Here is a 140610-nt window from a genome sequence, read left to right on the forward strand (position 1 = left end):
AAAACAGGAGCTCTAGACAGCCCATGGCAGGTTACAAACAACTGCTGACGCCAACACCAGAGGACCCAGAACCAATACAACCTGTAGTAAGTGGCAGACAGCAACAACACAAGACTCAGCTAGCCAAGCAAACAGCATGACAAAGGAGGAGTTCAGCAGGCACCAGAAACTGTGTAGAATAAATACACTCAACAGGACAGACACTGCACAGCATATAATCCATCTGATCAAGGTTGATCCTTAGAACCAGGCAGCCTGAAAAGACAACCCCAACCATGACAAGACCAAATGCATTCAGTACTCACATACAACAGGAAGGTAAATATTACCCCCAAGAAGTATTCCTAGAGCAAGGAACTCAGGTGGCCTGGAAATAAGCACCACTGAACCCATATTCCTCATAGAGATGCCACAACAAATTTCAAAGTCAGAGCAGAGCTACCTAATACACAGGCAAAGAACTATGACCCAAATGAATCAACAAGAGAAATCTCCAGAAAAAGAACTAAATGAAATAGAAGTAATCAAACTACTAGACATAGAGTTTAAAATAATGGTTATTAGTATGATCAAGGATGTTAGAGCAACAATGGATGGTCACAATGAGAACTTAAACAAAGAGATAGGAAGCATCAAAAAAGGACATTGACATTATTTTTAAAAAGTCAGAAATTACAATATCAGAAGTGAGGACTGCACTAGAAGGAATCAACAGCAGGCTAGATGAAGCAGAGGGTTGAAGCAGTTATTTAGAGGACTATACAAAAGGAACCACTGAAGCAGAGCAGCAAAATAAAAAAAGGCTCAAAAAGACAGAGGAAACTCTAAGAGACCTCTGTGACAACATGAAGAGAAACAACACCTGCATCATAGTGATTCCTGAAGGCGAATAGAATGAAAAAGGGATCGAGGACTTCTTTGAAGAAATCATAGCTGAAAATTTCCCTAAATTGTTACAGAAAAATGTGACACAAGTTCAAGAAGCACAGAGAGTCCCATAATGATGAACCCAAGGAGGCCTACACTAAGACACATCATAATCAAAATGCCAAAGTTAAGAGACAAAGAAAGAATACTAAAAGCTGCAAGTGAAAAGCAGTTAATTACTTACAGAAGAGCCCCCATAAGGATGACATCTGACTTCTCAACAGAAACGCTTCAGGCCAGAGCAGATTGGCAATAAATATTCAAAGTGATGCAAGACAAGAATCTACAACCAAGGTTTTACTCTATCTAGCAAAGCTATTATTTAAAGTTGAAGGAGAAATAAAAAGCATCCCAGAGGAAAAAAAGTTTTAAGGAATTCATTACAACCAAACCAGTACTGCAAGAAATGTTAAAAGGCCTAATATAAAAAGAGCAAAAGAAAAAAGAAGTCAAGAGAAAGAGAATTGTCAGTTTAAAAACTAAAATGGCAATATATAAATACATACCAATAATAGCCTTAAATGTAAATGGATTAAAAGGTCCAATCAACAGATATAGGTAGCTCCATGGATAAGAAAACAAGACTCATATATATGCTTTCTAAAGAGGCCCACCTTAAAACAAAAGATACACATAAACTGAAAATGAAAGGAGGAAACAAATATTTCGTGCAAATAGAATTAAAAATAAAAGCTGCAGTAGCAATATCTATATCTGACAAAATAGTCTTTCAAACAAAGGCTATAGTAAGGGACAAAGAAGAGCACTACAGCCTGACCAGGTGGTGGCGCACTGGATAGAGTGTTGGACTGGGATGCCAAGGACCCAGGTTCAAGACCCTGAGGTTGCGAGCTTGAGCAAGGGCTCATCTGGTTTGAGCAAAAATCCCACCAGCTTGAACCCAAGGTCGCTGACTCCAGCAAGGGGTTACTCGGTCTGCTGAAGGCCCATGGTCAAGGCACATATGAGAAAGCAATCAATGAACAACTAAGGTGTTGCAACGCGCAATGAAAAACTAATGATTGATGCTTCTCATCTCTCTCCATTCCTGTCTATCCCTCTCTCTGACTCACTCTCTGTCTCTGTAAAAAAAAAAAAAAAGAAGAGCACTACATAATGATTAAGAGAGCAATCAAAGAAGAAGATGTAATCGTTATAAATATTTATGAACCCATTATACGAGTATCTAAATACATAAAGCAGATTTTTACAAACAAAATGCAAGATCAACAGCAATATTATAATAGTAAGGCGTTTTAATACCCCACTAACATCAATGGATAGAACCTTCAGAAAGAAAATCAACAAAAAAACAAAGGTCCTAAAGACACAAAGAAAAAAAAAAAACTAGAACAACTGGACTTAATTCATATTTCCAGAACATTTCACCCCAAAACTACAGAATATACATTCTTTTCAAGTGCTTATGGTACATTTTCTAGGATAGACTGTACATTAGGACACAAAACAAGTCTCAATAATTTATGAAGACTGAAATTATATCAAGCATCTTCTCTTATCACAATGGCATGAAACTAGAAATCAATTACAATAGAAAAACTGAAAAACATTCAAACACTTGGAGGATAAATAACATGTTATTAATTAACAAATGAGTTGACAATGAGATCAAGGAAGATATCAAAATTTTCCCTGAAACAAATGAAAATGAACATACAACTACTCAAAACGTATGGGACACAGCAAAAGTAGTTCTGTGAGAGAAGTTCATAGCATTATAGGCATACCTTAAGAAGCAAGAAAAAGCTCAATACCAAATCACTGATTCAAAAGAAGATATGCACCCCCATGTTTATTGCAGCATTGTTTACAATAGCCAAGATCTGGAAACAGTGCAAGTGTCCATCAGTGGATGAGTGGATTAAAAAGCTGTGGTCCATATACACAATAGAACACTATGCGGCTGTGAAGAAGAAGGAAATTTTACCTTTTGTGACAGCATGGATGGACCTGGAGATTATTATGCTAAGTGAAATAAGCCAAACAGAGAAGAAAATATGATCTCACATACAGTATACGTGGAATTTAATGAACGAAGTGAACTGAGGATCGGAATATAGGCAGAGGCAGGGTCACAGGGGCCAGAGAGACAGCATTCAGAGGGAAGGGTAATGAGGGGATGAGATCAGAGAAGATAAACGGATTAGTGAAATTATATATACATAACACAGAGCTGTAGATAACAGGACAGCAAATTCTAGAGGGAAAGGGGGAAGGAGGTTGGGGGAGGGGGGAAAGGGGTATAAAAAAGGACACAGGGTTGGGGGGTGATGGAGTTATGTTCAGTGGGACACTTGAATCCATGTAAACATAATAAATTAAAAATTAATAAAAATTAAAAAAAAATAATTTATAATAGAATTACCACACAAGCCAGCAATCCCTCTACTAGATAACTCCCTCATCAGCTTGAAAACACTGGTACATAAAGACACCTGTACTGCCAGGTTCATTGCAGCATTATGCACAGTGGACAAGACATGGAAACAACCAAAGTGTCCCTCAATATAGGATTAGATAAAGAAGTAGTGGTACATATAAACAACAGAATGCTATGGAGCCATAACAAATAATGACAAAGTACCATTTACATCAACATGGATGGACTTTGAGAATATTATATTGAGTGAAACAAGTAAATCAAAAAAAGCTGAGAGATGACGTCAGAGTAATGGCGGAGTAGGAAGCGATACCGATAAATCTCCCCCAAAACTCAACAAGATCTTCAACCAGAAACAGAAAAACCTAAACTTGGAGCTTCCAGATTCTTCGCAATACACCCAAAGGTATGATTGAGTGAAAAATTGGCTAAATACATAACCAAACCCCGAAGAAAATAGGGAGTAAGAAATGCTCCGCCTTCCTCACTAACCTAAACAGGGCGGCTTTTTCTGGTAACTGTGAATATAGAAACTGAGGCGGGCAAAGGGGGTGAATAGATCCAGGCCGCCGCAGCAAAAACGGCCGAACCAGGCTGTGGCTCAGAGATCCAAGCCGAGGAAAATCTGATCCTGTGGCAACCCGGGCAATACAAGCTAACACTCGCGCCAAACCCAAACAAAGAAAGACAAGCGGAGCGGCCATTTTACCCGGTCTCCTGGTCGGTGCGCAGTTAGTGGAAGAGAGATTTCTTCCTAAGCCGCGGAAGTGGGTACCCGTGTTGCCCCACGGAGAGGCAGGGTCAGAGGCCTTTCTGTGGGCTGAGGGCAGAGTCTCTGGGCAGCCCCAGCGCCCTGGGAAAGCCACGCACGGGAGGGAGTGAGAACTAATCCCAACGGTGGAGATTTTCCGTGCTGGAGGCTGTTTCACTCAGAGCGAAACGCGGCCGGCCTCATATCCTGGTTTGCGCGCGCAGATAAGGAGTGAGCGATTCCTCCGAGTGCCTCGGCAGTGCGCGCCCGTGTTATCGCACAGAGGGGCAGAGTCAGGGGTCTTTGTGTGGGCCAAAGCGGAATCTCGGGCCGCCCCAGCTCCTTGCAAAAGCCGCACACGGGGACGGAGCGAGACCAAATTCCAACGCTGCAAATTTTCCCTGCGGTTGGGGGTTTCACTCAGAGCGTGAGACTGCTGGCTGGATATCCTGGTTGCAGACAGTGAGTGAGAGTTTCCTCCAAGCGCCCCGGAAGTGGGCGCCCGCTTGTGTTACCGGATAGAGTGGCAGAGCCAGAGGTCTTCGAGTGGGCGGAAAGCCTGCCTGATTATGCTAGCAGCTCTGACTGACTGAGCCTTACCCAGAGCCCTGTGCTGAGTGGAAATAGAGTGGGGAGTTGCCAGCAATTTGAGCCTCTTACTATCCAGGCAGAGGCAGCAGCAACCCCATACCTGGACTATCAGGCTACTAATTGAGGAAGGAAAGACTAGGAGAAAGGCTCCAGGAACACGGACTCTCTCACTGTCGGAGCCTATAAATGCTAATGAGCCTCGACTCCCAACGAGAATAAAGCACAATACATGACATTGCCATAGAGACTTATCAACTGCAAACCTTTACCTGAGCGTGCCAAAGGGGCAGAACCCGGGGTACAGAGTCACCGACCAGGAAGAGGGAGAGAAAAGAAAAAGCAAGAAGATAACCTCTCAAAATCAAGAATAATCTGCAGACTTTATAACCTATCCCATTTTATTATATTTGTTCGTTTGTTTCTCTTATCTTCATTCTTGAGACTTTTTTTTCCTCCTCCAATTTGGCCGATTAACTCTCTACCGGTCTTACTCTCTCCTCTCCCTGAACTACACTACCCATAAGTGTTACAACTCCCATTATCATTTCTCTTCTCTTCCTTTCTCTCTATGAGGGTTGCACTCCAAAACCCTTAACTCTCTCTCTCTCTCTCCTTTCTTTTTTCTTCTTTTAGTGGTTCCCTCTTTTTTTCTCTCTCTCTCTTTCTTTTCTCCCTCTATATTAGTTTCTTCCTTTCTCCTTTACATCTCCTCTCATTCAAACCTCAATAACAAACAAATTATCTTATCTGGGACTCAAACCTATGTTTGTGGCATTTTGGGGGGTTTTTACTTCACCTTTTTAACTCACTAGCAGTGCTCCCATCCCTGGCTCTCCATATTATCTAGTTCTTGTTCCACTAAATACAATAGTAAGTTTTTAATTTGTCCCCCCATTTTTCCATTTTCCTCTTATTCCTCTCATCATAACTCTTAGAAAACCAACACCTAAAAGCAAATCATTTTATTCTTGACCCAAATTTTTTCCTTATTTGCTTTTTGTGGGTCCATACGCTCTTTTTTTTTTCTTTTTTCTTTTTTTTTTTTTTTTTTTTTTTCTTTCTCTCTTTTTTGCCCCTTTATTACTTTTCCCCAATTCAGGCCCTCCATCACAGGCATTGTTTGTTATAACTCACAGTCCACCACAAGATTTTCTCAAGAAAGAGGGGAGAGGAGAGGAGAGGAAAAAAAGAGGGGGGGAATAATTTCCTTTTTTAAAAAATTTTTATTTTATTTTATTTTTCTTTATTTCATTATTAATTTTTTTTAAAAAAAAACAACTCTTTTCGATTTGTTATTTTTTTATTTTTTTTAACTTTTTATTCTTTATTAAATCTCATTAATACTATCAACAAAACCACCCTCAGATGCCATTAAGAAAGAGAAAATCGAATATCATGGATACAAAAGAAAGAGAGGTAACACAGCTAGATGAGGAAAAATCTATGGAGAAAAAATTTAATATATTGGAAACCTTGGAGCTAAATGACAGAGAATTCAAGATAGAAATCCTAAAAATCCTCCGAGATATACAAGAAAACACAGAAAGGCAATATAGGGAGATCAGAAAACAATTCCATGAACACAAAGAATATATGTCCAAGGAAATTGAAACTATAAAAACAAATCAAACAGAGATGAAAAACTCAATTCACGAGCTGAAAAACGAAGTAACAAGCTTAGCTAATAGAACAGGTCAGATAGAAGAGAGGATTAGTGAAATAGAAGACAAGCAACTTGAGGCACAACAGAGAGAAGAAGAAAGAGACTCAAAAATTAAAAAAAATGAGATAGCCCTACAAGAATTATCTGACTCCATCAAAAAGAATAACATAAGAATAATAGGTATATCAGAGGGAGAAGAGAGAGAAAATGGAATGGAGAACATACTTAAACAAATAATAGATGAGAACTTCCCAAGCCTGTGGAAAGAACTAAAGCCTCAAGTTCAAGAAGCAAACAGAACTCCAAGTTTTCTTAACCCCAACAAACCTACTCCAAGGCATATCATAATGAAATTGACACAAACCAACAGCAAAGAAAAAATTCTCAAGGCAGCCAGGGAAAAGAAGAATACAACATATAAAGGAAGGCCCATTAGATTATCATCAGATTTCTCAGCAGAAACTCTACAAGCTAGAAGAGAGTGGACCCCAATATTTAAAGTCCTGAAAGAGAGGAACTTTCAGCCACGAATACTATACCCATCAAAGCTATCCTTCAAATACGAAGGAGAAATAAAAACATTCACAGATACAGAAAAGATGAGGGAATTTATCATCAGAAAACCCCCACTCCAGGAATTACTAAAGGGGGTTCTCCAATCAGATACAAAGAACAAAAAAAAACAGAGCCACAAGTAAAAGCTCCAAGAAGAACACAATAAAACCAAATTTAAACTGTGAAAACAACAAAAAGAAAGAGGGGGAGAAGACGGAGATTAACAGTAGCAAAGGACGATGGAGTGCAAAAGTACTCACAAAATAGTTCGCTACAATGAACAGGGTAGGGACCCTTTTCATTACTTAAAGGTAACCACCATTGAAAAAACCACCACAGAAGCACATGAGATAAAAAAGATAGCAACAGAGGAAAGATGTATGGAATAAAACCAAATAAAAACAAAAGATAGAAAAACGAAAGAGAAGGATCAAACAAGACACAAAACTAACAGAAAGCAAGATATAAAATGGCAATAGGGAACTCACAAGTATCAATAATTACACTAAATGTAAATGGATTAAACTCACCAATAAAAAGGCACAGAGTAGCAGAATGGATTAAAAAAGAAAATCCAACTGTATGCTGCCTACAGGAAACTCATCTAAGTAACAAGGATAAAAACAAATTCAAAGTGAAAGGCTGGAAAACAATACTCCAAGCAAATAACATCCAAAAAAAAGCAGGTGTAGCAATACTCATATCGAATAATGCTGACTACAAGACAGGAAAAGTACTTAGAGACAAAAATGGCCATTTCATAATGGCTAAGGGGACACTGAATCAAGAAGACATAACAATTCTTAATATATATGCACCAAACCAAGGAGCACCAAAATATATAAGACAGCTACTTATTGATCTTAAAACAAAAACTGACAAAAATACAATCATACTTGGAGACCTCAATACACCGCTGACGGCTCTAGATCGGTCATCCAAACAGAGAATCAACAAAGACATAGTGGCCTTAAACAAAACACTAGAGCACCTGGATATGATAGACATCTACAGGACATTTCATCCCAAAGTGACTGAGTATACATTTTTCTCCAGTGTACATGGATCATTCTCAAGAATTGACCATATGTTGGGCCACAAAAACAATATCAGCAAATTCAGAAAAATTGAAGTTGTACCAAGCATATTTTCTGATCATAAAGCCTTGAAACTAGAATTCAACTGCAAAAAAGAGGAAAAAAATCCCACAAAAATGTGGAAACTAAACAACATACTTTTAAAAAATGAATGGGTCAAAGAAGAAATAAGTGCAGAGAACAAAAGATATATACAGACTAATGAAAATGACAATACGACATATCAGAATCTATGGGATGCAGCAAAAGCAGTGATAAGAGGGAAGTTCATATCGCTTCAGGCATATATGAACAAACAAGAGAGAGCCCAAGTGAACCACTTAACTTCCCACCTTAAGGAACTAGAAAAAGAAGAACAAAGACAACCCAAAACCAGCCGAAGAAAGGAGATAATAAAAATCAGAGCAGAAATAAATGAAATAGAGAACAGAAAAACTATAGAAAAAATTAATAGAACAAGGAGCTGGTTCTTTGAAAAGATCAACAAAATTGACAAACCCTTGGCAAGACTTACCAAGGAAAAAAGAGAAAGAACTCATATAAACAAAATCCAAAATGAAAGAGGAGAAATCACCACGGACACCGTAGATATACAAAGAATTATTGTAGAATACTATGAAAAACTTTATGCCACTAAATTCAACAACCTAGAAGAAATGGATAAATTCCTAGAACAATACAACCTTCCTAGACTGAGTCAAGAAGAAGCAGAAAGCCTAAACAGACCTATCAGTAGAGAAGAAATAGAAAAAACCATTAAAAACCTCCCCAAAAATAAAAGTCCAGGCCCTGACGGCTATACCAGCGAATTTTATCAAACATTCAAAGAAGACTTGGTTCCTATTCTACTCAAAGTCTTCCAAAAAATTGAAGAAGAAGCAATACTTCCAAACACATTTTATGAGGCCAACATAACCCTCATCCCAAAACCAGGCAAGGATGGCACAAAAAAAGAAAACTACAGACCAATATCTCTAATGAATACAGATGCTAAAATACTAAACAAAATACTAGCAAATCGAATACAACAACATATTAAAAAATTAATACATCATGATCAAGTGGGATTCATCCCAGAATCTCAAGGATGGTTCAACATACGTAAAACGGTTAATGTAATACACCATATCAACAAAACAAAGAACAAAAACCACATGATCTTATCAATAGACGCAGAAAAGGCTTTCGATAAAATACAACACAATTTTATGTTTAAGACTCTCAACAAAATGGGTATAGAAGGAAAATATCTCAACATGATAAAGGCCATATATGATAAACCATCAGCTAACATCATATTAAATGGCACTAAACTGAAGGCTTTCCCCCTTAAATCAGGAACTAGACAGGGTTGTCCACTCTCTCCACTCTTATTTAATGTGGTACTAGAGGTTCTAGCCAGAGCAATCAGACAAGACAAAGAAATAAAAGGCATCCATATCGGAAAAGAAGAAGTAAAGGTATCACTTTTTGCAGATGATATGATCCTATACATCGAAAACCCCAAAGAATCCACAAAAAGACTACTAGAAACAATAAGCCAATACAGTAAGGTCGCAGGATACAAAATTAACATACAGAAGTCAATAGCCTTTCTATATGCCAACAATGAAACAACTGAGAAGGAACTCAAAAGAATAATCCCCTTCACGATTGCAACAAAAAAAATAAAATACTTAGGAATAAACATAACAAAGAATGTAAAGGACTTATATAATGAAAACTATAAACCATTGTTAAGGGAAATCGAAAAAGATATAATGAGATGGAAGAATATACCTTGTTCTTGGCTAGGAAGAATAAATATAATCAAGATGGCTATATTACCCAAAGCAATATACAAATTTAATGCAATTCCCATCAAAATTCCAATGACATTTTTTAAAGAAATAGAGCAAAAAATCATCAGATTTATATGGAACTATAAAAAACCCCGAATAGCCAAAGCAATCCTAAAGAAAAAGAATGAAGCTGGGGGCATAACAATACCTGACTTCAAACTCTATTATAGGGCCACGACAATCAAAACAGCATGGTATTGGCAGAAAAATAGACACTCAGACCAATGGAACAGAATAGAAAGTCCAGAAATAAAACCACATATATATAGTCAAATAATTTTTGATAAAGGGGCCAACAACACACAATGGAGAAAAGAAAGCCTCTTCAATAAATGGTGCTGGGAAAACTGGAAAGCCACATGCAAAAGAATGAAACTGGACTACAGTCTCTCCCCCTGTACAAAAATTAACTCAAAATGGATCAAAGATCTAAACATAAGACCTGAAACAATTAAGTACATAGAAGAAGACATAGGTACTCAACTCATGGACCTGGGTTTTAAAGAGCATTTTATGAATTTGACTCCAATGGCAAGAGAAGTGAAGGCAAAAATTAATGAATGGGACTACATCAGACTAAGAAGTTTTTGCTCAGCAAGGGAAACTGATAACAAAATAAACAGAAAGCCAACTAAATGGGAAATGATATTTTCAAACAACAGCTCAGATAAGGGCCTAATATCCAAAATATACAAAGAACTCATCAAACTCAACAACAAACAAACAAACAATCCAATAAAAAAATGGGAAGAGGATATGAATAGACACTTCTCCCAGGAAGAAATACAAATGGCCAACAGATATATGAAAAGATGCTCATCTTCTTTAGCTATTAGAGAAATGCAAATCAAAACGGCAATGAGATACCACCTCACACCTGTTCGATTAGCTGTTATTAGCAAGTCAGGTAATAGCAAATGTTGGAGAGGCTGTGGAGAAAAAGGAACCCTCATACACTGTTGGTGGGAATGTAAAGTAGTACAACCATTATGGAAGAAAGTATGGTGGTTCCTCAAAAAACTGAAAATAGAACTACCTTATGACCCAGCAATCCCTCTACTGGGTATATATCCCCAAAACTCAGAAACATTGATACGTAAAGACACATGCAGCCCCATGTTTATTGCAGCATTGTTCACAGTGGCCAGGACATGGAAACAACCAAAAAGCCCATCAATAGATGACTGGATAAAGAAGATGTGGCACATATACACTATGGAATACTACTCAGCCATAAGAAATGATGACATCGGAACATTTACAGCAAAATGGTGGGATCTTGATAACATGATACGAAGCGAAATAAGTAAATCAGAAAAAAACAGGAACTGTATTATTCCATACGTAGGTGGGACATAATAGTGAAACTAAGAGACATTGATAAGAGTGTGGTGGTTACGGGGGGGAGGGGGGAATGGGAGAGGGATAGGGGGTGGGAGGGGCACAAAGGAAACAAGATAGAAGGTGACAGAGGACAATCTGACTTTGGGTGGTGGGTATGCAACATAATTGAACGACAAGATAACCTGGACTTGTTATCTTTGAATATATGTATCCTGATTTATTGATGTCACCCCATTAAAAAAATAAAATTATAAAAAAAAAAAAAAAAAAGCTAAGAATTGTATGATTTCACACATAGGTGGAATATAAAACTGATAATTATGGACATAGATAAAAGTGAAGTGGTTACCGGGGGAAAGGAATGTGAGGGAGGTGGAAGGGGACTTGAGTTAGGGGGGAGTAAATGGGGGAAGAGTATAAAGAAGAATGAATATAAGGTGATGGAAAATGATTTGACTTGGGATGACTGGTATACAACATAATCAACAGTTCAAATGCTATAGAAATGTTCCCCTGAAACCTATGTACTCTTATTGATCAATGTCACCCTGTTAAAGTTAATTTTCTAAATAAAATTTAAAAATTTAAAAAAAGACAACCATAAAAATATTATCCAACTATTGCACAACAAGATCTCTCATATACTAGTGGTAGAAATATAAATTGGTACAACCACTCTGGTAAAGGGTTTAGTAGTATCTATTAAAGTTGGCCATATGTGTGTCAGAATTCTCATCTGTAGGTATATGTTCATTATAAATGAGTGCTTGTGGTCACCAAAAGATGTGTATAAGAGCATTCATAGCAGCATTATTCTTTTTTTTTTCTTTTCCAATGAGAGGAAGGGAGGTAGAGAGAAAGACTCCTGCATGTGCCTTGACCAGGATCCACCTGGCAACCCCTGTCTGGGGCTGATACTTTGCCCATCTGGGGCCGTGCTCATACCAAGCTATTTTTAGCACCTGAGGCAGAAGCTCCATGGAGCCATCCTTCTGTCCCTGGCTGATGTGCTCAAACAAATTGAGCCATGGCTGTGGTGGGGGGTAGTAAGAGAGAGAGAGAGAGGGGGAGGGGGCGAGAGAGGGGAGAAGCAGATGGTCACGCCTCCTGTGTGCCCTGACTGGTAATCAAACCTGGGACATCCACATGCTGGGTGGACACCGTACCACTGAGCAAACCGTCCAGGGCCAGCAGCATTATTCTTAATAGGCTCAAACTAGAAACAACCCAAATGTCTATCAACAATGAAATGGATGACTTATCATACAATGAAATATGATGCAAGCACAATGTTGCATTAAGGAGACCAGGCACCAAAAAATCATATAGTGTAATTTTATATATACATATAGTTTTAAAAATGGCAGAGCCAAGTGCTTGTGTTGAGGGAAGTGGTAGTGTTGGAGAGGAAGTACAAAGGGAGGTTTTTGGAAGGTGGTAATGTCCTGCTTCTTGATCATGGACAGGTTCAACTTGTGATGATTTATAAACTTACAATTTTGTGTGCCTTCCTATATATATAATAAAGAGTTATAAAAATAGAAAGTTGAAAAAAATATCAGCCTGTCCACCAATTAGCTGACTGTAACAATAATCCAGGTGATAAAGCATAAATACCTGGATAATTTAAGATCGTGGGGAATAAAAGGGAGAAGCCAGGATCCATGAATGATGAACTTGGACATTATAGAAAGGGAGAAGTCAAAGATCCTACCCAGGATTCTGGCTTAGACAACCGGGTAAATGATAGTGGTACTGGTTGAGATAAGGATCATAGAAGAGACTAAGTAGTGGAATCTGATAGGCATATGTTGAGCTCATGGTGTCTATGGGACATTTATGTGGAGAGGCACTATGGTACAGGGTTTAAAAGTGAGGGCTGGTTTTTTATTCTGGATATGATGGAGTAAACACACATCTCTGTTTGTCTCCCACTGAATTTCACTATAAATTTGTACAGAATGCATGAGCAAACTGAGAACTCCAAAAAGTATGTATCAACAGGCATATCGGGGAACACTAGAAATAAAAGTACTACTAAATTGGTGAAGAATTTTATCATTTTTGGTCCTCTAGCATCTCCTAGCCCGAACTCAACACATTCTGAAAACTGGAAGTGAGTGCAGTGGTACAAAGGGAGATCCAGAAGAGAGCCTCTAGTTCTGGATGGAAGAGGAGCAAAGGGAAATTCAAAGGCCTGGGGAGAGTGGAGGAAATACCCAGGTGCTTTTTTTTCTCCTCTTTTTGTCTGTTCCCTAGCGCTCAGGTCACCAGGAAATCCCACTGTGGGGATGGCAGCAGGGGCAAAGAGCAACCAGGAATAGGGACTGGCATGAGCCAAAATAATGAAGGTGAAAAAGCTTCCGGGCTGCCCAATGGACCTGCAGCTCTAAGAGGGAGGGGCCACATCCCACTGCTTTATTTTTGTTTCTGTTTTCCCTTCCTTGGATCCCTCCCACTTGGTCCCAATTTTAGTGCAATCCTGGACATGGACATGGATGATTTCTAGCCAGAGGACCTGAAATGTAATCCAAAAGTGAGGAGTTCAAGAATGTGGTTCTCTAAAGCTCTTTACGAACTTTTCAGTTTATCCTTGATCTCTACGTGCATTAAACTGATCCGAATTAGTATAACAAAGTCTGAGAACTGAACTAAACAGTCCATCGTTCCAGGGGACCCAATCAACTACCATTTGATGAATACATTGGAAGGACCTGTTTAATGCTTCAAAGGTTTAAAAAACAAAACTGACATTGGAATCATAGCTTGCAGAAGGAACAAGACAAAAATAAGAATATTTTCCATGGTTGGGGGAGGGATGACTTTAAAGGGATAATAGGAGGTAGGTTTTATGTGATGATGGAGCTGTTCTGTATCCTGATTGTGGTGGTAGTTACATGAATCTATACATGTGCTAAAATTTGTAGCAATGTAAATTTTTAAAAATTAATTTTATTGAAAAATAATTTTAAAAGATGATGGCCCCTTAGCCAGGAGTGTCAGGGTTCAAATTCTGGCACCTTACTTACTAGCTGTGTGACCCTAAACAAGTTACTACTCGTTCCCCCATGCTTGTTTTCTCACCCATCAAAACAGCGACAATCACAGTTCTTGCCTCCTGGAGAGTTTATTGTAGTAATATATGTAATATGCTTAGAACAGTGCCTGACACCTAGCATATTCTGGATAAATGCTATAACAGTTTAAATGAAAGGCCAGAGGCACAGGAGACAGGTGACAGGACTAAATAAATCATCATGTGAATCACTGCTGGATGTATTTTAGTGTTTGTAGTCATAGGAAGAACAGTTACTGTGATTTTTTTTTACAGAGACAGAGAGAGTCAGAGAGAGGGATAGATAGGGACAGACAGACAGGAACAGAGAGACAAGAAGCATCAATCATCAGGTTTTTTTTGTTGCGGCACTTTAGTTGTTCATTGATTGCTTTCTCATATGTGCTTTGACTGCGGGCCTTCAGCAGACCGAGTAAGTAACCCCTTGCTCAAGCCAGCGACCTTGGGTCCAAGCTGGTGAGCTTTGGCTCAAACCAGATGAGTCTGCGCTCAAGCTGGCGACCTCGGGGTCTTGAATCTGGGTCCTTCCATATCCCAGTCTGACGCTCTATCCACTGCACCACTGCCTGGTCAGGCTGATTTTATATTTTGAGACCATTCAAACTGCCCAGCCAACCACCCTTCTTCATGTCATTCTTGACTTCCTCTCAGCTTCCACACAGTTCTTAACTCTCCATTTTGGCCTCAGGACTGCTCTTCAGATTATTGACTAGTTATGCTCTCTCCAAACTAAAGCATTATTAAGCTGTTCTTAGCCTTGGGACAGTCTGCAAGACTACTGGCCTCCACTAAAAAAAAAATTGCCAGTGTTGTGAAAGACCAGCATAAAGCTGAGGAACTGCTCTAGGTTTCTGGAGACTAAAAGATAACTAAAAGCAATATATGAATTTTGGATGTGGTTGACAGGAATGGCTGTAGAGGCTATTGTGGGATATTTAAATAAAATTGAATATGAATTGTGTGTAGAAGACTGTATTCTTAGGAGATATATACTGAAGTATTTAAGGTTAAATATTATGATTTTTGCAACTAACTCTCAAATGGTTCAGCAAAATAATAATCATTTTATATAATAATAATTATATATTCACAATTTTAGTTAGCTATGTACTAGATAGATAAAGTAAGATGGCAAAATATCAATAATTGGTGAAACTGGATAAAGGGAATATGGACACTCATATTGATTTTTCTGTATTTTTTATTTTTTCAAAATGTAAAGGGATAATAGAATAAGATTTTTTAGAATACACATGCTTGTATTGTAACCCAAAACTAAGGAATCAAGACTTTTCCTGGGTGGGACTTGGGAATACACATTTTAAAAGTTCTAAGACCTCAATGAAGAAATACCACTGTGAAACTTTATCTCAGACTCACCTCTACCTCCTTTGGTTCTTGATTTTCTGCAGGACACAAAGTCTGGTACTAGTTTCTTTGGCAATGTCAAAAGCAGGTGCAGCAAGGATTGGGGGAGGTGAGAAGAGTAGTGAATTGAGGATAAATCCTGGGGTACTCCAACATTTATCAGATGGACAGAGAAAGAGAGTTCTATGAGAGATCTACAAGGAAGGGAAAGCAAAGTAAAATGGAATCCCCAAGAGTATACTCAAAGGAAGGTAGAGAGAGATGCCAAGTCATTCTAGGTGTGTCTGGTCTAGAGGTTGCATCAGGATGAAGAGAACTAAGTTGCTACATCAGTACAGAAGTGAATCATTTAGTACCAGGGTAGACACATTTGGCAAGCCTACTCCTTTTTTTGTTTTGTTTTGTTTTCCATCTGACAGTCTGTGCCACAGGCAGTCCTAATATCTCATACAGGAGAAATTTATTTTCCAAAAACAAGGTCTCTGAGAGATGAGTGCTATAAAACCTTGGGGAAGAAAGTTATCAGGACAAGGTATTTGCCTTTGCTTCTCCCTCCTGCTGAGTTCTGAGACAGGATTTATGTCTCAGTTCCTGGGAGACGGCGTGTGAAACCACTTCAGATTCACAGAGAATACACCTATTTTTCATTTGGAGATGGTGGAAGCATGGAATTTGAAATCTATTGCTCCTAGCATCTGATGGAAGAATGTCAAATATAGGACATTCTAGGTACAGGACATTCACCCTGTGAGACAAGGTGAAGACTTAATAAAGAAAAGTAAAGACCTACCACTCTCTTTCTTCTTACCCAATTGGCTCCATCATAGCTGGGGTTTTCTAGCCTAGTCATAAGGGGCACCCTTAACTGCCCCCACATGCCCCACCAAGAGATGTTTTATCCTAGATGTGGATAAATCCTCTTAACCTTCAACAAATTCTAGTGAAGCATTTAAAAAAATGAACAATAAAAGGAAGGAAAAATAAACAAAGAAAGTAATTAACAGTTGAATCAGGACAACACTCCCTCTGATCCATTCTTCCCACAGCAGACAGAGCAAACAATCCAGAACAAAAAAATCTCACCCTGAAACTGCCAGGCTCAAACCTTGTAAATGTTTTTTTATTGACCTTAAAAGTGAGTCCAAAATTTTAAACATGATATACAAGGGCATTCTGATGCTAGCTGACTTTTCCAGCTTTGTTACCCAACTTCCATTCACACACTCTCCACTCCAGCTACCATCCGATAATACTCTCTAGTTTGTAAACAAGCCATGCATGTTTTACTCATCTGAATTTTTGCACATATATGGCCACTGAAATCAAGCACAGTAGTTAAGAATCAGACTGCCAGGTCTTAATACCAAATGTGAGCAAGTGTCTGATTCTCTCTGCCTTCATTTCTTCAGTTGCAAAAGGGGGTTACCCACAGGGGTGCTTTAGGATTAGAAGTGAAGCCTGGCAAAAGTCAGCATACAATACCTGTTAGCTGTTACTCAACAATGATTGGCTGTCTGCCCAGTAGGTGAGAGGCCCTTTGTGTCCACTTATTACATACTTCTAGTCTAGAAGAAAGGCAGACATGTAAACAGGACATTATAAAATGGTGTGATTAAAGTGAAGATAGAGCTATGTGAGCCACCAGAAACAACTTGGAGGTTCCCTCTATCCCACCCTTTCCACAGCTTTATTCGCCAAAGATGATACTACAAATTAATTTTTTAGCCAGATCCTAAAGCTTGATAAAAGTAAAGAATTTCCAATGTAGGGCTGGCATTTGAACTTGAGGCACTGACCTAAGCCTACTGGCTGTTAAACTATCAAGATACTTTGGTATTGATTGGCACATGACCTGAGCACGTCAAGTGTTTTGGCTCTCGGGAGCACAGACTGGACACCATCAGGTTCCACCTTTGTTCCCCCTAGGACACATGCATGGCAATTTGTCTGGCATTGTATTTTGTTTGTCTATTTTTTGTTTTTTGCTCTGGTACCCCAACCCAATGGTTGCAATTCTGGGCACTGTGAGCAAAGGGGAATTACAAGTTTGTTGAAGTGAGCATTCATTTTGAGCATCACCTCAGCTTGCAGATGGAGATGTGGTCTATTCCATGAATCCCAGGAACTGTGACTATTTGCCTGTTGAAGTGTCTGCTGCCTTGAAATAGCTTTTGGCCTTTTTTTGGGGGGGAGAGGGAGCATGACCTATGCCTGCAATACTCTTTGGAAACCTGTGCCTATCCACCAGCCTGGATTCTTTCCAGCCAACCACCCACCCCACTTGAGAGATTCCTGTTTCCTCCTAAATGTGCCTACTCCATTCTGTCAGTATTATTTGCACTATGCATGGACTTATCCTGACATATGACGTATGAACATGTTCTGGTATTCTATGAAGGAGTCAAGAGTGGGAGCTTTGGAGCCAGAGCTATTTGTGTTTGAATTCGAACGCTACTATTTCCTAACACAGTTAACTTGAGCAGGTTACTCAGCTTCTCTGGGCCTCAATTGCCTCATACGCAAAATCAGATAATGTTAATACCTGCCTCATAGGGGTTTTGGGAGAATTAAAGGACATAATAATGAAAAGCACTTTCATTATTATGGAAGGAATGATTATCATCCCATTTTTTTCTGAGAGAGAGAGAAAGAGAGAGAGAGAGATTGAGAGAGAGAGAGAGAGAAAGGAAGGAAGAGGAATGAGAACAGAGATGGATTAAGGTCTGTTGAGGCCCTGGGTGCAGAAGAAAATATTGAGTCCCTTTAAAAAAGAGAGAAACAGGGAAAATAAAAATACATGTTAATCATATTTTTTAATAAAAAATATTATACACTATTAATGTTAAAATTGCATATATGAAACCAAACTTGGTGTCATTAAAAAAAATGTATAAAGTTGGGGTTTTGTGGGGCCCTTCAGAAGTTGGGGCCCAGGAAGCATGCCCGGTGTGCCTGCCGTTAAATCCACCTCTGGATAAGAAGCATCAAGTCATAATTGAGTCACTTTAGTTGTTCATTGATTGCTTCTCCTAAGCATCCCAATTTTTTTTTTCTGAAGTTGGAAATGGAGAGGCAGTCAGACACACTCCTGCATGCGCCCGACCGGGATCCACCCAGCATGCCCACCAGGGGTCGATGTTCTGCTCATCTGGGGCGTCGCTCTGTTGCAACCATTCTAGCACCTGAGGCAGAGGCCATGGAGCCATCCTCAGCGCCCGGGCCAACTTTGCTCCTTGGCTGCGGGAGAGGAAGAGAGAGACAGAGAGGAAGGAGAGGGGGAGAGATGGAGAAGCAGATGGGCGCTTCTCCTGTGTGCCCTGGCCGGGAATCGAACCCAGGACTCCTGCACACCAGGCTGACACTCTACCACTGAGCCAACCGGCCAGGGCAGCATCCCAATTTTTGAGGGGAAAAAACTGATGCTTGGCTATATGAAAAAATTAAGTGATATTAAATGGCTGTGGTGAGTGACAAATTTTCTTATTCCCTATTTAATGTTATTTTCCCCACCAGGAAACACTGAAATAAATGGATCATTATTCATTTAATAAACATTTATTGAATTGTTACTATGTATCAGATATTGAGCTAAGCACTGAGGATACAGTAGGGAACAAGGCAGACAGGTCCCTGTGCTCCTGCAGTTACCATTCTAGTGGGAGGAGACAGTCAATAACCAAATAATAGTATAGACTGACCTGTGGTGGCGCAGTGGATAAAGCTACAACCCAGAATGCTGAGGTTGCCAGCTCGAAGCCCAGGACTTGCCCAGTCAAGGCACTTACAAGAAGGAACTGCTTCTTGCTCCTCCCCCACCCTTTCTCTCTGTGTGTCTCTCCTCTCTCTAAAATCAATAAATAAAGTCTTAAAAAATAATATAATAGAAATATCAATTAGTATGATAGAAATAAAACAGGGTGATGTAATAAAGATTAACTGTGGGAGATGGGGTGATGAAGGAAGGCTTTTCTGAGGAGGAGGCTTTCATGACAAGAAGACTTGAAACTTTCTTTCATTGGACATGTGTCTGGGATCAGGGAGGAAGTTTCTCATAAAGAGGAGCTTCCAAAGTTCTGCTTTGGGTCACTATAGACAAGTGGAAGGATCAGTAGGGAAGGGAACTGGAGACTTTTGGGAGAGGCAGAATAAAAATCTTGTGAATAGTGGAAGGGGAATTTTCTTTTACAGGTATGTATTAAGTTTATATCTTAAAATAAATGTTATTGAGTTATAATTTAGATAGAATAATGTTCAGATTGAATAATGTTCACTAAGTGTATAGTTTGACAAGTCTTGAAAATTGTATACATAAACCTGTGCTAAACACCTCCCCTACTATCAAGGTACATAGTTGACATTTCCATAACCTTAACATGTTCCCTTTCTGATATTTCTCAGTTAATTTTGGTCATGTATTTTGTAGCATGTACCTCAATTTGAGTTTACCTGATGGTTTATCACAATTACACCAGAGTTGCAGGTTTTTGGCAAGAATGTCAGAGAGGTTATATGCCTTTTTCTTGATATTATATTAGCAGGTACATGATATTTATGTCTTTATTGTTGATGTTAACCTTGACCACCTAATTTAGGTGCAACTGATGGGGTTTATTAATTGTAAAGATGCTATTTTTTCCTTTTTAATTAATGAATATCTTGGGGGGATATCCCATAAAAATGTAAATTGGCAATATATGAGACCTAAGAGATGAATTAGAGAGAGTATTGCTTTGTTTATTTATAGTAGTCAGAAACATAGTCTATTTTCCTATTTATCTGTTTTCCTTTATTTTCCTCATTCATGTTTTATGGGTTTTTTTTTTTCCTGAAGCTGGAAATGGGGAGAGACAGTCAGACAGACTCCCGCATGTGCCCAACCGGGATCCACCCGGCACGCCCACCAGGGGCGATGCTCTGCCCCTCCAGGGCATCGCTCTGTCACCTGGGGCAGAGGCCAAGGAGCCATCCCCAGCGCCCCGGCCATCTTTGCTCCAATGGAGCCTCGGCTGCGGGAGGGGAAGAGAGAGACAGAGAGGAAGGAGAGGGGGAAGGGTGGAGAAGCAAATGGGCGCTTCTCCTGTGTGCCCTGGTCGGGAATCGAACCCGAGATTCTGCACGCCAGGCCGACGCTCTACCACTGAGCCAACCGGCCAGGGCCTGGTTTTGTTTTTTAATAAACATAATTTCTGAATTAATAAGAAGACAGTATGCTAGAACAAAGAGAAGCATAGCATTATACATGAGATAAACCTAGATTTAAATCTCAACTCTCCTACTTACTGGTTATATGGTCTTTAAAAAGGTCTTTAAACCTGAGCCTCTAGTTTCTCATCTGTAAAAATAGCTAATAACAAACCATATAATAAGGTTTTTGAAAGACTTAAAGCATCTAGTAGAGTCTAGCACTAAGTGCTCTGTAAATGTCATTTTTTGCCTTCCTTCATACCCAAGTGTTTAATATTATTGTCACTATGGTAATTAGACTCTCTTCTTTCTGTCTGGGTGACTCTAGGATATAAAAACTCAATAGATTTTTAGATGTTTCTCATGTTCTGACACCACAGAGACTTTAATGCAAGGGTACTGCTGAACATTTTAAATGTTTCTGAGTTACTGGGGAGAAACCATCTGGAATTGTTTTAGTTGATGGCAAATTCTTACATCTCACTAGTATCTTCTATCCTATACCTTTGCAAAATTCGTTTATTACCTCTGGTATTTGGGGGTTTCATTTTCATAGATGTACAATATATCATTTGCAACAGTGACATTTTTATTTATTTTTCTTCAGTGTTAGAACAATTTTAAATTGGAATTTTTTTTTTCTGAAGTTGGAAACAGGGAGAGACAGTCAGACAGACTCCCGCATGCGCCCCACCGGGATCCACCCGACACGCCCACCAGGGGTGACGCTCTGCCCACCAGGGGGCGATGCTCTGCCCCTCCGGGGTGTCGCTCTGCCGCAACCAGAGCCACTCTAGCGCCTGGGGCAGAGACCAAGGAGCCATCCCCAGCGCCCAGGCCATCTTTGCTCCAATGGAGCCTTGGCTGCGGGAGGGGAAGAGAGAGACAGAGAGGAAGGAGGGGGGGTGGAGAAGCAAATGGGCGCTTCTCCTATGTGCCCTGGCTGGGAATTGAACCTGAGTCCCCCACACGCCAGGCCGAAGCTCTACCGCTGAGCCAACCGGCCAGGGCCTTAAATTGGAATTTTAAGAGAACAATCTTGTGTTGTTCCTGTGTTTAAACAGAATCAATCTAATATGAGCCTTGTTGTAGAGATATACTCCTTATGTTAAGCAAGAGAGAAAACATTGCAACATCCCTCTCCTTACCCCTGATATATTCTTTTTATTTTTATTTTTCTGAAGTGAGAAGCCGGTGGAGGGTAGCAGACAGACTCCTGCATGCACCCTACTGGGATCCACCTGGTATTCCCACCAGGGGGCAATGCTCTGCCCCTCTGGGATGATGCTCTCTTGCAACTGGAGCCATTCTAGCACCTGAGTGGAGCACATGGAGCTGTCCTCAGTGCCTGGGCCAACTTTGCTCCAGTGGAGCCTTGGCTGCTGGAGAGGAAGAGAGGGAAAGAGAGAAAGGACAGGGGGAAGGGTGGAGAAGCAGATGGGCACTTCTCTTGTGTGCCCTGGCCAGGAATCGAACCTGGGACTCCTGCATGCCAGGCCGACGTGATACCACTGAGCCAACCAGACAGCGCACCCCTGATATTTTTAAGGTTTAAGTGAAACTTTGCTCTCTCTTTTTTTTTCTTGCTCCAAATTTTATTTTTTCCTTTCTTAAACCTATTTGATTTGTTCCCTAAGTTCTTTAGGCCAGGGCTTAACTCATTATTGCTTTTTTGTACTGATACAGGCTTTCAGAACAAAACATTCTCTAAATACCTCCTTGGCAATCTCCCATTAAGTGTTACTTCTATATATAATGTCTTACCAATTTTTCCTTTGGCCTCAAGTTCCATTATGGTTTGGAATGGCACTGTTACTGATCGTCTGTATTACAATCATAAAATTTTTGCATTTATTTTATTTTATTTTATTTTAGTGACAGAGACAGAGAGAGAGAGACATACAGGGACAGACAGACAGGAAGTGAGAGAGAAGAAGCATCAATTCTTCATTGCGGCACCTTAGTTGTTCATTGATTGTTTTCTCATATGTGCCTTGACCAGGGGCTACAGCAGACCGAGTGACCCTTTGCTCAAGTCAGCAACCTTGGCCTCAAGCTGGTGAGCCTTGCTCAAACTAGATGAGCCCACGCTCAAGCTGGCAACCTTGGGGTTTTGAACCTGGGTCCTCTGTGTACCTGTCTAACACTTTATCCATTGCCCCACCTCCTGGTCAGGCTGCATTTATTTTAAAAATAGATTTATTGAGGTGACATTGGTTAATAAAATTATATAGGTTTCGGGTGTACAATTCTATAGTACATCATCTATATTGTATTGTGTGTTCACCACCCCATTAAGTCTCCTTTCATCAACACTTATCCCCCCTTTACCCTCTTATACAATTCCCCTACTCCACTTCCCCTCTGGTAATTAGCATGCTGTTGTCTGTGTCTATGAGATTTTTTTTTCTTAATCCTGTCATCTTTTTTACCAAGCCCCTTGATGACTCTCAATCTATTCTCTAGGAGTCTGTTCCTACTTTGTTAGTTTATTTTGTTCATTATATCCCACATATGAATAAAATCATATTGTACTTGTCTTTCCCTGACTTGGGATTAATTTTTATTTTAAAAAGTTTCCATTGATAAAAGAGAGAGAGGGAAAGAGAGAGAAGCATTAACTCATTACTCCACTTAGTTGTTTATTTGTCTGTGTACTCATTGATTGCTTCTCATACTTGCCCTGACTGGGGATCAAACTCATGACCTTGGTGTACTAGGACAATGCTTTATCCACTAAGCAACCGATCCAAAGGTATAATTTTAATTTTTTTAAAAAAAATAGTGCATAAAATATTATTTATCTTGATTATTGAGTTTTTTGGTGTGCCTTGAAAATTTGCAACTGAGACAAGTGCCTCTTACTTCACCTCAGCCTAGTCATGGCCCTACAGTACCCTTCCAGTTGAGTTCTGCTCACAACTTTCTTTTAAAATGGAGGCCCCCCCCCAAAAAAATGGAGGCCCAATATTCAAAGAGTCTAAAACTGTCAGAGATATCAAACCGATTACACTACCTGCCAGGAGATAATCATGATTTCCTTCTCCTTCTGCTCCTGTCTTGTCTTTTCTATGACATGTTGGGCTCTTAGCTCAGCAAAAGTTCATGCCCATTTCCAACTGTTGACATTGAGCAAGGCCACATTGCTAATAGGGTGCCTGGAGCACTTCTCCACTTACAGAGGCGAAAGGCCAAGGTCTCAAATTCCAGAGATGAACCCCACGGACTTTTGAGCTGTTCCAGACTCTTGTCAGAGCCCTTTGTGGCCCAAAGCTTTCATTTTTCTGCTGGAGTCTGTCAGTTTCCTACAGTAAAAATTGTTTCCTCACCCAGATATTACCTCATCTACACAGGTTTCCCTGAGGAACTATGGAAAAGAAACTCTTAGAATCCTGAAATGTCAGAACTAGAAGGGCCCTTTAGAGACCATTTTGTCCCAACTTTCCTCATTTAACAGCATATATAATTTCCTGTGCTGTATTTCCACAGTCCCAGGAATCCCCAAAGCTGCCTCATAATAAAAATCAGGAGCAAGAGCCAAGTTAATCAAGAAAGTAAACTACTATGGGCCCCAGCTGGGCTCAGGGAGGATTGAGTCATCAGAAATGCATCCCTGGTCCTGGGATCTGTTTATTAAGAATTTTCTTCAAGGACTAAGAGAGGGCTCTGTGGTGGCTCAACTCCAAAGCTTTTCATGGAGTGGGGTATGACTGGAAAGGTTTGATTAACTTTAATTCTGGCCAGGGAGTTTTAAAGGTCATGCTTTGAAGGGGCCTGCCTTTCCTTTTGACTGGTCCAGGCATTATGGAGAAGTTGGCAATGTTTGTTTGGGTTTCTTACCCCTCCTCCTCCCAAAGTACCTCTCTGGGTTACATTGTCAGTGAATCTTGCTTTCAGTTTGAAAATGTGTCAGGAGCACTTCACACTGTGTTAGGATGGGCTTTGAGACATACAACTTCCTTCACATATCTACATTTATAATAACATTTGCCTCGTGCAAAGCATCACATCCACTCCTTCGGTTTAATCTCTAAACAGTGAGGGTAATTTTTAGATACACTTTATAGGTGAAGAAACAGGCTCAGAGTCTAGGAGACTCCGTAAGGCCATGTAGCTAAGTAAGACGTAAAAGCTTTAGCTTTTGAATCCAGAAGGGTGTCACATCCTGTACTTGTTCTACAAAACCATAAGTACCTCAAAGATGCCAAGGTGTGCCACAGCAAACTAGCTAATAGAGAACCACAGGATTAAAACCAATGTCTTGACCTGATTTGCAATGAATTCTAGCATTGTTATTGACTTCTGAGAAGCATACAACAAATCTAGGAATGTAGTGTTGTCTCAGAGGAGACACTGGGATTCACATAAGGTGGTTCTGAGGAATTTAGCATTCTGAAGCTTTCTTCTCTGTAAAATTGTATTTCAGACTAATGGAAGACAAGAAAGTCTCATCAATTTAAGAAAATTGACTTATATGGAAGCTTCATTCATACATGGGTGAGGATCCAATCCCGTTGTAGTTCTGGATAGTAAATATAAATAGCCATGGGCGGTAAACTGTGAGAGTGTGTGTGTGTGTGTGTGGCAAGGTGTGTGTGTGTGCAGAGGAACAGTATCTGTGAATAATATACTTACATCAGTTTTTTTTTTTATCTAAGTTAGACCATCTGCAAACTCTTAACAGAGGCCAAGAAAGCTGTATTCTTGAGATTATAAGGGGGATTATCAAGTTTTATGTGCAATTGTGGCAGAAACAGGGAGTCCACAGGTGGCAAACCCCTAGATTGTGAGTGAAGATTATTTGGACAAACTAGATTATTTAGGAACTTGGCCATGAATTATATTTTTATGTCTTGAGTGCTCAGAAAGTAACCCAGGGTGAGATCTGGACCCAAGTCCAACATTGTATCACTAGTCCTTGGAATTGAACCCATTCCTCTCTCTTGCCTCAGATATATCTGATCAAGAAAACAATTACACATTTTTTTATTTTTTTCATTTTTTTATTAATGCTGTTGCCTAGCTTATTGAACATCTTATGCTTGCACAGTCCAACTGTTCAGATGTACTGGGAAATACAATCGTGTAGCATGTTGTCAACGACCTAATGGAAGGGGTGCCCAGCTGGCATGGAATGCTACTGGGGGGAAGGGAATTAACTAGAGAGATGTTAAAGGCATTATTTCACAGGCTAATTAGCTCATAGGTTACTGAGCAGCCAGTCTAGCAGTTGTTTTCTAGCCATGTTGCCTACGGCTTCATCCAGTTGTCGTTCTTTGGCAAACTTCATGACTTCTTGAAGGAGATCTCCTACACTATATCCCTTCTCTGCTGCCCTAGCTGAAACTTCAGGAAGCTGTGGAAAGAGGATAGACTGAGTTATGCTATGCTTTTGGAGAAAGAACTCAGATAGATAAAGTAAACTACCCCCCTCACCCACCATTTCACCCATGATCCTAAGATTAGAGTAAAAGCAGCCACAGATCCAGGACTGGCTTTCCTCTCCCGTTTCCTTGATCTTATTCTAATAGCATAGATCAAAATGAAAAAGATACTTTCTTTTTGAGTCTCAAAAAACAAATTCTGGAATTATTTGTGTTCACCAATACTCCTTAATTAATTGAGTCTTTCAGTTATTCTGTTCTGATTGCTAGATCAAGGTAGGGGTTGCCATTCCCCCTACCTTGCTAAAAAAAAAATATGAGATTTGAAGTAGGCTCATGTCCTGGACTGAAAATAACTTGGTTTAGTATTTTACTTCTGTGGAACCCATCTATAATGTGGAAAATGAAGCTGTGTGGGGTAAAAGAATTAGAAAAGACATGTGTATGAATGCTAGTCTCCATGGGACTGGGGGGCAAGGCCAGGACTAGGGTGAGGAATGTGAGGTGCCTAAGTCAGAAAAGAAAAGAAGGGAAGAGAAGGAAAAAAAGAGAAGAAAATAAAAAGAAAATAAAAGAAAAAATAAATATTCTTGAGGCACTTGCAGGAGCTCTGTGTTTAGGGAGGAGCAGCCTTTTCTTTTCTCTCCCCAGTCCTTTGAGGGTCTTCAAATTCAAAATATAAGACTTAAAAATTTATCCCCCATGTTTTATCAAATAGTTTAAAGGATCTTACTCTCCTCTTGGATAAAATGTGCAGACCTTGAGGTGCCAGAGCTTCACTAATGGTTTACCACTTTTGCGTCTTTTTATGAAGTTAAAGTAATTCATAAGGCACATGGTAAAGAGCAGACTTGATAAAAATTGGACTGCTTTTAAGCCCTAAGTACAATGTTGCCTCCTTGCCCCTGCCCATTCCAACCAAAACTTTTTCTTCTTGTGCTTTGTTATTGCTTACCTTCTCCAGTTGTCCTTCATTGTCTCCCATGAAATAGAGTGTAGGCACGTTGTATTGGGAAGCTGCAATCCACTGCAGGACAGCCTGAAGCTGCTTCTGCAAGTTACTCGTTGAACACTGATTACTGATGATGACTTCTGGCCCAGAAATGTCTTGATAGCTCTGTGACATTGCACCAACTTGACTACCTCCAGGGCCACCAACCTGTTGACTGGAGTTGTTTGCCAAGGTTGCTTGTTCTTCCAACTCGGCAAGGGCTTCCCCACTGTTACTGTACTTAGCCATGATAAGGCATAGCTTCATCACAGATTCTACGAGCTGCTCAATGAGTTGGCGGTTCATTTGCTTCATTCCACAGGAAAAGTCAAGTTCTGGATTGTCTTGCCATTGTTCTTCTGCTCTTCTGGATGTGGAAGTAGCTTTGCTTGACCTAGGCTCAGAAGGTTTGTTCTCACCTTCAGATAGCTCATCACAGTTGAAGGCACTTTCACTGAGAAGTTTCTGAATCAGCGACAGAACAATGTTTGACATATCCAACTTCTGGCAGTCTGACTGTTGAGGCTCTTTCAGAGAGGTAGATGGCCCAGCGGCTGTATGGGACTCTAGATGTTTCATTGAAAGTGTTTTGGCACTTTGGCTACTTGTGCTTTTTTCGTATTGGGCACTCTGAGTCATATAGCTCATGGTAGAACCAGTACCTTCTTCTTCAAGTGAATCTTTGCCCTTGGCCTGCTGGGTGAGATGGTACTGAATCAGCTTAAGGGCAGAAACAATCAAGTCTTTGGCCAATGAATCTGTGGAAGGGCTGATCTTTTCTCTTTTTTCTTCCTTACCTGCACATGCTTTGCCAGCCATCTGGCCTTGATTTCCTTGTTTTTGGTTCCACATGGTCAGGCTTTCCTTGAGAATATGTTCGCCTACTTTTTCGGCACCAGTTAATGACTTGCATTGATCTGGTTTTATTTTGCGTTTGTCCTTCCCCTTCATCTCAGCTTTCATGGTGGAGAATTCAAGACCTTGGTTCTTACTTTGGTTCATGCATTTCAGATCATGGGACCCAGTTTTCAGGGATGCATACATCAGACTCTGTGATTTAGTCTCCTTTTTCTCTCCAAGCAGAGCAGTAACCAGACGCTTCAGCATGGCCTCCATGATATCTGCAGCATTTTGTTTTCCATGGTTGAACAGATTCCGCTTGACAGCTGAGACAAAGTCAGAGTCAGTCATCAGGACCCCAGTGATGTTATGCAGGTTCTTCAAGCAGGAGTCAATCAAATCGGACACAATTTCCTTGGTGTGTTTTAACAACACCCTATTCAGGACCACACAGGCCGGAATTGGCTTCGCAGAGGTATGCACTTTCAAGGTCTTCATAACAGATACCATCATATCAGATGCCACTTGATTTGCATAAACCATGAGCCCTTTACTGATAGAATCTGCAAATTCTCTGCTATCTCTTTGGCACATCTGTTTGTCTCCCCCCTTGTTCTTATTGGATAATTCACTATAGAGAAACTTTTTCCGGCCACCTTCCTTGCATTCCTCCCCAGTGCCTGGCATTTCTGCAGAGGTCGTTTCTACCGCATCATGGACCATTTCAGAAGCGATCTTGCTCACAACACTATGTGGGCTCTTTTTCCCCTTGTCCTCAGAAGGTGGATAGATTACATGACGAAAGCTTTTACTACTTCCATTTTCCAACTTCTCTTTGATTTCTTTATGGGCCATCTGGGCTACCAGATTAGATAATCGGTCAACATAGAAAGAAAGGTCATTCATGGAACACTGTCCCTCAGGAGAGATCATTCCCCTCGGAGTGCTAGGAGATTTTGCAGGAGGGGTGGAAGGACTCTGGTTATTGTTGGTATTTTTGGCTGCAGTCGTCTCTAGACATAGGCTTTGAGGTCTATTGGCCATATAATCGATGTTCAGTTGATCGGCATAGACACTATAGCAGTTTGCAGAAGATACTTTGTGATGTTCTTCTTCTGAGTCTCCTATTTTATGTTTACAGCTAGAGGCTGAAGGGCTTAGTGCATGTTGGAAACCCAGTGCATACTTTTGGAGATCGTTAAGAAGCCAGTTTAGAACACTTATTGGATCAGAGGGAGCTTGTTTGAAAAGGCATATAGATCCCTCCGTCTAGAAAAAGAAGAACACCTAAAAGTTTGGGGAAGCTACTTTTTTTCTTATTTTATTTAGAAGATATATCTTTCTAAACTTCACATATTAGAAGTTTAGCCTTTAGAATTTGTATGGAAATATAATATAAAATTATATCCATTAACACACATTTGAGCACAAGTGGTAGCAACAAAAACTCAGAGAATATACACTTTTACACTTAACTATATGCAAGTGCTATCAATGTGTTTGTCAATTTTATCTGAGCATGTGTGCTTGTCTCAGTCTGTCAAAAATGTGTCAATGTGTCTGTTATGTGTGCGTATGAATAATAATATAGTAATTCACGAGTGTGAATATCTCAGTAGATGTGAGAATGTGTCAGTCTGTGTTGTTAGCATGTGGAAATGGAGTCCTGCACCCCAACTGAACCCAAAACTCTTTGAAGAATATCCTATAACTGTTTGTTTTCCTTCCTTAAGGGCCACTCTCATCACCCCAAATTCGTCTGGGGCCATAAATGGTTATGAGCATAGGGACACAGAACAGGAAATAGTTGACTCATTTGAGCTAAAACCAAATATCCTGTTCCAATATCAGCCACTCCAAGCTTATAGGACTGTAAAGGTGACTTGTCATCTTCTTTAATACCCACTCCAAATTAAGAGCCTAACAGATGTTTAGGATAGTTACACAAGGATTCTGTATGTGGCAGTAGTATACAGTTAATAACTTGTGTAATCTCTTAGACAAAAGGGTTGGAGACTGGGCAATTACAGTTCTTGGTCATCATTCATTCTCTCTGCTCCAGATATCTTGTTCTTTTCTTTTTGGGGAATGTGAGACACAGAAGGGCAACAAAAATACTTCAAAGGATTTTGCATATAAGTCAATATCTTTGTTCCAAACAGGATCAGGATTCTGTTTGGAATAGGTATCTGAAATTGGGAAAGAGCATTTTGCAAGGCTGTGATTAGTATCCTTGACATTAAACTTACTGTGACTCTGGATTTAGGCCTGTGTTCTATAGAATGTCATAGCAGTCAAATTTATGTGCATTGAACTTACCGTAACTCTGAACTTAGGCTTGTGTTCTCTAGAATGTCATTGTAGTCAAATTTATGGGTACATTTGATAATAGTTCTCTTACCATATCTTAACCAGAGTCCTCAGACTCAGTACTGAGCTCTGGGAATTAAAAAGGGCTGACTGAGAGGCGAATCATACCTTAAAGTGGTCTTGTTTATCAGTATCCTTGATCACAATAATTTCTTTTTCTTCCAGATTCTCTAGGGCTAAACCACCTCTCGAGCTGGATCTACTGGCATCCTATGGAATTAAGGAATGATATTATTATGAATAGTTGTGTTTTGAGACTTCTCCTAGCTGCTCTATCTGCCTGCTACCACTTCAAAGCATTAATGTCATTTCTCCTATCTCTTTTCCTCTCTAAGAAGAAAGAGAAGTAGGCTTATAATGTTAGCTAGTCTTTGAAGAATGATATATTTTTCTTTCCACAAATCATTACACCCCCAGAGGTATTCACAAAACCATCAGTCTCAGGAATCATATTTCATTAGTCATCAACCCTTTGGACAGTTTTCCCTCACTTTTGTGACATGCTGCTTACCATGCTTTAGTTCTTTCAGGCCTACCAGTAACTTAAGTGCCTTCTAAAATGAGATTTGGTATCAAGGGTGTCAGTAAATTCTCAACCAGAGATCCTGTGTTTACAAGAATGATGACTTCCCACCTGAATATTCTCCATTTCTACTTTCTGTCACAGCCTTTTCCATTTATTATGCTGTCATGGATGACTCTTCCAGCAGTTCCCCACCCATTCCAACTCTGATGGGAGTAGAGAATACCCACCTGGGAACCTTTATCTTCTACATTCAGGGTGGACACATCAACAAAACATATCTGCATCAAATTAGAAGGATGTATTTAGAAAAAATCTACAGGAAAACTGTAGTTTCTCTTTAATATGATAAGCACCTATCATAAAAGATTCTTGTGAGGATTGAGATAGTACATGTACAGCTTTTAGCAGTGCATAATAAGTACTCATTAAATGTTATTAATCAGACAGAGTCTTATCATTACTATATTTTCTAGATGAGAATACTTACCTGTAAGAGATGCCTAAAACACAATATCCATATTGAAAACAGTAAGAGAGGTGGCTTGCCTAACACAAACTCAAAGCTGAAACTTATATTAGAACTTGATTTTCCTGGATCCCAGTTTAGAGTACTTTCAATTACACTAGTGTTGCTCAAATGTGGTATTTTTACTACTGGTGCTATAGAAAATTTTAGGTGGTACATGGATAAACATTACTATGTTTAATAGCTGTGTTTTTTATTGTTTAGTAGGAAAATACATACTAGAACATCAAACTTGTGCTTTATGGATAATACTATTTCTGGTAATGGTAATTTTTTAATGTAAATCAATTTTTTAAAATATGAAGTACTACACAAATCATTCATAGTTTGGGAAACAGACCATGAAACATTTGGTCCTCCTGAGGGAGCCCAAGGTGATATTATGATTTCAGAGGTTAGGTAATAAAGGCTGGTAACTAGGCAACCACCACTCCTCCCTCCACTGAGGCTCCCCCCAGCCCTACCTTCCCAGCTCCTTTACATTACTCTTCACTCTGCCCCTCCCTTGACTTGTCCCTTTGTGACATATAAGCACACTGGTCCTCCACAGACTTTATTGAACTTGGTTGCTTAAAGAAATGACACTATCATTCTCCCTCCATTAGTCTAACCCAGATTCCAGGATATCTGTATCCATATGCCAATCCAATCCTTTACACACCTCAGTAGGAGTAATTTTGTATCTTACCACTTTCCGTTCCTGTTCTTGCCGTTCTTTTGGGCTGTAGAGATCAACCTTGCACACACTCCTGGGGCTGTGTAACCAGTCAACGTATTCAGACATCTGGAAATACAAAATTATTTCAAAGGCTTATGTATGGTTTTTAGAAACTGACACCAGTCAGGAAGAATGGCAGTTTGGGAAGCAAATTTAAAAGGAGGAATAGAGAACTTGGAGATTAAATTTAGTGATTTACTTCTACCAAACACCACTATAGTTCACCTGTCTTCACTTCCTTTATTACCCTTAAGTACCTTCAAAGAATCAAATTCACCCCATCCCCTTTAACTGAATTTTAGCTAACTCCAGTTAACCAGTCTTTCTCATTACATTAAAGGAAGTGGAATTAGCTAAGTAGCTGTAACATCTGCCACATAGGACCATTGTAAAAGACTAAGGTCAAAACCAGTAGATTGAATAAATCATCTTTTTAATTAAAATAACATATTAGATCCCAACATATAGAATATGTTTCTGAATTCTGAGAAAACTCAATCCATTAGCCACAAATTAACCAAAAGAAAAATGTCTGAGGGAAGACCAGACCCTGATCCTGTAGAACCATGTTTATTTTTATTTATGAAAGAATAATGATCTCTGCCAACTTCCTTCCATCCCCCTGCCACCTTCCATCCCACCCTGAAAACAAAAGTAAAAAGAAAATGCCAAAACCCTGACTGATTTTTATTATGTAAGACCTCAGATCTATGTTCAGGAAGACACTGTTATGAGTTCAGTAGAATTGTTTGGTATCTAGTGCTTGAATTTGATTAAAAAAATTAACAAGAGAAACTTTTACCAAATATTAGAGAGTTGTTGAATTCCTTTCCTCCATCTTCCTTCAAAATTAAGACTCAACCTCTAGCTTCCTTCCACTCTTTCCTTTCCTTCCTCCCTACCCCTTCTTCCCTTTTTCTCTACCTCCTTCCCTCCCTCTCTTCCTTCTCTCCTTTTCTCTTCCTCTCTTCTCCTTCTCCCCCTTTCCCTTTTCTCTTCTCCCCCCCACTTTCCCCTTTCTCATTCTCTTCTTTTGCTTCCTCTCTCTCTTTTATTCTATTATTCCTCTTCCCTTTCCTTTTTCTTCTTCCTCCTCCTCCTTCTTCTCCTCTTTTCTTATCTGTCCTCCTCCTCCTTCTTCCTCTTTCTCTTCACCCTCCTTCTTCCCTTCTCTTCCCCTCTCTCCTGCCCTGCTATACTCAGCTATCACTTCACATGATAATACTACATTCTTACACTTTACTCCCCCCCCCAAGATCTTTTAAGGCTTGCCCAAATATTTAAGAAAATACTTCCCACAGCCCCAACATAGGGAGTTTCTTTCAGAACTAGAGAGTACTAGCCTAGAAAGAAAGAGAGGAAGGCATAAAGGTCCCTCATGTCCAGATTCTAAAAAACTGTAAAAAAAATCAAATTTATAAATTCATTACCTTGATATTTAGTTTTCTTTTGGCTGAATATGTGCCACCGAGAAGGGAGATCTGGCCCTATAGATGGATTTGGGCAGTGCCAAGTTCTTGGGCACCTGCAGCTGGCTGCCACCCCTGCTGGCAGTTGGACAAGACTGAAGGGCCAAGGCTTTTGCCTGCTGCTTATGACCCTGGGTTATGACACCAGTAATTGTTGAGTCACAATGCCTGAAACTATAGCAACCGCAGCAAGGGTGTATCAGGCTGGCAAACTCAATACCCTTTCACATCAAAACTACCTCAGCCAATAAACTCAATAAAAATTAAAAAAAAAATAAAATCACCTCAGGTTGTCTGCTATATGACCTTTTTTTATTCTCTCTAGGAGAGTACTTAGAATTTTTCACATTTTGTCCAGCTCACAACCCCTTGAAACCTTTCTTTTTCTCTTCTTCCTAGATTTTCAGAACAATCTAATTATATTAGTTGTCAGTTTGGTATGTATTTTTCATATACAGAATTATCATTTGCCTTTGTGAACAAAACAGTATTAATTTTCACATCTTAGCTTATTTTTCTCTGTGTTTGATAACTGGTACTTGTCTAATTTAGACTCCTATGCTTTCATAGAGACTGAGAGACAGAGGCTCTGTCTTTGTTGATGATTACATTTTAAAGGGGTGGCTTCCAGGTCCTTAAAACAGACATTTCTAGGTTGTAGAAAATATATTTAAAAGGACTAGAGAAATAATTTACAATCACAAGTTTTCTAAAGTAAATACTCTAAGAAAAGGGAGGTAAGGCAGGGGACTATAGTCAGGTTTTGGCTGGAACAACAGTATATTCTTTTGGTAGTGTTGAATTTTCTCAGACAGGTATATTAAGGAGCCCAGGGTTATCATTCTAAAGACATGGTCTTGAGCTGATAGAAACTATGCTAGTGTTTGTTCAAGTCTCTTAATGTAGGGAGGAGATGAAATTCTTTGTGCTGAAAGTTAAAGTTTTTATAAACTAAGTTTGAGGCCTATCTGAGAAGAGGGTTCAGAGGTGCCTGACTATATGAAATCATCATGTTGTATACCTTAAATACATACAATTTTTACAGAAAATTAATTTTGGACAAAGAAGGGGTACTTAGTCAATGGTGATGAACTAAAATCCACAGCAAAGGACTTGTTTTTTCTTTACCACTCTGTCAAAGGGGAACTTTTGATGTTTAAGTTGGAGCTGCCTCATGTCTGTGGAATAAGAAGTAAGGAAAGAAAATGTTTATTTATTCTCTAAGCTCAAGAATGTATATCCCTAAGATTAAACAAACAAATAAACAAACAAAATAAAACAAAAATACCTCTGTCTCCCAGCCCAGAAAGGAAAAACTGTGATCTGGGCCTGGAAAATATCTTAACAAATTTTCTAAATGACAAAGAGAGAAGTTTTATGGATGATTAAAGCCTTGTCCTGTGGCACCCCAATCCTGTCATCGGGAAGGCTAACCAGGAGCAAACAAGAGCAGAATTTGAAAGGGAAGCCCAAAATAAAAATGTAAGGAGGCTCAGCCATAGGTTACAATATATTTACTGCCTCTTCTTTCTCTTAAACTGCGGAAGCTCTTAGTGTCCTGTACTGACTAGAGGTTGAAACAGTTGGGAAAGAAGGGATGTTCAGAATGAAAAGGAGGAATATGTTACATTAGTATGTGACTATGTATGAAGTAGCATGTATATATACACTTAAGTTAGCCTTTAAGAGCTCAATAGAGAGTTGTTAAACACAGAAGCTTTGGCCATTATTTTTTTCCCTCATCATCATCCATTTTTTAACCTTGTTTATTCTCTTCAAACATCACTTCCATACAAACTTGTGATTAATCATACAAATTACACCTTAAATACTCAATCATCTACATATTACACAGCTATGCTGAACATCTCAGCAATAGTACTGTATAATTACTTCCATCAAGTATTTATGTTATGTCTGTATTGTTCATACCTGTTTGTCCTTCCCTATGAGTGATTGAAGCAGTGGAGGGAAAAAACAAAGGACTTTTAAAAACTATAAACATTTTTATTATTTTTATTTCAGAGGGAAGTTGTTAAAGGAAAGTGGACTCTTAGAAATGTTGGGATTTCCTTTCAGGCAGGGACTTAATTAGAAAGCTAAGGTCTGTTCTATTGTCTTATTGTAGAAAGTTACAGCTATTTGGTGGGGGTGGGGGTTGGATTGGCACTGGACATTTCTGATCAGGCTCATTCTTCTTATAATTGTATAATTTCCCTCTTCCCATTTCCTAGAACATTTGCTTACTATCTGTATAATTCATTTGACATTTACTAGACTAGATGTGGCCTTGTAGAGTTAATTAACTTTTCCTATTCCTGGATCACTTACAGTGAAGCCTTGAGGGAAGGTTCTCTCTTTCTAATTACATCTTCCAAGATACTGGCCACACAGTTGAGCTTAAAAAACAAATGATGATTTTGGAAATTTAGGCAAGGAACATAATTGAGAAGCCAGAGTGGTGGAGTCCATAGTAATGACAGAAAGAAAGAAAAACCCACAAAAACAAAACAAAACAAAAAAACACAAAACAAAAACTGTTAGGTATTTGAATGGGTAACCTTCTTCACAGAGAAAAAATTCTCATACTTTAGGTGCATCTCAGAATCACTTGGAGGGCTCATTAAAATAGTTTGGATCCACCCCAGAGTTTCTAATTCTGCAGGTCTAAAAGTTTGTCTGGTGTTGTGTTTTACATGTATTATTGCATTTAATTCTTACACAGCCTTATGATATGGCTACTATTTTAATCCAGATTTCATTAAAGGGTGAACCGCAGAGAGGCCCTTTGACTGGAGTTTCAGCCAGTTCCGGTATAAGCCACTTTCATTACCCTGGAGGGGGGTGTATGTTTGTGAGCCCAGAGATTAGCACCCCTTTTATTCCTTTTAGGGTCTGAAGATGCAGAAGAGAAATTCCCCGAAGGAAAAAATAAAAGGTATTCAAGCTGATCTTTTGGTTCCATTTGGTGGTTTCAAGTCTAAAAAGTGTTGATCGGCTATCTCCCCCTGCTGGTGATAATGGTACGGTCCAGGCGGCGCGCAGCCTCAGAGACCGTTTTTCCGTACCGTTTTTTTTTTCCTCAGGCGGCCGTTAGTTTGAGGCCGTTCATCAGAAGCGGTTGGCAGTTGGCCCGAAGCAGTTGGTCTGAGGCCGTTGGGCTGAGGTGATAATTCTGAGGCAGTTAGTATTTTTTTCCTTTACTCGTCAACTGTTTTTTTGTTTTGTTTCATTTTGTCTTGTTTCTGTTTCTGATTTTGGAGCTCCTTTCCCCTGCGTAGCTTTCGTTTTAATCCATTTATGGCTTGTTAAAGGTACTTTTGCCTTACATATATAAATATATGGTATTTTATGTAAGAGCTGGAGATGTAGCTGAGGAAACTAGGCCACATCCCCCCGCCCCCGTTAAACCAACAAACTTGTCTCAAACATCTGAGGTAAAAGTCCTTAAATATAGTATTAATTGGTGATAGTTACCCTCCTTCCCTCCAGATAGTGTCTTTATTTGTAAATGAATGCATTAAAGAGGATATCATGGAGGAGAGGAAGGGTGTCTGGAAACGTTTTAAACCTCTTCATGTTTCCTCTTTGTACTTAAAGGCATTCTCTCCCCAACCCACACCCTTGAGGACCCCCATGGTTTTACGGACTTTAAAATGGGAGGAAGACTGGTCTAGTCTTCAGCTTTGTCAGGTAGTTGCCTGGCAGGGATGTCTGGCTTAACCCTTCTGTGCCTGTTGGTCTTAAATCTAGATGGTAAATGGGGGTAATGAGTTCATATGGCCAGTAGGAGGTCGGAGCTGCTTGGAAAACATGTTCCAAGACAGTACAAGATCATCCCATACAAAAACCCATTTTGCCAAGGAATTCCTCAAATTAAAGAGAACTTGTGATTTCCCCCACTAATAATACAATCACTCTCCATCCTAAAAACTGCATTTTTATTTGTTATATTTATTGACTTAATATTTAATATTTATAATATAGATAATATAATATTAATATAATATTTCCTTAATAGTCCCATCATAAATATTTGTTAAGTTTAAAGGAAGAAAGTGTTTGTCTAACTCTCTGTGTAGTCTCTCTAACAGTGGCTCATGAACTTAGACACTCAGTAATCACTCTTGGTGATCCTGGGGTGAGTATGACAACAGTGATTGTGTTGACAATAGTGGCATGCTAAATAATACGTGTTCTTTGAAGTCCGTAGCAGATGTATTTTCACCATGCTTTGATCCTTACCACATTCTACCTTGTGTTGGTAATTATTTTATCATGAGTTTTATCTTTCCAAATACAGAATGACTGTGTTTTACTCATTTTTATTTACCCTGTAAGAGATAGCATTAGGTTCATATATAGTAGTAAGTGTTTAAGGATGTTTTTACATAATTAAAAATTAGTGTGTATACTTGAAACTAATATAATGTTATGCCAATGATATCTCAGTTTTTTTTAAAGAAAGAAAATTAGTGGTAATGGTTGTTAAAGAATTGCTATGCCCAGAACCATATAGAAGTGCTTGGCCACAGCCAAGAACTTTGGACCACTTTGGTCCAAATTGTCTGGCTTATTGAAATAACTCACTAACTGGTTCCACTGAGTTTTTCCTTGCCACTCTTCAACAGAATTTTTAAAGAACCATTATATTTTATTAGCCAGTTATTTTTTAACTTCTTTATTGAAACATAATTCAAATATCATATAATTCACCCATATAAAGTGTACAATTCAATAATTTTTAGTGTATTCAGAGTTGTGCAGCCATCGCCATAATCAATTTTAGAACATTTTCATCACCAAAAAAGCAACTTTGTACTCTTTTCTACCACAACTCCCCCAACCCTATACCTCCCCAGCCTTAAGCAGCCACTAATGTGCTTTCTGTCTCTATGGATTTGCCTATTCTAGCCATTTAATATAAATGAAATCTTACAACCTGACCTGTGGTGGCGCAGTGGATAAAGCGTCGACCTGGAAATGCTGAGGTCGCTGGTTCAAAACCCTGAGCCTGCCTGGTCAAGGCACATATGGGAGTTGATGCTTCCTGCTCCTCCCCCCCTTCTCTCTGTCTCTCCTCTCTGTCTCTCCCTCTCTAAAATGAATAAATAAAAAATTTAAAAAAATTTAAAAAAATAAAAAATCTTACAATACATAGTCTTTTGTGAATGACTTCTTTCACTTAGTATAGCTTTCTGAAGTAAAGAGTTGTGACAATATGTGTGAAATGTTGTTTATGAGGGCAGCTCATTAGAGACTCAGTGTCAAGGGCTTTTATTTGGGGCTGGTCCTGTAGGCACCCTTTTCGTAGCACATACTAACACTCCAGAGTCCCAGAAGGAATGCTGTTGTTCACCATAAGTCACAAACAGTTAAGGTACAGTGAGCTACGCTCATCAGTTAGGATGGTGGGACTCCCCTCCTCCAAATCCGAGATTCCAGATCCTAGTCAAGGGGCAACCTTACCAGCAGGACTTTCAAAAGATAGCATTCTCACGCCTACTATATTGTCTTTTCTATACATATTTTGATAGGGATTGTGTTGATTCTGTAGATCAAGTTGAGGATTGCCATCTTAACAATATTAAGTATCCTAATCGATGAACATGGAATGTCTTTACATTTGTTTAGGTTTTTAATTTCTCTCAGTGATATTTTGTGGGTTTCAGTGTACACGTCTTGTACTTCTTTTGTTAAATTTACTTTCAACTCTTTTATTATTTTTGATGCCATTTTAAGTACAATAGAATTGCCTTAGTTTTATTTTCACATTATTTCTTGCAAGTTTATAGAAATATACAGTTTTGTATATTGATTGGTCTTGTGTCCTGTATCTTTGTGCTTGCTTATTAGCTCTAATAGCTTTCTTGATGTGCATGTTGATTTCTTGATTTATACACCTATTAATATGGTGTATAATGAGGATTGATTTTTTAAAAATTTTATTTAGAAAATTAAATTTAACAGAGTAACATTGATCCATAAGAGTACATAGGTTTCAGGTTAACATTTCTTAGCATTTGAACAGTTGATTATGTTTTATACCCATCACCCAAAGTCAAATCATTTTCCATCACCATATATCTGTTCCTCTTTACACCCTGCCTCCCACCCCTTCACACATCCCCCTCCCCCTGGTAACCACTTCACTTTTATCTATGTCTATGAGTCTCAGTGTTATTATATCCCACCTATGTGGCCATTTGAGAAGGCAACAGGAGTTAATGTTCTGAATTTACGTTTTACACCTGCTCTACCCTTCCTCTAGCAGTATTATTTAAATGAAAATGCTACTTTAAAAAGACCCAGTACTCTCTCTTGTCAAACCAGCTTAATCCAACCAATTTTACTGGAAACCACGCCTCAATGCAAAGTCTATTAGCCCCAGAGTTCAATTAAATCCCCCCAAGCCCTCCTTGCTGAGCAACAGCACATAGCAACTCTGCATGCTCATTGGCCCCAGCTGGCCAATGAGCACTGCGCTTCCTCTAGGGCTGTGCTTTTCAAAATTGGCTGCTGGTAAATTGGAAGGAGTACAGGTCAGGTTAACATTGACTCAGGTCGCTACAACTTGGTGCTCCTTTATTTCCTTGCCACTCCTGGTCTAGGAGTGTGTTCATGGTCTTTCCTGTTCTGCCACCAATCTTGATGTGAGGTAGGTGACTTTGGATTTGTACTGATTGCTGGAATGTCTGGCTCTGTCACTTCTGCATTGGTCCTTGAGCGTCACTCTAGCCCCATGTTACATGCTGTCTTCTTTTGGCCCAGTCTTCTCTGCAGCGTCTCTGTCAGGAAACCTTTATTTTGTTCCCTTACCAGTCAGTCATTAGGCTGTGAGTGATTCTTGTACAAGGCTGGGCAGAGAGTGTATATTACAGGGTGAGATGGCAAAGCAAATGGGCTGGATACAGTCATTTAGATGGAGTATCCAGTACACATGCCTGAATCAGAGTACATTTATAAAACATCTTTTCTCAAGTGAAAATGTGCATCAGTTTCATCCACAAGAGGACATATTTAAGTCAGAGAATGCTAATTGAGAGATATCTTTTGAACTACGGATTGATGGAAACTTGTACTTTTCCCCCTTGTTATCCTTTTCTTAATATCTCCACTCTTGTATCTTTCCCCCCAATCCCTTTAGCTCTGGCTTGCCCAGTGCTCTCTGCTAATCCTAGAAAGTCACAGGTGGAAGGCACCTCAGAACCGAGCTTCTAAAAGTTTAAAGTGCATACAAATCACCTGGGGATATTTTAATTTATTGGTTCCTATTTGGTAAGGCCTAGCTTGAGGCCAGAGATTTTAAAAGGCTAAAAGCTCACACGTGGGGATGCTAATATTGCTCCATTTACCATTGTTTGAATACCATGGAGGTTCTGGTCCCATTGCCTCAGTTTATTAGTTTGAGAAACAAAGCCTAGGGAGGGAAAAGAAAGTTGATCCGCATAGACAATGAGTCCCAGCCTCTTGCTGACTCTCTGGGACAGGATTAGGTAGGGCAGAACTGGATTCCAACAAGATCTAGCTCAGTGGTAGTCAACCTGGTCCCTACCACCCACTAGTGGGCATTCCAGCTTTCATGGTGGGTGGTAGCGGAGCAACCAAAGTATAAATAAAAAGATTTAACTATAGTAAGTTGTTTTATAAAGGTTTATTCTGCCAACCTTAGCGAAAATCCGACATAAAGTACTTGGTAAGTAATTATTATTATATGGTTTAACTTGCTGTAACTCTGCTTATAAATTTTATAAAGTAAAGTTACTTCCCTACTTTATAAATCACTATTACTGTGGAACTGGTGGGCGGTTAGAAAATTTTACTACTAACATTGATACAAAAGTGGGCGGTAGGTATAAAAAGGTTGACCACCCCTGATCTAGGGGGCTGTTTGAGTCTTCCACTGAGGAAATGGGCTGAAATCCCTTCATGACCATCATCTGAAGGTGGATTGCCTGAATTCTGGAAGAGACAAAGCGAACAAGGCAATTAAGTATGCATGGACCAAAAAGTAATAGGAGAAGTGATGTTAAGGGGCCTAGTAGCAGAAGAAACTAAGTCATTTTGGGAAGCATATTTTGGATAGAGTTTCAAATGGTGTATTCAATGCCCTGTTGGTTGTAGGTCTGTAACCAAATAGAGTCGTCCCTTGCCATATCGTGGTTCACTTTTCATGGTCTCACTGTGGTGCAGATTTTTAAATTGTATATATCTAATTTTGTATCACGGATTTTTTGCTATATTGTGGGATTTTGTGGTATATAGGTATTTTTATATATTTATTATTTTAATTATTTTTGCAGTAAAATAAGCATTTTATTGCCTAAAAGCTGAAAACAATATAAAAATATTAATTAAAACATATTAGTATTCACTGGTTGTTAGTACCTATATAGGTAGAATTTTAGTTTTTTTAATTTTTTTCTCTTTTTTTGGTTTGTTTTTTTATTATTTATTCATTTTAGAGAGAGAGAGAGACAGAGAGAGAGAAGGGGGAGAAGCAGGAAGCATCAACTCCCATATGTGCCTTGACCAGGGAAGCCCAGGATTTCGAACCGGTGACCTCAGCATTTCCAGGTCGACGCTTTATCCACTGCACCACCACAGGTCAGGCTAGAATTTTATATGTTGTTAAAATTATGTAGGTTTAAGGGAGTAGAAAGTGTTTAAGAGCATAGGAACTGATAGAATCAATTGGAGTCTGAAAGACCAGTATAACAGGCTTTAATGAAAAGAAACCTGCCAGGCTGTCTGGTAAGGAAAGCAGCAACTGGTTATCTAATAGGTAGGGTTAAATAGGGGGTTTGAGTGTGGGGGCTGGTAATCATTAAGGAAAAATGTATCTTTCAGCAATTTATATATGATTAGCTGTAAATAAGCTAGGGGACCTTCCACACCCCAGTTAGTCACCCTGATGCCTGAGGGAAGGTGATCTGGAGCATCTAGTTTGTTATTGTCCCTTTGTCCATTTAAGGGAAGAGAGGGTCATGGCCCCCACCTGCAACCTTGTCATTCCAGCCTTTTGTTATATGGTTGAGGAGTGATGATCATTTTTCTGTAGCTATTTCCTGCTGGTAAGGGGCGGCAAGTCAAGGGAAGGGATGGCTGGCCTCGGGCTGCAGTGGCAAAGTAGGGGCCTTCTGGTAAGTGACCTGGAGTAACAGGAGTTCATGGACAGTCCAGCTAGTGAAGGCCTTTAGGCAGTCCTGGAGGAAATGAGGGAAAAGGCGCAGGAGACGGACCACATGCTGAGAAGGCAGAAGGCAGGGTAGGGTTGTAGGGTGGTGGTCTCTCTTCTGTAACTTCTTCCTGCTGTTTAGGGGCGTAGTCGTAGGAGCTTGGATTTTTCTGCCCAGTGAGTGTAGGTTTCAGGGTTGGTGTGTAGAGCTAGATAGATTTCTCCAATTTTCCGGTTGGTGAAGGCCTGCATGCGATTCTGTAAGAAGCTAGAGAATAGGCGTAGGAGACAGGGCCCAAAAGCTAAAATGACAAATATGAGAGTGAGTGGACCCATAAATGGTAGTACCAAGACACCCAGCTTTTGCAGAGCCACTGATCTCAAGGCTCGGATTATGTTGATGTTCGGGGTGAGATAGACATAGGTTCCCGCCCAATTAGTTGGGACTCACATATAGCTGTTGGTCCTACGCATATAGAAAGCCCCTGATTGTGTGAGGCAGGCTGAGAGGTGAATAGAGAACAGATGGACAAGGGGTCAGTTTCTTCCATCCATCTCAACTCCAGAGGGTCAAGGTGGAGGAAAGTGCAGCCCCAACTGGGGGGATACATGGTCAGAGACATACTTTGAGTGTTGCAACCGTGTGGAAGGGGTAGTGAGCCAGGGATAGAGTCGTGTTGTGGGATAGGAGCATTTATATTGTGAAGCTGTAAGAGAAGGGGGTCTTGTGAATCAAACGAGGTTAGAAAATAATCTGTTTGCTTCTGGAGAGACTTGGCAGTTAACTCGATGGTTCTGATGGTCTTTGGGAAATTGAATAGTTATTGTGGTGTCGCAGAGGTTAGAGGGGAGGTGACCAACTGGGATGTCATCCTGAGCCTTGAAGCATAGGGAAGCAGGTGAAAGGAGAGGGGTATTTAAAGTGACTGGTCCTTGAGCAGGAGGAGTTCGGGGTTGTAATTTTTCAAGCTGGGAATAGTAGGTTTAGTATAGCTTGTTTGCTTGGTTGGCAACTGAAGTGAGGTAATCTCCTATGAGAGTGCTGGCTCTCTCAAAAAAGGTGGCCCCTTTCTGAATATTGTACATACAAATGGTGTGAAGGAGATGAGTATTATTAAGAGGAATAAGGAGAGCTGAATAAACTGAAGATGACATGGACAGACATATCCAGCAGTCGGCTGCATAGGAGGAGTTAGTCTTGATTACGAGATTTTAAATAAAATTAAGAGATCTTTCTAGATGTGAGGATTCCAAGAGGGAGGGTATGGTGGCAGAGTATGCCTTTAAGCAGGGGTCCCCAAACTTTTTACACAGGGGGCCAGTTCACTGTCTCTCAGACCGTTGGAGGGCCGGACTATAAAAAAAATTATGAACAAATCCCTATGCACACTGCACATATCTTATTTTAAAGTAAAAAAATAAAATGGGGACAAATACCATATTTAAAATAAAGAACAAGTAAATTTAAATCAACACACTGACCAGTATTTCAATGGAAACTATAGGCCTGCTTTTGGCTAATGAGATGATCAATGTCCGGTTCCATATTTGTCACTGCTAGCCTTAACAAGTGATATGACATGCTTCCGGAGCCGTAACGGGTGCATCCCGCATCACCGGAAGTAGTACTGTACGTGAGCGACTCAGCGCTTTGCGGCGCCGCCACATACAGTACTCCAGGAGCACAGGATGCGGATGCTCCTCTCACTGACCACCAATGAAAGAGGTGCCCCTTCCAGAAGTGCGGAGGGGGCCGGATAAATGGCCTCAGGGGGCCTCATGCGGCCTGCGGGCTGTAGTTTGGGGACCCCTGCCTTTAAGGGTAAGGAGATAAGAAAGGATAGAACAAACTGGAATCTCCATCCTGTCTGTTGTCAGGGGGTAATCAGTTATGGCTCAGGCTGTTCTTCTTCTTCTGGGATGTTAATCAGTCTGACCTTGGTGGACCCTAAAGGGGAGCTGGTGTATCTGGGAGGTGATTCAGGTTGACTGGAAGTGTCATCCGTAGGCATGTGTGGAGATGGAGCTTCCGTTTTCTTTAACCTGGAGACATGAAACTAGGGGGCCTTTCCCTGGAGTTTTGCAGCCTTGGGGGTGGTGAGGAGAACCTTGGGGTTCAATATGCTGGGTGGTAGATGTAAATTTATAACAGAAGTGGGCAAATCTGGCCGGCTGAGAAGCAGTAACAAGGCCGACTCTGACAACGGGAGGTGAAAGGAGAGAGAGACTCTGAACTTGGAGAGTAGGTCCCGGCCTAAAATAGGCGTAGGGCATCAAGGTAGGAGGAGAAAAGAGTGTGTAATGGAGACACTGTGTATTAGACAAGGCAGTGGATCCATGGCCAACAGGGAGGGAATAAGACCATCAACACTCACAAGAGAGATCTTTAAGGGATAAGCAGGACCCGAATATTCGGGCAAGGCAGAGTAAGTGGCCCCTGTGTCTATAAGAAATGAGATCGGCTTACCTTCACTTGGATGGTTACCCTAATAGGCTCATCCATGAGGACATGAGATAGGGTCAGTGGCCCTGGGCACCTTCAGTCTTCAGTGGCAAGTCCCAGTAGGCTGGGCAAGGTTAGGTTGTAGGTGGTCGGTAGGGGTGGAAGAGACTGAACCCTCCCTTGGAGGAGCGAGGGGGCAGTCTACCTTCCAGTGTCCCTTTTCCCACAGCGAGGGCAAGGCCCTGGTGGGGCTGAGGAGCCAGACTGGCTTTTTGCCCAATGACCTTCTTTTCCACACTTGTAGCAGGGTCCCAATGGAGTCTGACGAGGTCCCTTAGGAACATTGGAGCCTTTAAGGGCAGCCTCCAAGAGCTGGTATTTTGCCTGATCTCTTTTAGTATATTTTTGGAGTGCCCCCAGTAGGCAGGACAGGAATTGGGCTGGATTTCTGTCCGCTCATTGTGAAATTTCTGTTTTTCATAACTAACTGCCTTGTAAGCAGCCTTTTGGAGTCCACTATTAAGCAGGAAACCATACAGTTACCAAGATCTCTGCCAGGTTTGCCAATTTAATAGTCCCAATTGGGGTCTTCCCTGGCAACAGCTGCTTCTCCTACGGGTTTTTGATTGTCCTATGGAGGTCGACAGCATGCACCTGTGCAGCCAACCAGACTCACTCCTCCTCGAGTAGTAAAGTGGAGGAGAGGATGATAGAGGTCATGCCAGGTCAGATCATAGGCCTGGGTTAGGATATTTGAATTTCTTTATGTAAGTGTCTGTGTCAGTGGAGAAGGAGCGTAGTCTCTTCTCTATTTGGGACAGGTCCAAGAGAGAGAACAGGACATAGATTCTCACAATTCCCTCAGCACCTGCTACCTCCTGGAGGGGGAGGAGGGTGTTTGGGGGATCATCAGTGTCCAACTCTGAGCTTGTATGATCTCTAGATGGCAGGTAGTTGTCATCTTAGAGGGAGGAAGAGAGGAAGCAGACAGACAGACAGCGTGATCAGCTGGATGGAAAGAAGGACGGTCTGGATGGAATCTGCAGGAGAAGGAGGAGGTTGAGATGCTGGTAGTAGCACCACATGGTCAGAGGGGTCAAAAGGATCAGAGTTTAGAGGAGAGTTGGAGGAGGATGGGGGAGAAGGGATTTTTGCTAAAAGTATCATATTTGGTAGGTCAAGCAAGAGGAACAGAGAGAGGATTGAGATCAGAGAAAGAAGAAAGTCTGTACATAGGGAATTTCTGAGGCCTTCCCTGTGCAGTGGCAAAGATTATTGAGATCTTTGAGTATATTGTAATCAAAAGTAGTTTATATTGGGGCACTGTGGTAGGTCCCCATGATAGGTAAAGGAGGTAGACGGGAGTTGGTGAGGAAGGAGGAGCGTCCCCTTTCTTCCTCTTCCAATTGTAGAAAGGAAGGGGAAGAATTGTGGGGGTCATCACCCACGAGAATTCAGTCCCAGTGAGTAGGAGTAGGAGGTTTCTTGGCCAGGTGCCTGAGCTTCCGAAAACGTAGTGTGAGTAGACAAGAAACCCCGAGGTCTACCTCTCCAGATTTTTAGGGTGAAAAATTTGGAAGAGCACCTACTAGAAGAAGGGAAGGTGAAGAAGGATCTCTAATCCTGGTCCGGCAGGGGTTCAGAACAGGGTCATGGAGCCGGCCAATCTACCCCCACTCATAGGACCAAGCAGAATCAGGTAGTATGCCTGGAACAAGCTGCCGCTGTCTGCCACTTCCCTCATAGTAAGCTTGGGTGAGAGCTGGGGGATCCTCCAGGGGCAACTGGAGCCCGGTCCCAGGTTTTGGCACCAAATGATAGAATCAATCGGAGTCCAAAAGACCAGTGTAACAGACTTTAATGAAAGGAAACCTGCCAGGAGAGCAGCAACTGGTTCTCTAACAGGTGGGGTTAAATAGGGGATTTGAGGGTGGGACTGGTAGTCATTAAGGAAAAATGTATCTTTCAGCAATTTATGTAAGATTAACTGTATAAGCTATGGGACCTTCCACACCCAGGTTAGTCACCCGATGCCTGGGGGAAGGTGATCTGGAGCATCTAGTTTGTCAATGTCCCTTTGTCCACTTAAAGGAGGAAGAGGTCATTACCCCCACCTGCAACCCTATCAAGAAGTGTTTATAAGAGTGTGGGAAAGGTTAATAACAGTGTGAGAAAGGTTTATAAGAGTGTGGGGAGGGTTTATAAAGCCTTAATATATATATTTAAATAACAAAATAAATATAAAGTTGCTCCTTTGCAGACTTGCACCTATCACGGGGGCTTCTGGAACCTAACCTCCATGATAGAGGAGCGACCATTGTAATATGTTCCATAAATTTTTTGGTGCTCTCTTCAATTTGACCTGTGGTATTTATATAAAATCCACAAGAGGTGTTTGCTATAGCACAAACTCCGCCCTTTAATAATCTTCCATTGTAGGGCTTATGGAAGGTGAAGGAGATTTTCCTGCTGGTACCAGCCCTCGGTATTTTTGATATATCCATTTTGTTCAACCCAGTTAATTTCCTCTTGGGTATACCGAGGAGTTAGGGTCTCCTCTGAGCCTGTTGGAATTAAAGGTCCTAGAAGGAAATCTTGAGCAGAAACCACCTTTTTTTGCAGTGATGTTAGCAAACTTATTTCCTTGTGTTATTTCATCTCCTTTTGATGCCCCTTGCAGTGTATAACAGCTATTTCTTTGGGTAAGTTTAATAGCTTGGAGTAATTTGAGGATTTGAGACTTGTGCTTGATAGGAGTATCTCTGGCTGTGAGATACCCTCTTTCTTTCCAGATAGTGTCATGAGCATGAAATACTAGAAATGTGTCTTCAGAATCAGTGTAAATATTGATTCTTTTCCCTTCCTCTAGTTCAAGGTTCCTTGTTAAGGCTATTAGTTCAGCTAACTGGGCAGAAGTCCCAGGAAGCAAGGCCCTCAATGACCGATTGAGATGTGACAGTTGCATACCCAGCATAGCAAACCCCATCCTTGATGAAGCTACTCCCATCTGTGAACCAAACTTCATTCATTCGCATTGTCTAGTGGTCAGTCCTTCAAATCTCTGCTGCTAACATAGGTTACATGAATGATTTCACTGCAAGAGTAGAGGGATTCCATGTCCCCTGGAAGGGGCATTAAGGTGGCTGGATTTAGAGTGGCGCAGTACTCTATCCTAACCTGGGGATTTTCTAACATTAACACTTGGTACTTTAATATTCTGCTGTCAATAAGCCTGTGGGGCCCCTTATGCTCTAGGAGGGAGTTTATTTGGTGGGAAGTATCATGGATGATTTCTTGTCCAAGAGTGATCTTGGATACCTCCTCAGCCAGCAGGGCTGCTGCCGCCACTACCCTAAGGCAGTGGAGCCATCCCTGTGCTACTGAGTCTAGGTTTTTAGAGTGGTATTCAATAGGTTGTTGGGTGGGCCCTAGAGTTTGAGTTAAAACCCCTAAGGCTACTCCTTGTTTTTCAGTTACATATAGTCAGAAAGATTTCTCTGGGTTTGGCAACCTGAGAGCAGGTGCCTATATTAGAGCTCTCTTTAGCCAGGTAAATGCCTGTTCTTGTTCCCTGTCCTAAGGCAGAGGAGGGTTCTGTTCAAACTCAGATTTGAGAGCCTGGTATAAAGGTTTTGCTATTTCCCCATATCCTAGGATCCACAGTTTACAACAGTATCCTGTCAGTCTGAGGAAGGCTTAGATCTCCTTCTGGGTAGTGGGAACCAGGATCTGTTGTATGACCCACACTCTTTCTGGGGATAACCTTCATTCTTCATGGGTAAGAACGAGTCCCAAATAATTCAATCATTGCTTTAATATTTGTGCCTTCTCTCTAGTTACACAGTATCCCTGTTCAGCAAGAAAATTTAGATTCTTAGTAATATGCTGAAGGCCTAGCTCTTTGGTGGGGGAGCAGATGAGTAAATCATTGACATATATATTTTTTAATCATTGACATATTGAATGATCTGGCCACTCCCCTCAAGAGATAGGCCCTTTAGGCCCCTTGCCAAGGCCTACTCAAACAGGTGAGGACTGTCCCAAAAGCCTTGGGGCAGTCCAGGTAAGTTGTTGTTTCATTCCTTGTTCATCTGTCCATTCAAAAGCAAATAAAAATTGGCAAGATGGGCCCTGGCCGGTTGGCTCAGCGGTAGAGCGTCAGCCTGGCGTGCGGGGGACCCGGGTTCGATTCCCGGCCAGGGCACATAGGAGAAGCGCCCATTTGCTTCTCTACCCCCCCTCCTTCCTCTCTGTCTCTCTCTTCCCCTCCCGCAGACAAGGCTCCCTTGGAGCAAAGATGGCCCGGGCGCTGGGGATGGCTCCTTGGCCTCTGCCCCAGGCGCTAGAGTGGCTCTGGTTGCGGCAGAGCGACGCCCCGGAGGGGCAGAGCATTGCCCCCTGGTGGGCAGAGCGTTGCCCCTGGTGGGCGTGCCGGGTGGATCCTGGTCGGGCGCATGCGAGAGTCTGTCTGACTGTCTGTCCCCGTTTCCAGCTTCAGAAAAATACAAAAAAAAAATTGGCAAGATGGGTGTAACAGAATGCAAAAGAGCATCCTTAAGGTCCAAGACTGAAAATCATTGTGTCTTCAGGGCAATTTCCCTGAGAATTGTATATGGATGGGGAATCATGGCATGAATGGGTAGTATAGCCTCATTTATAGCTCATAAGTCTTGAACTAATCTATTATATATTCCCCATTTTGATTTTTGATTGGCAAAATTGATGTTTTACATTGTGAGTTGCAGGGAGTTATAACCCATGCTGAAGGAATTTTGAGATTAAGGGATATATAGTCTCTCTCTCACTTGTTTGTTTTTTTTTTAAAAAAATTCATTTTTTAGAGAGGAGAGGGAGAGAGAGAGAGAGAGAGAGAGAGAGAGAGAGAGAGAGAGAAGGGGGGGAGGAGCTGGAAGCTTCAACTCCCATATGTGCCTTGACCAGGCAAGCCGAGGGTTTCGAACTGGCGACCTCAGCATTTCCAGGTCAACGCTTTATCCACTGCGCCACCACAGGTCAGGCTCTCACTTCTGTTTCAATAAAGTATTGTCTGCAGTTAGGGAGCATGGTGGAGTCATTAATTTTAATAATTATAGGAAATGCTGTTTGGCCTCTCCCAGATATCTCAGAGGCCCAAACCTGGTGTCTACTTTAAGGTTTATATCATCTTAGAAGGTGTTGGGATCCTCCACAAGGCATAATGCCAAAAGGGGAGATGTTAATCCCAGAACTAAGGAGAGAGTTATTTGGGTGCCTAATTTGCTTAAAATATCTCTCCCAAGAAGGGGAGTGGGGTATTCCGCTATTACTAGGCATTGATGTGAGAATAAAATCTGGCCCCAGAGACAACATCGAGGTGGAATAAACTTTTTGTGGGTAGGTACCCTTTTTACTTCCATTACTTGGCTAATCCTAGAGGAGAACTGCCCAGAATAGGTGGTTAGCACAGAGTAGGTGGCTCTTGTATCCAAAAGAAAATTTAGGGTCCTGCCTGCCACATCCAGAGTTACCCTTGGCTCTGTCCCTTCAATGATGATAGTTGGTTTGGGAGCCAGCCTGAGTGTAGGGCCCCCTCACTTTAAGGCCAACATAGCCTGGGATTCCAACCCAGGAGACCTCTGGCCCTCTGGGCAGTCTATCTTCCAATGGACAAATTTAAGGCAGAGGGGGCAAGGCTTACGAGGAAGCTTTCCCCTACCTAAACATTCTCTTGCCCAATGGCCAGGCTTCCTACAGCAGTAGCAGTTACTAGGATGGGCCTGCTTTGGGTTCCCTGGGGACAGGTGACCTTGTAAAACAGCTATGAGCTGTGCTTGCCATTTCTCCTTGTGTTTTAGCTTACCCTGTTGTCTCCCTTTCTCTTCCTCATCTCAATTATAAAGGACTGAGGTGGCAGCCTTTAAGATGCCAGGGAAGGGGGTGCCTGGTCCCACCCATAATTTTTGGAGTTTCCTTTGAATGTCAAGGGATGCTTGTGTTAAAAATCGATCCTTCATCATAAGATCCCCTTCAGGTGAGTTGGGGGTCAAGATTTGTGTATTTTATGAGGGCCTCCTGCAACCTTTCTATAAAGATGTTGGGATTCTTATTTGGCTCTTGGTCAATGGTGGCTAATTTATTAAAATTCACTATCTTAGTCTTGCTAGCCCTCATACCTTCAAGTATGCCACTTAACATATGATTTCTCACCTAGATGTCATCTGGGAAGTTGTAATCCCACTTTGGGTCATGTTGGGGCATGGTGGCAGAACACTGTGGATAACGTTGATTTGTGATATGTAAACTGTTGGCAAATTGTGAGGCAGGCTCAGCTATGGTTTGAAGTTCCCCATGAGAGAGAATTGTATTAAAGAGAGCGTAATATCCTTCCAATGGTTAAATAGAATCCTGTTATGAATTTATTGGGGTCATCTGAGGACTTCCCTAGCTCGTTTTTTATTTCAAGGAGATTCTGCATTGAAAAGGGAACCTGTACTTTGACGGGGCCTCTAGGACCACTTGCTTCTTGGAGTGGGCATAGTCTAGAAAGCGCTGGGCAGGGAGCAGTAGGACAGGTCCCAGGATATGGAGGTGCCTATTCTGGCAATGGGAGTTTGGGATATATAGAGCTTCCTTTTTTATTCTCTTTTCCCATAGTTATTGGCTCTACCAGGACCTCTATCTCCTTTAGAGTCTGTTGTTCCTGGGGTGGTTAGCTGATTACAGCTAGAACAGCCAGATCTAGTCTGCAGGTCTTACAAAGGTCTGGGTTGTTTCTTAAAGCCATAAAGGCTTAGCTATATGGGACTTCAGTCCATTTTCCCTGACAGCAACAACAAAAAAGATCTAATAGAAGAATGGCACTGTAATTCAAACTACCATTTTCTGGCCAAACCTCCCGATCCCCTAACTTATATTGTGATCACATGGTGTTGCAAAAGAATATTACTCTTTTCTTCTTTAAGGTTTGGGGATCAAATTTTGACCAGTTCTTGAACATAAATCCTAGGGGTGAGTCCTGAGGAATGGAGGATTGGTTTCCCATCTGGAAGAGAATAGAGGAGAATATGGGGGAAAACAGGCACCCTCGTTTTTCCCAGCTTATACTGGATCTGAAGAGAGCATCCTCTGCTTCATTCCCGGATTCCCAGACTCAGCTAGCCTTACCGTGTAACCTGCCCCCAGCCTCGTCCCACTAGAGATAGGCTGTCATCTCTAAACTCAGCGACAGGACCTCCTTCCTCCAGTCCCTTGTCTTGAGCAACTGAGCTCACCAGTGCATGCCTCATCTTTCCCATTCTCATTCCCCAAGATGCATTTAGTAGAACAGTGATAAGGAATTCACTTCTAGTTGTTTCATTAATTTGTGGAATTTCCAGACAAAGTAGCAGACCCCATAGTTATGACTACCAATCACAGAAAGATTTGTAACCTTCCCACCCCCACTTCTTCTCTGAGGCTCTCTAATGTCTCATTCCCTTGGATCCTTGTGTCTCATTCAGAAGAACTGGGATACCCTGCATGGTCAACAACCATGGTGGCATTGGTGCAACTGGGGTTTAGTTCTATGATTTGCAAGCCATTAAAGACATGGTCTCCTAGCATAGCAGGCTAAAGATGATAATTGTTAGATTCAGGGAGTACTGGGGACGCCAAAGAGTGTAACTATTGAAGGAACAGTAAGTGCTGATATGGCTCCTGTGAGGCTGGGAACAAAGAAGGTCAGAGACCCTTATCAGAAGTTTAGGTTTGAAATTCGCCACTAAGCTAAAACCGGCCCCTGTTGCTATGCTGCGTGTGACCTCCCTAGCCAATAGCTAAACTGCCACATCTGCTTCTGTACTATGCTTGCTCACTTAGGATATATAAGGGCCTGGCTGTAAGCTCAGGTGCGGTTTCCATTTGCAGCTCCTTGTGGGCACGGTGTCTCCAGACATCTTGGGAGTTCGCCCCTGCGCAGGTTAAACTGGCCAATAAAGTAACATCTTAACTCCTGAAAGTCTCCGACGTTTGTTCTCATACCCGGTGGATGCTACAATAATAGGAAGACATGAATAAGTACTTGTTAATGAGCTTGAGCCAGTGTTCCTTTTTACAGTCCAATAAGGGCAGGCATACCTGGGATGGTGCCCCTTGGCAGAGGAACAAACAGCAAGATTCACAGGGACAGGAGAGACAGGGCAGAAGAACAAGACACCAAACATTGAAAAAGTGTTGTGGCATGCTGAATGCAAGGAAGTCTGGAGTTGGCAGGGAAACTGGGTTATATCTCTGAGAGGTCATATTCCATCACTCTATTTATTTCCTAGCTTGGGAGATGCCGTGGAGTGGTACTTGATTGGTTACACAGTGTGCTTTGTTGCATGGACATTTTCTTGTCACTGGCAGGGCACCTAGAACATCCTTCCCTGGTCCATGACCAGCTTATCCTGTTATGGCAGTCTTCTAGTGGCAAGTACCCTAAGAGCTCTTAAGTGCTTGACTTGTGCCTGCAGTGGTGTGGTGATTCACAGAGAGAAAACCCTGTGGCCAGAGGAAAAGGTGCAAGAAGGAAAGAAAGCATGTTTAGTCAAGTCCTTCAAGCCAAGGGGTGAGGATGACTAGTCTCACCAGTAACAAGGAGATCGGAGTCCAGGTGCCAAAAAGAGGTTACTGGTGAAATGACGAGACCTCAATTCTTGTCTTGCTTGAGAGAAAGAATTTAATCAATAGACAAGGTGTAGCAAGCAAAGGGTTTATTGGCTGTGCAGAAATACACTCAGGAAGGCCTGAGTGGGCAACTCACTCATGAAAATGAATGCCCCGATTAGTTACAGAATTTAGGTATTTATTTATGGGCTTTACTTCCTGGATTTTCCAATTACAATTTTATTTTTATTTTTCTAGCTTCTTCTTGTTTATCCATCTTCATTATATTGCTATGTGGCTGATACCATATCAGAGAACTGGAGACCATCAGTGTGGGTGTAGTGAGGTAGATCCTGCTTACCAAGAATGAATGGTGGCAAGTCATCCCTCCTCCTCTGCCTGTCCGGCACATGTCTAACTGACTACCTAACTTAACATCTTGATCTACAGTTTTGGACTCTGAACAATTTTGAAAGAGCCAACTTGCTCCTGTGTGGGGTTTAGCACTGATCTAGGATGCCCAATGAAGTTTTCAACATCTAGGAAAGATGGAGAATTTGGAAAGTGGAAAGGATTATAATTTTCTTGTCCAAGTAAGGCTCAGCATTTTGTAGGTGGTACAAGTCCAGAGTGTTTTTCAGAAAGTATTCTATTATTAAAGCATGTTTTTAGTGGTGTCAATCCCCTCACTCCTGGTGGCAGGGAAATAAGCTACTTAAGTCAGTGTGTGTGTCACCCAAAGCAAATGGCTATTATTCAGGATAGTGAAAAGTGGAGTATGACCATCCTGTGAATAACCTTATTTTCTGTAAGGTTTAATTAAGCTGTGACATAATCAGCTGAAAGTTTTTTAACCTTTTTTGTTCCAGTCTGATTTTTTTTCCTTTTCCCTTGAAGGATAAATGTTTCAGAACGAGTCTTTAGTCATCCATAAAAAAATGTATAAGGTATAAATAATAATAGTGGAGTAAGTGGTTTTCGTACAGTGCAGTTTTATTGCTTGGCTGAGTTTTGAAGGATGAGATGGAAAATAATAGTTTCAGATATGGAGGAAGAAGAGAGGAATACCCACATTTATTCTGAGTGCCTACCATGCTTAGGCTTTCCTTCTTCTCCTCCTTCCTCCTTCCTCCTTCCTCCTCCTCCTCCTCCTCCCTCCCTCCCTCCCTCTCTCCCTCTCTCCTTCCCTCCTCCTCCTCCTCCTCCTCCTCCTCCTCCTCCTCCTCCTCCTCCTCCTTCTTCTTCTTCTTCTTCTTCTTCTTCTTTTCTTCTTTCTTTTCTTCTTCTTCTTCCAGCTTTAAGGAAAGAATTTAATTGCCTTTACATATGACACCATCCATTGAGCATATTTTTGCTTCAACATATTTTTACTGAATGAATGAATGAATAAATGAATAGATAATGTATTAGTGGTTGTTTACCAAAATGTTCCAAGAATAATAATTCATATTTACTCCTAGGTTTGTTTTTTTTTTTAAATAAATTTTTATTAATTTTAATAGGGGGACATCAATAAATCAGGGTACATATGTTCAAAGAAAACATCTCCAGGTTATCTTGGCTTTCATGTACATATTTTACATTTGAGCCACAGGAGGCCTCTGCAAGTAAGTAGTGGTATAGCTCTTTTGCAAAAGAGGAAGCTGAAGTTCAAAGATGCTAATTTGGCTGATTTAGAAGCCCAATTGCTTCTTCCTTTTTAAAATATCTGTGATAATTTGACCTCCTCTCATTACTACATGAAGGTCTTTCATTTTAGACTATAGACTGTTTTGAAATGTTTTTGAGTGTGATTGGAGAGGCTTCATGGTTTTTATTTAGAAAGAACCCTGGAAATATCTGGGTGATCTATGCTGCTTAATATATAGTTTGTCTGGTATAGTGAGTCACTTAACTCATTTGGGACTATAAAATAAAACTTTTGTTATGAGAATCAATTGAGGTTGTTATGGAAAATCTCACCTGACAGATAAACCAAGTGGCACTTGAAGAGGTGGAGGAACAGTTTATTATGCCAGCGGGCTCAGTGGAGTTAAGACTCCAAAGTCTGAGGCCCAACTGGAAGTCTTTGAAGGTTTTTATGGATTACAGAAAGGAATCTTGAGTGGGGGATTTTCAGTACATTTCAATATATGTTGCAACTGCAAGCAGGGTGTACAGAAGCAGAAGGCATGATAAGGTAATCAGCTTTATAGTACATTGCTTACATTTTTCTTCCTTATCATTTCCCCCTTTGATGCCCTATTTTAAACCTCTTAGGGCAGGGGTCGGGAACCTATGGCTTGCGAGCCAGATGTGGCTTTTTTGATGGCTGTATCTGGCTCGCAGACAAATCTTTAATTAAAAAAATAATAACGTTAAAATATAAAAAAATATAAAACATTTCTCATGTATTACAATCCATTCATTTCCTACTGCTCATGTTCATGGTTGCGGGTGGTTGGAGCCAATCACAGCTGTCCTCCGGGACAACACCAAATTTTTATTGGATAATGCGTAAGGTACACGGGTTGTTGTATGGCTCTCATGGAATTATATTTTAAAATATGTGGCGTTCATGGCTCTCTCAGACAAAAAGGTTCCCAACCTCTGTCTTAGGGCATCACTATTTTACAGCAAATATGTGGAATAATAGTCTGAATGCTGAGGACCGAGGGGCCATTAACCCCATGTTATAAGGATTCTTCCTTCTCTCTGGTTTGTAATAGTCTGGATATGATTTTGGAGGAAAGTGGTGACAAGCCGTAAAAGGCAGGGACTGAGTCGGAGAGCTGTGATGAGGAGTAAGAGAGGTCCTATTAATGGAAGTAACCAGGCGGACCAGTTAATACCTTGTAGCCATGTGTCCCAGGTATTGACTTGTTGTTCCCTGATCTTGGCAGCCCATTTAAGTAGTTTCTTGGCTGCATCTCTGACTAGACCTAATATAGAAACAGCATTCTTTTTTTAAAATGAATTTTTATTAATGTTCATGGGGTGACATCAATAAATCAGGGTACATATATTCAAAGAAAACATGTCCAGATTATCTTGTCATTCACTTATGTTGCATACCCATTACCCAAATTCAGATTGTCCTCCATCACCTTTTATCTAGTTTTCTTTGTGCCCCTCCCCCTCCCCCTCCCCCTCCTCCTCTCCTCCTTCCCTCCCGCGCCCCCCTCCCTCCCACCCCCAGTAACCACCACACTCTTGTCCATGTCTCTTAGTCTCGAGAAACAGCATTCTTCTTCTAAAAACAGAGCTCCTTTTTCTGCAGCGAGGAGATCGAGTTCTCTTCTATTCTGTAGTGTTACAGTTGCTAGGGAATCTACCTGGTCTTGTAGTTGGAGTAGACTTGTGTTATATCTTCCAGGCTCTCCTGGAGGTCTTGGGAGACGGCCTGGAAGTATTGGAGGGCAGTTGTTAGTCCACCGGCTCCTGTCCTTATTCCTGCAGTGATCCCTAGTGCTGCTAAGAGTGGTAGTATAGTTGTGGCTCTTTACTTTTGGACGTGTTTTACTAACAGGACTGGTAGGGACTGATTATTTGGAGCCACGTCAACATTGGATCTAAGAAAGGCTACAGTACAGATCCCTGTCCAATTACTAGGTAGACACAAATATGCATTTTTACCACAAGAGAAAAGTACTCCTTTTCCCATAAGGCAGGCTGTAAAGTGGAGAGAGAATAGGTGAGTCAAAGGGTATCTGTTGGAGCCTACAGGCTCAGCGCTCCAGGCAGACAAGGTAGAGGCAAAAGCCCTGCCAATTAGGGGAGATAGGTGGCTCCAGCTGACTTGGGTGCAATGAAAATGGGTGGTGACACTGGAGTTGTCGGTTATCCAAGGAAACAGTGATGACTTGTGGGAAAGGAACAGTTGTAGCTGGTGGCTGTCACTGTGGGGAACCCCGTGAATCATACAGGATGTAGGAACTTTCCATTGGCCTCTGGGGAAACTGGATATTTAACCTGTTGACTCCAGTAATCATTAGGGAGTTGGATGGTTACTGTCCTGTTGCAGTCGGTTGCTGACAAGTTCCCTACTGAGACATTCCCCGCATGCTGGAGAAGCATAAAGGGGCTTGGGTTAACAGTAGGGTATCTAGCATGACCGGATTGGGTATGGGTTTCCTAGTCAGCCTAGTTCAGGTTTGAGAGGGCTTTAGAGTAGATTTGAAGAAGGAAGGTAGCCTCTTCAGCCCTAGAAGTTATGTAGGGGCCTAGGGCCATGTTGACCTTTTCAGCTGTGATGGTTCCTAGCTCCCTGTGGTATGAGAGAGTCACTTTAACCTGATCCCACCTGGCTAATGGGGTGGGGATGGCTGTATAGGCAGAGGAGGACAGTGACAGGCATATCCAAACAGTCTCCTGCTGGGGATGGGTTAGACTTGTTTAAAAACTGATGGGTGTAATTTAAGGTCCTCAAGGTGCTGAGAGGTCAGGATGTCTTGTAGGGGAAGGGGCATCAGGGACCCAGGGAGAATAAAAAGAGTCAATATTACAAACACTGTAGGGTAAGTACGTATCCTACAAGTAACAGATAGGTAAGGAGAAGCAAGAGTATTTCTATCTGAGTCCAGTCTTTTGAGGCTGCTCCCGTTAGCCCGACTCCTGCTAACAGGGAAACCAGTCTGCCGATGAGCAGGTACCAAATGGAGCAGGGGTCCCTCAGTGAGGAGCAGGAGCTAGATCTGAGCTGATGCATCCTCATCGGAGTCGGGTCTTCAAGGAGTTCTGAGAGTCGGGATGAGCAGTCCACGTGTCCAAAGAGCCATCAAGATGAGCCTTCTTAACTCCTGAGTGGTGGACCCATGTGGTGATTCCTGTAAGTTTAAGAGCAGTTGTGGTAACAAGGATTACAGTGTGAGGCCCAGTCCAAATGGATTGTAAAGGTTCCTTTTTCTAGTCTTTAACCCAAACCTGGTCTCTGGGCTGATGGGGGTGTACTGGGCTTCCTAGCGGGATTGGGGTCCTGGCCATTACAGATTGGTTGATTTGGGGTAGTGTTTTTCTAAAGGCCTGATCTCCTAACTGCCTGAGGTCTCCTTGAAACCTACTGATAATAGGCAGTGGCTTCCCAAAGAGTATTTCAAAGAGTGAATAGCCCTTTGGCCCTGGAGTGCAGCATGCTTGAAGAAGCACAAGAGGGAGCATATCTACCCAGGAGGCATGGGTCTCTTGACAGAATTTAGCTAGGGTCATTTTTAGGGTTCAGTTCATACATTCTACTTTTCCTGAGCTCTGGGGCCAACAGGCCATGTGGAGTTTCTACTTAATCCCTAATAGTTTTGGGAGAATCTGAATTATTTCTGCTATGAAGGCCAGTCTATTGTCACTGTGAATGGAGAGTGGAATTCCAAATTGTGAATAACTTTCCAAAGGAGTACTTGGGCTACTTCCTGGGCCTTTTCAGTCCTTGTGGGAACAGCTTCTACCCATCCAGAGTACATTCAGACTAGGACTAGCAGATATTTGAAGCCCTTGCTGGGTTTTACTTCAGTGAAGTCTACTTCCATGGCCTCGAGAGGGTGGGTTCTGATTTTCTGGATCCCTGGGGCTAGACTAGGCTTTGAAGGGGATTATTCCTTTACAAATAATACACTGATTACTTATAGTGGCACAGATGGCCAGGAGTTGAGCCATGGAATAATGTCTTCCTGAGAGTGTCTCTAGTGCTGTTTTTCCGTGATGAGTCAGTTGATGGTACTGGGTCATTACGAGGAGGGCTATTTGAATCTTTTGACACAAAGGGCCTTTTGTCCTGGAGTTGCCACCATCCTTCTGGTGTCCGACTGGCGTCCTCCTCCTGTGCCCACTGGTTTTCTTCTGGGATGTATCTAGGTTCATTTGGCCACAGTGTAGCTAGAAGAATGGCTGAGGGTTGAGATGCTGATTCTTCCTTTAGCACTGCTGTCTTTGCTTCTCAATTGGCCAATTGATTTCCTTGAGTAATGAGATCTGTTCCCTTCTGGTGACCACAGCAATGGATTATAGCTACTTTCTTTTGTTTCCACACTGCCTCTAATAATTTAAGAATTTCTTCTTTGTTTTATTTTTATTTTTTGTATTTTTCTGAAGAGAGAAGTGGGGAGGCAGAGAGATAGACTCCTGCATGTGCCTGACCGGGATCCACCTGGAAAGCCCACTAGGAACTGATGCTTTTCCCATCTGAGGCATTGCTCTGTTGCAACTGGAGCCATTCTTGCGCCTGAGGTGGAGACCATGGGCCATCCTCAGCACCCGGGCCAACTCTGCTCCATGGGAGCCTTGGCTGCAGGAGGGAAAGAGAGAGATGGAGAGAAAGGAGAGGGGTAAGGGTGGAGAAGCAGATGGGCACTTCTCCTGTGTGCCCTGAACATGAATCAAACCTGGGACATTCACACACCGGGCCAATGCTGTACCACTAAGCCAATCTTGCTTAATTTTTTTCCACCTACATTTAGCACTCCTTGTTCCTGGTAAATAGCCCCATGGATATGAATAATTCTGAAGGCATATTTTGAGTTTGTGTAGATGTTGGCCATTTTCCCTTCTGCGTAGTGGAGACATTGGATGAGGGCCCAGAGTTCAGCTTGCCTGGCTGACCAACCCTTTGGATGGGGGCTGCTTCTGTGACTTCTGTGGTTGTGGTGACTGCATCCCAGCATATCTTTCACTGTTTCCGACATAGCTGCTTCTGTCTGTGAAGAGGTTTAGGTCGGCTCCTGAGATTGGAGTATCTTTGAGGTCTGGTTGGCTGGCGAATACCTCATTGATTACCTCTTTACCATCATGGTCTGGGTTTCCTCCTTGGTGGGCAAGAAGGTGGCTGGATTGAGGCTGCGTACCGTTTCAACCGTGACCCATGGGTTTTCACAGAGCAGGCCTTGAAAGTGGGTCAGGCAAGAGTTGGACAGCCACCGATGACCTTGACTGTTCATAAGTGTTAACACAGAGTGAAGGACGTTGACATGAATGGTCAGTTTGCCAGCTTCTTTTATTAGGATCACTGTGGCAGCTAGGGCTTGGAGGCATGGTGGCCATCCAGAGGCCACTGGGTCCAGTTGTTTAGACAGATAAACTACCGGTCTTTGCCAGGGCTCAACAGTCTGAGTGAGGACCCCTAACACTGACAGATTTTTCTCAGTCCTTCCTTTTGTATGTAGCTTCCATTCACTCTCTCATGGTAGCATAACTGACAAGATTAAGTTCTCCTTTGGGCCTCTTAGAGTTAAGCTGGCAGACTCTTTCTGATTAAAAATTATTTGGGCGCTAAGTTTGGTCAGTAAGTCTCTTCACAACAAGGGAACCGGGCACTCTGGCAGATAAAGAAACTCATGGACTACTTGGTGACCCCCTAATTGTCAAGTCCGTGACTGGCAGAATGGTCAGGGTTCGGCCTGGGTTCTGGTAGCTCCAATGATGGTGGCTTTCCTCTTGCTGAATGGAGCCACTGAGGTTGTTACTACCGAGTACTATGCCCCAGTGTCGACCATAAAAGTCATTGGCTGGCCGCTTACTTTCATTTTGACCGTGGGCTCTCGGGCAGAGTTGCAGGGATCCTGGTCTCTCCGAGTCTGAGTCCTCCTCTGCTAAGCCGATCAATGGTTGGTCTTCAGCTCCAGCTGATACTTTCCTCTTCTTAGTGGTGCCGATCTCATTGAGTGCCCCCGTTTAGGGCATTCATTTTTCCAGTGTCCTTTCTCCTTGCAGTAAGCGCATTGATCAGGTTTCAAAAGGGTTCGTTTCATTTTCACCCCTTTTTGAGGTGGTCCTGGCCACTGGGTGGGGTCTGACTGACCAAAGGCGGCAGCTTAGAGGGAAACCTGTTTCATTTGCTTATCAGCTTCTTTCTGAGCCTTCAGACCCCGATTTACGTATACAGTACCTCAGCAGCAACCTCTAGGAGTCGGGTGGCATTCATTCCAGTGAAGCCTTCTCATTTCTGAAGCTTTCTGCGGATGTCAGAGACAGAGTGAGCTATGAAGACAGCGTTAACCACCTACTTATTTTACTGGGCCTCCGGATTGAAGGGAGTATAGATACCGAACACTTCATAGAGCCGTTTGTAGAAGTTGCTCGGTGACTTGTCTGGCTTCTGAGGGACAGAGGCTGCTTTAGATATGTTAGTGGGTTTTCTGGATCCTTCGCGGACTCCTCGGAGCAGGGCCTCTTTGTATCTCTGAAGGGATGCCTGTCCTTCCTCGGTGTTAAAGTCCCGGTCTGGTTTCAAATCGGGGACTGCAGCTTTAGCCCAGCCGGTTGTGTCTGTTACACCAGCCGAAGCCTGATCCTTGAGCCACTTATGGGCTTCTGTGAGGATTTCTTGCCTCATTTCCATGTTGGAGAGTGTCAGGAGAGTTGGCAGCAGTCATCCCAGGTGGGCTGATGAGTCTGAAAGATCGACTCCAGTAGGTCTATAAGAGTTTGTGGCTTTTCTGAGTATGCTAGAGTATGATGTTTCCAGTTTAGGAGGTCCGTTGTACTGAAAGGCTGGTAGTAAAGAACAGCTCTGCCAGGTTGAAGTGTCCCATCACCTGTAACTTGGGGTGGTCCCCATGTCTCCCACAAGGGCATCTGGAAAGCTTGCTGCGCTGAGTGGAGGTGTCTTGCTAGGGGTGTCCCTGGGATTTCGGTAGGCTGCTTGGGGGGCTTCATTCTTCCCTGGTCTGATGGTGGTGAAGAGACTGATGGGGGGGGCTTTCTGGCAGGCCTGAGTGAAGAGGTGCCATTGGCGACTGTGGAGCATATGGCTGGGGGTGGAAGTTGTTCTTCTGGATCACCCTGATGGAAGAGCTTCTTTAGTCTTTATTTGCTTGGGCCACAAAGATCCTACTCTGTCCCTTTTTCTCTACACAGAACTGGACCCATGGTGGAAGGGTTTAAGCAATCTCTAGCCAGGAATCAACATATGGAAACTGATCTGAATGTCGGGGAGTGCCGATGATGACCTTCCAAACTGCCTTATCCGTGGGCATATCTAATGTTCCTTCCTTTGGCCAGCCGATGTTGAAGGATGGCCATTCTAACTCACACAAGGTTCTTAGCATTCCAGGGCTCATTTTGACCCCATAATCACCACTAAAACCCTTCTTAAAATTCTTGATCAGACACTCTAAGACAGTGGGTTTTGACCCCATTCTACTTGTGTTTCTGATGTCTGGTGTCACTGGACAGACAAAGGATGGGGTGTCCCTTTTTCAGAGACCACTCAGATGCCCGCCTGGCCGCATCTCTCTCGAGAACTTAGGCGCTAAGGTATACCCGTATGAAGCCTGGGCCAGGTCGTTCCCCAGAGGGATGAGTCACCATTGTGCGTTACGATGTCGCCAACGAACCGCAGGTTAGATAGAGCCCACTCGGACTCTGTAGTTTTTACCATGGAGCCACAGGCTGAAAACTCAGAGACAAGCCTCCAAGATCCACATTCACATGCACATACACTCAGAGCTTCTCACATTCCTGCCCTAACCCAGGGAGTCCTACCTGGGGTCTCTCTACAGAGACCTTGGGAGGGGATCAAGCTCCCCTTCCATCTGTAGACAGGCCTGACTAGGGTCGGGTCCAGGACCTTACCTTTCCAGATGTCTTCTGATGAGTTCATTCCTCTTCTCCTTTGAGTCCGGCCGGGCAGTGGTGTGCAGCCAACAATGTCTCCTGAGAAGGAGGTCCCGTCAAAATGAACAGGAGGCGTGCTACCTCATTCCCTGGGACAGTATTATTGTCCACTCCCCTCACCCCAACCTTAAACCAGTGGCACAAAGGACCAGCGTGGTTGGGTTTCCTGGTCAGGGAACCAAAATGTTACGGGAAATCTCAGCCGACAGAGGAACCAAGTGGCGCTCGGAGAGGCGGAGGAACAGTTTGTTATGCTGGCGGGCCCAGTGAGGTTAGGACTCCAAAGTCTGAGCCCCGACTGGCGCTCTTTGAGGGTTTTTATAGATTACAAAAGGGGAACTTGAATGGGGGATTTCTAGTACATTCCAATATATGTTGCAACTGCAAGAAGGACGTACAGAAGCAGAAGTCGTGTTTAGGTAATCAGCTTTGTGGTACTTTGCTTACATTTTTCTTCCTTATCAGGGTAATAAATGTGAAGGCACATACTTATACTGACTTTTCCTTATTGATAAAATGTTTAATACTTCTCCATCCAAAGCAAAACCCAAATCCTCTCTCCTATCTTAAACTTTCCCCTCAAGCCTAGTCTTCTCTGCTTCCCTTTGTTACCAGACTGCCCCCAGCCTAGCTTTTAGCTCCTTTCTAACTCCTCCCCAGCACATTTTTTATACTCTGCACTCCGACAACCTGGACATCCCTGAACCTGCTGTGCGCTGCATGTTCAAGTCTCTACCTAGACTTAGCTTTCTTTGTCTGGGAACGTCTACTTGGAACGTCTTTGTCATTTAAGTCTAGGTCAAATATAAACTGTGAAGCCTTTCTCAACCCCATTTCCTTCTCAAGAGTATTGAATTTCCATTATGTTTCTCTAGTCCTTTGTATTTACCTTTGTGAAATTGTTTGTAACATTTTTATGTTACCACTAGAGCTATGCATGTGAATACTCCTAGGATAAGACCCACGATTTATTTGTGTTTGTATTTCTTTAGCCTGAAATATCTGCTACCTAGAGGTAAATTTGTTGCATTGCCTTTATGGCATCTCTTAGGGAAATCTGGTGTTTGTCAAATGCATTTGAACTTGGAGGTTGAATGTTAATGAGTTTGAAAGGGTAGTTGTATCTGAGTGCTGAATTGTCTTTTGTGTATCCAAAGAAATGATTCCTCATAATAATGTAGTTGCTTGTAAGACACATACATGTATCCTAACTATTGAGGGCTCATAAACTACAAGAACCTTAAGAAATATAGAATGGGGTCCCACACTGAGATGGGGAGAAGGTACGATTATCCTAAGTGTTGTAATGACAAACTTTTATATGTTAAGTGATTTTTTAATAAATTTGTTTCTTCTGCTGTTATCTCATCTTTTGAAAAATTTTTTTCTACCAGATTTATATTATAAGATTAATATAGGATTATATTTTCTCTGCTTGAGCACAGCCCTTGAATATCCTCTGGCTTATTGTGCATTTATGTGTATGCCTTCTTATGTCTTCTCTGTAGCATATTATAAATGCTGTAGTTAGGACTCCATGTCCTTTAAAGAACATTAATACTAACAGCTAGCTTTCATACTATATGACCTGTCACATTCTTTTTTTTTTTGTATTTTTCTGAAGCTGGAAACGGGGAGAGACAGTCAGACAGGCTCCTGCATGCGCCCGACCGGGATCCACCCGGCACGCCCACCAGGGGCAACGCTCGGCCCACCAGGGGGTGATGCTCTGCCCCTCCGGGGCGTCGCTCTGTTGCAACCAGAGCCACTCTAGCACCTGGGGCAGAGGCCAAGGAGCCATCCCCAGCGCCCGGGCCATCTTTGCTCCATTGGAGCCTCGGCTGTGGGAGGGGAAGAGAGAGACAGAGAGGAAGGAGAGGGGGAGGGGTGGAGACGCAAATGGGCGCTTCTCCTGTGTGCCCTGGCCGGGAATCGAACCCGGGACCTCTGCACGCCAGGCCGACGCTCTACCACTGAGCCAACTGGCCAGGACTGACCTGTCACATTCTTAATTGTTTTCATTGTAAATCACATAAGTTGTTCCCAGTGTTCCTAGGCCTAAACTAGGAGTTAGGCCATAATTTCAGTTTCCATAGAGGATGGCAGATACTGTCTGGGCTTTTTACATAGAGTATCCAATTTAAATTGAACAGTGCACTGTAGAAGTAGGTATATTTATCTGTTTTATAGATGAGATAACTTGAGTCTATGAAGTTTCAGTCACTTGCCCAAGGTTAACTGTGGTAAAATCAAAGTTTGAAACCTAAATCTGCCTAACTCAAAGTCTGTTTCCTCCTAGGGGTGCTGTAGAGAGACTGGGTTTTCTGAAGAGTCTCCAGAGAATTCTGTGATGTTTCTGGTGAATGGTGTATTAATGAGGTCCCTTTCTGATTACAGCTCTGCCTTGGATAGACACCGCTGAATCTGTAAGAGATGCCACTTCCACTGCCACTTGGAAGCTCCAAGCATGAGACTAAGAAATCTCAGTCTAGCAAAATTGTGACCAGTGATCATGACAACTCTGAAAAGGTTAGAGCAAACAATCTCTTCCAACAGTATCTAGAGTAGCCTCTTCCTGTGTTGGCTTAGTTTCTATTCTCACGCCTAAATCTTTCAGAATATGTGTGGTTTAATTGGAGACAGAGGGAAGAGGTGAGATCCCTTGTAGTTGGAGAAGACTAGCACATTAGAACTTGGGAAGAAAGTGTGACTTTTCCTTTTCTATAAATGCATGACTGAAATGAAGGCCATGCTTCACATCTTCAAAAGGAAACAACAGTCAGCCCTCATTAATGATCATATCCATACTCACTTTCTCTAATAAGATGCTCAAAGCATGTTTCCAGGACGCTGCTTGGGGAGAGTGTGAAGACTAGGCCAACAAATGTATTTTCAACGCTTTTTACTTTTATGGCTATTTAATTTGAAATTGGTCCGTTTTGACTATGCTGTTTTGATGTTGTAGGTGGTTTGACATAGTCATTCCAAACTTGGGATGTTCTTAATTCATTCATCATCATATATATTTCAATCAGAATTTTACTAACATTAATGAATTAAGTTGTTCATTGATTGAATTTTATTTTTATTTTTTTTCTATTTAGAAATTTAATTTAATGGGATGACATTGATCAATAAGAGTACATAGGTTTCAGCCTGACCAGGCAGTGGCACAGTGGATAGAGAATTGGACTGGGATGCAGAGGACCCGGGTTTGAAACCTCCAGGTTGTCAGATTGAGCATCGGCTCATCAGGCTTGAGCACAGGCCAACCAGCTTGAGTGCAGGGTAGCTGGTTTGAGTCCAAAGGTCAGTGGCTTGAAGCCCAAGGTCTCTGGCTTGAGTCCAAGTTTGCTGGGTAGAGCAAGGGGTCACTTGGTCTGCTATAGCCCCCAAGTCAAGGCACATATGAGAAAGCAATCAATGAACAACTGAGGAGCTACAATGAAGATTGATGCTTCTCATCTCTTCCATCCTGTCTATCTGTCCCTATCTGTCCCTCTCATTGTCTCTCTGTTTTTGTCACACATAGAAAGCATACATAGGTTTCAGGAAAATATTTCTATAGCATTTGAACTGTTATTGCATTGTGTGATCATCACCCAAAGTCAAATCATTTTCTGTCACACTGCATTTGTTTCTCTATAATCCCCTGGGTCTGCTCCCCTCCTCCTGGTAACCACATCACTTTTATCTATGTCCATGAGCATCAGTTCTATGTCCCACCTCTGTGTGAGATCATATAGTTCTTAGCTTTTTTCTGATTTACTTATTTTACTTAGTATAATGTTCTCAAGGTTTATCCATGCCACAAATGGAAATATCTTATCATTTCTATGGCTGAGTAGAAGTTGGAACATCCATTTCCTTGGAACATCCATTTTTTTGGATGGATGTTTCCATCCAAAGTGTATTTCAATAGAGGATTGGATAAAAAAGATGTGGTACATATGTACAATGTGTACCACTGTGAATATTGCTGTGATAAACATGCGGGTGCATTTGTCTTTGCATTCCAATGTTTTTGAGTTTTTTGATAGATACCTAGTAAGTAGATTGCTGGGTCATATTCTAGTTCTATTCTTAATTTTTGAGGAACCACCATACTTTCTTCTAAATGGCTGTACCAGTATACATTCCTACCAACAGTGAGTGAGGGTTCTTTTTTCTCTACAGCCCCTTTCCAACACTTGTTATTATCTGTCTTGTTGATAACAGCCAATCTAACAGGTGTAAGGTGGTATCTCACTGTAGTTTTGATTTGCATTTCTCTAATAGGTAGTGGAAATGGGCATCTTTTTATATATCTATATATTATTTGTATGTCTACATGAGAGAAGTGTCTGTTCAGGTCCTCTCCCCATCTTTTAATTGGATTGTTTGCTTTTGCGTTGTTTACCTTTGTGAGTTCTTTATATATTATGGATATTAATCCCATGTCAGAGCAATTGTCTGTGGATATCGAATCCCATTTGACTGGCTGCTTTTTTTGTTTTGCTATATGGTTTTTGTCTATGAAGAACCCTTTTAGTTTAATATAGTCCCATTCATTTATTTTTGAATTTACTTCCCTTGCCCTGGGGTCAACTTCATTATTTTTTTCTAATTATTTTCACTAGGATTATTTATCATGAACTAGATAAAACACTAACAGTATACTTACTTCTTAGCTTATTCACTTAGAAAATAAGTAGTTCTTCTGAGAACTTTCCGGATTATTTTTTTGTGTTAGATCTGTCCATTGTATTATGAATCCAGTTCTCTAAATTTTCATTCACTTCCTGGGTCATGTAGTTAACTGTGAATGGTGTGAAGGAGAACAGAGTAAATAAATGGTTTGATCTCAGTGTTCTGCTTGACATAACAAATCTCTGATATAAGTAGGCAAAGATTTATTTTCATTTCATTTTTAAAAATTTTATTCAGAAAATTAAGTTTAACAGGATGACATTGATCAATAAGAGTACATAAGTTTCAGGTAAACATTTCTGTAGCATTTGAACTGCTGATTATGTTGTATACCCATCACCGAAAGTCAAATCATTTTCCATCACCTTTTATTTTTCTCTCTTTACTCCCTTCACCTCCCCTGTCCCCTTCCTTTGGTAACCACTTCAGTTTTATCTCTGTCCGTGAGTCTCAGTTTTATATCCCACATCTGCGTGAAATCATAAAGTTCTTAGCTTTTTCTGATTTATTTATTTCACTCAGTATAATGTACTCAAGGTGCATCTATGTTGTTAATGGCACTATGCCATCATTTCTTATGGCTGAGTAGTTTTCCATGGCATATATGTACCACATCTTTATCCAATCTTCTATCGAGGGCCACTTTGGTTGTTTCTATGTCTTGGCCACTGTGCATAATGCTGTGATGAACATAGGGTGCATGTGTCTTAATGTATCAATGTTTTCAAATTTGGGGGGTAGATACCCATTACAGGAACTGCTGGGACATATAGTAGTTCTATTCTTAATTTTTTGAGGAACCATCATACCTTCTTCCATAATGATAGTCCTAATTTGCCTTTCCACCAGCAGTGAATGAGGGTTCCCTTTTCTCCACAGCCTCTCCAACACTTGTTATTACCTGTCTTGTTGATAATAGCCAAGCTAACAGGTGTGAGGTGATATCTCATTGTAGTTTTGATTTGCATTCCTCAAATAGCCAGTGAAGATGAGTATCTTCTTATATATCTCTTAACCATTTATATGTCCTCTAGGAAGAAGTGACTGTTCAGGTCCTCTCCACATTTTTTAATTGGATTGTTTACATGATTATGCTGAGCTTTGTATATTTTTTATATATTTTTGATATTAACCCCATATTGGAACTCTTTTTTGCAAATGTCATCTCCCATTTAGTTGGCTGCCGATATGTTTTGTTGTCAGTTTCTTTTGCTGTGCAGAAGCTTCTTAGTTTGATATAGTCCCATTCATTTTTTGTTGTCTTGATTTCCCTTTCCTTTGGGGTAACATTCATGTATTGTTCTCTATGACCAGGGTCCATGAGCTGAGGACCTATATTTTTTTCTATGTAATTTATAGTTTCAGGTATTATATTACTTAGGTCTTTGATCCATTTTGAATTAAGTTTTGTGTAGGTTGACAAACTGTAGTAAAGTTTCATTCTTTTACATGTGGCTTTCCAGTTTTCTTAGCACAATGTTATTTTTGTTTTTTAAAGGATAATTAGGAGACCTTCATCAAATAAAAACTGCTATGGAGTAGAAAAGACTTGTAGTGTGATTGAACCTAGCTTTTACCCCCATAGATGAACTTAGTAATTTGGGAGTGGAGTAAGGCATGCACAGATAAACAATGTCTAGAAAGAAAGCCCCGTCCCTTCCTCCAAAATATTAACCTCTCCTTCCTTTAATCATTCTTCCATTGTATATAATAATAGGTAGGGATAAGTATGGATTTACCAAATTCTTATTTTGATTAAAAAATTATTGAATTTAAAGAGAGAGAGAGAGAGAGAAGCATGTATTTGTTGTTACGCTTGTTTATACATTTGTTGGTTGATTTTTGTATGTGCCCCGAGCAGAGATCAAACACACAACCTTGGTATATTTAGAAAATGCTCTAATCAACTGAGCTACCTAGCCAGGGCACAAATTCCTTTCTTAAAATACAAATTTTTCTTGTGAGGTTTAAAATAGTATTGGACTATATACTTTAAAAATATTACTTCTAATTGAAAATGGATCAAAGGCCTAAATATAAGATCAGAAACAATAAATTACATAGAAGACAACATAGGTACTAAACATATGGACCTTGGCCATAGAGAACAATTTATGAATTTGACCCCAAAGCCAAGGGAAGTAAAGGCTTCCCTCCAAAAATGAATGAGACTATAGTAAACGAAAAGTCTTCTGTACAGCAGAAGAATCTGAAAATAAAACAAAAAGGTATCCAAACAAATAGAGAATATTCACAAACAGATCTGATAACGGTTTAATATCCAAAACATATAAAGAACTCCCAAAGTTCAGCAACAGTTTGATTGGATCATTTAACTATTTGCATTTAAAGTAATCGTTGATGGATATGTATTTATTAACATTTTATTCATATTTTTTACTTCCTTCCTTCCTTCCTCTCTTCCTTCCTCCCTTCCTCCCATCCTCCCTTCCTTCTTTTCTCTCTTCTCCCCTTCCTCCCTTCCTTCCCTTTCTTACCTTTTTTCCCTTCCTTCCCTTCCTTTCTCTCTCCGGTCTTCTCTCTTTTCCTTTCCTCCTTTCCTTTCTATTCCTTTTTTTCTTTTCCTTTCCTTTCTCTTTTTTCCTCTCCATTCATCTCCTTTCCTTCCTTTATTGCTCTCTTTTTTGTGAGAGAAAAAGAGATAGTGAGATAGACTCCCATATACACCCTGACTGGGTCCACCCGGCAACCACTGTCTGGGGCTGATGCTCAAATCAACAGAGGTATTTTTAGTGCCTGAGGCTAATTCACTCAGACAAACCAAGCTATCCTGAGTCTCCAGCGCTGACCTTCAAATCAATCGAAACACTGGATGCTGGAGAGGAAGAGGGCAAGAAGGGGGAGAGAAGCAGGATTGGGGGGGGGAAGGGAGTGAGGCTGGGGGAGAAGCAGATGGTTGCTTCTCCTGTGTGTCCTGACTGGGAATTGAACCCAGGATGTCCATCTGCTGGTACTCTATCCACTGGGTCAACCAGCCAGGGCCACATTTTTCTTCTTCTTAAAGAAAGCTCTTTAAAATTTGTTGTAATACTGGTTTGGTGTTGATGAACTTATTTATTTATTTATTTAGTATATAGACTTTTTTTAAACATGTATTTTCTTATTTATTCCTCAATTAATTTAGGCTATCATTACAATTTTACTGACAAGAAAATTGAGTCTGTGAAATTAAGTGACTTGTCCAAGGCCAGCAGCTAGTAAAGAGCTGTATCCTGGACCAGTATCTAGGCCTGTGTGTTATTGCCGTATTGTGAATTTCTTAAATCATTTAATTAATATAAGGGACTATTAAATATTTGTAAAATTATTGATCTGTTTTGCCCGAGAGCATGCATATTAAAGGAATGACTGGGAGTTGCTGCAAATTAGTGGTGGTTGTTAATCTTGGTTAGTTTAACCAAAAATATGAGAGATGTATGAGGAGAAGTAACTTTACCCAGCCATTTTGCTCATTCTACGAGTTACACTGTAGGTCATCTTGCCTCCTCTCAGCCTTGTCCCCATCATCAATGATAACCTCCTTCAGAAACTGTCTATGCTGCAGTTAAGTGTCAAAATTTCCTTTTCTCATAGTTTATCGGGGTTTATTATATGCATCCTCAGTTGTTTGGAGATTCTGGAGTTTCTTACGGAGCCCCAAAGATGACCAAAGTCCCTGAGAAAGACTGTCCCAATGAGATGTTTTCATTTACCTCTTTTACTTTTGTAGAGAGAGGAGAATTACCAAGCAAGGACATCTCCATCTTCACCTCAGGGACCACTCAAGAAGAGATCAGCGTTGGATGATCTCACCAATGTGAGTAGGCTAGTCCAGACTTCAGCTGTGATGTTGCATAAGGTTTAGACAACCTCTTCTTTGAGGGAACTTTCCAGCTAACAAAACTCTGACCCTCTCTGGAATGTTGAGAACTGATTTTATTTGGAATCAGTGACCCAATTGCAGAGACTGCAGGGACTCTTCTGCTAGCACATACATTTGGATTAATTGGTGGAGCAGCGAATAGAAAGATTACTAGGTATGAAATTTTAGATAAATATGAGAACTATGGGATCTTGCATTAAGACAAAGTCCAGCCTGACCAGGTGGTGGTACAGTGGATAGAGCATTGGACTGGGATGCGGAAGGACCCAGGTTTGAGACCCCGATGTCGCCAGCTTGAGCACGGACTCATCTGGCTTGAGCAAAAAAAAAGGTCACCAGCTTGGACCCAAGGTTGCTGGTTCGAGCAAGAGGTCACTTGGTCTGCTGTAGCCCCCCAGTCAAGGCACATAAGAGAAAGCAATCAACAAACAACTGAGGAGCTGCAATGAAGAATTGATGCTTCTCATCTCTTCCATCCTGTCTATCTGTCCCTATCTGTCCCTCTCTTTGTTTCTCTGTTTCTGTCACACATAGAAAGCATACATAGGTTTCAGGAAAATATTTCCATAGCATTTGAACTGTTATTGCATTGTGTGATCATCACCCAAAGTCAAATCATTTTCTTTTTTTTTAATAAATTTTTATTAATGGTAATGGGATGACATTAATAAATCAGGGTATATATATCAAAGAAAACATGTCTAGTTTATTTTGTCATTAAATTATGTTGCGTACCCCTCGCCCAAAGTCAGATTGTCCTCCGCCACCCTCTATCTAGTTCTCTGTGCCCCTCCCCCTCCCCCTAAATCTCTCCCTCCCTCCCTCCCATGTCCTCCCTCCCCCCACCCGTGGTAATTTTCTGTCACACTGCATTTGTTTCTCTATAATCCCCTGGGTCTGCTCGCCTCCTCCTGGTAACCACGTCACTTTTATCTATGTCCATGAGCATCAGTTTTATGTCCCACCTCTGTGTGAGATCATATAGTTCTTAGCTTTTTTTCTGATTTACTTATTTTACTTAGTATAATGTTCTCAAGGTTTATCCATGCCACAAATGGAAATATCTTATCATTTCTATGGCTGAGTAGTAGTCGGAACATCCATTTCCTTGGAACATCCATTTTTTTGGATGGATGTTTCCATCCAAAGTGTATTTCTTTTTTTTTTTTTTTTTTTTTTTAATAAATTTTTATTAATGGTAATGGGATGACATTAATAAATCAGGGTACATATATTCAAAGAAAACATGTCTAGGTTATTTTGTCATCAAATTATGTTGCAAACCCCTCGCCCAAAGTCAGATTGTCCTCCGTCACCCTCTATCTAGTTCTCCGTGCCCCTCCCCCTCCCCCTAACTCTCTCCCTCCCTTCCTCCCATGTCCTCCCTCCCCCTCCACCCTTGGTAACCACCACACTCTTGTCCATGACTCTTAGTCTCATTTTTATGTTCCACCAATGTATGGAATCATGTATTTCTTGTTTTTTTCTGATTTGCTTATTTCACTCCTTATAATGTTATCAAGATCCCACCATTTTGCTGTAAATGATCTGATGTCATCATTTCTTATGGCTGAGTAGTATTCCATAGTGTATATGTGCCACATCTTCTTTATCCAGTCTTCTATTGAAGGGCTTTTTGGTTGTTTTCATGTCTTGGCCACTGTGAACACTGCTGCAATGAACATGGGGCTACATGTGTCTTCACGTATCAATGTTTCTGAGGTTTTGGGGTATATACCCAGTAGAGGGATTGCTGGGTCATAAGGTAGTTCTATTTGCAGTTTTTTGAGGAACCACCATACTTTCCTCCATAATGGTTGTACTACTTTACAGTCCCACCAACAGTGAATGAGGGTTCCTTTTTCTCCACAGCCTCTCCAACATTTGCTATTACCCGTCTTGTTGATAATAGCTAATCTAACAGGAGTGAGGTGGTATCTCATTGTAGTTTTGATTTGCATTTCTCTAATAACTAATGAAGCTGAGCATCTTTTCATATATCTGTTGGCCATTTGTATCTCTTCCTGGGAGAAGTGTCTGTTCATGTCCTCTTCCCATTTTTTTATTGGATTGCTTGTTTGTTTGTTGTTGAGTTTTATGAGTTCTTTGTAAATTTTGGATATTAGGCCCTTATCTGAGCTGTCGTTTGAAAATATCAGTTCCCATATAGTTGGCTGTCTGTTTATTTTGATATCAGTTTCTCTTGCTGAGCAAAAACTTTTAATTCTGATGTAGTCCCATTCATTTATCTTTGCCTTCACTTCTCTTGCCATTGGAGTCAAGTTCATAAAATGTTCTTTAAAACCCAGGTCCATGATTTTAGTACCTATGTCTTCTTCTATGTACTTTATTGTTTCAGGTCTTATATTTAGGTCTTTGATCCATTTTGAATTAATTTTAGTACACGGGGACAGGCTGTAGTCGAGTTTCATTCTTTTGCATGTGGCTTTCCAGTTTTCCCAACACCATTTGTTGAAGAGGCTTTCTTTTCTCCATTGTGTGTTGTTGGCCCCTTTATCAAAGATTATTTGACCATATATATGTGGTTTTATTTCTGGGCTTTCTATTCTGTTCCATTGGTCTGAGTGTCTATTTTTCTGCCAATACCATGCTGTTTTAATTATCGTGGCCCTATAATATAGTTTAAAGTCAGGTATTGTAATGCCCCCAGCTTCATTCTTTTTCCTTAGGATTGTTTTGGCTATTCGGGGTTTTTTATAGTTCCATATAAATCTGATGATTTTTTGTTCCATTTCTTTAAAAAATCTCATAGGGATTTTGATGGGAATTGCTGATGATATGATCCTATACATCGAAAACCCGAAGGACTCCACAAAAAGATTATTAGAAACAATAAACCAATATAGTAAGGTCGCAGGATACAAAATTAACATACAAAAGTCCATAGCCTTTCTATATGCCAACAATGAAATATTAGAAAACGAACTCAAAAAAATAATCCCCTTCACGATTGCAACAAAAAAAATAAAATACCTAGGAATAAACATAACAAAGAACGTAAAGGACCTATATAATGAAAATTACAAAGCATTGTTAAGGGAAATCGAAAAAGATACAATGAGATGGAAAAATATTCCTTGTTCGTGGATAGGAAGAATAAATATAATCAAAATGGCCATATTACCCAAAGCAATATACAAAGTGTATTTCAATAGAGGATTGGATAAAAAAGATGTGGTACATATATACAATGTGTACCACTGTGAATATTGCTGTGATAAACATGCGGGTGCATTTGTCTTTGCATTCCAATGTTTTTGAGTTTTTTGATAGATACCTAATAAGGAGATTGCTGGGTCATATTCTAGTTCTATTCTTAATTTTTGAGGAACCACCATACTTTCTTCTTAATGGCTGTACCAGTATACATTCCTACCAACAGTGAGTGAGGGTTCTTTTTTCTCCACAGCCTTTCCAACACTTGTTATTACCTGTCTTGTTGATAACAGCCAATCTAACAGGCATAAGGTGGTATCTCACTGTAGTATTGATTTGCATTCCTCTAATAGGTAGTGGAAATGAACATCTTTTTATATATCTATATATTATTTGTATGTCTACATGAGAGAAGTGTCTGTTCAGGTCCTCTCCCCATCTTTTAATTGGATTGTTTGCTTTTTCGTTGTTTAGCTTTGTGAGTTCTTTATATATTATGGATATTAATCCCATGTCAGAGCAATTGTCTGTGGATATCAAATCCCTTTTGGCTGGCTGCTTTTTTTGTTTTGGTATATGGTTTTTTGCTATGAAGAACCCTTTTAGTTTAATATAGTCCCATTCATTTATTTTTGAATTTACTTCTCTTGCCCTGGGGTCAACTTCATTATTTTTTTCTAATTATTTTCACTAGGATTATTTATCATGAACTAGATAAAACACTAACAGTATACTTACTTCTTAGCTTATTCACTTAGAAAATAAGTAGTTCTTCTGAGATCTTTCCGGATTATTTTGTTGTGTTAGATCAGTATATTGTATTATGAGTCCAATTCTCTAAATTTTCATTCACTTCCTGTGTCATATAGTTAACTGTGAATGGTGTGAAGGAGAACAGAGTAAATAAATGGTTTGATCTCAGTGTTCTGCTTCACATAACAGATCTCTGCTATAAGTAGGCGAAGATTTATTTTCATTTCATTTTTAAAAATTTTATTCAGAAAATTAAGTTTAACAGGATGACATTGATCAATAAGAGTACATAAGTTTCAGGTAAACATTTCTGTAGCATTTGAACAGTTGATTATGTTGTATGTTTTTTGTGGGTTTTTTTTAAGGTTTTTATTTTATTTTATTTATTCATTTTAGAGAGGAGAGAGAAGGGAGTGAGAGAGAGACAGAGAGGGAGAGAGAGAGGAGACAGAGACAGAGAGAGAAGGTGGGGAGGAGCTGGAAGCATCAACTCCCATATGTGCCTTGACCAGGCAAGCCCAAGGTTTCGAACCGGCGACCTCAGCATTTCCAGGTCGATGCTTTATCCACTGCGCCACCACAGGTCAGGCAACAGTTGATTATGTAGTATACCCGTCACCAAAAATCAAATCATTTTCCATCACCTTTTATTTTTCTGTCTTTACTCCCTTCACCTCCCCTGTCCCCTTCCTTTGGTAACCACTTCAGTTTTATCTATGTCCGTGAGTCTCAGTTTTATATCCCACATCTGCGTGAAATCATAAAGTTCTTAGCCTTTTCTGATTTATTTATTTCACTCAGCATAATGTTCTCAAGGTGCATCTATGTTGTTAATGGCACTATGCCATCATTTCTTATGGCTGAGTAGTGTTCCATGGCATATATGTACCACATCTTTATCCAATCTTCTATCGAGGGCCACTTTGGTTGTTTCTATGTCTTGGCCACTGTGCATAATGCTGTGATGAACATGGGGAGCATGTGTTTTAATGTATCAATGTTTTCAAATTTGGGGGGTAGATACCCATTAGAGGGACTGCTGGGACATATAGTAGTTCTAGTCTTAATTTTTTGAGGAACCATCATACCTTCTTCCATAATGATAGTCCTAATTTGCCTTTCCACCAGCAGTGAATGAGGGTTCCCTTTTCTCCACAGCCTCTCCTACACTTGTTATTACCTGTCTTGTTGATAATAGCCAAGGTAACAGGTGTGAGGTGATATCTCATTGTAGTTTTGATTTGCATTCCTCAAATAGCTAGTGAAGATGAGTACCTTCTTATATATCTGTTAGCAATTTGTATGTTTTCTAGGAAGAAGTGACTGTTCAGGTCCTCTCCACATTTTTTAATTGTATTGTTTACATGATTATGCTGAGTTTTGTATATTTTTTATATATTTTTGATATTAACCCCATATTGGAACTGTTTTTTTGCAAATATCATCTCCCATTTAGTTGGCTGCCTATTTGTTTTGTTGTCAGTTTCTTTTGCTGTGCAGAAGCTTCTTAGTTTGATATAGTCTCATTCATTTTTTTTTGTCTTGATTTCCCTTTCCTTTGGGGTAACATTCATGAATTGTTCTCTAAGACCAGGGTCCATGAGCTGAGAACCTATATTTTTTTCTATGTAATTTATAGTTTCAGGTATTATATTATTTAGTTCTTTGATCCATTTTGAATTAAGTTTTGTGCAGGGTGACAAACTGTAGTCAAGTTTCATTCTTTTACATGTGGCATTCCAGTTTTCCTAGCACAATTTTATTTTCGTTTTTTAAAGGATAATTAGGAGACCTTCACCAAATAAAAACTGCTATGGAGTAGAAAAGACTTGTAGTGTGATTGAACGTAGCTTTTACCCCCATATATGATCTTAGTAATTTGGGAGTGGAGTAAGGCATGCACAGATAAACAATGTCTAGAAAGAAAGCCCCCTCCCTTCCTCCAAAATATTCACCTCTCCTCCCTTTAATCATTCTTCCATTGTATATAATAACAGGTAGGGATAAGTATGGATTTACCAAATTCTTATTTTGATTAAAAAATTATTGAATTTAAAGAGAGAAAGAGAGAGAGAGAGAGAGAGAGAGAGAGAGAGAGAGAGAAGCATGTATTTGTTGTTATGCTTGTTTATACATTCGTTGGTTGATTTTTGTATGTGCCCCGAGCAGAGATCAAACCCACAACCTTGGTGTATTTAGAAAATGCTCTAATGAACTGAGCTACCTGGCCAGGGCACAAATTCCTTTCTTAAAATACGAATTTTTCTTGTGAGGTTTAAAATAGTATTGTGAGGTATAAAAATATTATTTCTAATTGAGAATGGATCAAAGTCCTAAATATAAGATCAAAAACAGTAAATTACATAGAAGACAACATAGGTACTAAACATATGGACCTTGGCCATAGAGAACAATTTATGAATTTGACCCCAAAGCCAAGGGAAGTAAAGGCTTCCCCCCAAAAATGAATGAGACTATAGTAAACTAAAAGTCTTTTGTACAGCAAAAGAAACTGAAAATAAAACAAAAACGTATCCAAACAAATAGGAGATATTCACAAACAGATCTGATAAGGGTTTAATATCCAAAATATTGTATATAAAGAACTCCAAAGTTCAGCAACAGTTTGATTGGATCATTTAACTATTTGCATTTAAAGTAATCGTTGATGGATATGTATTTATTAACAGTTTATCCATATTTTTTCCTTCCTTCCTTCCTTCCTTCCTTCCTTCCTTCCTTCCTTCCTTCCTTCCTTCCTTCCTTCCTTCCTCTATTCCTTCCTTCCCCCTTCCTTCTTTTCTCTCTTCCCCCCCTCCTCCCTTCCTTCTTCTCCTTCCCTTCCTTTCTCCCTCCCCTCTTCTCTCTCTTGCTTTCCTCCTTTCCTTTTTTTCTTTTCCTTTCCTTTCTCTTTTTTCCTCTACATTCATCTCCTTTCCTTCCTTTATTTCTCTCTCTCTTGTGAGAAAAAAAGAGATAGTGAGATAGACTCCTGTATACACCCTGACTGGGATCCACCCGGCAACCGCTGTCTGGGGTTGATGCTCAAATCAACCGAGATATTTTTAGTGCGTGAGGCTAATTCACTCACACAAACCAAGCTATCCTGAGTCTCCAGGGCTAACCCTCAAATCAATCAAACCACTGGCTGCTGTAGAGGAAGAGGGCAAGAACGGGGAGAGAAGCAGGCTGGGGGGGGAAGGGAGTGAGGCAGGGGAGAGAAGCAGATGGTTGCTTCTCCTGTGTGTCCTGACTGGGAATTGAACCCAGGAAGTCCATCTGCTGGCACTCTATCCACAGGGCCAACCAGCCAGGGCCACATTTTTCTTCTTCTTAAAGGAGGCCCTTTAACATTTGTTGTAATACTGGTTTGGTGTTTCTGAACTTATTTATTTATTTAGTATATAGACTTTTTTTACATGTATTTTCTTATTTGATCCACAATTAAGTTAGGCATCATTACAATTTTACTGACAAGAAAATTGAGTATGTGAAATTAAGTGACTTGTCCAAGGCCAACAGCTAGTAAAGAGCTGTATCCTGGACCAGTATCTAGGCATGTGTGTTATTGCAGTATTGGGGATGTCTCAAATCAATTAATTAATATGAGAGACTATTAAATATTTGTAAAATTATTGAACTGTTTTGCCCAAGAGCACTCATGTTAAAGGAATGACTGGGAGTTGCTGCAAATTAGTGGTGGTTGTTAATCTTGGTTAGTTTAACCAAAAATATGAGAGATGTACGAGGAGAAGTAACTTTACCCAGCCATTTTGCTCATTCTACGAGTTACACTGTAGGTCATCTTGCCTCCTCTCAGCCTTGTCCCCATCATCAATGATAACCTCCTTCAGAAACTGTCTATGCTGCAGTTAAGTGTCAAAATTTCCTTTTCTCATAGTTTATCGGGGTTTATTATATGCATCCTCAGTTGTTTGGAGATTCTGGAGTTTCTTACGGAGCCCCAAAGATGACCAAAGTCCCTGAGAAAGACTGTTTCAATGAGGTGTTTTCATTTACCTCTTTTACTTTTGTAGAGAGAGGAGAATTACCAAGCAAGGACATCTCCATCTTCACCTCAGGGACCACTCAAGAAGAGATCAGCGTTGGATGATCTCACCAATGTGAGTAGGCTAGTCCAGACTTCAGCTGTGATGTTGCATAAGGTTTAGACAACCTCTTCTTTGAGGGAACTTTCCAGCTAACAAAACTCTGACCCTCTCTGGAATGTTGAGAACTGATTTTATTTGGAATCAGTGACCCAATTGCAGAGACTGCAGGGACTCTTCTGCTAGCACATACATTTGGATTAATTGGTGGAACTCTCTTTAAGCAGCGAATAGAAAGATTACTAGGTATGAAATTTCAGATAAATATGAGAACTATGGGATCTTGCATTAAGACAAAGTCCAGCCTGACCAGGTGGTGGTACAGTGGATAGAGCGTTGGACTGGGATGCGGAAGGACCCAGGTTTGAGACCCCGAGGTCGCCAGCTTGAGCACGGACTCATCGGGCTTGAGCAAAAAAAAGCTCACCAGCTTGGATCCAAGGTTGCTGGTTCGAGCAAGGGGTCACTTGGTCTGCTGTAGCCCCCCAGTCAAGGCACATAAGAGAAAGCAATCAACAAACAACTGAGGAGCTGCAATGAAGAATTGATGCTTCTCATCTCTTCCATCCTGTCTATCTGTCTCTATCTGTCCCTCTCTTTGTCTCTCTGTTTCTATCACACATAGAAAGCATACATAGGTTTCAGGAAAATATTTCTATAGCATTTGAACTGTTATTGCATTGTGTGATCATCACCCAAAGTCAAATCATTTTCTGTCACACTGCATTTGTTTCTCTATAATCCCCTGGGTCTGCTCCCCTCCTCCTGGTAACCACGTCACTTTTATCTATGTCCATGAGCATCAGTTTTATGTCCCACCTCTGTGTGAGATCATATAGTTCTTAGATTTTTTCTGATTTAATTATTTTACTTAGTATAATGTTCTCAAGGTTTATCCATGCCACAAATGGAAATATCTTATCATTTCTATGGCTGAGTAGTAGTCGGAACATCCATTTCCTTGGAACATCCATTTTTTTGGATGGATGTTTCCATCCAAAGTGTATTTCAATAGAGGATTGGATAGAAAAGATGTGGTACATATATACAATGTGTACCACTGTGAATATTGCTGTGATGAACATGCGGGTGCATTTGTCTTTGCATTCCAATGTTTTTGAGTTTTTTGATAGATACCTAGTAAGGAGATTGCTGGGTCATATTCTAGTTCTATTCTTAATTTTTGAGGAACCACCATACTTTCTTCTTAATGGCTGTACCAGTATACATTCCTACCAACAGTGAGTGAGGGTTCTTTTTTCTCCACAGCCTTAGTTCTTAGTTTTTTCTGATTTACTTATTTTACTCCGTATAATGTTATCAAGGTCCATCCATGTTATTGTAAATGATCCGATGTCATCAGTTCTTATGGCTGAGTAGTTATTCCATAGTATATATGTACCAAAACTTTTTAATCCACTTGTCCTCTGACGGACACTTGGGCTGTTTCCAGATCTTCGCTATTGTGAACAATGCTGCCACAAACATGGGGGTGCATTTTTCCTTTTGGAGCTGATCTATGGTGTTCTTGGGGTATATTCCTAAAAGTGGGATAGCTGGGTCAAAAGGCAGTTCTATTTTCAGTTTTTTGAGGAATCTCCATACTGTTTTCCACAGTGGCTGCACCAGTCTGCATTCCCACCAGCATATACCGTGCTCATGGTTAGGAAGAATAAACATCATTAAAATGTCTATATTACCCAAAGCAATCTATAAATTCAATCCAATACCAATTAAAATACCAGTGACATACTTCAAAGATATAGATCACATATTCCAAAAAATTATATGGAACCAAAAAAGAACACGAATAGCCTCAGGAATCTTAAAAAAGAAGAATAAAGTGGGAGGTATCACACCTCCTGATATCAAGTTATCCTACAAGGCCATTGTACTCAAAAGAGCCTGGTACTGGCATAAGAACAGGCATATAGATCAATGGAACAGAACAGAGAACCCAGAAATAAACCCACAGCTCTATGGACAACTGATATTTGACAAAGGAAGTAAGGAAATACAATGGAGTAAAGACAGCCTCTTTAACAAATGGTGTTGGGAAAATTGGACAGCTACCTGCAAAAAAATGAAACTAGATTACCAGCTTACACCACTCACAAAAATAAACTCAAAATGGATAAAAGACTTAAATGTAGGCCGTGAAACCATAAGCATCTTAGAAGAAAACATAGGCAGTAAGCTCTCCGACATCTCTTGTAACAATATATTTGCTGATTTATCTCCACGGGGAAGTGAAATAAAAGACAGTATAAACAAATGGGACTATATCGAACTAAAAAGCTTTTACACAGCTAAGGACAATAAGAACAGAATAAAAAGACAAACACAATGGGAGAACATATTTGACAATACGTCTGATAAGGGGTTAATCACCAAAATTTATAAAGAACTTGTAAATCTCAACACCAGGAAGACAAACAATCCAATCAAAAAATGGGAAAAAGAAATGAATAGACACTTCTCCAAAGAGGACATACAGATGGCCAATAAGCATATGAAAAAATGCTCCACATCACTAATCATTAGAGAAATGCAAATTAAAACCACAATGAGATATCACCTCACACCAGCCAGAATGGCGCTCATCAACAAAACAACACAGAATAAGTGCTGGCGAGGATGTGGAGAAAAGGAAACACTCCTGCACTGCTGATGGATTGTTTTTTTGAGCTCGTTTTCTAATTTTCATTGTTGGTATATAAGAAGGCAATGGACTTTTGTATATTAATTTTGTATCCTGTGACCTTACTGTATTGGCTTATTGTTTCTAGTAGTCTTTTTGTAGAGTCTTTGGGGTTTTAGATGTGCAGGATCATATCATTTGCAAAAAGTGAAACCTTTACTTCTTCTTTCCCAATATGAATGCGTTTTATTTCTTTCTCTTGTCTGATTGCTCTGGCTAGAACTTCCAGCACTATGTTGAATAAGAGTGGAAAGAGTGGACAACCTTGTCTTGTTCTTGATTTTAGGGGAAAAGTCCTCAGTTTTATGCCATTTAATATGATCTTAGCTGATGGTTTATTGTAGGTGGCTTTTATTATGTTGAGATATTTTCCTTCTATACCCATTTTGTTAAGTGTTTTAAACATAAAATGATGTTGTATTTTATCGAATGCCTTTTCTGCATCTACTGATAAGATCATGTGGTTTTTGTTCTTTGTTTTGTTGATATGGTGTATTACGTTAACCGTTTTACGTATGTTGAACCATCCTTGTGATTCTGAGATGAATCCCACTTGATCATGATGAATTATTTATTATTATTATTATTATTATTATTATTATTATTTTAAATTTATTTTAGAGAGGAGAGGGAGAGACAGAGGAGAGACAGAAGGGGGGGAGGAGCTGGAAGCATCAACTCCCATATGTGCCTTGACCAGGGAAGGCCAGGGTTTTGAACCGGCGACCTCAGCATTTCCAGGTCAACGCTTTATCCACTGCGCCACCACAGGTCTGAATTATTTTTTAAATGTGTTGTATTCAATTTGTGAGTATTTTGTTTAGTATTTTAGCATCTGTATTCATTAGAGATATTAGTCTGTAGTTTTCTTTTTTTGTGTTGTCCTTCCCAGGTTTTGGTATGAGGGTTTATGTTGCCCTCATAAAATGTGTTTGGCAGTATTGCTTCTTCTTCAATTTTTTGGAAGACTTTGAGTAGAATAGGAACCAAGTCTTCTTTGAATGTTTGATAGAATTCACTATTATAGCCATCTGGCCCTGGACTTTTATTTTTGGGGAGGTTTTTAATAGTTGTTTCTATTTCCTCCCTGCTTATGGGTCTGTTTAGGCTTTCTGCTTCTTCCTGTCTCAGTCTAGGAAGATTGTATTGTTCTAGGAATTTATCCATTTCTTCTATATTGTTAAATTTGGTGGCATATAATTTTTCATAGTATTCTACAATAATTCTTTGTATATCTATGATATCTGTGGTGATTTCTCCTCTTTCATTTTGGATTTTGTTTATATGAGTCCTTTCTCTTTTTTCCTTGATGAGTCTTGCCAAGGGTTTGTTAATTTTGTTGATCTTTTCAAAGAACCAGTTCCTTGTTTTATTAATTTTTTCTATAGTTTTTCTGTTCTTTATTTCTGCTCTGATTGTTATCATTTCTTCTGCTGGTTTTGGGTTGTCTTTGTTCCTCTTTTTTTAGTTTTTTAAGATGTGAAGTTAAGTGGTTTACTTGGGCTCTCTCTTGTTTGTTCATATAGGCCTGTAGTGATATTAACTTCTCTGTTATTACTGCTTTTGCTGCATCCCAGAGATTCTGATATGTCGTATTGTTATTTTCTTTTGCCTGTATGTATCTTTTGATCTCTGTGCTTATTTCTTCTTTGACCCACTCATTTTTTAACTTTTTTTTTTTGCATTTTTCTGAAGCTGGAAACAGGGAGATACAGTCAGACAGACTCCCACATGCGCCCGACCGGGATCCACCCGGCACGCCCACCATGGGCGACGCTCTGTCCACCAGGGGGCGATGCTCTGCTTATCCTGGGCATCGCCATGTTGCGACCCTCCTGGGTGTCGCCATGTTGCGACCAGAGCCACTCTAGCGCCTGGGGCAGAGGCCACAGAGCCATCCCCAGCGCCTGGGCCATCTTTGCTCCAATGGAGCCTTGGCTGCGGGAGGGGAAGAGAGAGACAGAGAGGAAGGTGCGGCGGAGGGGTGGAGAAGCAAATGGGCGCTTCTCCTATGTGCCCTGGCCGGGAATCGAACCCGGGTCCTCCGCACGCTAGGCCGACGCTCTACCGCTGAGCCAACCGGCCAGGGCTGACCCACTCATTTTTAAAAAGTATGTTGTTTACTTTTCACATTTTTGTGGGTTTGTTTATGTCTTTTTTTGCAATTGAATTCTAGTTTCAAGGCTTTATGATCAGAAAATATGCTTGGTATAATTTCAATCTTTCTGAATTTGTTGATGTTATTTTTGTAGCCCAACATATGGTCAGTTCTTGAGAATGTTCCATGTACACTAGAGAAAAATGTATACTCTGGCATTTTGGGATGAAATGTCCTATAGATGTCTATGATATCCAATTGTTTAGTTTTTCATTTAAGGCCCATATTTCTTTATTGATTTTTCTATTTGGATGAACGATCTATAACCATCAGCAGTGTATTGAGGTCTCCAAGTATGATTGTATTTTTGTCAGTTTTTGTTTTTAGGTCAGTCAGTAGCTGTCTTATATATTTTGGTGCTCCTTGGTTTGGTGCATATATATTAAAAAGTGTTATGTCTTCTTGATTCAGTGTCCCCTTTATCATTATGAAATGACCGTTTTTGTCTCTGATTACCTTTGCTGTCTTGTAGTCAGCATTATTAGATATGAGTATTGCTACACTTGCTTTTTTATGGATATTATTTGCTTGGAGTATTGTTTTCCAACCTTTCACTTTGAATTTGTTTTTATCCTTGTAGCTTAGATGTGTTTCTTGTAGGCAGCATACAGTTGGATTTTCTTTTTTAATTCATTCTGCTACTCTGTGTCATTTTATTTGGTGAGTTCAATCCATTTTCGTTTAGTGTAATTATTGATATTTGAGGGATTCCTGTTACCATTTTATATATTGCTTTCTAATAGTTTTGTGTCTTGTTTGGTTCTTCTCTTTTATTTTTCTATCATTTGTTTTTGTTTGGTTGTAATCCATACTTCTTGTCTCTGTTACTTCTTTTTTCAAGCCATGTACTTCTGTGTTGGTTTTTTAGGGGTGGTTACCATATAAGTAATGGAAAGCATACATATCATGTTCATTATAGTTCATTATCTCATGAGTGCTTCTGCACTCCATCCTCCTTTGCTACTGTTAATCTTTGTCCTTGCCCACTTTTAGTTTCTTTGTCACAGATTAATCTTTTTTTTATTGTGATCTGATAGAGCTTTTACTTGTAGTTTTGTTTTGTTTTTTTCTTTTTGTCTGATCAGAAAACCCCCTTTAGTATTTCCTGAAGTGGGGGTTTTCTGGTAATAAATTCCCTCATCTTTTCTGTATCAGTGAATGTTTTTATTTCTCCTTCATATTTGAAGGATAGCTTTGATGGGTATAGTATTCTTGGCTGAAAGTTTCTCTCTTTCAGAACTTTAAATATTGGGGTCTATTCTCTTCTAGCTTGTAGAGTTTCTGCTGAGAAGTCTGTTGATAATCTAATGGCCTTCCTTTATATGTGGTATTCTTCTTTTCCCTGGCTGCCTTGAGAATTTTTTCTTTGTCATTGGTTTGTGCCAATTTCATTGTGATGTGCCTTGGAGTAGGTTTTTTAGGGTTAAGATAACTTGGTGTTCTGTTTGCTTCTTGAATTCAAGGCTTTAGTTCTTTCCACAGGCTTGGGAAGTTCTCTTCTATTATTTTTTGAATATGTTCTCCATTTTCTCTCCTCCTTCTGATATACCCATTATTCTTATGTTGCTCTTTATGATGGAGTCAGACAATTCCTGTAGGGCTATCTCATTATTTTAAATTTGTGAGTCTCTCTCCTCTTCTCTCTGTAGTACCTCTAGTTGCCTGTCTTCTATGTCACTAATTCTCTCCTCTATCTGGTCTGTTCTATTGGCTAAGCTTGTTACCTCGTTTTTCAGTTCATGAATTGAGTTTTTCATCTCTGTTTGATTCGTTTTCATAGTTTCAATTTCCTTGGTGAAGTATTCTTTCTGTTCATTGAATTGTTTTATGAGTTCCCTAAATTGCCTTTCTGTGCTTTCTTGTATATCCCTGAGTATTTTTAGGACTTCAATTTTAAATTCTCTGTCATTTAACTCCAAGACTTCTAAGCTATTGAATTTTTTTTCTATAGATTTTTTTCTCATCTGTCTGAGCTACATCACTGTCTTTTGTATCCATGATGTTAGATTTTTTCTTTAATGGCATTTGAGAGTGGTATTGTTAATAACACAAATAAGAGTTGATAAAAAAATTTTTTTTGAAAAAATACAGTGAAAAACTGAAAATTCTGTTGTGCTAAGTGGAACAAAAATATGCAGAATGGAGAGTCTTGGTTGGGGGGGAGTGACAAAGAATCAAAAAATGAGGCAAGAACCCACAAATTGCCACAAGGAAAAAATGTGGATCAAGAATAAAATGATTTGTTTGTAAATGATAGTTGAATGAGAGTAATAGTGTAAGAGAAAAGGAAAAAAAGGAAAAGATATAAAAAATACAACGAAAAATGAAAATTCTAGTGTATTAAGTTGCACAAAAACTATGGAATGGAGAGCTAGAGTTGGGGGAAATGCTAAAGAGATAAAGAGCAAAGTAAAAAGCACACAAAATGCCACAAAGAAAAAATTTGAATCCAGAAGAAAATAATTTGTTTGTGGGTGAGATTCTAATAAGAGAAAAAGTTAAAAGAAGAGAGAGAGAAAAAAATTAAGTTGTTAAGTTTTTTGGAATGTAACACTCATATAAAAAAAATAAAGAATGGAAAATGTAACATCTGTGGGTAATAATGTTCAAAATGAAAAGAAAAGAATAAAATGGAAAGAGGATAAAATGACCAAGGTGGGAGGGAAAAAAAAGATAAAAAATGGAAAAAGTTATAAAGACTGTGGATTTTTCCTGGTTTTGAGAAGTTTTCTTCTTCCTTTTTCTTTCTTCTCTTTTTGGCTGATGGCGCTGTACCCCAGGTTCTGCCCCTATGGCACTCTTAGGCAGAGATTTGCTATTGTGTCGCTATGGTGATGACATAAACTAGGCCTCAGTCCTGTTGGGAGGTGGGGTTTGTTAGCGTTTGCAGGCTCTGACAATGGGAGAGTCCATTTTCCCAGAGCCTCTCCTCAAATCTCTCCTTCCTGAACCAGCAGCCTGGGACCCAGCTGTGAAGTTGCTCCAGCCACTGCCTGGAGAGCAAGAGGCTCTAACAGCTGCCAAATCCCCCCTCTGTCCCCACTCAATGCAGGGTTCTGGGTAAGGCTTTGCAAGCCAGAGCTGCCAGCATAATCAGGCAGGGCTGGGAGCTGATTACCTTTCAGGTGTCTTTCTATGAGCCTCTAGGCATGTCTAGTATGCCTCAGCACTCTGCAGGTCTGCTCTCCAAAGGCTGTCTGCAAGCTGCCTGCACCCCCTCCCCCCACTATTTCTGCAGTTCTCTTTCCCAAGAGTGTGCTTTGTTAGCTTATATGGCTAGTGGAGGTGCCATGCCCAGATAGGTCTAGGTGTAGGGAAGCCGGCTTTTGTGCACTTCCTGCACGCTGTTGTTTGGGAAGCTGGGATTATTCAGAAACTCTGGTCACAGCCCACACAGAGGGTCACTACTGACAGTCTCTGACCCAGCCCCACCATCTGGGAATGCGGGCACCCATGCCTGAAGCGCCAGGTGGATCCATTCGCATACTGCCTGCGCTTGCCAATTGGGATACCGGGAGTAAACAAGGCAACTGCTCTCTCACCTCTGCCAGGGTGTGCCGGTGGCGTTAGCTCTACGTGGACTGAACCATGGGCACACTCTCTCCTCAACTTGAACGTCTCTTCCCCAGCCCAGCTTTTTCTGCACCTCTAGCCCTTACTTTCTCTCAGTTCCAAGTGAAAGCAGCCCTTGCTCAGGTCAGTGAGGAAAGCAGAATACTCCATTCTCAGTCTCATTTCCTTCAGAGTGGTTTATATATATATATATATTCAGCCACCTTTATGCCCAATAGTTTGATGTATGTGTATTTCAGATGCTCCAGAGATTGTTTTTCTGTCTCTAGTTGTTGAATTGTTGAAGTTTCAGGGAGAGGTATCGGGAGCACTCCTCACAGTGCCGTTTCTCTGACATCACGGCGAGTCCCAATTTTATATCCCACCTGTGTGTGAAATTATACAGTTCATAGCTTTCTCTGATTTACTTATTTCACTCAATATAATGTTCTCAAGTTCCATCTATGTTGTAGTAAATGTCAGTATGTCACCATTTCTTATGGCTGAGTAGTATTCCATTGTATATATATGTACCACATTTTCTTTATCCAATCTTCTATGGAAGGACAGTTTGGTTGATTACATGTTGTGGCCATTGTGAATAGTGCTGTGATGAATATGGGTTGCATGTGTCTTTACATATCAATGTTTTCAAATTCTGTGGGTACTCAGTAGACAGATTGATTGCTGGGTCATATAGTAGTTCTATTCTTAGTTTTTTGAGAAGCCACCATACTTCCTTCCATAATGGTTGTATTCATTTGCATTCCCACAAGCAGTGAATGGGGGTTCACTTTTCTTCATAGCCTCTCCAACATTTGTTATTACCTGTCTTGTTGATAATAGCCAACATCTAAGAGGTGTGAGGTGGTATCTTGTTGTAGTTTTTATTTGCATTTCTTGAATAGCTAGTGAAGATGAGCATCTTCTCATATATCTGTTGGCCATTTATATGTCCTCTTGGGAGAAGTGTCTGTTCAGGTCCTCTCCCCACTTTTATTTTCTTTCTTTTTATTTATTTATTTATTTTTTTTGGGGGGGGGTATTTTTCTGAAATGAGAAGAAGGGAAGCAGAAAGACAGACTCCCACATGAGCCCAACTGTGATCCACCTGGCAAGCCCACTAGGGGGTGATGCTCTGCCCATCTTTGGCATTGCTCCATTGCAACCAGAGCCATTCTAGTGCCTGAGGCGGAGGCCATGGAGCCATACTCAGCACCTGGGCCAAGTTTGCTCCAATGGAGCCTTGGCTGTGGGAGGGGAAGAGAGAGATAGAGAAAAAGGAGAGGGGGAAGGGTAGAGAAGCAGATGGACACTTCTCCTGTGTTCCCTGGCTGGGAATCAAACCCAGGGCTTTCACACACCTGACAGACGCTCTACCATTGAGCCAACTGGCCACAGTTTCTCCATTTTTTCATTAGATCGATTGCTTGTTTGTTGCTGAACTTGTAAATTCTTGATATATGTTGGATATTAATGCCTTATCAGAGCTGTTTGCAAATATCATCTCCTATTTAGTTGACTGCCTATTTATTTTGTTGTCAGTTTCTTTTGCTGTGCAGAAGCTTTTTAGTTTGATATAGTTCATTCATTTATTGTTGCCTTTACTTCCCTTGCCTTTGTGGTCAAACTCATACATTGTTCTCTACTGACAAGTTCCATGAGGCTAGTACCTATGTCTTCTTCTATCTTGAATTAATTTTTGTTCAGGGTGACAAACTAGTCAAGTTTCATTCTTTTACATGTTACATTCAAACTTTCCCAGCGCCATTTACCAAAGAAGCTTTCTTTTCCCCATTGTGTTTTTTCTTTTGGCCCCTTTGTCATAGGTTATTTGTCCATATATATGTAGTCTTATTTCTGAGATGTTGATTGTGTTCCATTGATCTGTATGTCTGTTGTTTTGCCAATACCATGCTGTTTTGATGATCATGGCTGTATAGTATAACTTGAAGTCAGGTAGTGTGATACCTCGTTTCATTCTTTTCCCTCAGGATTGTTTTGGCTATTTGGGGGTGTTTTTTTTTGGTTCCATACAAACCTGGTGATTTTTTTGTTTGATTTCTTTAAAAAATGACATTGGAATTTTGATGGGGGTTGTATTAAATCTGTATATTGCTTTGGGTAATATGGCCATTTTAATTTTGTTGATTCTTATGATCTATGAACATGAAATATTTTTCCATTTTATTGTGTCTTTTTAAATTTCTTTCAATAATATTTTGTAGTTTTCAGTATATAGGTCCTTCACATTCTTTGTTAAGTTTATTCCTAGGTATTTTATTATTTTGTTGCAATTGTAAAAGGAGTTGTTTTTTTTAGCTCATTTTCAAAGTTTTGTTGTTGGTGTATAAGAAAGCAGTAGACTTTTATATATTGATTTCGTATCCTGTAACTTTATTGATTTATTGTTTCTGATAGCTTTCTGTTGGAGTTTTGGGAGTTTTCTATAATGAGAATAATGTCACCTTCAAAAAGTGATGTCTTTACTTCTTTCCTGATTTGAATGCCTTTTATTTCTTTCTCTTGCCTTATTGCTCTGGCTAAATCTTCCAAAACTATGTTTAATAAGAGTGAGAGAGTGTGCAGCCTTGTCTTGTTCCTGAATTTAGAGGAAAAACCTTCATTTTTTCACTATTTAGTTTGACATTGGCTGATGGTTTGTCATATATGGCCTTTATTATGATATGTTGAGATACTTTCCTCCAATTCTGATTTTAATGATAGTGTTTTAAATATAAAGGGATGTTGTATCTTATTGAATGCCTTTTCTTCATCTATTGATAGAATCATATGATTTTTGTCCTTTGTTTTGTTGATGTGGTGTGTTACATTGATCAATTTCTCAATTTCTGTATGTTGAACCATTCTTGTGCTACTGGAATGAATCCCACTTGATTGTGATGTATTTTATATATATATATATATATATATATATTTGTATTTTTCTGAAGCTGGGAACGGGGAGAGACAGTCAGACAGACTCCCGCTTGTGCCGGACCAGGATCCACCTGGCACGCCCACCAGGGGCAATGCTCTGCCCACCAGGGGGCGATGCTCTGCCCCTCCAGGGCGTCGCTCTGCCGTGACCAGAGCCACTCTAGCGCCTGGGGCAGAGGCCAAGGAGCCATCCCCAGCGCCCGGGCCATCTTTGCTCCAATGGAGCCTTGGCTGTGGGAGGGGAAGAGAGAGACAGAGAGGAAGGAGGGGGGGTGGAGAAGCAAATGGGCGCTTCTCCTATGTGCCCTGGCCGGGAATCAAACCCGGGTCCCCCGCACGCCAGGCCGACGCTCTACCGCTGAGCCAACCGGCCAGGGCCATGATGTATTATTTTTTAATGTGTTGTTGTATTCGATTTTTTAATATTTTGTTTAGGATTATTGCAACTGTATTCATTAGAAATATTGGTCTGTAGTTTTCTTTTCTCTATGCTGTCCTTGACAGCCTTTGCTATCAGGGTTATGTTGATCTCGTAAAATGTGTCAGGGAGTATTTATTCTTCTTGTATTTTTTGGAAGACTTTTGAGAAGGATAGGTACCAAATCTTTGAATGTTTGGTTGTATTCACCATTTTAATCATCTGGTCCTGGCCTTTTGTTTTTTTGAGAGATTTTTGATAGTTGTTTCTATATCTTCTCTGCTTATAGGTCTGTTTAGGTTTTCTACTTCTTTATGACCCCGTATAGGAAGATTACATAGTTCTAGGAATTTATCTATTTTCTCTAAGTTGTTGAATTTGGTGGCATATAATCTTTCATAGCATTTTTCTAGGACCTTTGTATAGCTATGATATTTGTTCATTTCTCCTCTTTCATTTCGGATTTTATTGTCTATATAAGTCCTTCTTTTTTCCTTAGTGAGTCTAGCCAGGTATTAGTCAAATTTATTGATCTTTTCAAATAATCAGTGCTTTGTTATATTAGTTTTTTCTATATATTTTTCTCTATTTATTTGATTCTGCTCTTAAGTTTTACTGTTTTCTTTCTTCTGCTAAATTTGGGTTAACTTTGTTCTTTTTCTAGTTCCGTAAAATGTGATGTTAGGTTGTTTACTTGGGATCTCTCTTGTTTTTCTATATAAGCTTGTAGTGATATAAATTTTCCTCTTATTACTGCTTTTGCTGCATCCCAGAAATTTTGATATGTTGTGTTGTCATTTTCATTTTTCTATGTATATCTTTTGATCTCTGCTTTTATTTCTTCTTTGACCCAGTCATTATTCAGAAGTATGTTGTTTTATTTCCACATTTTTGTGGGTTTCTTTATTTTCTTTTTGCAGTTGAATTCTAATTTCAAAGCCTTATGGTCATAAAATATGCTTCATATAATTTCAGTCTTCCTGAATTTATTGATGTTAGTTTTGTGGCCCAACATATGGTCTATACTTGAGAATGTTCTATGCACACAGGAGAAGAATGTATAGTCAGATATTTTGGGATGAAATGTCCTATAAATGTCTATTTATAGTCTTTTTCCTTTTTATGACATTACCCTTTTTGAAGAATAAAGTCCCACCCAACTCCACCTTTTAAAAATAGTACATTTGTTAAGTTTGTGTTTGTCTGATGTTTCCATGCGATTAGATTGATGTTATACATTTTTTGCTGAAATAATATATAGGTGATGTTCTCTAGAGACACACGATGCCCACTTGACCCTCACTGGTGATGTTAATTAAGTTTGATCACTGATTTATTATTTCTGCTTTCTTCACTGTATAATTACTGTTTATTTTTTTACTTTTGCAACTAATAAGTGGTCTTTGGGATACACTCTTAAGAGCCTGTGAATAATGTACTTTTCATTAAAATTTTTCCTAGATTAACATCCATTGATGATTTTGCCTAAACCAATCTTTATGATGATTTTTCCAACTCTTAACATTCGCTTCCCATTTACTAGTCTGAGCTTGACATTCTACTACAAGCACAAGCCTTCCCTTCTTCTCTGTTTATATATTATTAATATGGACTTCTTAATTCCTATTTTCAGTGGCTTAATATTCATTATGGTGCCAAAACTGCTCAAGATTTGGCCAGTAAGATCCCTTTCAATCTGACTACTGTGGCATATTATTTTTTGGTCATACTATCATACTTTATTGAGCAGTTCTTTTTTCCAAGCATTACAGGATGTTCCAATTTCATCTTATACCTATTTTATCTCAGCCTTGAAATGGTATCAGAGGCTTGGTGTGCTACTAGAGTGTCTGATTTTTCTGCCCTTTCAGTAAACAGACCTAGGAAATACCTGTGTATATAGAAACATCCACACATATATGTACTCAAACATAATATATACATATATATTTATATACAGATACACATACATATACCTATACACACATATATATTTGTATGTGTATATTTAAAAATTATGATTTTACACAGCCCTCATTCCAATAAACAGGGTTCCTTCTTATATTCCTGATCCATATTTGTATCTTCCTTCTTCTACAATAAGTATTTTGGTTCTCAAGAACATCAATATATTTACTCAATAGTATAATACATCTAGAAGGGTTTCAAAATTACTTTGTCCAAACCATCATAATAAACAAACCCACTAACAGGAGTTCCATATTTTTTTGCAATATTCCCTGTTACCCTACAAACTCATCCTGATTGAGGATATATATGTTGAGGGAATATAGTCTAATACAATAATGTATTTACTTGAGTTAGTTGTTTTGTGTATTTTCTTCTGTTTTTCTTTTTTCATTAGTATAATTATGGTATTATTTGGAATATAATTAGGTTCTATTTATTTCAGTGTAAAGGTATACCTTTTTAATTTATCTTTACTAACATTATTCATAGACCTGGGATTTCTCTTCCTGTTTAATGGAATTAGTCATGATTATAGTTTGTGGCAAATTTTCCCAGACTTCCATGTTAAACATCCCCTCAGTGAGATGAGATAGATGTATTATAGGTAGTATTTTGTTAGAAGTCTACCCTGAAAACCTAGTTGATCTTGGTATACCCAGGCAGCAAAGTCAGTTATACTGCCTTTTCCCCCCTGACCATCTTTTGGGGTCAGAGTGGAATGTGATATTAGCAAAACATTGTTTTGGTAATTTGCCAGTCAGTATGCTTGGCATGGAGATTAGAACTACTTCCTATGTGGCTTAGAATTACTTAGTGCTGCTTTTTAACTAATAATTTCTAGTTCTACTCTACTTCTAGCTTTTGCTGTGATTAGCCCATACCAGTGCTATGTTTTGATTATTTCTGGAACACTCAAAATATCTAGGGTGGGGATGTGGGTCAGGGCTTTACTATAAAAGCCATCTATTGGGTAATATGTGGCTTTCTCCATTTCTTTGCTTCTTTCTCCCCTCTGCTTTTGTAGGCTTATCAAAGTCAATCTGTCCAGTCCAAGAAGGAAGCCAATAAGGAGTTTGTTAAAGATGTTTCCAAGAAGATAAACAGGAACCCACTGGGGTTGGCCGAAAGCAATGAGATGAATATAAAAAAGTAAGTAAGAGGGGACACAGATGGCATTATTTTAGATGGTAAAGGAGATTGTGTGACATCCTTTTGACTCCCTTTTGTGCCCATTGATAAAATGTTTAATGAGCTACATTATAATTAACACATTAATCCTCGTTACTGAGTTAGGCCCAATTGTGGTTGCTAAAGTATTACCAGTCTCTCTCTCTTTTTCTCCCTCCCTCTCTCTCTCTCTCTCTCCCCCTCTCTCTCCCTCTATCCTTCTCTCTCTCTTTCACTGTGGTGTGTGTACTTATTGAAAGAGTTATTGTCATTGGGAAATTTGCCAAAAGATCTTGTGCTCATCTTTTCTATCTTTTAGTAATTCAGTCCCTGTTTGAACAATCTGTGTTTGAGAGTACAGGGAAACTTAACTTTTCAGAGGTTTCTCAGCAGCTAGTTGATAGCTTGCCATTTTGCTTATCCATTAGAAATTTTAGTGGAGGTTTGTTACTGGAGGGAGATTACTATCTCCTTAGGCCAAAAACATGTGTTTTCCAGCTGTTACAAGGAACTGTTCATAGATTCTGCAAGTAGATATAAGTATTCTCCTCTAGGAATGGAAAACAGATGGACCCCGAGGAAAACTTTTATTGGAAGAGGAATTAGAAAATGGAGTTGGAAAATGGAATTCTTCATTACAGTGGAATTACTTCTTCAGGGAAGAATAGAATAGGTTAGATGGATAGCTATAGCAGGGCTAATCATGAGTTCTAAAGAGTAAGGGTTAAAGAGTTGTGGAACTTCAGAAGATTAACATGCTAGGTCCACAGGACACTTTGTTAATTACTTAGCAAAAAGAAATAAAAACAGAAGATTAACATTTAGCCCTACTTGGTTTCTTGCTCAAATGGAATTTCTGGGATTTGTATGTGTATTTTAATATGAATTCCATGCATTATTTCCTTTTGAATTGCTTTCATCATTCTGACTGGAAAGCCTTTCAAAATGCCATAAACATTCTTGCTTTCATTCATAGTTTAGTGGAATGGACCTTGATAATAACACTAGAACTAATAGTTAACATTTACTGAGAGCTCACTATAATCACACATTATTCTGAGTTTTTTGTAGCAGCTTAACTGAAACATACCATTCAATTTACCCATTGAAAGTGTACAATTCAATGATTTTTATATATTCACAATTATGCAGCCATCACCACAATAAATTTTAGAACACCTTCATCAACCCCAGAAGAAACCCTGTACCTTTAGTTGTCATCTCTCAATTTGAATATTCTTCCTAGCTCTAGGCAACAACTAATCTATTTTCTGTCTTTATATATTTGCCTCCTCTAGACATTTATTATAAATGAAATTATATAATATGTGGTCTTATATGTCTATATTCTTGCATGTAGCATAATATTTTCAAGGTTCAGTCATGTTGTAACAGGTATCAGTACTTCATTCCTTTTTATTGCCAAATAATATTCCATTGTATGGATATACCATATTTTGTCCATTCATCATTTGGGTTATTTCCACCTTTTGATTATTCTAAATAGTGTGGGTATGAACATTTGTAAACTAGTTTTTGTTTGAACACCTATTTTCAATTCTTTTGTGTATATACCTAGAAATATAATTGCTATGTCAAATGGTAATTCTATGTTGGACTCACTGAGGAACTGCTAACCTGTATTCCAAAGTGGTTTTACTATTTTACAGTCCTACCAGGAATATATGAGAGTTTCCAATTTTCCACAATCTTGCCAACCTTTGTTATTTTCTTTTTAAAATTATTATTATGGCCATCCTAGTGGGTGTGAAGAAGTATCTCCTTGTTTAGGATGCATTTCTGTGATGTTGAGCATATTTCATGTGCTTATTGGCCACTTGCATATCTTCTTTTGAGTAATATCCAGATCTTTTGTCCTCTTTTAAAATTTTTGTTATTGAACTTTTTATTACTGAGTTTGTAAGAGTTCCTTACATATTCTAGATAAAAGTCCCTGATTAGATAAATGATTTACAAATATTTCCATCCATTCTGTGAATTGAACCATTTTTAATTTTGAGGAATCCAATTTATTTTTTCTTCTGTTGCTTATGCTTTTGGTGCCATATGTATGAAACCATTGCCAAATCCAAGGTTACAGGGATTTGTTTTTTAAAAGTTTTATTTTTTAAAAAATTATTGAATTAATTGAGGTGACATTGGTTAATAAAATGATACAGTGTTAAGGTGTACAATTCTATAATACATCGTCTTTATAATTGTATTGTGTGTTCACTACCCCAAGTTGAGATTCCTTTCAGCACCATTGATTTCCCCTTCACCCTCTTCAATCTGCCCCCACCCCCTTTCCCTCTGGAAATTACCCTACTATTGTCTGTTTACAAGTTTTTTTCTTTTAAAATTTTATTTAGAAAATTAAATTTAATGGGTGACATTGATCAATTAAGAGTACATAGGTTAAAGATAAACATCTCTGTAGCATTTCATTGCATTGTGTGCCCATTACCTAAAGTCAAATCATTTTCCATCACTGTATATTTGTCCTTCTTTACTCTCCTGCTCCCATACCCCTTCCCTGAATCTCATTCCCTGGGTAACCACTTCTCTTTTATCTATTTCCATGATCTCAGTTTTATAACCCACCAATGTGTGAAACCATATAGTTTTTAGCTTTTTATGATTTACTTATTCCACTCAGTATAATATTCTCAAGGTCCATCATGTTGTTGTAAATGGCAATATGTCATTATTTCTTCTGGCTGAGTAGTATTCCATAGTATATATTGTACGTCTTCTTTATCCAATCCTATATCAATAGACACTTTGGCTGTTTCCATGTCTTGGCCACTGTGAATAATGCTGTGATGAGCATGGGGTGCATGTGTCTTTGCTACCAATATTTTCAAGTTTTGGGAGATACAGCTAGTGCTCGACTTACGACCATGATTGGTTCTGACAGACTGGTCATAACACGATTTGGTCATAAGTTGAGTAGGCTATATGTATAGTACTGTGAAATGATGTTATAAAATTTTTTGTCATATTTTATCATAATTTTCTTTTATTATTGTTATATATCATAATTTTCTTTGTTCATTTTATGCCATTTGTATCATCTCTACACCATTTTGTTTCTTATTTTTACATTCGTCAGGTTTAAGTAAAACACTGCATTACCAGTACAACTGGTTTAATATTTGCAAAGACAATTTCCTCTTGATAGACATCTTGGGAAGGGGTTTGATGAAAAATATCCAAGACACAAAACACAAATTGCTGTACCGAGTCTGGGATAACAGTTGAAATGGTGCACATGGAGATGGTAGTGCTGAGATAGTAGTGCTGCCAGAAGCTGGTCCGCACTGTCGTACGCCCAGCTGGGCAACGCTTGTGCTGCCAGATGCAGAGCAGTCATGGCTAGCGATTGTGTCGTAAAGTCGAATGGTCGTAAGTTGCATAGGTCATAAGTCAATCAATATTTGTAGATACCCAGTAGAGGGATTGCTGGGTCATATAGTAGTTCTATTCTTAATTTTTTGAGGAGCCATCATACTGTCTTCCACAATGGTTGTACTAATTTGCATTCCCACAAGCAGTGAATGAAAGTTCCTTTTTCTCCACATCCTCTCCAACACTTGTTATTACCTGTCTTGTTAATAGCCAATCTGAGAGGTATGAGGTGATATCTCATTGTAGTTTTGATTTGCATTTGTCAAATAACTAGTAAAGATAAGCATCTTTTCATATATCTATTGGATATTTGTATGTCCTCTTGGAAGAAGTGTCTGTTCAGGTCCTCTCCCCATTTTTTAATTGGATTGTTTGCTTGTTTGTTGTTGAACTTTGTGAGTTCTTTCTATATTTTGGATAATAACCTCTTATTGGAGCTGTTATCTGCAAAGAGCTCCCATTTAGTTGACTGCCTATTTGTTTTGTCAGTTTCTTTTGCTGTGCAGAAGCTTTTTAGTTTGATAGTCATTGATTTTTATACTCTAATCTGTCTCTTGGAGTTGAAGCCCCTTTCTCTTCCATATCTTTAGTAAGTATAGCAACAAAATAAGAGAAAGGTAAGGATTCTAAGAACTACATTTTTCTTATTCTGACATTGTTGTCTTTATAGATATGGACTGGAACCCTCATCAGCAGCAGTTTCACCTACCATGGTAACACATATTATGAAGAAACCAATCACTATGAAGAGATCTATCATCTCCAAAACACCCACTACTGAGGAAGCATCTCTTTTTAAAAAGCCATCAGTATTAAAAGTGAAACCCACTACTGGGAACACATTGCCCATCAAGAGACCATTATCTTTAAAGAAGTGCAGAAATGAGTATAAGGTCTCTATAGTCGAGAAGCCACTGACCTTGCTGGAGGAGACTAACTTTGAGATTTATTTAGAGCCAGTGACTCATAGGCAAAAGCATAAAACTGAGGAGACAGCCATAACCAAGAGGAAATTATTCTTTCAGAAGATGTGTACATGTCAGGGGAAACATTCCAACTGTAGGGAGGAGTTGACCTTGTTGGACATTAACATTGAAAATGATTCCTCCTTTATGGAACCAGTGAACTTTAGGAGGAAGCCTAAAACTGAGGCTAAGAAGAAGCCACTAATATGTCAGAAGGTCACCTCCAAAGAGAAGTCACTCACTAAGGAACCATTGTTCAATGAGGCATTGCATTTAAAGCTGTTCTCCTTGAATGAGAAACCCACCACTGAGAAGGAGTTTTCTTTTGAGGAGCCATTGGCCTTGCAAGATAATCCCACCAACAACGAAGACACCTTTCTTAAAGATGACTCAATCCTCCAAGTTGAGACCAGCCCGTATGTGGTCAGCACTGCCCTTGAATCTGGAATAGGCATGTCTAGCTCTGGCACCATGTCCAATGTGAACAAGTTTAATACCACAAGGAAGTCCAGTGCTTGTGAATCCAGTTCCAATAAACCTTTCTCACCTTGGAGCAAGAGATTACAGAAGGAGGTATTCTGCTCCCTTCTTAAATTAGATGAAATGTTCTTTGTTGTCCTGGAGGTAGCTGCTAGCAAAGATATATATGTATTTTTTCTGTTAAGCAACGAAATTTAGCTGTATATTATAAGCTATTATAAATCAAGTTTGCCTTATAGAATCTTGACTTCCTGACTAGCATAGAAATTCACCCAAGCAATTAGAAAGTATTTATTCCAGAAATACTCACGAGGGCCTGGAATACTATATATACAAGGGTGGCCAAAAGTAGGTTTACAGTTTATATAAAAAAGACATGCAGGTTATGATTATTAAAGTAACTATTAACTCAAAAGAAGGTTACGATGGTGCAATAAACCTACTTTTCCCCACCCTTGTATTTATAGACTTTGCAGTAATGTTTACTTATTTAAAAAAATTGCTTTTCTTAGTAATTGAGATCTGCATTTGAGTTGGCTTCAGTCAATGATGTATGAAGTTCACAGAGGCATCTTCCAAGGAAGATGGTCTTTAAGTTGTAAATTGAAAGAATGAAGGGATGAGATTTGGCAAGTAGGAGGAGAAATGCCCTTCTTGTAGGTAAAACAACCTGAATAAAGGTATAGAAGGAAAGAAAAGGCAACCAAGAAGATGAATAGTGTCAGATCAAAGCATTGGGGCACAACAAGAAACCTAAGAGGACAGATGACAGAAGTCAAAATAGTAAAATAAGATTGTCTTCGTTGAAGAGTCTTCAGCTTATCTGTAAAAATGGTGCCTGGTTCCTAGGGTACAGTGGGTACATACAAGGAAGACTAAGCAGTTTTAGTCACTCAGTAGTATGAAGATTGCAGGGTTCAGGGGTGCTCTGTTATGGACTGGGAGGACATATGAGTCTTGAGTAACCTTAGCAGAAGATGACAGTGGGGAAAAAAGGAGTCATTCATTATGTGTATGTGCTAAGCCTTACTTAGAATGTTTCTCTTCCTAATATGTCTTTTTGGTGATTTCCTAGCAGATAATCCCACTGAAGGATATTGACACAAACCACAATGATATACTTTGCAACTCAATATATGTCAAGGATATCTTCAGATACATGAAGGAGAGAGAGGTGTGTAGAAGGCTGGTGGAGGGAGGGCAATGGTATCTAGTTCTCATTTCCTCATCACTTCATCCTTCAAATGCAAGTTAAAAGGGGATCAACAATTGACATCTACTGCTAGCTTTGTATGAGTTAGACATTGTGCTAAATGTTTTATAGACATTATCTTGTTTAATTCTCGCAAGATGGTAAGTATTATCATCTTCTCTTTATACATGAGGTAAACTATTCATAGTCACACAAGTAGTATGTTAGAACTGGGATATGGACTAAAGTCTAGTCACCTAGAAGAACATAAGCCTGTACCTCTAATTGCTGAGAAGACAGTCTCAGACACAGAAATGGTCAAGTAGTTTCTTTCTAAGTAACTGCTCTTAAAGACCTTTTTCCTTTTCTATGCAAGTTTCTGGCATCATATATAAAATCACACTCTTTGTTTCACCTCTCCAATATGGTAAAGTTTTCTTCCTTCTTTGAAACCTGCCAATCTTCTTTACTACTAATATTCATCAATTCCAAGTTTTTTTCCCCCCCTGTCTTTTTTTCAACAGAACAGATGGGACCAATATTATCTGCCAACTATAATTTTAAAGGCTATGTGTAACTGGCAGGATAAATATCTCATTTTCTCTCTAGTGAAACAGTGTTTGAATAACTGACTCCAGAGTCCACTTTTTTCCTAGTATACCTTAGAGGAAATAAGAAAAAACTTTGCTATACCAGTAGTTTAGCCCTTAGCTCAGCAGTATAGGTTTTACTTGGGATTTTGTTAGAAATGCAAAAACCTAGGCCCACACCACACCTTCTAAATTAGAATGTGGATTTTAAGGATCCCCAGCTGGTACATATGCATGTTAAAGTTTAAGAAACATTGCTCTACATAGCATGGTATTGTACTTTTAGGTTGAATTGCAAAAAAAGGGGGCAGAAACTTTTTGGTATTCATATATAGTCATAGGTGTGTTCCTGCCCATATTCCCTCAGTGACTGCTCTGTATCCACCCTGACACTCGAATATCATGTGTGTTTGTTTCCCAAGGATAGCTGGAACTTGTCTGGAAAAGGATACTTTGATCTTCCCCTATCAGATACCAGTTGAGAATGAGTTAAATCGTGAGGAAGTTAATTATGTTAACAATATTTTTTGAGATATTAGTTGCAAATATTTTTTAAGTTAAAATATTTGAACTATAAGAAGAGTTTATTAATATTTTTTCCTTATTGTCACCAGGAAAAGTTTATACTTAAAAAATACATCGACAGGCAGACTGACATCAGCAGTAACATGAGGGCCATTCTTGTGAACTGGTTGGTGGATGTGCAGGTGAGCCTGGAAACTCCTGCTTTAAGCAGTTGCTATTCTGTTTATCAATTATTCATTCGGCATTATCAGATTCCAAACATGATAAAAATTTGCTGGTTCTAGAGAGCTGAATAAGACATGGTTCCTGCCCTTGGGAAGCTTGTGATCTAGGGGTCAAGATAAGAAATGCAGACAAGCCTGACTGGGTGGTGGCACAGTGGATAGAGCATCAGACTGGGATGCGGAGGACCCAGGTTTGAGACCCCAAGGTCGCCAGCTTGAGCGCAGGCTCATTTGGTTTGAGCAAAGCTCACCAGCTTGGACCCAAGGTTGCTGGCTCGAGCAAGGGGTTACTCGGTCTGCTGTAGCCCCACGGTCAAGGCACATATGAGAGAGCAAGCAATGAACAACTAAGGTGTCGCAACGAAAAACTGATGATTGATGCTTCTTCTCTCTCTCTGTTCTGTCTGTTCCTATCTATCCTTCTCTCTGACTCTCTCTCTGTCTCTGTAAAAAAAAAAAGAAATGCAGACAAATAAGTACAATACAAAGTAGAATACACTAAGTACTATAAGAATGTTATAAATAAGATACTGTGAGAATCAAATGGAAGGAGAGATTATTTCTAGAAAAAAACAATGATAGTACGGTAGTTTCATCCTTCTTAAAATCTTATAAAAGTATATCTAGTGATTTGGATAGGGGTCAGTGATAAAGTCTTTCAGGTTTGAGTGGGAGGAGTAATAGGAAGAACAATGTAGTACCAAACATGGCAGGTAGCTGTTTGTCCAGGGTTGGTTGTTGAAGGGATACTACTATGAATACTTAAATTATCAGTTCACACTAAGGTGGGATAGCCCAGAATAGTACCTGGCACATAGTAAGGTATTAATAAATATTTGTGGAATGAATGGAATGGAATAAAGTACTATGGGATTTGCATGGAAATATGTAAGGTATAGTCCATGCCCAACAGGGTATTAAGATATAATAGGAAAGAAAAGGTATTACTGTTTAAGTGCCAGAGAACTGGTTTAGGCTCACTTTGGAGTGACAGATTAGGGAAAAGTGGTAGGTTTGGACATCAGCAAAGCATGAAAATGCCTCTCATGGAAATGATGAAGAGTAGCAAATTAGATGGGAGTAGAATCTTGAGAGATTTTAAATAAATAAAATTTATCTCAAAGATTGTTAATTATTAACAGGCTAGAACAAGATTTCTAGTGGACAGATAGCAGACTTTGTTCTGATCAACATTTTTAGTAGTGATGTAGATGTGAACAGAAAACAGAGGTTTTCTCATCAAATTCACAAGTAGTTGAAATTGGGAGTAGGGATAGAGAATAAATGGATAACAGAAATAAAATATCTCTACCAGCTGGAATGATGAATTGAGTCTTTTTTATAAAAACTTTTGTTATTTTTATTGCACAAAAATTCACATTTATTATAGCAAAGTAAGAAATATAATCTATAATCCCACAACCACTGTTGTGTATATTATCACCAAATGTATGTGTATATTATCACCCCCCCACACACACAATTTTCAAGTGGTGGTTGTTCACTAAGGATACATCTTTAGTACACAAATCACAGAATTTCAGATGTCCAGGTAACATTCCAGACTTAGCAAAACAGGATCATGGGGATTTGACCCAGGCACACATATATGAAACTCTGCAAGTGATGCTAATGTACACCGTTTGATAGAGAATTAAAGTTACTATTTTGGTGTATGGTTCCATGAAATTTTAACATTTGTTTTGAAATAATGTATTTATAATAACTTGAAAAAATAGTATAGAGAGGTCCTGCATACCCTTTACCCTTCTCCCAATTATAACATTTTGCACAAATGGAATATAGTGTCACAATTAAGGTCCACAAAAGCCTGACCTGTGGTGGCCTAGTGGATAAAGTGTCCACCTGGAATGCTGAGGTCACTGGTACAAAACCCTGGGCTCACCTGGTCAAGGCACATATGGGAGTTGATGCTTCCTGTTCCTCCTCCCCCTTCTCTCTCTCTCCTCTTTCTAAAAATGAACAAATAGGCCCTGGCCGGTTGGCTCAGTGGTAGAGCGTCGGCCTGGCATGCGGGGGACCCGGGTTCGATTCCCGGCCAGGGCACATAGGAGAAGCGCCCATTTGCTTCTCCATCCCCCCCTCCTTCCTCTCTGTCTCTCTCTTCCCCTCCCACAGCCAAGGCTCCATTGGAGCAGAGATGGCCCGGGCGCTGGGGATGGCTCCTTGGCCTCTGCCCCAGGCGCTAGAGTGGCTCTGGTCATGGCAGAGTGACGCCCAGGAGGGGCAGAGCATCGCCCCCTGGTGGGCAGAGCATTGCCCCTGGTGGGCGTGCCCGGTGGATCCCGGTCGGGCGCATGTGGGAGTCTGTCTGACTGTCTCTCCCCGTTTCCAGCTTCAGAAAAGTACAAAAAAATAAAATAAAATAAAATAAAATAAAAATGAACAAATAAAATGTAAAACAAATGTTTATAAAGAAAATTAGGTTCACAGGCCTTATTTAAATTTCATCACTTTTACATGGACTTATCTGTGTGTGTCTTTTTTTCATTTTTAAATTTTATTTAGAAAATTCAACATGGTGACATTGATCAATACAAGTACATAGGTTTCAGGTAAACATTTCTATAGCATTTGAACTGTTGATTATGTTGTGTACCCATCACCCAAAGTCAAATCATTTTCTGTCACTTTTTATTTTTCCCTCTTTACAAAGTTTCCCCAACCTTCCCACATATTTCTCCCACACATCCCCTTTCCCCAGTAACCAACCAGTTCACTTTTTTCTATGTTCATGAGCCTCAGTTTTATATCCCACCTATGTGTGAAATTATACACTTCTTAGCTCTGATTTCCTTATTTCACTCAGTATAATGTTCTCAAGTTCCATCCATGTTGTTGTAGGTGTCACTATGTCATCGTTTCTTATGGCTGAGTAGTAGTCCATTGTATATATGTACCACAACTTCTTTATCCAGTCATCTATCGAGGGACATTTTGGTTGTTTCCATGTCTTGGTCACTGTGAATAATGCTGCGATGAACATGGGGGTGCATGTGTTTTTATGTACCAATGTATTAAAGTTATTTGGGTAGATACCCAGTAGAGAGATTGCTGGGTCATATGGTAGTTCTATTCTAAATTTTTTGAGGAACCACCATACTTTCTTCCATAATGGTTGTACTCATTTGCATTCCCACCAGCAGTGAATGAGGGTTCCTTTTCTCCAGAGCCTCTCCAACATTTGCTATTACCTGTCTTGTTGATGTTAGCCAGTCTGAGAAGTGTGAGGTGGTATCTCATTGTAGTTTTGATTTGCATTTATTGAATAGCTAGTGACAATGAGCATCTTTTCATGTATTCATAAATTGTGCTCTACGGCCAAGGTCCATGAGCTTAGTACCTATGTGTTTTTTCTATGTGATTTATAGTTTCAGGTATTATATTTACTCCTTTGATCCATTTTGAATTAATTTTTTTCAGGGGACAAAACTGTAGTAAAGTTTCATTCTTCTGAATGTGGCTTTCCAATTTTCCAAGCATCATATATTGAAGAGGCTTTTTTTTTCTCTCTCCATTGTGAGTTTTTGACTCCTTTGTTGAAGACGATTTGTCCATATATATGTGGTTTTATTTCTGAGATCTCAATTCTGTTCCCTTGGTCCATATGTCTGTTTTTCTGCCACTATCATGCTCTTTTGATTATTATGACTCTAGAGTATAATTTGAAGTCAGGTAGTATGATACCTTCAGCTTCATTCTTTCTCTTCTGGATTGCTTTGGCTATTCAGTTTTTGTTTTCTGTTTTTTTGTGACAGGGACAGATAGGGACAGACAGACAGGAAGGAAGAAAGATGAGAAGCATCAATTCTTTGTTGCAGCTCCTTAGTTGTTTATTAGTTGTTTTCTCATATGTGCCTTGACCAGGGGGCTACAGCAGAGCGAGTGACCCCTTGCTGAAGCCAGCGACCTTGGTCTCAAGTCAGCAACATTTAGGCTCAAGCCAGCAACCCTGCACCCAAGCCAGTGACCTCAGGGTTTCGAAACCTGGGTCCTCTGCATCGCAGTCTGATGCTCTATCCACTGCACCACCGCCTGGTCAGGCTATTCGGGTTTCTTTATGGTTCCATACAAACCTGGTAATTTTTTTTCTATTTCTTTAAAAAATGACATTGGGATTTTGATGGACATTGCATTATATTTGTATATTGCTTTGAGTAATACGGCCATTTTAACTATGTTGATTCTTCCAATCTATGAACTTGGAATATTTTCCCATTTCGTTGTGTCTCTTTTAATTTTTTTAAATAATGTTTTGTAGTTTTCAGTATATAGGTCCTTCGTATCCTTTGTTAAGTTTATTCTTAGGTATTTTATTTTTATTGCAATTGAGAAATTCTTTTTTGAGTTCATTTTCCAATGTTTCATATTTGGCATATAGGAAAGCAGTGACATGTATATTGATTTTGTATCCTTCAAATTACTGTATTGGTTTATTGTTTGTAATAGTTTTTTGATGGAGTCTTTGGGGTTTTCTATATACAGCATGAAGTCAGCTACAAGAAATGATACCTTTACTTCTTCTTTACTGATAACGGATGCCTTTTATTTCTTTCTCTGGCCTGATCACTCTGGCTAAAACTTCCAGAACTATGTTGAATAAGAGTGAGAAAGTGGGCAGCCTTGTCTTGTTCCTGATTTTAAGGAAAAGCCTTCATTTTTTCATCACTTAGTATGATATTTGTTGATGGTTTGTCACATATGGCCTTTATTATATTGAGGTACCTTCATCTATTCTGATTTTCTTGAGTGTTTTAAACATAAAGGGATGTTGTATCTTATGAAATGCCTTTTCTTCATCTATTGATAGGATCATATGAATTTTGTTCTTTCTTTTGTTGGTCAGGTGTGTTACATTTATTGATTTTTATATGTTGAACCATCCTCATGTTCCTAGAATGAATCCCACTTGATCATGATGTATTACTTTTTTAATGTGTTAGTGTAGTTGGTTTGCTAGTATAATATTTTGTTTAGGATTGTTGCATCTGTATTTATTAGAGATATTGGTCTGTAGTTTTCTATTTTTGTGTTTGATACTTTCTTTTTTCTTTCTTTTTTCTTTTTTTATTCATTTTAGAGAGGAGAGGGAAGACAGGAGAGACAGAAGGGGGGGAGGAGCTGGAAGCATCAACTCCCATATGTGCCTTGACCAGGCAAGCTCAGGGTTTCGAACCGGCGACCTCAGCATTTCCAGGTCAACGCTTTATCCACTGTGCCACCACAGGTCAGGCGCCAGGTTTTGATATGAGAGTTATTTTGGCCTCCTAAAATGTGTTAGGGAGTATTGCTTCTTCTGTTTTTTAGAAGATTTTGAGAAAGATAAATATCAAATCTTCTTTGAATATATGGTAGAATTTACTGATGTAGCCATTTGGTCCTGGACTTTGGTTTTGGGGGAAGTTTTTGATAGTTGTTTCTATTTCCTCCCTGTTTATAGGTCTATTTAGGTTTTCCACTTCTTTGTGACCCAGTCTAAGAAGATTGTATAGTTCTAGCAATTTATTCATTTCCTCTAGGTTGTTGAATTTGGTGTCATATTATCTTCCATAATATTTTTCTATTATATCTATAATATCTGTAGTAATTTCTCCACTTTCATTTTAGATTTTGTGTATATGAGTCCTTCCTCTTTTTTCCTTAGTGAGTCTAGCCTGTGGTTTATCGATTTTATTGATGTTTTCAGATAAACAGATCTTTGTTATATTAAGTTTTTCTATAGCTGTTTTTGTCTATTTCATTTAGTTGTGCTCTGATTTTTACTATTTTCTTTCTTCTGCTGACTTTGCATTGCCTTTGTTCTTTTTCTAGTTCCTTAAGGTGTGATATTGGGTTATTTATTTGGTATCTCTCTTGTTTTTTTTTTATATAAGCCTGTAATTATAGAAACTTCCTTCCTATTACAGCTTTCACTGCTCTCCAGAAGTTTTGATATGTCGTGTTGTCATTTTCATTTGTCTGTATGTATCTTTTGATTTTTGTTTTTATTTCTTCTTTGCCTCAGTCATTTTTTGGAAATATGTTGATTAATTTCCACATTTTTGTGCATTTCTTAACTTCCTTTTTACAGTTGAATTCTAATTTTAAAGCCTTATAAATATAAAATATGCTTGCTATAATTCCAAACTTTCTGATTTTGTTGATGTTTTGTGGCACAACATATGGTCTATTCCTGAGAGTATTCTGTGTACACTGGAGAAGAATGTATAATCTGACATTTTGGGATGAAATGTTTTATACATGTCTATTATGTCCATTTGGTCCAAAGTGTCATTTAAGGCTGAGATTTCTGTATTGATTTCCTGTTTGAATGATTTGTCTTAAGCCATCATTGGTGTATTGAGATCTCTAAGTATGATTGTGTTTTTATTTGCTTCTATTTTTAGATCAGTTAGTAGAAGTCTAATATATTTTGATTCTCCCTGGTTCGGTGCATATATTATATATTAAGAAATGTTATGTTTTCTTCATACAATGTCCCCTTTATCGTTATGAATTGTCCATCTTTGTCACTGGTTACTTTTGTTGACTTAAAGTCAGCATTGTCAGATATGAGTTTGGCTACACTTGCTTTTCTTTGGGTATCATTTGCCAATCTTTCTCTTTGAGTCTACTTTTGTCCTTGCAGCTTAGATGTGTCTTTTGAATGCACAATACATTCAGATTTTGCTTTTTCATCCAGTATGCTACTCTGTGCCCCTTTATTGGTGAGTTCAGTTCATTTACATTTAGGGTAATTATTGACACTTGAGGATTTCCTACAGTCATTTTATGTTTTGTTTTCTGGTAGCTCTGTGTCTTGTTTGTTCTTCTGTTTTGTGTTTCTGTCTGTTGTATTTGTTTGATGGTATTCTATATTTCTTTTCTCTGTTTCTTCTTTTTTAGCTGTGTGTTTTAGTAGTGGCTTTTTCATGGGTGGTTATCATTAGGTTAATAAAAATATGTTCATATGTACAAGAGTCCTTTGACTTATGGGTGCTTCTGCACTGCATCCTCCTTTGCTACTGCAAGATCTATATCCTCTCCCTTTTTATGTTATTGTCGTTACAGATTATCCTTGTTTTTATTGTGACTTTGTTGGAACTTTTACTCGTTTTTATTTGTTTTATTTGAGTCTGATCAAATAACCCCCTTGAGTGTTTCCTGCAGTGGGTGTTTTCTGGTGATAAATTCCCTTAGCTTCAATATGTCTGTAAACATTTTTATTTCTCTTTCATATTTGAAGAATAACTTTGATGGATATAGTATTCTTGACTGGTAGTTCCTCTCTTTCAGTACTTTAAATGTTGGGGTCCACTCTCTTCTGGCTTGTAGAGTTTCTGCGAGAAGTCTGATGATAACCTAATGAGCTTTCCTTTATATGTTATGTTCTTCTTTCACCTAGCTTCCTTGAGGATTCTTTTTTGTCATTGATTTTTGACAATTTTATTAGGATGTACCTTGGAGTAGGTCTTTTGGGGTTGTGGTAACTCAGAGTTCTGTTTGATTCTTAGATTCGAGGCTCTAACTCTTTCGATAGGTTTGGGACATTCTCATCAATTATTTCTTTGAATAGGGTCTCCATTTCCTTCTCCCTCTGTTCTTCTTCTGATATACCCATTATTCTTATATTGCTCTTTCTGATGGAGTCAGACAATTATTGTAGAGCTCTCTCAATTTCTTTCTATTTGTGTCTCTCTTTCCTCTTTTCTCTGTAGAATCTCTAGTTGCCTGTCTTTGAGGTCACTCATTCTTTCCTCTATCTCACTTGTTCTATTAGCTAAACTTGGTACCCGAGTCTTCACGTATTAAGTTCTTCATTTCTGTTTTTAAAGTTTCAATCTCCTTGGTGAGATATTTGTTTTGTTCATTAATTTTTTTTCTCATCTCATTAAGTTGCCTATTGGTGTCTTCTTACATCCCATTGAGTATTTTTAGAACTTTAATTTTGAATTATTTGTCATTTAACTTCAAGGTTTCCATGTGATTGAGATTTTTTTTTTCTGGAGATTTTTCATTTTCTTTCTGAAATAGGTCTGTGTTTTGTGTAGCTATGGTATTTGGTTTCTACATTTTTTTTTATGATTTTTTTTTGTATTTTTCTGAAGCTGGAAATGGGGAGAGACAGTCAGACAGACTCCCGCATGCGCCCGACCGGGATCCACCCGGCACGCTCACCAGGGGCAATGCTCTGCCCACCAGGGGGCGATGCTCTGCCCCTCCGGGGGGTCGCTCTGCCGCAACCAGAGCCACTCTAGCGCCTGGGGCAGCGGCCAAGGAGCCATCCCCAGCACCCGGGCCATCCTTGCTCCAATGGAGCCTTGGCTGCGGGAGGGGAAGAGAGAGACAGAGAGGAAGGAGGGGGGAGGGGTGGAGAAGCAAATGGGCGCTTCTCCTATGTGCCCCGGCCGGGAATCGAACCCGGGTCCCCCGCACGCCAGGCGGATGCTCCACCGCTTAGCCAACCGGCCAGGGCCAGGTTTCTACATTTTTTATGGCATTCGATAGTTGTATTGTTAAGAACCCTAAGAAAAAAATAACTAAAAAATTTGGGGGGAAAATTAATAAAATATAATAAAAATGTAAAAATTTAGAAATTATGACAAGTAAAGATGAAAAACTGCAGGGAAAAAAGATTGAAAGCTAACAAAAATATCAAAAACAAAACACCCACAGGAAAAGAATAAAAATATAAATATTTAAGAGAAACAAAATTCAAAAATGAAAAAGAAAAAATCAATAAGAAGAAAAAAGGGGAAAAATGGGGGGAAAAGGAAAAATATATTTTGATTTTTAGAGGTTTCTTCCAGTAGGTGTCACTGTATTATTACTTTTAGCTTTGTGAAGTTCCTGTGCTGTCCTCTGAGATGTTGCTGACACCAATGTAGGAGGGGCTGCAGTCGCGTTGGTAGGTGGGACGTGTTGTGAGGGCTTTATATCTTCAGCCTCACTGCTTTGGCTTTACGGCTTCAGCTCTCTGGCTTTTTGGCTCTAACAATGGTGATCTCAGGCTTCTGGGCACTCCTTTCCATGTCTCAACAAACCTGGGGACTAGACATGGAGCACTTCTGTTCTTCAGGTGATAGTGGCTCTGGAGAGCTAGCCGTGGGGCTTGTCTCTGCCAGCCACTCTCAGTACTGCAAGATGAGGGAGACAGAATCTGGGAGGCTGGGGAGCTGCACTGTAGTTTTCTTTGTTTCTGCCAAATGCGGGCTGAAAGCAGACTGTGGGAACTCTGGCCATGACCCCACACTCTGGCTACTTTGTTTTATCTCTTCCTCTGCCCTCTATGTCACCACTCCTCCTGGCAGAAGGAGACCCAGTCACTCTGAGTTTCCCTCTCTGTACCCTTCAGACAAAATCCATAGAGCCCGAGCTTCCCTCCTCCCCATAGTCCATCAGAGAAAAAAATAACCCAGTCACTCCAGGTTTGTCTCCTCCCCTCTCCAAAGTCCACTGCAGATGCATTTTATCTTCCTTTCCCCCTTTTACCCCATCCCACCTTTAGTCCATTCGATGCACAGATGCCTCAGGCTCACCTGTGAGCCCAGCTGGGTTTTTTTGCTGCATTATAGTTGTTTAGTACATTGAAATTTCAAGGGGAGAGATCAAGAGTATCTCTCACAGCACCATTACTCTGACATCTTCCCCTTTTCTCTAATTTTCACAAATATGCTATATAGATCAGCACTAACTCTGATACTACTTTTACAGGAGATTGTTTCTTGGAATTGGTGGAGGTAAGACAAGGATAAATAAAAGAAGGGAAGGAGGATTATACTACTACTAATAGTTTCATCTCATGCTGGCTTCTTCAGCCCCTCAGCTCACTTCCAAATTGTGCTATTGGTTCTTGATACCAATGTGTACATTCTAATACCATAGCTATTTGGGAAGAGATAGTAATAGATGAATAAACAAATAATTTTCTGTTATTCGGAGCTAAATAAATATGATCTCTTTTGGGAATTTACTATATAAAGTCATAGCAAATAGGGAAAGCAAGAATCTTAAGTATTTTACAGAGAACAAGGGGAGAGGGTGTGTTCACTATAAGAGTGTTTACAGAGAAGGCAGAGACTCTCTGATTTGTAAGACTGGTTACCTATCAATATGTAAGAATAAATATACTGGGGTTGTAAAGACACTGGAGTTATAGTTAGGCACCTACATAGTTCCTGCATTCATAGCAGAATCTCAGCTAGCCAGGTTTGTTAGCTCTACTGTTCGCAATGCCAAAACCAGGTAGTTAGATTTATCTAGATGTGATTTTGGAGCTGGATGATATGCAGAATTTTGCCCTGTTTGTGTATTCTTCCAGATTACCTTTCAGATGAATCATGAGACACTCTACTTAGCAGTGAAGCTGGTGGATCATTACCTTATGAAGGTAATATGTAAGAAAGACAAGCTACAACTCCTTGGGTCCAGTGCTTTTCTGATTGCAGCAAAATTTCAGGTAAGTCCAAATCCATAGGACCTGTAGAGAACTATTCAATCAGATTTCAAACTAAGTCACATATGTACCTATGTCTATGTACATGTATACACACATGCACATATTTGCATATATTTGTACCTGTGTCTCTACACAAATAATTTTTCCTGCTAATTATTTGTCTGTCTTCCTAGCAGAAAGTTGTTGTTGGATGGCAATCATATCTATTTTCTGACATCAGCAAGGTTCTCCCATTTTCTCTAAGATATGTGTATGTGGGCATGTGCCTAATTAAATGGGTTGTTCTTTTTAAAGCTTTGTTTTGGTCCATGGTTCTCTGCTCCCTGCCCTTTTCTTCTTCCACCAACTCCCATCTCCATCTAGTGGAGTTTTGAACTGTGTGTATAAGAAAGACTTTCCAAATCTGGATACTGGAGACATTTAAGATAGAATGGCCTGCTACTGAGTCCAGGTGGAGTAGTGTTTTTTGTTTTGTTTTGTTTTTGTTTGTTTAATTGTACTATAAAAGCAAGTAGCCTGGTTTTCCTTCATAACCATAATCCATCTAATTTCTCTGATTCTTTCCTCTTCTTTATATGCTAAATGATCTTGTTTAACTCCCATTTTTCCTTCGGATAAGCTAGTTGTATGAAACCTTAGGGTTTGGGAGCAGAGAGGTAATATAATAGCCATTTGTACTGAGTTCAAAGAACTTTATAACTGTGGGCTTGTTTTTGTGTGCCTCTGCTGTTTCCCTGTCTTCCCAGTTCTATCCCTAACTTGCTTCCTGCCTTCCTCCCTCCTTTGCTGCCTTACTCCTACCAACATCTGGCAGTACCTCCTTCCCTAAGTCCAACACTTCTTCCTTTGGTCCTTTCCTCCTTCTCTTACTCCCTCTTTTGCTGTCCTTACCTTCACTTCACTTCTGCCCTCCATCACTTACACCCTCACTTCACTTATGCCCTCACTCTGTGGCAGTCTTTCTTCAGCTTTCTCTAAATCCATTCCTCGATCCCTCTATCTCTACTTTGTGTGTCCACTCAGTCCGTACTGGGCTCGCTCCCTCTATGGCTTTTCCTGTTTTTTTTCTGGTTCCCTCTCTTGCTCACTTCTTTACCTGCTCCTTTGCTCCCTTGTACCATTCTCTGCTCCATTCCTCCTTCACTCACTGGTTTCCTTCCTCCCACCTTTGTTACATCTTTTACTCCCATGTCTCCCTTCTGCCACCTTCCCACCCTCACACCCTTCCTTCACTCAGTCTTCCTCCCTCCTCCCTTTCTTTCTCTTCCCTTCCTTTGCTAACTCTCTCACCTCCATCCCATCCTCTCTCCTTCTCTCCCTTGCTGGTCCCTTTCTCCCCCACCTTCCTTCTCTTGTGCCTTGCTCCCTCCTCCTCCTTGGCTTCCTCCATCCCTCCCTTCTTCCCACTTTCCTGCTAATTCCTTCTCTCCCCTCCTTTCTTGTTCCTTCCTTCCCTACCTTCCATACATACTGTCTAGGCTCCTTCCCTTGCTCCCTCTCTCTTTCTCCTTCTCTCCCTCCCTCCCTTGCACTGTCCCTCATTGTTTCCCTCTGACTCACTTTCTTTCCTACCCACTTGCTCTCTGGTCCCCTTGCTCTCCCTCCTCCATGTTTCCTCTCTGCTCCCTGTTTTGCTTGCTTCCTTGCTCACTCCCTCCCACCCATTCTTACTTGCTCCCTTCCATTGTTCTTACCTCCCTTGCTCCCTAGCCTCCTTTTTCTCTTTCTTCCTCTCTCTCCTCCTTTTACCCCCATGCTTTCCCTTGCTCCCTCCCTTGCTACTTTATTCTGGCTCATTTTCTCCACTGGTCACTCACTAAGTTCCTGGTTCTCTCCCTTGTTGCCCCTTCCTCTTTCTTTTTCCCTCTCTCTGTCCCTCCTCTCCCTTTTCCTACCTAAGGCCATTTTTTTTTTATGGTTTGAGCAAGTATTTTATGCGTCAGACTAAAGGGGGTTAAAAAGCAGCTGTGGTCCCTAGAGAGCAGGATGGAGAAGAGTAAGGGGAGGTACTTCTCAGCAAATCTTGGAACCAGAAGCTTGCCTCTTTTGGTTGCCAAGACAAAGAGCCCCCACTAATTTTTTTTGGAGAAGGGGGGGTCTTCCCTTTACAGAATTGATAAGTACAGAAATATTTTTGCAAAGAGAGTGTGGAGATGGTATGAGAAGAGAAGAAAGGAAGGCGCCAAGAGTGGGTAGAGCAATGAAGGGAAAGTTTCTTGTCCTGGTTTTACCACTAGGTTGCTGTGTGAACTTGAGCAAATTACTTCTCTCTGGGCCTCAATTTCCTGTCTGAAAAGCCAGAGGGTTTATTCAATTTATGTTCTGAAAATTGCGAGACAGAGAAAAGTTTTGGAAGAAGACTGGGGTGGACATATGCGTGTATCTAGGGAAAAAAACTCACTAGTCTTTCTGCCTTCCAGTCCTCTCCCTCAGTCTGAGGTTTAGTCTGCAGAGGGCAGGATATGGGAAGGTACTCCCATTCAGGTTTTCTTCTCACCTGTGGATTGGTCTGGATCTTCTCAGTATAGCCTCCATTCACATCCTCCCACCCCCTGTAGTTCTCAGTCTCAGCTTAGACTCCCTCTGTGCTTGCGTGCCTCTCTTTCACCAACTGCTACCTCAGCAGTGCCCACTCCCAAATACCCTTATTTATTTACACTGTTTTTTTCATCTCTCATTCACCTTTTCATGGTCTTTTATGTTCCCTTCTCCCAGAGCAGGCCTTAGATTGTCCATTCCTGTCTCTCACCCATTAGAAGAGAGATCACTATTCCCAGTCCTTATGCCATATTATGTGCTTCTAACACTGAGAATCCATCCTCAGAAGCCCCATCCTTTTTTGAATGGTGCAGGTTTGAGGCAGATCTCTCTTATCTCTGATATTTTTTTTTAGATGGGCCACTCAAATCAACCAGAAGCTGGCTCTCAGAGCTAACTTGAAGGTTTATTCCACGAAATGTTATTGCCTCATATCCCTCACCTTCTGCCCTTCTGCCTTTCATCTCCATGCAGAGAGGAGTGGGCTGTCTTGGGCTGGTTGTGACTGCCTCTCCTCTTCACCTGTAGGAGTCCTGCTCACCTAGTGTGAATGACCTCCTGTACATCTGTAATGATGCTTATCAGCAAGATGAGATCCTCGCCATGGAAATCCACATCCTGCAAACTCTTGAATATGATATCAACATTCCCATTGCTTATCATTTTCTGCGCAAATATTCTTGGGTAAGAGATAAGAGGCACATCTCTATTCTCCCTCCTGGGTTTGTCTCCTCCATACCCAGAGTGGCTGCCTGAGTGGTGGGTAACGGTAAAGGGAAAACTAGGGACAGAACAGTTTCTTCTTCAATCCGTCTTCCTACATTGGCAATCTTTATGCAGTATAGAAGGAAATAAATTGGAAGTTTGCACAGTATGCCTATAAAGTTTTGAGATGAGGGCAAAGTAGGAGAGGGAGAGAAGATTCTTTTATCAGGAAGGGACGAGAGAAGTTTGGGGGAGATGCTGGCAAAGTTCTCTTTCTTTACCTGAGGATTGGTTACAGGGAAGGTCACTTTATATATTTGTTGCATTCTACAATTGGGAGTTTTGTACATTTTCTTTATGTGCGTTTTAGGTTATAATTTTTTAAAAAGATACAAACAAGGCCCTGGCCAGTTGGCTCAGTGGCAGAGCATCGTCCCGGCATATGAAGTCCCGGTTCGATTCTTAGCCAGGGCACACAGGAGAAGTGACCATCTGCTTCTCCACCCTTCCCCCTCTCCTTCCTCTCTATCTCTCTCTTCCTTTCCCACAGCCAAGCTCCATTGGAACAAAGTTGGCCTGGGCACTGAGGATGGCTCCATGGCCTCTGCCTCAGGCACTAAAGTGGTTCTGGTTGCAAAGGAACAACAGTCCAGATGGGCCAAGCATTGCCCCCTAGTGGGCATGCCAGGTGGATCCCAGTTGGGCACATGCGGGAGTATGCCTTTCTGCCACCCTGCTTCTCAGTTTAGAAAAATACACACACAAAAAAAGATATAAACAAGAAAGAGGAAGGAGTTCTTTTGGAGCACCTAGGGTGGAACCAGGTGCAAATTTACAGTTGAAGGGCTTTGGCTCTTCAAAGGACAAATTGTATAGAAAGAATAGACAGCAAACTTGGTAATTTGGTTAAAAACTCTAAAGGTGGCGAATTCCACTGCTGATTTCAGAATCCTCCATTTAAGATTCTGTGCTTACTTTCAGGGGTAGGATGCCTCAGTGAATCTTGATGACTTTGTTCAGGCAGAGAGCCATTTAGGCCTGAGGTGGGATAACTGGAGAGAGTAGGTACAGGGGGGTCTTCTGCTTGGTGCTGATTTTCTGAATTGTTTTCTGAACTGGTCTTGCTCCCTTTAGTTTGTCCCTGTCAATACGAATACAGCGATCTTGTCCCGGTTTATCTGCGAGATGACTCTGCAAGAATATGACTTTATCCAAGAAAGGGCTTCCATGCTAGCTGCTGCTTCCTTCCTCCTGGCCCTCTACATGAAGAAGCTCAACCACTTGGTAAATGCTTGATTAAGGGAGCTTGGAGCACAGGGTAGAGATTTAGAAGCACACACACAGTCAACTCAGGAGGAAGGTGAAAATTAAGGTTGTAGCAGATTTGATGACAAAACTACCATATACCTGGTTATGAATTCTTAGGGTCCTGGCTGCCTAACAAGTATCTACAGCAATCATTTTGAAGTCTTTTATTTCATTTTTCTTAGGCACAGTACCCTTTGTTCCAAGGAAAGCTTACCTAAAAGCCCAATATCACAAAACAGACTAATATAAAATTATTCTGGTTGTAGCAGGGGTAGAGTGGGTCCACTTCCTACCTGACTCCATTCCATCTCTGCCTGTTGCAGTCCCTTCAGCGAGGTTGTTCCCTGGGGGGGAGCTTGTTGGGACAGGATTTGAAAAGCACTGATCCAGAGAACAGAGTAGTGAAAGCAACTGTCCATGTGTATAACAGGGGGCTTTTAGGTATACTATAATGTTCTTCCCTGAAGAAGAAGGCCCCCAGGACCTCCTTCCCCAATACAAATAAAATTCCTTTTGATGCTTTCCTAATTTTATGAAAAATTGTAAAAAGCAACTTCAGAAGAACTAGGAGTTTTTATCGATGTGTAACATGCAATTTAAGGAGAGAGGGTATGCTTACAAAAGGCCTCTTCCTAACCACTCCTAAGCCCCTCCAACTTAGAAATCCTATAGCCACAACAGTTGGGAAAGCCTATGTATACTAAAAAAACTCCATAAACAGCTGTGTTTATATAAATTGAGAGCTTAGTGATCTAAGCACTTTGTGTGAACTCATTTAATCTCCCCAATAACCCTACAAGATCAATATTATTCCTATTTTATAGATAAGAAATAAATTCCTATGTTTTGCTAGTGAGAGGCAGAACTAGGAGAGCATACAATCAGTACTGTATAATCAGAATGGATGTGGCCATAGCTCTGGAGCCATGGTCCTGGAGGCCGCATGCTGAGACAGGCATTGTTTGAACTATGGATTCTGGGGAAGTCGAGTAGGAACTGAGAGGGCCAATTAAGTTACTCAGGACAACAAACTGCTTGCAAACCAATATAGAAATATTTCAAAGTTTAACATTTGATATGATTGTATCAGTATTAGTTAAATGTCAGCCTTGATCTGAACCCTGGTAATCTGGTTCCACAATCTTCTATGCTGTCTACCTTGCTTCTATAGATAAGAAAGCCTACACAAAGAAGCTGAATTTTGAGTTGGGTTTTGAAAGGAACATGTGAGAAGAGACATTGTAGGTAGAGAGAACAATAATTGAAAAGACGTGAAGTGATAATAAAAGTGTAATGTATTAGGGGAAGAATAAGACATTTCCTATGGATGGAACAGAGGCTATAGAAATAGGGAATGGTTAGAGATTAGGCCAGAATGATAAGACACCTTTGATTTCATGCTGCGAGACCCATTTTATATTAAGACACTGGGAGTTTTTTAGGCAGAGGAGTGACATACCCCTGTTTGTTTGTTTTGAAAATAGTACTGATATAGAAGTATAGAAGCTATACTAGATGATAGTATAAGAGTGGCAACATCAGTGAGTAGGCTTTTATAATAGTCAAGGTGAAGCACTGGGGCCTGAACCACTGCAGTGACAATAGGGCCATTAATCTTATTTAACGTACTGAATATAATATTACCACATGTTACTCTCCTGCTCAGCATGACAATGACTGCCCTTTACTTGTGACAGTGGTTTTCAAACAGTATTTGTTAGAACCCTGAAATTCCTGCAGAAGTGTTTCAGGGGCCATATAAAAGATAAAGGTATTCAAATTAGTATTCAAATACCAATCCCAGGTAAGATTTTTTTAAAGGGTTTAGGGGCAATCATTTAAGATACTTTTAGAAAAATTACTGTGATATAGAATAATTCTTCCTGTATCTGTGGAGCTCCCAGTTGATTTTCAACACTCATTGTAGATGCTCCTTCTTCTATGAAGTTTTATGTGACTCTCCTTGCCAAAATTTGTAGGTCTTCCTTCTCTGTGCCTTCCAGTGTCCCATGCACACTTCCATAATAGCACTTCCTACTCCTTTTGTAATTCTCTGAGTGTATGTCTGTCTTCCCCACTAGACTACAGACTCCTGAAAGGTGGAAGCCTTAGTCATTTTTACATTCCCAGCTTCCTATACAAAGCTAGGTAATATTATTAATTCTAGCCAGCATTATTTAAACACTTATGTGGTAGACTATGTTCTATGTGCTTTGGACTTATTAATTTATTTAATCCTATAATGTAATTACTGTAATGATCCCCATTAGGCAGATTGGGAATCTGACATACCAATAGGTTAAAAGACCAGTTCAAGGCCATGCTATTAATTAAACTAGAAGTTGAACCCACACACTTTGCCTCCAGAACCTTTGCTCTTAAGTACTATGCTATATGGTTTCTGCCACATAATAGGCATCCTTAAATTTGAATGAGAAAATGAATGCATGGAATGATAGCTGATAGAGTGAGAGAGGAGGAACAGCCTTAACTTCCTGTTGGCTGCTGAGTTGGGACCTCAAGTTTGTTCTGAGATTTTTCTGGCCGTTGGCTCTTTACCTGAGAGTGAGTAAATTATGAAGTCAGTCCTGTTCCTTGGATTCTTTTGGTGGTAAATTTCAGCTTACCAAATATCAATGGCCAGGTTAATATCCAACTCGTATATATGGATATAGCCATACCACTAGTTTTTGGCTGCAACCAACTCTCCTATAATAATTTGTAAGTGTCTGTGACACATGAGTCTTTGAAATGTTTGGCTATCTTCCCTTTCTATGCCATGGATAGGAATTTTGGATTTGGGATAGTAGACACAGAGGAAGGGTCTGCTTCATCTCATGAAAGTCACTGTTTATGTTGCTTTTTCCAGGCTCCTACCTTGGAGTATTACAGTGGCTACAAGACCTCTGATCTTCATCCTTTAGTCAAGAAGCTGAACATACTGCTGACTTTGCGTTCTTGTGATGATAAGCTCAAGGCTGTGCGTTCCAAGTATTCTCACCTGTAAGTACCAAGCCCTGCTGAGGTTGGGTCTGTGCTCAGTCATGGGGAGGTCAAGACTATTTTTATCTTAAGGGAAAAGAAAGATTCAGGTATTTTTTACCTTACATTCTGCTCCAGGGTTAAAACCATGAAGATTGCCTGCTTGCTTTGGCCTGTTTTACACTGAGCAAACCCTCTTCCTTTTGCAGGCTCTTCTCTGAAGTCACCAAAATACCCCCATTGGACCTGTTAAAACTAGAGGATATTTTCAACTCCTGCTAATTCTGAAAATGAGGTCCTGGAACTCTGGCAGCAGCTACCAAGGCCAATCTAGCATATGTGACTAGGCTGTATTTATTCTGTCCTTGAATTTGTCTTTTGATTACTTTTCTTCATTTTTGCCTTTTGTCTTTTCACAAATTGATAATGTTATAAATGTTTAAGATTTTTATGAAAGAGAAGAAATTATTGTACTATTTATTCAGAAATATAATAAAATTAATATTTGTTGTTAAAGTGGCTCACTTTCCTTCTTATTGCTCAGGAGCACCATGAATAGCCCAAGGATGTTTTTTTCCTGCCTAGTAAAGGCTGTGCCTCCTGGCTTATCCAATTTCCTTCTCTGTTTGAAGACTTTCATTTCAGGGGAAGAGGAATTGAGTTGATTTATGTGAGAATTGATGGATGAGTCTGTAAAAAGAAGATCTTTGGAGGTGGGGTGGGGTTTGGTGGTGGTGCCCAGGCAACTTGACAGACAGGCCTCAGTGTTAGTTCAGGACCAATACGCTTTGATTCCTATTTCAGGTTGCTTTCTTTCTTTCCTTCTTCCTAGATGATGAAAAAGTAGAGATTGGGATTTTCAGCCAAAGATAGCCCTAGTTTCATAATTAGGCAGCTTTCTAGTTTAAATGTGAAAAAAAAATAGCTTAGGGTGGCATGCTGAAATTGCTTTTGGCTTTTATCTTCAATTAAGAGGAGAAATTTCCACTTGTGAATTCAATGAGATGTTCTATGAATACAAGCATTAACCACTTGTCCAATCTTTCATTCATAAAGCCTAAAGGAGGTTCTCTATCTATCTAGTCTTTGTGGTGATATGTATTGGTACAGCTATCTCAGTTTTTCACAGAGAAGTTGAATATCCTCTGTGCCAGTTGAGGAAGAAATACTGCTTTAATCTTGCCTCTAGGACCTCTGGAACCTCCCCATAATATAGTCACTGAAACAAGTAATATCTATCACAGCAGGAGACCTCTAGGGTTTTATTCTAATTCTGTGGCTGGAAACTATTCTGAGAGATCTGTGGCCATTTGTATCCCCTTGTCAAATATTTTGAATCTACCTAGGAATGGATATTTGGTGGAGGGGACAGTCAATGGAGAAGTTATGGGGAAAATACCTCTCCAATATAAACAGACTCATCATGCTAGTCTGTTCGTATCACCTTTTCTGATGGATTGGAGATAAGAAGAGTATGAAATACACTTAGATGTCTTAGTGCCTTCCCTTTTCCCCCTTTTTGTCAGTTTTCTATTCTCCCTCCCAACTTGCTTGGCCTTGGTGATGAGATATCATTAGGTTCCCTCCTGCCTCATTCCACTGCTTTGGTAAGAGAGGTCCAAGCTGCCTCATAGTGATTCAACTGGCACAGTCAATTTTATATAAACATGCTAAAAGCATTGGGGTGGAATCCATCATGCAAACTCCAGCCCACTAAAAAGAAGTGAGGCTTACATTTAATTCTGGAGCTTAGTCAGGGGAAACAACTAACTGGTTCAATGTGACCATAAATAATTTTTGTTGTTGTTGCATACCTCAAGTTTATTTTATACTCATCACTACTTCAAAATTAAGAGAGCTGTTAGACATGTATCTTGTTATTTAGTGCCCTATTAAAGAACCACATCTATTTCTTCAAGAATTTGTTTTTATGTTTTGATGACTCTAGTCCAACATAACTGGTTTTTTGGTAATCTTATATATTTTAATAGCTTTACTGAGATATAATTGATCTATTTCACTCAATCTGAATCTGCTGCTCACCTTGTTGGGGAGAAATAAAATTTGAGTATTCAACAGTGACTGAGGGATTAGGCTCTGTACTAGAGGCTACAGTTCACATACTGAGCTCCTGACCAAGAGACCCCTGAAGTAGGGGGTTCCACTAGCATTGTATTCCTAACTTCAGTGGCCCTAACCCACAAAGTGTGCAAACTGTAGAGAGGTTGGTTGGCTGAAGCCAGTGTGATCTCACACTATAGTCCTTCTAGAGAAAACTCTCTGGGAGGACAAGGCAGCTACAAGACGAGGAGGTGAAGCTAAAAAGTGGAAATAAATCTTATGGAGCTTGGAGCTTTTACAAAGTTGCTGTCATCTCTAAGCAAGAGGAAGCTGATCCTCATACAAAGGATGGCCTCTCTCATACTACCCAGGCACAGAAAATGCAGACACAAACAGCAAAAAGAGCAGTAGCTGCAGACAGGTAGCCCACAGCAGGTTACAAACAACAGCTGGTGCCATCCCAGGAAGATCTAGTAGTGGGTGGCAGACAGCACCAACTGTAGATTCAGCTACCTGCACAAGCAGCATGCTCAAAGGAGTCTAGCAGGCACCATACACTGTGGAGAATAAATACACCCAACAGGAAAGACATTGCACAGTGTGTAATACACATGATTAAGGTTGGCCCTTAGAGCTAGCCAGCCTGAAAGAGTAACCATACCTACAACAGGACCAACTGCATTCAATACTAACATATAACAGAAGGGAAACTAATGCCCTCAAGAGTATTCCTAGAACAAAGAAAACAGGTGGCCTGGAGATCAGTACCATTGAGCCCATCTTTCTCATAAAGACACCAAAAAAATTTCAAAGTCAGACAGTGTTACCTAATACACAGACAAAATGGGCAGACAGAAACATGACCCAAATAAATCAACAAAAGAAATCCCCAGGACAAGATAACCTGGAAATGTTTTCTTTGAATATATGTACCCTGATTTATTGATGTCACCCCATTAAAATAAAAATTTATTATAAAAAAAAGAAGTCTTCAGAAAAAGAACTCAATGAAATGCAAATAACCAAACTACCAGATGCAGAGTTTAAAATAATGATTTTTAGAATGCTCAAGGATCTTAGAGCAACAATGGATGAACATAATGAGCATCTAAATTAAGAGATAGGAAGCATCAAAAAGGACATTGAAATCATTAAAAAGAACCAGTCAAAAATGATAAATACAATATCAGAAATGAAGACAGCACTAGAAGGAATAAACAGCAGATTTGATGAAGCAGAAGACTAAATTGTGATTTAGAGGACAAGATAAACAAAAGAACAGAAACAGAGCAACAAAAAGAAAATAGTCTCAAAAAGACTGAAGAAATTCTAAGACACACCTGTGACACCATGAAGAGAAACAACATCTGCATCATAGGGTTTCCTGAAGAAGAGAACAAACAAGGGATAAAGAACCTGATTAAAGAAATCATTTCACTGGGAACTGAGAATATAGAAACTGAGGCGGGTAAAGGGGGTGAATAGATCCAGGCCGTGGCACAAACGGCTGAACCAGGCTGTAGCATGGAGATCCAAGCCGAGGAAAAACTGTGCCTGTGGCAACCCAGTCAATACAAGCTAAGACTCACGCCAAACCCAGACAAAGAAAGAGAAGTGGGGCAGCCATTTTCCCTGATCTCCTGGTCGGCGCACGCAGATAGTGGGTGAGAGATTCCTCCAACTGCCTCAGCAGTGGGCACTCATATTACCCCACAGAGAGGCAGAATCAGGGGCCTTTGTGTGGGGTGAAAGTGGAATCTCCGGCTGCCCCAGCGCCCTGAGGGAGCCACGCATGGGGAGGGGGTGAGAGCCAATTCCATCGCTGCAACTTTTCTGTGCGGGAGGGGGTCTCACTCAGAGTGTGAGACTTCCGGCCTGCTATCCTGGTCTGCGCATGCGGATAGTGAGCGAGAGTTTCCTCCGAGTGCCTTGGCAGTGTGTGCCCATGTTATCCCACAGAGGGGCAGAGTCAGGGGCCTTTGTGTGGGCCAAAAGTGGAACCTCGAGCCGCCCCAGCGCCCTGAGGGATCCACGCACAGGGAGGGAGCGAGAGCCAATTCCAATGCTAGAACTTTTCCGTGCGGGCAGGGGTTTCACTCAGAGGGTGATACTTCCGGCCTGATATCCTGGTCTGCGTGTGCAGATAGTGAGCGAGAGTTTTCTCCAAGCGCCCCAGGAGTGGGTGCCCACCCGTATTACCAGACAGAGTGGCAGAGCCAGAGGTCTTTGAGTGGGTGGAAGCCCCGCCAGATTATGCTAGCAGGTCGGACTGACTGAGCCTTACCCAGAGCCCTGTGCTGAGTGGGAATAGAGTGGGGAGTGGCCAGCTCTTTGAGCCTCTTACTATCCAGGCAGAGGCAGCAGCAACCCCATAGCTGGATTATCAGGCTACTAATTGAGGAAGGAAAGACTAGGAGAGAGGCTCCAGTAACACAGACTCTCTCACTGTCGGAGCCTATAAATGCTAATGAGCCTCAACTGCCAACGACACTGAAGCACAATACATGACATCGCCATAGAGACTTATCAACTGCAAACCTCTACCTGAGCGTGCCAAAGGGGCAGAACCCAGGGAACAGAGTCATCGACCAGGAAGAGGGAGAGAAAAGAAAAAGCAAGAAGATAACCTCTCAAAATCAAGAATAATCTGCAGACTTTATAACCTATCCCATTTTATTATATTTGTTTGTTTCTTTCTCTTATCTTCATTCTTGATTTTTTTTTTTCCTCCTCCAATTTGGTCATTTAATTCTCTGCTGGTCTTACTCTCTCCTCTCCTTGAACTACACTACCCATAAGTGTTACATCTCCCATTATCTTTTCTTTCCTCTTCCTTTCTCTCTATGAGGGTTGTACTCCAAAACCCTTAACTCTCTCTCTCTCTCTCCTCTTTTTTCTTTTTTCTTCTTTTAGTGGTACACTCTTTTTTTTTTCTCTCTCTCTCTTTCTTTTCTCCCTCTATATTAGTTTCTTCCTTTCTCCTTTACATCTCCTCTCATTCAAACCTCAATAATGAACAAATTATCTTATCTGGGACTCAAACTTATGTTTGTGGATTTTGGGGTTTTTTTACTTCACCCTTTTAACTCACTAGTAGTACTCCCATCCCTGGCTCTCCATTTTATCTAGTTCTTCCACTAAATACAATAGTAATTTTTTAATTTGTCCCCCCATTTTCCTGATTTCCTCTTATTCCTCTCATCATAACTCTTAGTCAACCAACACCTAAAAGCAAATCATTTTATTCTCGACACAAATTTTTCCTTAATTGCTTTTTGTGGGTCCATACCCCCTTTTTTTCTGTTTCTTTTTGGCCCCTTTATTACTTCTCCCCAATTCAGGCCCTCCAGTACAGGCATTGTTTGTTCTATTTAGTACAATATAACTCACAGTTCACCACAAGATTTTCTCAAGAAAGAGGGGAGGGGATAGGAGAGGAAAAAAGGAGGGGGGAAATAATTTCCTTTTTTTAAAAAATTTTTATTTTATTTTTATTTATTGAAATTATTTTTTTAAAAAAACTTCGATGTTTTATTTTTTTAACTTTTTATTCTTTATTAAATCTCATTAACACTATCAACAAAACCACCCTCAGATGCCATTAAGGAAGAGAAAATCGAATATCATGGATACAAAAGAAAGAGATAACACAGATAGATGAGGAAAAATCTATGGAGAAAAAATTTAATATATTGGAAAGCTTGGAGTTAAACGACAGAGAATTTAAAATAGAAATCCTAAAAATACTCAGATATACAAGAAAACACAGAAAGGCAATTTAGGGAGCTCAGAAAACAACTCAATGAACACAAATAATATATTTCCAAGGAAATTGAAACTATAAAAACAAATCAAACAGAGATGAAAAACTCAACACATGAGCTGAAAAACGAGGTAACAAGCTTAGCTAATAGAACAGGCCAGATAGAAGGTAGGATTAGTGAAATAGAAGACAAGCAACTTGAGGCACAACAGAGAGAAGAAGAAAGAGACTCAAAAATTTAAAAAATTGAGATAGCCCTACAGGAATTATCTGACTCCATCAAAAAGAATAACATAAGAATAATAGGTATATCAGAGGGAGAAGAGAGAGAAAATAGAATGGAGAACATAAACAAATAATAGGTGAGAACTTCCCAAACCTGTGGAAAGAACTAAAGCCTCAAATTCAAGAAGCAACAGAACTCCGAGTTTTCTTAATCCCGACAAACCTACTCCAAGGCACATCATAATGAAATTGGCACAAACCAACAGCAAAGAAAAAATTCTCAAGGCAGCCAGGGAAAAGAAGAATACAACATATAAAGGAAGGCCCATTAGATTATCATCCAATTTCTCAACAGAAACTCTACAAGATAGATGAGAGTGAACCCCAATATTTAAAGTCCTGAAAGAGTGGAACTTTCAGCCACGAATACTATACCCATCAAAGCTATCCTTCAAATATGAAGGAGAAATAAAAACATTCACAGATACAGAAAAGATGAGGGAATTTATCATCAGAAAACCCCCACTCCAGGAATTACTAAAGGGGTTTCTCCAAACAGATACAAAGAACAAAAAAAAAAAAAAAAACAAACACAAAGCCACAAGTAAAAGTTCCAAGAAGAACACAATAAAACCAAATTTAAACTGTGACAACAATAAAAAGAAAGGGGGAGGAGAGGATGGAGATTAACAGTAGCAAAGGACAATGGAGTGCAAAAATACTCACAAAATGGTGCACTACAATGAACAGGGTAGGAACCCTTTTCATTACTTAGTGGTAACCACCATTGAAAAAACCACCACAGAAGCACATGATTTAAAAAAGATAGCAACAGAGGAAAGATGTATGGAATACAACCAAATAAAAACAAAAGATAGAAAGATGAAAGGGAAGGATCAAACAAGACACAAAACTAACATAAAACAATCTATAAAATGGCAATAGAGAACTCACAAGTGTCAATAATTACACTAAATGTAAACGGATTAAACTCACCAATAAAAAGGCAAAGAGTAGCAGAATGGATTAAAACAGAAAATCCAACTGTATGCTGCCTACAGGAAACTCATCTAAGTAACAAGGATAAAAACAAATTGAAAGTGAAAGGCTGGAAAACAATACTCCAAGCAAATAACATCCAAAAAAAGCAGGCGTAGCAATACTCATATCTGATAATGCTGATTACAAGACAGCAAAAGTACTAAGAGACAAAAATGGCCATTTCATAATGGCTAAGGGGACACTGAATGAAGAAGACATAACAAATCTTAATATATATGCACCAAACCAAGGAGCACCAAAATATATAAGACAGCTACTTATTGACCTTAAAACAAAAACTGACAAAAATACAATCATACTGGGGGACCTCAATACACCGCTGACAGCTCTAGATCGGTCATCCAAACAGAGAATCAACAAAGATATAGTGGCCTTAAACAAAACACTAGAGCACCTGGATATGATAGACATCTACAGGACATTTCATCCCAAAGTGACTGAGTATACATTTTTCTCCAGTGTACATGGATCATTCTCAAGAATTGACCATATGTTGGGCCACAAAAACAACATCAGCAAATTCAGAAAAATTGAAGTTGTACCAAGCATATTTTCTGATCATAAAGCCTTGAAACTAGAATTCAACTGCAAAAAAGAGGAAAAAAATCCCACAAAAATGTGGAAACTAAACAACATACTTTTAAAAAATGAATGGGTCAAAGAAGAAATAAGTGCAGAGATCAAAAGATATATACAGACTAATGAAAACGACAATACGACATATCAGAATCTATGGGATGCAGCAAAAGCAGTGATAAAAGGGAAGTTCATATCACTTCAGGCATATATGGACAAAGGGAGAGTCCAAGTGAACCACTTAACTTCCCACCTTAAGGAACTAGAAAAAGAAGAAAAAAGACAACCCAAAACCAACCAAAGAAAAGAGATAATAAAAATCAGAGCAGAAATAAATGAAATAGAGAACAGAAAAACTACAGAAAAAATTAATAGAACAAGGAGCTGGTTCTTTGAAAATATCAACAAAATTGACAAATCCTTGGCAAGACTTACCAAGGAAAAAAGAGAAAGAACTCATATAAACAAAATCCAAAATGAAAGAGGAGAAATCACCACGGACACCGTAGATATACAAAGAATTATTGTAGAATACTATGAAAAACTTTATGCCACTAAATTCAACAAACTAGAAGAAATGGATAAATTCTTAGAACAATACAACCTTCCTAGACTGAGTCAAGAAGAAGCAGAAAGCCTAAACAGACCAATTAGTAGGGAAGAAATAGAAAAAACCATTAAAAACCTCCCCCAAAATAGAAGTCCAGGCCCTGACGGCTATACCAGTGAATTTTATCAAACATTCAAAGAAGACTTGGTTCCTATTCTACTCAAAGTCTTCCAAAAAATTGAAGAAGCAATACTACCAAACACATTTTATGAGGCCAACATAACCCGCATACCAAAACCAGGCAAAGATGGCACAAAATAAGAAAACTACAGACCAATATGTCTAATCAATACAGATGCTAAAATACTAAGCAAAATACTAGCAAACCGAATACAACAACATATTAAAAAAATAATACATCATGATCAAGTGGGATTCATCCCAGAATCTCAAGGATGGTTCAACATACATAAAACGGTTAACGTAATACACCATATCAACAAAACAAAAACCACATGATCTTATCAATAGATGCAGAAAAGACTTTCAATAAAATACAACACAATTTCATGTTTAAGACTCTCAACAAAATGGGTATAGAAGGAAAATATCTCAACATGATAAAGGCCATATATGATAAACCATCAGCTAACATCATATTAAATGGCACTAAACTGAAGGCTTTCCCCCTTAAAGGAACAAGACAGGGTTGTTCACTCTCTCCACTCTTATTTAATGTGGTACTAGAGGTTCTAGCCAGAGCAATCAGACAAGACAAAGAAATAAAAGGCATCTATATCAGAAAAGAAGAAGTAAAGGTATCACTTTTTGCAGATGATATGATCCTATACATCGAAAACCCCAAAGAATCCACAAAAAGACTACTAGAAACAATAAGCCAATACAGTAAGGTCGCAGATACAAAATTAACATACAGAAGTCAATAGCCTTTCTATATGCCAACAATGAAACATTTGAGAATGAAGTCAAAAGAATAATCCCCTTCACGATTGCAACAAAAAAAATAAAATACTTAGGAATAAACATAACAAAGAATGTAAAGGACTTATATAATGAAAACTATAAACCATTGTTAAGAGAAATCGAAAAAGATATAATGAGAGATGACGTCAGACTAATGGCGGGGTAGGAAGCGATACTGATAAATCTCCCCCAAAACTCAACAAGATCTTCAACCAGAAACAGAAAAACCTATACTTGGAGCCTCCAGATGCTTCGCAATACACCCAAAGGTATGGCTGAGTGAAAAATTGGCTAAATACATAACCAAACCCCGAAGGAAATAGGGACTAAGAAATGCTCCGCCTTCCTCACTAACCTAAACAGGGCGGCTTTCTCTGGTAACTGTGAATATAGAAACTGAGGCGGTCAAAGGGGGTGAATAGATCCAGGCCACGGCACAAACGGCCGAACCAGGCTGTGGCACGGAGATCCAAGCAGAGGAAAAACTGATCCTGGGGCAACCCAGGCAATACAGCTAACACTCGTGCCAAACCCAAACAAAGAAAGACAAGCAGAGCGGCCATTTTACCCTGTCTCCTGGTCGGCGTGCGCGCAGTTAGTGGGCGAGAGATCTCTTCCTAGGCTCCGGGAGTGGGTGCTCGTGTTGCCCCACGGAGAGGCAGGGTCAGAGGCCTTTCTGTGGGCCGAGGGCAGGGTCTCTGGGCAGCCCCAGCGCCCTGGGAAAGCCAGGCATGAAAGGGAGTGAGAACTAATTCCAATGGTGGAGATTTTCCGTGCTGATGGGGGTTTCACTCAGAGGGAAACGCGGCCGGCCTCATATCCTGGTCTGCGCGCGCAGACAGTGAATGAGAGATTCCTCCGAGTGCCTTGGCAGTGCGCACCCGTGTTATCGCACAGAGGGGCAGAGTCAGGGGCCTTTGTGTGGGCCAAAGCGGAATCTTGGGCCGCCCCAGCGCCTTGCAAAAGCCGCGCATGGGGATGGAGCGAGAGCCAATTCCAACGCTGCAACTTTTCCCTGCGGTTGGGGGTTTCACTCAGAGCGTGAGACTGCTGGCCGGATATCCTGGTCACAGACAGTGAGTGAGAGTTTCCTCCAAGCGCCCCGGAAGTGGGCGCCCGCCTGTGTTACCAGACAGAGTGGCAGAACCACAGGTCTTTGAGTGGGCGGAAACCCCGCCTGATTATGCTAGCAGCTCTGACTGACTGAGCGTTACCCAGAGCCCTGTGCTGAGTGGAAATAGAGTGGGGAGTTGCCAGCTCTTTGAGCCTCTTACTATCCAGGCAGAGGCAGCAGCAACCCCATAGCTGGGTTATCAGGCTACTAATTGAGGAAGGAAAGACTAGGAGAAAGGCTCCAGGAACACGGACTCTCTCACTGTTGGAGCCTATAAATGCTAATGAGCCTCGACTGCCAACGAGACTAAAGCACAATACATGACATCGCCATAGAGACTTATCACCTGCAAACCTCTACCTGAGCATGCCAAAGGGGCAGAACCCAGGGTACAGAGTCATCGACCAGGAAGAGGGAGAGAAAAGAAAAAGCAAGAAGATAACCTCTCAAAATCAAGAATAATCTGCAGACTTTATAACCTATCCCATTTTATTATATTTGTTCGTTTGTTTCTCTTATCTTCATTCTTGATACTTTTTTTCCTCCTCCAATTTGGCCGATTAACTCTCTGCCGGTCTTACTCTCTCCTCTCCTTGAACTACACTACCCATAAGTGTTACATCTCCCATTATCTTTTCTTTTCTCTTCCTTTCTCTCTATGAAGGTTGCACTCCAAAACCCTTAACTTTCTCTCTCTCTCTCTCTCTCTCTCTCTCTCCTTTCTTTTTTCTTCTTTTAGTGGTTCCCTCTTTTTTTCTCTCTCTCTCTTTCTTTTCTCCCTCTATATTAGTTTCTTTCTTTCTCCTTTACATCTCCTCTCATTCAAACCTCAATAACAAACAAATTATCTTATCTGGGACTCAAACTTATGTTTGTGGCATTTAGGGCGTTTTTACTTCACCTTTTTAACTCACTAGCAGTGCTCCCATCCCTGGCTCTCCATATTATCTAGTTCTTGTTCCACTAAATACAATAGTAATTTTTTAATTTGTCCCCCCATTTTTCCGTTTTCCTCTTATTCCTCTCATCATAACTCTTAGACAACCAACACCTAAAAGCAAATCATTTTATTCTTGACCCAAATTTTTTCCTTATTTGCTTTTTGTGGGTCCATACGCTCTTTTTTTTCTTTTCTTTTTTTTTTTTTTGCCCCTTTATTACTTTTCCCCAATTCAGGCTCTCCATCACAGGCATTGTTTGTTATAATTCACAGTTCACCACAAGATTTTCTCAAGAAAGAGGGGAGAGGAGAGGAGAGGAAAAAAGGAGGGGGGAAATAATTTCCTTTTTTTTAAATTTTTATTTTATTTTATTTTTCTTTATTTCATTATTAATTTTTTTTAAAAAAACAACTCTTTCCGATTTTTTTAATTATTTTTTTTATTTTTTTAACTTTTTATTCTTTATTAAATCTCATTAATACTATCAACAAAACCACCCTCAGATGCCATTAAGGAAGAAAAAATCGAATATCATGGATACAAAAGAAAGAGAGGTAACAGCTAGATGAGGAAAAATCTATGGAGAAAAAATTTAATATATTGGAAACCTTGGAGCTAAATGACAGAAAATTCAAGATAGAAATCCTAAAAATCCTCTGAGATATACAAGAAAACACAGAAAGGCAATTTAGGGAGCTCAGAAAACAACTCAATGAACACAAAGAATATATGTCCAAGGAAATTGAAACTATAAAAACAAATCAAACAGAGATGAAAAACTCAATTCACGAGCTGAAAAACGAAGTAACAAGCTTAGCTAATAGAACAGGTCAGATAGAAGAGAGGATTAGTGAAATAGAAGACAAGCAACTTGAGGCACAACAGAGAGAAGAAGAAAGAGACTCAAAAATTAAAAAAAATGAGATAGCCCTACAAGAATTATCTGACTCCATCAAAAAAAATAACATAAGAATAATAGGTATATCAGAGGGAGAAGAGAGAGAAAATGGAATGGAGAACATACTCAAACAAATAATAGATGAGAACTTCCCAAGCCTGTGGAAAGAACTAAAGCCTCAAGTTCAAGAAGCAAACAGAACTCCGAGTTTTCTTAACCCCAACAAACCTACTCCAAGGCATATCATAATGAAATTGACACAAACCAACAGCAAAGAAAGAATTCTCAAGGCAGCCAGGGAAAAGAAGAATACAACATATAAAGGAAGGCCCATTAGATTATCATCAGATTTCTCAGCAGAAACTCTACAAGCTAGAAGAGAGTGGACCCCAATATTTAAAGTCCTGAAAGAGAGGAACTTTCAGCCACGAATACTATACCCATCAAAGCTACCCTTCAAATATGAAGGAGAAATAAAAACATTCACAGATACAGAAAAGATGAGGGAATTTATCATCAGAAAACCCCCACTCCAGGAATTACTAAAGGGGGTTCTCCAATCAGATACAAAGAACAACAAAAAAAAACAGAGCCACAAGTAAAAGCTCCAAGAAGAACACAATAAAACCAAATTTAAACTGTGACAACAACAAAAAGAAAGAGAGGGAGAAGATGGAGATTAACAGTAGCAAAGGAGGATGGAGTGCAAAAGTACTCACAAAATAGTTCGCTACAATGAACAGGGTAGGGACCCTTTTCATTACTAAAAGGTAACCACCATTGATAAAACCACTACAGAAGCACATAATTTAAAAAAGATAGCAACAGAGGAAAGATGTATGGAATAAAACCAAATAAAAACAAAAGATAGAAAAACAAAAGAGAAGGATCAAACAAGACACAAAACTAACAGAAAGCAAGATATAAAATGGCAATAGGGAACCCACAAGTGTCAATAATTACACTAAATGTAAACGGATTAAACTCACCAATAAAAAGGCAAAGAGTAGCAGAATGGATTAAAACAGAAAATCCAACTGTATGCTGCCTACAGGAAACTCATCTAAGTAACAAGGATAGAAACAAATTCAAAGTGAAAGGCTGGAAAACAATACTCCAAGCAAATAACATCCAAAAAAAAGCAGGCGTAGCAATACTCATATCGGATAATGCTGACTACAAGACAGGAAAAGTACTCAGAGACAAAAATGGCCATTTTATAATGGCTAAGGGATCACTGAATCAAGAAGACATAACAATTCTTAATATATATGCACCAAACCAAGGAGCACCAAAATATATAAGACAGCTACTTATTGATCTTAAAACAAAAACTGACAAAAATACAATCATACTGGGGGACCTCAATACACCGCTGACAGCTCTAGATCGGTCATCCAAACAGAGAATCAACAAAGACATAGTGGCCTTAAACAAAACACTAGAGCACCTGGATATGATAGACATCTACAGGACATTTCATCCCAAAGTGACTGAGTATACATTTTTCTCCAGTGTACATGGATCATTCTCAAGAATTGACCATATGTTGGGCCACAAAAACAACATCAGCAAATTCAGAAAAATTGAAGTTGTACCAAGCATATTTTCTGATCATAAAGCCTTGAAACTAGAATTCAACTGCAAAAAAGAGGAAAAAAATCCCACAAAAATGTGGAAACTAAACAACATACTTTTAAAAAATGAATGGGTCAAAGAAGAAATAAGTGCAGAGATCAAAAGATATATACAGACTAATGAAAACGACAATACGACATATCAGAATCTATGGGATGCAGCAAAAGCAGTGATAAGAGGGAAGTTCATATCACTTCAGGCATATATGAACAAACAAGAGAGAGCCCAATGAACCACTTAACTTCCCACCTTAAGGAACTAGAAAAAGAAGAACAAAGACAACCCAAAACCAGCCGAAGAAAGGAGATAATAAAAATCAGAGCAGAAATAAATGAATTAGAGAACAGAAAAACTATAGAAAAAATTAGTAGAACAAGGAGCTGGTTCTTTCAAAAGATCAACAAAATTGATAAACCCTTGGCAAGACTTACCAAGGAAAAAAGAGAAAGAACTCATATAAACAAAATCCAAAATGAAAGAGGAGAAATCACCACGGACATCGTAGATATACAAAGAATTATTGTAGAATACTATGAAAAACTTTATGCCACTAAATTCAACAAACTAGAAGAAATGGATAAATTCCTAGAACAATACAACCTTCCTAGACTGAGTCAAGAAGAAGCAGAAAGCCTAAATAGACCTATCACTAGAGAAGAAATAGAAAAAAAACATTAAAAACCTCCCCAAAAATAAAAGTCCAGGCCCTGACGGCTTTACCAGCGAATTTTATCAAACATTCAAAGAAGACTTGGTTCCTATTCTACTGAAAGTCCTCCAAAAAATTGAAGAAGAAGCAATACTTCCAAACACATTTTATGAGGCCAACATAACCCTCATAACAAAACCAGGCAAGGATGGCACAAAAAAAGAAAACTACAGACCAATATCTCTAATGAATAGAGATGCTAAAATACTAAACAAAATACTAGCAAATCGAATACAACAACATATTAAAAAAATAATACATCATGATCAAGTGGGATTCATCCCAGAATCTCAAGCATGGTTCAACATACGTAAAACGGTAACGTAATACACCATATCAACAAAACAAAGAACAAAAACCACATGATCTTATCAATAGACGCAGAAAAGGCTTTCGATAAAATACAACACAATTTCATGTTTAAGACTCTCAACAAAATGGGTATAGAAGGAAAATATCTCAACATGATAAAGGCCATATATGATAAACCATCAGCTAACATCATATTAAATGGCACTAAACTGAAGGCTTTCCCCCTTAAATCAGGAACAAGACAGGGTTGTCCACTCTCTCCACTCTTATTTAATGTGGTACTAGAGGTTCTAGCCAGAGCAATCAGACAAGACAAAGAAATAAAAGGCATCCATATCGGAAAAGAAGAAGTAAAGGTATCACTTTTTGCAGATGATATGATCCTATACATCGAAAACCCCAAAGAATCCACAAAAAGACTACTAGAAACAATAAGCCAATACAGTAAGGTCACACGATACAAAATTAACATACAGAAGTCAATAGCCTTTCTATATGCCAACAATGAAACAACTGAGAAGGAACTCAAAAGAATAATCCCCTTCACGATTGCAGCAAAAAAAAATAAAATACTTAGGAATAAACATAACAAAGAATGTAAAGGACTTATATAATGAAAACTATAAACCATTGTTAAGGGAAATCGAAAAAGATATAATGAGATGGAAGAATATACCTTGTTCTTGGCTAGGAAGAATAAATATAATCAAGATGGCCATATTACCCAAAGCAATATACAAATTTAATGCAATTCCCATCAAACTTCCAAAGACGTTTTTTAAAGAAATGGAGCAAAAAATCATCAGATTTATATGGAACTATAAAAAACCCCGAATAGCCAAAGCAATCCTAAAGAAAAAGAATGAAGCTGGGGGCATTACAATACCTGACTTCAAACTCTATTATAGGGCCACGACAATCAAAACAGCATGGTATTGGCAGAAAAATAGACACTCAGACCAATGGAACAGAATAGAAAACCCAGAAATAAAACCACATATATATAGTCAAATAATTTTTGATAAAGGGGCCAACAACACACAATGGAGAAAAGAAAGCCTCTTCAATAAATGGTGCTGGGAAAACTGGAAAGCCACATGCAAAAGAATGAAACTGGACTACAGTCTCTCCCCCTGTACAAAAATTAACTCAAAATGGATCAAAGATCTAAACATAAGACCTGAAACAATTAAGTACATAGAAGAAGACATAGGTACTCAACTCATGGACCTGGGTTTTAAAGAGCATTTTATGAATTTGACTCCATAGGCAAGAGAAGTGAAGGCAAAAATTAATGAATGGGACTACATCAGACTAAGAAGTTTTTCCTCAGCAAGAGAAACTGATAACAAAATAAACAGAAAGCCAACTAAATGGGAAATGATATTTTCAAACAACAGCTCAGATAGGGGCCTAATATCCAAAATATACAAAGAACTCATAAAACTCAACAACAAACAAACAAACAATCCAATAAAAAAATGGGAAGAGGATATGAATAGACACTTCTCCCAGGAAGAAATACAAATGGCCAACAGATATATGAAAGGATGCTCATCTTCTTTAGCTATTAGAGAAATGCAAATCAAAACGGCAATTAGATACCACCTCACACCTGTTCGATTAGCTGTCATTAGCAAGACAGGTAATAGCAAATGTTGGAGAGGCTGTGGAGAAAAAGGAACCCTCATACACTGTTGGTGGAAATGTAAAATAGTACAACCATTATGGAAGAAAGTATGGTGGTTCCTCAAAAAACTGAAAATAGAACTACCTTATGACCCAGCAATCCCTCTACTGGGTATATATCCCAAAAACTCAGAAACATTGATACGTAAAGACACATGCAGCCCCATGTTTATTGCAGCATTGTTCACAGTGGCCAGGACATGGAAACAACCAAAAAGCCCATCAATAGATGACTGGATAGAGAAGATGTGGCACATATACACTATGGAATACTACTCAGCCATAAGAAATGATGACATCGGAACATTTACAGCAAAATGGTGGGATCTTGATAACATGATACAAAGCGAAATAAGTAAATCAGAAAAAACCAGGAACTGTATTATTCCATACGTAGGTGGGACATAATAGTGAAACTAAGAGACATTGATAAGAGTGTGGTGGTTACGAGGGGGGGATTGGGAGAGGGAAAGGGGGTGGGGAGGGGCACAAAGAAAATAAGATAGAAGGTGACAGAGGACAATCTGACTTTGGGTGGTGGGCATGCAACATAATTGAACGACAAGATAACCTGTACTTGTTATCTTTGAATATATGTATCCTGATTTATTGATGTCACCCCATTAAAAAAATAAAATTATTTAAAAAAAATTAATAAAAAGAAAAAGAAAAAGATATAATGAGATGGAAGAATATTCTTTGTTCTTGGTTAGGAAGAATAAATATAATCAAGATGGCCATATTACCCAAAGCAATATACAAATTTAATGCAATTCCCATCAAAATTCCAATGACATTTTTTAAAGAAATGGAACAAAAAATCATCAGATTTATATGGAACTATAAAAACCCCTGAATAGCCAATGCAATCCTGAAGAAAAAGAATGAATCTGGGGGCATTACAATACCATTACAAACTATATTATAGGGCCATGACAATCAAAACAGCATAGTATTGGCAGAAAAATAGACACTCAGATCAATGGAACAGAATAGAAAACCCAGAAATAAAACCACATATATATAGTCAAATAATTTTTGATAAAGGGGCCAACAACACTCAATGGAGAAAAGAAAGCCTCTTCAATAAATGGTGCTGGGAAAACTGGAAAGACACATGCAAAAGAATGAAACTGGACTACAGTTTGTCCCCCTGTACTAAAATTAACTCAAAATGGATCAAAGATCTAAACATAAGACCTGAAACAATTAAGTACATAGAAGAAGACATAGGTACTCAACTCATGGATCTGGGTTTTAAAGAGCATTTTATGAATTTGACTCCATAGGCAAGAGAAGTGAAGGCAAAAATTAATGAATGGGACTACATCAGACTAAGAAGTTTTTCCTCAGCAAGAGAAACTGATAACAGAATAAACAGAAAGCCAACTAAATGGGAAATGATATTTTAAAACAGCAGCTCAGATAAGGGCCTAATATCCAAAATATACAAAGAACTCATAAAACTCAACAACAAACAAACAATCCAATAAAAAAATGGGAAGAGGACACGAACAGACACTTCTCCCAGGAAGAAATACAAATGGCCAACAGATATATGAAAAGATGCTCATCTTTAGTTATTAGAGAAATGCAAATCAAAACTGCAATGAGATACCACCTCATACCTGTTAGATTAGCTATTATCAACAAGACAGGTAATAGCCAATGTTGGAGTGGCTGTGGAGGAAAAGGAACCCTCATACACTGTTGGTGGGAATGTAAAGTAGTACAACCATTATGGAAGAAAGTATGGTGGTTCCTCAAAAAACTGAAAATAGAACTACCTTATGACCCAGCAATCCCTCTACTGGGTATATACCCCCAAAACTCAGAAACATTGATATGCAAAGACACATGCAGCCCCATATTCATTTCAGCATTGTTCACAGTGGCCAGGACATTTAAACAACCAAAAAGCCCATCAATAGATGACTGGATAGAGAAGATGTGGCACATATACACTATGGAATACTACTCAGCCATAAGAAATGATGACATCGGAACATTTACAGCAAAATGGTGGTATCTTGATAACATTATACAAAGTAAAATAAGTAAATCAGAAAAAAACAGAAACTGCATTATTCCATACGTAGGTGGGACATAAAAGTGAGACTAAGAGACATTGATAAGAGGGTAGTGGTTACAGGGCGTGGGGGAAGAGGGAAAGAAAAGTAGATAGAAGGTGACAGAGGACAATCTGAGTTTGGGTGATGGGTATGCAACATAATTGAACGACAAGATAACCTGGACATGTTTTCTTTGAATATATGTATCCTGATTTATTGATGTCACCCCAATAAAAAAATAAAATTATTATAAAAAAATAAAATAAACAAAGAAATCATAGCTGAAATTTTTCCTAAATTAATGAAGGAAAAAGTCACACAAGTTCAAGAAAGGCAGAGAGTCCAATTACAGAGAAATCTAAGGAGTCCTACACCAAGATAGATTATAATTAAAGTTTCAAAGTTAATAGACAAAGAAAGAATATTAAAAGATGGAAGAAAAAAGCAGTTAATTACCTACAGAGAAGCCCCCATATGGATGACATCTGACTTCTCAACACAAACACTTGAGGACAGAAGGGATTGGCAAGAAATATGCAAAGTGATGCAAAACAAGAACCTACAACCAAAACTTCATTATTCAGAAAAGCTATTGTTTAAAATTGAAAGAGAAATAAGAAGCTTTTAAAAAATAAAAACTTTAAGAATTTGGTACAACTAAACCAGTACTGCAAGAAATGTTAAGGGGCCTGCTGTAAAAAGAGCAAAGGAAAAAAGAAATTGAGAAAAAGTATTGTAGAGTTAAAAAATAAAATGGCAATAAATAAGTACATGTCAATAATAACCTTAAATGTAAATGAATTAAATGTTCCAATAAAAACACATAGATTAGGTGCATGGATTGGATAAGAAAACAGGACCAGTACATATGCTATCTACAAGAGAACCACCTCAGAACAAAAGATACACATAGACTGAAAAATGAAAGGATGGACAAAATTATTTCATGCAAATGGAAATTTAAAAAAAAGCTGAGGTAGTAATACTTATATCTGAAAAAATATACTTTAAAACAAAGGCTATAGTAAGGGATAAAGAGGGTCTCTGCATAATCATAAAGGGAGCAGTGCAACAGGAAGATATAACCATTGTAAATATTTATGTGCCTAATACAGGAGCATCTAAAAACATAAAGCAGATTTTGATGGACGGAAGGGTGAGATCAACAGCAATACTGTAATAGTAGGGGATTTTAATACCCCACTAATATCAATGGATATATCCTCCAGACAAAATTAACAACAACAACAAAAAAAACCTAATGAGGCAGTGGCCCAGTGTATAGAGCATTGGACTGGGACATGGAGGACCCAGTTTTGAGACCCCAATGTCACCAGCTTGAGCATGGGCTCATCTGATTTGGGCATAGCTCACCAGCTTGAGCCCAAGGTCACTGGCTAGAGAGCAAGGGGTCACTCATTGTGTTGTAGCCCCCCGGTCAAGGCACATATGAGAAAGCAATCAATGAACAACTAAGGTGCTGCAATGAAGAATTGATGCTACTCATCTCTCTCCCTTCCTATCTGTCTTTCCCTATCTGTCCCTCTCTCTGACTCTCTCTGTCTCTGTCACAAGAAAATAAAAATAAATTTAAAAAAATAAAAAAAATTAAAATTAACCAAAAAATATAGTGGCCTTAAGTGACAACTAGATCAACTGGATTTAATTGATATCTTCAGAACCTTTCAACACA

At 39.7% G+C, this 140610-nt stretch overlaps 2 protein-coding genes across 6 annotated transcripts; one reads left to right on the forward strand and one right to left on the reverse strand.

The window, feature by feature from the left end:
• Window positions 1-25983: 25983 nt before the first annotated feature.
• On the reverse strand, window positions 25984-33707 carry AKAP4 (A-kinase anchoring protein 4). The gene is made up of 6 exons (XM_066249738.1): window positions 33584-33707; window positions 32124-32219; window positions 31137-31187; window positions 30492-30593; window positions 27138-29282; window positions 25984-26154 (listed from the first exon to the last, which is right to left on the reverse strand). Exons 2-6 carry the CDS (start codon window positions 32217-32219, stop codon window positions 25999-26001), a joined length of 2550 nt encoding a protein of 849 aa, XP_066105835.1. The 5' UTR covers window positions 33584-33707; the 3' UTR covers window positions 25984-25998.
• Window positions 33708-36705: 2998 nt separating this feature from the next.
• CCNB3 (cyclin B3) lies at window positions 36706-120730 on the forward strand. Of its 5 annotated transcripts, XM_066249150.1 has the most exons (14): window positions 36818-36936; window positions 37705-37763; window positions 65824-65955; window positions 71846-71932; window positions 79966-80052; window positions 94802-94926; window positions 99026-99893; window positions 100876-100974; window positions 102197-102289; window positions 112653-112790; window positions 115857-116012; window positions 117168-117317; window positions 120211-120344; window positions 120533-120730. In XM_066249150.1, exons 3-14 carry the CDS (start codon window positions 65860-65862, stop codon window positions 120603-120605), a joined length of 2106 nt encoding a protein of 701 aa, XP_066105247.1. In that variant the 5' UTR covers window positions 36818-36936; window positions 37705-37763; window positions 65824-65859; the 3' UTR covers window positions 120606-120730. The 5 variants fall into 5 exon arrangements, with proteins under 5 accessions (XP_066105245.1, XP_066105249.1, XP_066105246.1 ...); XM_066249148.1 differs by lacking the exons at window positions 36818-36936; window positions 37705-37763 and adding an exon at window positions 36706-36805; XM_066249152.1 differs by lacking the exons at window positions 36818-36936; window positions 37705-37763 and adding an exon at window positions 36706-36805 and having other exon boundaries at window positions 100879-100974.
• The last annotated feature ends 19880 nt before the right edge of the window (window positions 120731-140610 follow it).

This window comes from Saccopteryx bilineata, chromosome X (assembly GCF_036850765.1).
Source record: "Saccopteryx bilineata isolate mSacBil1 chromosome X, mSacBil1_pri_phased_curated, whole genome shotgun sequence".
Lineage (NCBI taxonomy): Eukaryota > Metazoa > Chordata > Mammalia > Chiroptera > Emballonuridae > Saccopteryx > Saccopteryx bilineata.

What these genes read in the sequence shown, in the direction of transcription:
- AKAP4 (XM_066249738.1), bottom strand. Translation starts at nt 32,219, where the DNA reads ATGTCTGAATACGTTGACTGGTTACACAGCCCCAGGAGTGTGTGCAAG. An exon ending in AAGAACAGGAACGGAAAGTG is followed by an intron (nt 31,188 to 32,123) that starts GTAAGATACAAA and finishes AATTTGATGCAG; the next exon opens with ATATGTTTTGTTGATGTGTC. An exon ending in ATGAAGGACAACTGGAGAAG is followed by an intron (nt 26,155 to 27,137) that starts GTAAGCAATAAC and finishes CTCTTTCCACAG; the next exon opens with CTTCCTGAAGTTTCAGCTAG.
- CCNB3 (XM_066249148.1), top strand. Translation starts at nt 65,860, where the DNA reads ATGCCACTTCCACTGCCACTTGGAAGCTCCAAGCATGAGACTAAGAAA. An exon ending in CGTTGGATGATCTCACCAAT is followed by an intron (nt 71,933 to 79,965) that starts GTGAGTAGGCTA and finishes TTACTTTTGTAG; the next exon opens with AGAGAGGAGAATTACCAAGC. An exon ending in GCAAGAGATTACAGAAGGAG is followed by an intron (nt 99,894 to 100,875) that starts GTATTCTGCTCC and finishes GTGATTTCCTAG; the next exon opens with CAGATAATCCCACTGAAGGA.